Source organism: Staurois parvus, unplaced genomic scaffold, assembly GCF_062004578.1.
Source record: "Staurois parvus isolate SC_StPar_1 unplaced genomic scaffold, SC_StPar_1.0 ptg000442l, whole genome shotgun sequence".
In the NCBI taxonomy this organism is placed as follows: domain Eukaryota; kingdom Metazoa; phylum Chordata; class Amphibia; order Anura; family Ranidae; genus Staurois; species Staurois parvus.
In genome coordinates this window covers 1,189,422-1,333,600 of record NW_028318238.1, presented here as the reverse complement: position 1 = coordinate 1,333,600, position 144,179 = coordinate 1,189,422, and the positions used below count along the sequence as shown (strand labels likewise).

General features: G+C 42.2%; 2 protein-coding genes across 2 annotated transcripts in view; one reads left to right on the top strand and one right to left on the bottom strand.

The window, feature by feature from the left end:
• The window catches only part of VAT1 (vesicle amine transport 1), a 59,880-nt gene extending 27,772 nt beyond the window's left edge, over positions 1–32,108 (top strand). Inside the window, exons 2-6 of the mRNA XM_089687981.1 lie at positions 1,470–1,677; positions 16,912–17,082; positions 18,718–18,807; positions 21,873–22,114; positions 25,223–32,108. Coding sequence (XP_089544107.1) covers positions 1,470–1,677; positions 16,912–17,082; positions 18,718–18,807; positions 21,873–22,114; positions 25,223–25,324 — 813 coding nt within the window. The 3' untranslated portion in view covers positions 25,325–32,108. The remainder of the gene's footprint in view (positions 1–1,469; positions 1,678–16,911; positions 17,083–18,717; positions 18,808–21,872; positions 22,115–25,222) is intronic.
• A 25,576-nt stretch (positions 32,109–57,684) lies between these two features.
• On the bottom strand, positions 57,685–143,679 carry LOC149453988 (uncharacterized). The gene is made up of 7 exons (XM_089687980.1): positions 143,598–143,679; positions 116,325–116,404; positions 110,850–111,050; positions 92,890–92,993; positions 79,214–81,775; positions 73,839–74,047; positions 57,685–64,243 (listed from the first exon to the last, which is right to left on the bottom strand). Exons 3-7 carry the CDS (start codon positions 111,025–111,027, stop codon positions 64,174–64,176), a joined length of 3,123 nt encoding a protein of 1,040 aa, XP_089544106.1. The 5' UTR covers positions 111,028–111,050; positions 116,325–116,404; positions 143,598–143,679; the 3' UTR covers positions 57,685–64,173.
• Positions 143,680–144,179: the final 500 nt, after the last annotated feature.

Genomic DNA, 144,179 nt, shown 5'->3' with positions numbered 1-144,179 from the left:
ATATAGATATAGATTTTTTGTTTAGCTTGTGTGCATGGTTCTGTTTTGACTTGTTGCCCACCTTTCTGATTTCATTGCTTAAGCCCAGTACATGGGCCGAATGTCAGGTGGCATCAGCCAGTTCAATCAAAACCAGCCGACTTTTTCCTTGTGTATGGCATCCAGTCCAACATAAGGCGGCCGGCTTCTGTCAAAAGGGCATGACCGCAAAATGTCTGCCAGTTGGCTCCCAATCGGCACTCTCAGCCTGTACCCTGCCCCCCTGTTGGAACACAATAGCACAGTAGGGGGTAACAGTCGGTACAGCACCTGCTGGGTTGAACAAAAAACTAGTAGTGTACCATGCTTTAGACATTTCCCAGCCTGTGTACTGTATGAGTAAGATAAAAGCAGGTGGGTGGGGTTTTTTTTTTTTTTTGTGAATCGCCCTGTAAAAGTGGTCTGATGGCTGTACTGGCTTGAATCACTTTTTACAGCTGGCGATGGGCCTTCATGTAAAACTGATACCAAGTATAACCAATTCCACCCGGGGTTGTATGTATATGGCCTAACAGCTGGAAGTGTGGCTAACATGCAAAATTCATAGACTTGTGTCCTATGGAGTGCTGATTGTCAATCTCCTGTCGGAATGCTATCACTATACCTGTAGACCCACGTTCTGCTTGCCGATTACACAAATACCACACAATTCTGTGTATCTGTTTTCTGTGAAGTCCTCTGGCTGTTTGTATCAAGTCTCCCCACAATCTTTTTTTGTTAATGTTCTATTTTGATAGAGGTGCTAAGGGATTTAATTCTGGAGTCCTTTGCCTGTAATCAGTAAACTGAAGCCTGTGCTGAATGCATCCTATGTAGGTAAACCAGATTGAATTGCTAGAACAGTGCTGTCTTAAACACTTTCTGTCCCGTTGTCTTGACCTAAACTCAAACCCTCCACAGATGCATGATTATGAGCAAACAGCCACGGCCTCCATGGTTGCAGAGCATCCAGTGCTGCAAGACTTTTGGCTGTGCCTGCATAGTCCCTATAGACTTCCATGTCTCCAGCCTTGGGACACAGGTCCATAGACTATACCATGCAAGTCTATAGGGCTGTAATATGCAGTTTGGTCCCCAGCTCCCTGTGAAGAATTGACACCTTTTGGGGAGCGGGTTCCAGATTGACGGGTACCCACTTCTGCTCTGACTACGTAGGAGATTGGAAGTGGAAGCTTCATTATTCCAGCAGGAGATGCCATGGGGAAATATGTACTGGAGAGCTGTGCAAAATTTAAAATTTGTACCTTTGCAAATGAGCAACTGTAAGTCAACCTTTTTTTATGGTCGTGCAACTCTGCCAATTTCAGAAATGACACTTTGTAACTTCTATCTAAATGGGGACAGCACTGTGCAAAGGTATCTAGAAGTACAACTGTTTCCTAATGTCTTCTACTTTTCCATATAAATTTTCCCTCATTTTTGTGTTTCAGGTTGGAGATAAAGTTATGGTCCTCAACAGATTTGGATTATGGCAAGAACTGGTTACTGTTCAGACTAGCCACACATTTCTTATGCCAGAAGGAATGAGCTTTGAGGAGGGTGCAGCCTTGCTGGTAAACTATATAACTGCCTACATGATTCTCTTTGACTTTGGCAATCTGAGGCCAAAACAAAGCGTCCTCATCCACATGGCAGCAGGTAAGAATTTTCAGCATTAAAATATTTTTAGAAATTATCTATTGCATACTTGCATTGGTCCAGCATGGCATATATACTTAGACATACTGTCTCTTCTACATGAGCTATTTGGGTGGCTGAAAATGGCTGCATTTTGGAGCTACTACAGTGGTGGCCACAATCATCTGTCATGTTGGGTTCTGTGCCAGCTGCCTCCACTACAGTCACTTGCTTAGCACCGCCACTATTCGTAGTGTTTTTGTGTGGTTTTTTTTTTTTTTTGTTTGGTTTGGTTTTTTTTATGCAAGGTGTTCAGCTTGACAGGATGGGGAGGAAGGGATTGTCCCTGCATCTCTTGTTTAGTGTGCACCTCTGTATATGTTGAAAAGGCCAGGTTCATAGACCAGGCCACTCTCAGAACCCCACCAGGACACCGCTGATCTGATGGCAGCCATTCCCATAGTTGTACCAACTAAGTTATTTTCAGCTTACCCAGCAGCCATTCAGGTGTGCGTGGTGCCAAGCTGAGCCAATGCAAGTATGCAGTACAAATCATTCCTGGAGTTCAGCTTTAATTTAGGCTGGTGTTGCAAAGGTCAGGCATGGCTGTTTAAGACTTGTCATCAAGAACCTAACACTAACTCCAGGACAAGAATGGCAAGCAAGACATATTAATTTTTTTTTTAGTTGTGTATTTCTTCAAGTCTGTGCAATAATGCAGTGTGAAAAATTGCTTTTGTGCCAATTTCCTGTCAGACCAATCACTGCTACACCTTGTTCTGAGTGACTTGTCTTGTATCTGCCCTTCCTAGCTTTCTGTACACCACATACACATAAAGCAAATGCTATATGAACCTACCTTGAAGCAGTCACCATCCACCTCCATAGCTTGGTACACTGCACTAACCTGAGCAATCCTCCCCTCCCAAGGGAACAGTGACCGTCTCTAAGCTTGCATCCTGACTGGTAAAACCTAATGCTAGGCTGCTTGTGCCTGTGGGAGCACATTTCATATATTAGGACATTGTTTCCAAGCACCGGTCCATCCCATTCATGCCAATGGTATTACAGCGTTGGCAGTGCAGCACTAGATGTTTGCTGAAAGACTGCTGTCTGGCGTAAGAAGCACCAGGGATGGATTCAGCTTTGCAAGAGCCATTGTATAAAAGCTACCTCATGTGTCACAATTTCTTTTTAGGCTAGGTTCACCTACATGGGTGGGGTGCTGTTCTCTCACCTGCAACCAACCATTCACTCTCGATGGCACCCCAATGCATTGACAATGCAGTGTTTGCAGGTGCCGGAATGTGAATTACCTTCCTTGTCACTGCAATTTAAGAGGTGCAGGAACCTTTTTTAAAAAGCAGGCACAGCAACCCATTCAAACGAATGGGCTGCCACACCTGCACAAATGCAGCTCGCAGAGCCACAAAAGTGGGGAATAGTTTTGCAGCCCATCATGTTACAAAACACAGCAACATGAAGAGGCCAGTTCACAATCAGGAGTGACTGAAAGTGAGCAAATGACACTAATGCGGTGTGAAACGCTGCGATCCATGCAGGTTTCCCATACCACATTCCAATCGCACTTTGTTTTTGGGATCTGCTGCGAGTGTTGGTGTAATCTTAATGACACCCCCAGCACAGGTCACAAATGCAGTGCATTTTCCTGCATTGGATAGTTTGGTACAAAACAACGTTATCCAGTTGTGGTGCAGTTCCAAAATTGGTGCCTTTGGTGCAATTTGAGCCCATTCAAAATGAAAGGGCTCAAACTGCATCACACTGAATTGTGCAGGAATGCAGTACAGGTCATATTGGGGACCAAGGCTGAGTACTGATCAGACCTACCTGTCAACTGCTAGACATGCTAAGGCTGACCATATGCTAAGTCTTTAGTTCAACTCACTGGTTGAACCAAAAAATTGATTCCCCCATCCACACACAAACCTTTTCCATCGAGCTTTGTTCTGACGGCAGGGAGACTTCCCTCTGTCAGAATTACTGATTAGTACTGCCAGCAGCACTAATTGATCAGGAAGAAAACTGACAGGTTGGTTGTACAAAAGTCTATCTGCCACTCAACTTCTGTACAACCAGCCTGCCATATGGATCAAAGATCAGTCCTTGAGTCCTGATTAGTGTATTGCTGGCTTGGGAAAATGGTCTTGTGCTGTAGCAAATATGCACTTCTGTCATTGAGGTCTACTGCTCTCCTGTGTCTCAGCATAATGTTCCTTGCTCCTCCCATAGATATGCATGTGAGTACTGCAGACATGGGGGGTTCTAGATGAACACATACCCTGCATCTGATGGTGTTGTCTTGAAGCACTCATTGACCACAATGAGCTGTTGGCGTTGTCACTAGATGCTATATGGTGAAAGTTCATCTACACTGAGGCTTTAACGCCTGGTCTGACTTGGTGTAATTCCCAGGGGTTTGACACCGTTTAACTGTTGGGCTCACATGTCTTAATCCAGTACATTCCTATACTATCACTGTAGTTATCAGACTACACCATAAAGTGAAGAGCTGAGATATTTGGCTCCTACCTTGGTTAACCGTTTAATAAACACCTGTCTAGGGAATTGCCACCCTGATTTGCTGTGATGAGGCTTAACACAACTTATCACTTAACAGTTTATTAAACATGCACCAAAATCACATTTTGCACACTAACTCAGGCCTGCACTAAAATCAGCTCTGCTTGACAGCAGCTCGTCTGTTGCGTGGACATCTTATTCACTTGTAAAACACAAAATAGTTTGCAGTGAACACTGGCAATTGACAAGTGCAGTCTGTAACGGAATTGATTACGGGGCAGTAAGTGCGAAGGCACTGATGAATAGAAAGCACTAAACCGTAATGGCTAAAATTAGTGTGGTGTGTGGAGTTTTTTTACAATTAACTCCATCTGAGTTAAATGCTGCACGGGAAAAGCCTACTATCCTGATCACTGGGACTGAACGTGAGCAAAAATAAAGTAGTTGCTGGAATAGTGAGAGGTGGTCTTCCAGTAGGAGAACCTGTTTTGGGTGACTGAAAATTCTTGCTTTGTAGAGATTTCTCATTGCATCTTTAGGGCTGTAGACACTTTAATCCTTTTACTGGCAGTCCCTACGCTCCTACTTTTAACTTCAGTGGCCAGACCATTTTGGCAATTCCATTTTTAATCTTTTACAGCTTTCAGAGTTTCTGAAAATGTATGGTTTGAGGGGTCTTTCACAAAGTATAGGTGCTCCTGACTAACCCCCCCCCCCCCCCCATTTAGATGCTGCCAGAGGAGAGAAGCCAGGAGCTACAGGGAGACTAGTGGATCAGTGTCAGGAGGGAGGTGTAGAGAAAATCTGGATATTAGTGTGATGGGGGAAATAAGAGTGACAGGGGGTGCTTCTAGTTGAGTGGGGGGGGGGGGGATTTACTGAATAGCTGATCAGTGAGTGGGTCTGCTGAGCATTTCTGCTGTAAGTTCATGATCAGTGAATTAACCATGAGCTTATAGCAGAGGGCATGTCTGGTCCACATAGCGTACAGACCTGGGCAGCTAGATAGTGCTGTAGTGCCATGAAGTATGTAAATCCCTTATATTTCCATGGTGGTTTTCCCCAGCCAACTTGCCAAAGTTCTCCCAAAAGGTAAAAATAGCAGAGCTATTTAAAAGTTCATAGATAAACACCTCAGATGGTGTCAGAATCTAGAGACTATTTTGGTATTGTGCAATTCAGCATTTTAGCACTTACATTTCCTAGGGGTTACACAGTATTACAAATGTAATTATGAAATTTTAAACGTGGCTTACCAATTCCTCCCAAGATCAAACTAATATGTAATTTCAATTGGCTTCTTTCTCCTTTTGCCTTGATATGGTGAGACGATCCTTGAGTAGTAAGAAGTTCATAAGTTATTCCAGAGATGACCTCACATCCTGTTTAAAGACAGTTGACATGTTTCCGCACATTTTTCCTGTATGTAATGTCGATCTTCCTGTCCAGCTGTGGCTTTTCCTGTTTTAGTTCAAGCATTGAACAGGAAAACAAAAAATTCTGACTACAAAAGCATTCAAAGGATGGATTTACTTTGGTACTTTTGCTACCTCGTTATCAAAAGAGCGCTTGTTAAAGGGTGCCCCCCTTTAAATTTGCCTCCCAGAACTAGCAATTTAAAACAAACCTAACTATAAAAATATGTAACCAACTCCAAAAGGTTCAGAAGTGGTCTTTGAGCCAGTCATTGTGATACAGGGGTTGTAGAGGCCATTTTGCACTGACCTCATACACCTCTATGGTCAGAGTATTATGGCTGAAGCTTTAACAGCTTCCTGGTGTCCATCCACAAGTATTGGGACACCCCTCCAGATCATTGGATTCAGGTGTTCCAATCCCCTCCATGGGCACAGGTGTATAAAATCAAACACCTAAGCATGCAGACTGCTTCTACAAACATTTGTGAAAGAATGGGTTGCTCTCAGCTCAGTGACTTCAAGCGTGGTACCGTGATAGGTTGTCACCTGTGCAAGAAGTGTGAAATGAAAATCTATGAAATTTTCCTTGCTGCTTAATATTCCACAGCAAACTGTGGTAATAAAGCAAATTGGAAGCAATTTAAAACAGCAACGCAGCCATAAATTGGTAGGCCACGTAAAATGACAGCAGGGTCAGCGCATGCTGAAGTGCACAGAAGTCAAACTGTCATCAATGGCTAAATACCTCAGCTTCATTTGGCCTTCAGATTAGCACAACAGTGCACAGAGCTTCATGGAATGGGTTTCCATGGCCGAGCAGCTGGATCCAAGCCTTGCATCATGAAGTGCAATGCAAGGTGTCAAAAGCAGTGATGTAAAGCATGCTGCCACTGGACTCTAGAGCAGTGGATTCTTTGTTCTCTGGAGTGAAAATCACTCTTCTGTCTGGCAATCTGATGAACGTGTCTGGGTTTGGCAGTTGCCAGGAGAATGGTACTTGCCTGACTGCATTATGCAAAGGGTAAAGTTTTTGGAGGGGGGGGGGGGGTTATGGTGTGAAGTTTTTCAGGGGTTGGGCTTGGCCCTTTTTAGTTCCAGTGAAGGGAACTCTTAAGGTATCAGCATACCAAGACATTTTGGACAATTTCATGCTCCCAACTTTGTGGGAACAGTTTGGGGATGGCCCCTTCCTGTTCCAACATGACTGCACAAAGCAAGGTCCATAAAGACCGCATGAGTGAGTTTGAGGTGGAGGAACTTGACAGGCCGGCACAGTCCTAACCTCAGCCTGATAGAACGCCTTTGGGATGAATTAAAGTGGAAACTGCGAGCCAGGCCTTCTCACTCAACATCAGTGCCTGACCTCAGAATTGCGCTTCTGGAAGAATGGTCAAACATTACCATAGACACACTCTGAAACCGTGTGGACAGCCTTCCTAGAAGAGTTGAAGCTGTTATAGCTACAAAAGGTGGGCCAACTCAATATTGAACCCTATTTGACCCTCATGTTTTTGTTACTGTATTGTCATGTTCTGTCCCCCGCTATAATGTACAGCGTTGAGCAAATCTTTTAGTGCTATATAAATACTGTATAATGGACTAAGACTGGGATGCCATTTAAAGTTTGTATTTTATTCTATCCAGACAGCTCAAGTGTCATCAGAGGATGTGCCCGTATGCATACTTTGTGTATGCACAGCAACACGATCACAACCAGACTATCACCAGGTCTGATATTTGGCACCTGTGCTCCATCCTGGTACCGTTTGATCACATGTCCTGTAAACAATGGCTGTCATGGATACAGCTGTTGAAACTGTTTACATGTACAAGGCCAATCACAGCTATCGGTAGTTCTCAATGGCTGCCATTGAGAACTGTCAAATGATTGCTTATATAGCCATCCTGGTTAGAACAGCAATCCTATTGCAAAAAATCCAAATCTCCTCCCTAGAGGGCAACACTGTACTGATCTGGTGACAGGATGGGAAAAAATTGAAATTTTACATGGTCTGAGGAAGTGCAGTATCATTGTGGTGACATTGTACTAATGTGGTGGCGATCATGTACAATGGCTGGCTGCTCTGATATTGCTGTAGGATGGTGCCACCATCAGTTTTGTCTGATCACTGGCACAGCAGTACAATGTCACCAGCTAAGTGCTGCCAGTCATTGTCCCTGATCACCACCCCACCAGTCATGGTGTCCCTGACCTACACTAGGCTGACACAGGACTGGTGTGGTAGTGATCAGTTCCTCATTACTTCCATACTAGTCCCCAGTGTCACCAGACCAATACAGTCAGATAACTGCACTAGTGTGGCAGTACATTATTGCTGTCTGTTGCCTGCACTGTGAAGGGATGATGGTTTGGGCTAGGCTTTTGATTGGTTGGCACCATCACATGGATGATGCTGACCATTCAAAAACACTCCTCTCCTTGCAGGATTGACAGTAAAAGCTAGAGAAGGCTGTGGGGATTTCAAATCCCCCAGACCTGTGAAGCGGCTTTCTCTCCCTGCAGGGGTGATTGTACAGGTCTGATGGCATCTGGTCAGCACTGTCCATGTGATTGTGCCATCCAATCAAATGCCTTTTAGCCCAAACTGTTCTACCTGCAAGGTTGGCAGAGAAAGCATTGGATTTCAAATCCCTACCACTTTCTCTCCTCCTACAGAGGAGAATATGGTGCATCTGCCACCTGGTATGTCCCCATATGCCCTTTCCCACTCTCCAATGCAGGAATCCTCCCTGCACTGCTGTGTGAACTTGGGCTATGACAATCCTGTGTTCACAGGAGCAGTGGGGAAATGGCATGTGATTTGAAAGAATGAAACTTCTGTCCAAATTGTATGAGGTGTGATTTTTGACAAATACAAAAAATGGATGCACCACATATTTCAAAGTATCTGTGCTTGTACTCTCAGATTTCAAAAAAGGATATCTGTGCATTCCTAGTTACAATTGTGTCTGTAATTGCTGGGGAACCAAAAGGAATGTGTTTTTTAAGTGGTTGTAAACCACACATGCAATATGGACAAATTATATCCTAATAGTGTACTTGTCTCAATCCAGTGTAATTTCTGTGCGTTGCCTCGTTCCTCTATCTGCATGAGGTAACTGACAAGTTTTCCTGACAAAGTAACAGGAGGATGCTCCAGCACACACTTTGATGGAAAGTCTACTTCCTGTGCTGTGAAGGGAGGTGTCCCTTCCCTTCCAATCAGCTCACAGCTCTCCTCTGTAAATTTGGCTTCTCCTCTGCTTTCTGAAAACTCGGCTGTATAAATTCTGAACTTTGAGTAGCTGTAGAGAAGACTGTATTTCTGTTACAAGAGTACCTGTATATGCAGTCAGGTCCATAAATATTGGGACATTGACACAATTGTAACATTTTTGGCTCTATACACCACCACAATGGATTTGAAATGAAACAAACATGATGTGCTTTAACGGCAGACTGTCAGCTTTAATTTGAGGGTATTTACATCCAAATCAGGCGAACTGTGTAGGAATTACAACAGTTTGCATATGTGCCTCCCAATTGTTAAGGGACCAAAAGTAATGGGACAATTGGCTTCTCAGCTGTTCCATGGCCAGGTGTGTGTTATTCCCTCATTATCCCAATTACAATGAGCAGATAAAAGGTCCAGAGTTCATTTCAAGTGTGCTATTTGCATTTGGAATCTGTTGCAGTCAACTCTCAAGATGAGATCCAAAGAGCTGTCACTATCAGTGAAGCAAGCCATCATTAGGCTGAAAAAACAAAACAAACCCATCAGATAGCAAAAACATTAGGCGTGGCCAAAACAACTGTTTGGAACATCCTTAAAAAGAAGGAACACACCAGTGAACTCAGCAACACCAAAAGACCCGGAAGACCACGGAAAACAATTGTGGTGGATGACCAAAGAATTCTTTCCCTGGTGAAGAAAACTCCCTTCACAACAGTTGACCAGATCAAGAACACTCTCCAGGAGGTAGGTGTATGTGTGTCAAAGTCACCAATCAAGAGAAGACTTCACCAGAGTGAATACAGAGGGTTCACCACAACATGTAAACCATTGGTGAGCCTCAAACAGGAAGGCCAGATTAGAGTTTACCAAACGACATCTAAAAAAGCCTTCAAAGTTCTGGAACAACATCCTATGGACAGATGAGACCAAGATCAACTTGTACCAGAGGGATGGGAAGGGAAGAGAAGAGTATGGAGAAGGAAAGGAACTGCTCATGATCCTAAGCATACCATCTCATCAGTGAAGCATGGTGGTGGTAGTGTCATGGCGTGGGCATGTATGGCTGCCAATGGAACTGGTTCTCTTGTATTTATTGATGTGACTGCTGACAAAAGCAGCAGGATGAATTGTGAAGTTTCGGGCAATACTATCTGCTCATATTCAGCCAAATGCTTCACAACTCATTGGATGCCGCTTCACAGTGCAGATGGACAATGACCCAAAGCATACTGCAAAAGCAACCAAAGAGTTTTTTAAGGGAAAGAAGTGGAATGTTATGCAATGGCCAAGTCAATCACCTGACCTGAATCCGATTGAGCATGCATTTCACTTGCTGAAGACAAAACTGAAGGGAAAATGCCCCAAGAACAAGCAGGAACTGAAGACAGTTTCAGTAGAGGCCTGGCAGAGCATCAGGGATGAAACCCAGCATCTGGTGATGTCTATGCGTTCCAGACTTCAGGCTGTAATTGACTGCAAAGGATTTGCAACCAAGTATTAAAAAGTGAAAGTTTGATTTATGATTATTCTGTCCCATTACTTTTGGTCCCTTAACATGTAGGAGGCACATATGCAAACTGTTGTAATTTCTACACCGTTCACCTGATTTGGATGTAAATACCCTCAAATTGAAGCTGACAGTCTGCAGTTAAAGCACATCTTGTTCATTTCATTTCAAATCCATTGTGGTGGTGTATAGAGCCAAAAATGTTAGAATTGTGTTTATGTCCCAATATTTATGGACCTGACTGTATATTGTAGAGGCAAAGTTTCTGCCAATTTGCCTGCTGATGTGCTTTTGGGAACGTGAATTCCAGGAAATCTGCAAATTACTTTTACAGTAAAAACCTTTAAGTTGGTCAGGGGTTGGAACCACTCTGTCTCCATCTCCCCAAGGGAGATTCATTCATTCTAATTCTGATCACAAATGTCACAGGGAATGGAAGGTGGGGTGAATTGAAAACCTTGTTGCACCAGAAACTGAAATTAGTGTTACTAAACCCAGGCCCTTACACCCACTATATCTGGTCTCCCACAGTACACAGAACATGGAAGTGCAATTTTAGTAAATAGAAGCCAGAAGACTGCTCTGCTGATGAGAAGGCATTTAGCAGTTTCTGTCCAATCCCCTGACTTGTCTGGACAGTGCTGATTGGCACTGTGCTGATCACATGCATACTCCCAAGTAGAAAAACCTCTCGCAATATACACCAAACTGAGCATGTGCATGCCCTATGGTTCTTCAGTCTGGAGATAAGGGGAGGAAGATTATCAAACAGCCTTTTTTACACAATGCATAGATTAACCCCTTAGGTCCCACAGTGAGTATAACAAGCATGCTTTACAGACTGCTTTTACTGTTGTGGGTTTAACACTTGAGGAAAGTGTCCAATGGGGAACACTTGTTCCTGTGACACCTAAGTGATTTATCATATTAACAATGTCTACTTTGCTTACACAGGAAGTGGAGGGAAATCTCCCTACCACAGGTTGCAAAAATCTAACCCTGGTACAGCCGTGGATGCAATTATGCTTTTCGTAAAGAACCCACAAATTCTGTGAAATAACTTAAAACTGACTAAAGTCATTGGCATTCATTTTTCTATATTTAAAGGTCAGATATTGAAAGATCAAACTTTGCTTTTAGTTTTTGGTGCAACATATGTTATGGACTAAAGTATAGGGCCCTAAACCTAATTGCTCAATCTTTAGAGGCAATTGTTACAAACCATTTTCTGTAGCCCTCAATGAGACTTCTATGCCTATCAACACATAGTTTGGCCCACTCTTTGCAAACTGCTCCAGCTGCCTCAGGGTTTAAGACTCTCCAGATTTCATGTTCAGATCTTTCCATAGATGTTTGATATTCAGATCAAGGCTTATAATGGGCTGCTTCAGAACTGTCAAATATTGATGCCATTTTTGGGTGTGTATAGCTGTTTTGGATAACTGACCTGTGCGACCCATAACCTCTGGTGGATACAGAGCTTTCTGCCACTGGGCAGTATGGTTGTTCACAATTTCACTTCATTGTGCTCTGCACAGATTTAAGGCACCTGTGCCACACACTTCAAAACCTGGAAAGGGAGAAGCACTGCTGTACACCAACCTGGCCTGAAAGGTAAATTAAAGACTGCTTCAGCCAGGCTACACCCCCCGGGCTTAATCATGGTGGTAACCTCAAACCTAGCCTCAGTGTTTCACAGTACAATATCTACGTGTGGACCAGCTAATGTGCATGCACGTTGCAATTCGCAAGCCTGTACTGGGCTGATGCCTGTAGCTGTAGGCATTATGCCAGTATCCTATCTGCAGGTGATTTTTCTATATTGCAAAATCTATTCCCTTATTCTCTACAGCCTCTGACCAAAATTTAGGGGTTCTAGGTAATTTTCTAGAAAAATATGATTTTTACTTTGAAACTGTGTCAAAGGCCTGGTCTTAAAGTGGATATTCTTTTCTTTTGATATCCTAGTTTTGTCTTGACAAAACTGTTTTGACATGCTAAAAAGCTTCATCTGTCCAAGCATTGTGGCTTATATCTGCATTTCGGCAGCTTCAGTCTGGCTTTCATCTGGAGTCATCCCAGGACTTCCTCCATTTTGATCACACCATCTGAACTTTTGCTGAAAGTGACACTGATGTAACGTGACCTTGGTGTTCAATTGGGATCTCTCTGGAAGTTTTCCTTGACTCTGGTTCTGACTATCATTTTTATACTAGGGATGCACCGATACCACTTTTAAGACAAAGGATAAGTACAAATATGTCAAGTACAATCATACAAATTACTGAAGCCCATTTTTAGTGTTGAGGGTTTTTCCCACCAAATGAAAAATGACTTTCTTTGTAATTAAGAACTAACTTAAGACAATATGAAACAAAACTTTATTTGCTTGTTGTGAAAGCTCAAATTTCACAGAACATGTGAGGTTTACATACAGGTTTTAATAAACTTGAGCAAGTGCAATACAGGTAGTTTAAGCCTGAGGAGTAAAACCTGTACCTCCAAGACATATGCATGTATAAACATCACCAGTTCCCAATCAACAGTACAAGTTTAACTCCTTGGCGCCAACAGTACAAATATGCAGCGGTTGGGCCTTGCCTCAAAGAGGCCATTTTGTGTACCCAATGTAAATCAAAATGTGCTGAGAGCACATTTACCAGCACCTTACGGAAAGGTCCCAATTGCTACTTAAGATCAGGAGTATTCCAATCATGTGATGGCCAGTCACGTGACCCTAAACCCTGCCCCACTTCCCAGTGTCACCCCTTAGAGGCAGGGAGGTGCCATTGACAAGGGGTTAAGCATGAGAAGCAAGAACTGTACCTCAGACATTAAAAACATTGCTTTTAAGGTTCTTTTCAGACAAAATGCATTTTCAGTGAGCTGTAATGTACCAAATTCGTTCATCTTATTTTTTACAGAATCCTGTCTTGCAGCACAAACAGGCAAGAACAAGTCCTTGACATAATTTGTTCACAACATGCCCATAGGGTGGTAGACCCCCACTGCCAGGCTTGCTCCTGAACTATAGACGTTGTCCTGGCAAGCCAGAGCCATAAACGGCAAAAAAATTAATCAATTTCCATGTTATTTCCTGACTTCTCCAGCCTTCAGCTGCTGAACATTCAACATGCTAAGCTTCAGGTAGATGCACAAGGCAATACTCTTTGTTCATCCTACCATCACAATGCATTGGCTGGATCATATGGAACTGCTTAAAGCACCATCAGCAGGTTAATTGCTCAACCTACTCAAGGAGTTAGTAGCAAGCTTTGGGAAGGCCGTTCTATATCCCGGTAGCACAGTGCTACCTATGTTTTTGGAAAACCTGGCAATTCAGAAAAGGTCTTTTTTGGCGAGATGTTTGACCCCCAAACAGATGGTCTTTCAAGGACAGTGTTGAATGTATATTACTTGTTGGCTATGTTTGGCCAATAAAGTGGTTGTAAAGGCTGAAGATTTTTACCCTTCATGCATTCTATGCATGAAAGACTTGTTGCTGTTCCCTCAGCCCCCCAAATACTTATCAAAGCCCCCTCTTGATCCAGCAATGTGCATAGGAGCCTTGGCAGTCCAGGGGCACTCCCCTCATTGGCTGAGACGGCAGCTGGAGTGAGCACAAACCACTGATCATGGGGGAGAGCCAGGAGTACCAGTGGGGAACCCGAGAGGATTGGGGCTGCTCTGTTCAAAAACTTTTAATATCAATTTAAGGTTCTATTCAGTTGCTACTCCTAGTATTTTCTTGACACTTTCACTATCTAATGGCCCACTTCATAGCAGCCTCCCCCAGTTGGGGATCTATACAACTGGACAGTTGCTACTCTGCCCCAGCACTGTACTGCTTTTAGTTCAAAGACAACCTTTTGGACTGAGCTCTGCCCTAAAGGTACAGATCTCCTGGTAGCATAGTGGGGTAGTTTTGACTAAGTGGTTATGTCACTTCTTCCTAACATTCCAGGAGAGCACAAGTTTAAACTATCAGCGATTATTTAATATAAAGCAGTATGGCATTGTATACAGGAAATACATTTTGAAGCCAGACTAATTTCTCTAGCTCCACACCTGTAGTTTTCAATACTATTCCACTTATTCAGCCTTTTTTCTAGAGGCTTTGGTATTCTCCTCTCATATGGTGAAGTTCTCATTCATACAGGTGCAGATTGATGAGATGTGTAGATCTTTTTGTAAGATTGATGGTTTTTGATGTGTGGAACGAGTCATATATCCAGCAGATGTTAATCATGAAATCCCTACATATGGTGATATCCCATTTTGGAATAAAGCAACTCTATTTTTCTGTGCTAAACTATGAAGTGAGGTACTGAGGAATTTAATTTTACCCCAAAAAGTGAGTGATCCAATAAACATACATTGAAAATAGGCGCTCCCTGTTGATCAACACTTCATGGCTTGGTGCTGCTGACTACATGAACAAATTCTTATTGCGACACAAATTTGAGTGAGAATGCAGGCCATTTCTTATCTAAATGGCTACATCTTGTAACTATTGCTAAGATTTCAGATATGAAGTAATATAAAAAAATACCCACACTGAGATTTTCCAGATCTTACAAATTCTATACAGAACGCTGTACCTGAAGGTGTTTCCAGACTGTGGGGAATTGTTAATTTGTAGGTGTTCCCTTGCGAAGTGGCTGATCACGTTATACTCTGTCCTGATAGAAGCAATTTTCTCTAGCATTGGCCCAGACACCTAGCAAGTCACCAGGTATGGATGGTTATACTGTTGTATGTCTAAGTTATGCCCAAAAGGCTTAGCAGAACCATTAAGCATTCCATGAGGGAACATAACCTTCTATTCCACAAGGCATCTAAAACGGAGTTTACTCCCCCTCCATGAATAAGGCCACTGTCCTACCAAAGCCAGGCAAAGACACTAAATGGTGTGCAAAACCTCTAACCAGAAAAATCACAAGACAGTGGTGCAAATATCATTGGTTATTAAAACCACCAATACATTTTGAAAAATTTATGTTCAGTATAAAACATACAAAGATATAATAGGAGTACGCTCCCAAAGGGATATTTGGGGCCCCACTAGGGGGACAATATAAACAATCTTGTGTGAAAATGAGTTGCTCCCAAAAGAATTTCAGGGCTCCACTAGGACCGGCATAGAATCTTTTCTGAAAAAAATGGCAGTGCCATGTGTGTGGGTGTTTTTTTTTTTTTTTTTTTTTTTTTTTTTGTCCAACCACCTCCAGATGGAGATACCTTTCCTTTCCAGATAACCAGAATCTTCAGATTATAAAATCACTAGCACAGGCTACACCAAATATGAATCGCACCAGGGTACGGTCACAAGCGCCTCAGCTGGCTGCTCCTGTATTTGATTAGGATAAACGTGCTTTCTGGACAGAGTATTGCTAAAAAAAAGTAATGGAAATACACAAGCTTCTTGGGGTAACAAAAGCTTTTAAATGCCATGCTACAGTACACTAATGTGGGAGGATATCCTTCCTACAGATTGTCTATGCAAAGGACCATCCCTTGTTGGACACCTTAGACACAGATGTGTCAAACTATTTGTAGTGGTGCAGGGTCTTCTCTATATTGGATATCGTATGTACTCTCCAGCGCCTCAGGATATGCACAGCTAAAAAGGGAGCAAAGGGTACCAGGACAGCGACAACCAAAGGAAATGCTTCAGGGGTGCAGCCCTCCTCAGAAGGGGAAATCAGCCACTGGATAGAGAAAACAGGTGGCGCACACACCTAGTGCATTATCCAAGGTTTATTGTAGGAGTGAGAATATTAAAAACATACTCACAGATTAAGCATGTATCTAAAAAGCATAGATAAACAGCAAGGCTCTTACTTTCCATTCATCATGCATCAGAGGTTGGTCATCCGCTCTGAGGAAAGGGATTCGTCCCCGAAACGCGTCAACCATTTGACCGCACTGACAGTGAACACCTTGCCTGCCGTTGTGGCCATTGTCATTTTTCTATGCTTTTTAGATACATGCTTCGTCTGAGTATGGTTTTTATTTCACTCCTACAATAAACCTTGGATAATGCACTAGGTGTGTGCGCCACCTGTTCTCTATCTTCTCTATATTGCCTGAAAGCCAATAGCAAGACACTGGCTATCATGTAATCCTACAAAACAAACTTGGATTGCCAGTGGCTTTCATAAGGGAGAAATTGATGGATCCACACCATAACTTACCTCAGATCCTTGACAATATGGTAGGATTGGCTGGTTCCCATTGGTGGTCTTGCTCCTCTAAAATGTGAGCTGAGGCAGATTTAGGATAATGTATGAGCTACCTTGTACACAGTGGGCTTTGATACCTGAATCTTTTAATTACAGGTAATTATGGTTGAACAGTATATTTGAAAAACTGCTGTAATGTTTTGCTGTACACGCCTTGCTGTAATATGTACCTTGCAAACATACTTTCTGTCAAAGTTTTGCACAACTCTCATACATCCATATTCAGTCTAAATCTAAGTATTGGATTTAAAGGTATGGGCATCGCCTGCCACAGTGTTGGTCTTATGTAATATTTTATTTCATAGGTGGTGTTGGCACTGCAGCAATACAGCTCTGTAAAACTGTGGAGGATGTTACAATATTTGGAACAGCTTCTTCTGCCAAGCATGAAGCACTTAAAGAACATGGCGTGACTCACCCAATTGACTACAGGACGAGCGATTATGTGGATGAACTTAAAAAAATCTCTCCTAAAGGTACAATATCCATAAGTGCAGTGCTAGCTCTTTAATAAAGTACATCAAAAAATCTAGTACAGCTCCACACACAATCGTCATAGTGAAGTCAGTCTCCAAGAGCTAAATAAAAACTTTTAAATGTATCTCTGTAAGATCCAGTGATTCACACCACTCCAATGTGGAGCTTCACTCCAAGATGTACTCTTTAAAACCATGACCTGAACATTATAAAGGCTATACAGTTTGTGTTTTTTTTTTTCTGCCAATACAAGCTGTGCCTTTTTTTTTTTTTTTTTTTTTTTCCTGGTTTTGTGGACTGTCATTAAGTCCTGCTCCTAAAGGTAGCCTAATGCTTGCTTTTATATGGACTCATTCATGTTCTCTTCAGATTGTACATTCAATTTGGATATATTGACCTGTGGGAATCCTTATGACAAAGTTTAGTGCAGGGGTGTCAAACTGTCAAAACTCCAGCTGTTGCAAAACTACAAGTCCCATCCATGCCTCTGACTGTTACAAGCATGATTTCCAAAGGCAATCTTTCAATGCCTCATGGGACTTGTAGTTTGGCAACAGCTGGAGGGCCGCCAGTTTGACACCCGTGCTCTAATCTGTTGCATACAGTACAGCCAGAAGTTACCAAAGTCATCCCCCAGCATTTATGTGACAGCACCTGCTGATGAGAACACACAGGGAGGACTCTACCCAGATATTGCTGTGACTCACTGTGTGCAGTCACCCTCCAACATAAGACCACCTCTGGCCCCTGATGGCTAGTTTGACACCTGTGGGCTAGTGAGTCTGTTCTATAACAGACTTGTTTCTCCATGGATGGTGCTAATAACCAGAAGCCTTAACATTTAATGGTTTTCACTGGGCCACACCAGCATGCTGTTTTTAAAACCATAAAGGTTTATGGGTTACATAACCTAACTTAAATCTTGCCCTAGGCAAACTGTTCTCAACTTTTTTTTTTTTTTTTTTTTTTTAGCAGGGGAAACCTACAAATTTCAGGTAATCCCTTCTAAAACCAGGTCAGTTGAATGCCTCCTTACAGTGGTGGTCAGAATGCCCATCCTGCAAACAGCTAAAAAGGTCATTGTGCCAAGTGGTGTCCTGGAACTATGCAGGCACTATGAAATTGTAGGTCAATTAGCCACAGCTGAGGGAACCCCTAGCAGCTTCCTGGAGACATCCTAAGGTTCAGTGGAACCCTGGTTGCAAATGGCTGACCTTGTCAAAGGTGAAATTTTTTGATATTCACAAATGATTTGGCAAAAGTTTCTGATGTTGTGAACATGCTTTCTTATGCCCTAAAGGTACCCAATGACAGACCTCTGTTCCTCATAAATACTTGCAAGTGCTGCTGTGTGGGGGAGGGGGCACAGTTAACTGGGCAGGTCAGAAAACTGACCCAGTTGATAGTTTCCTCTTGATATGCCAAAGCTAATTTTGCTTCACTTTTTCATCAACTTAAAGCAGGGTTCCAGTAAAGATAGTCAGCAACTACAAAAACTGTAGCTGCTGACTTTATTTTCACTGGAACCCTGCTTTAAGTCAATTAAATTTTATGATTTTGCAATTTTGATTGCAGCTACAAGGCTAGGTTGCCAATGTGCTCTTCATTTTTTCAATTTTTTTTTCTCTCCCCAGGTGTAGACATAGTGATGGATCCCCTGGGAGGTTCTGACACTTGTAAAGCCTACAACCTGCTGAAACCTATGGGAAAACTGGTAATATATGGTAAGTATATAGGCAAAATTCTTTATACCAGTATTTAAAGCCTAGGTTCCCAGGCTACGTTTTTGGCATTGGTATGTGCCTGTTAACATAACTTGCTTGAATCTTGCCTTGGAGTTAAATGGATAATGCCATCTTCAGCCTGGTATGGCCACCTTACACAGCAGGGTTTTGTTTATATACACATAGGTGTACAAAGCTTATGGCATTAGGGTGTGTACCCCAAAGCTCACAGATGGTGTGTATGTAATATACAGACTTGCTTGTAAGTAAATGTTTTAAATTGTATTAAAATTTGGATAATGCTGGTCAGAGCTATAGATGGTGTCTTTGTCTCAAATCAGGGGTCTGTTTAGAGGAGCACGGCATGAAGTCAGTTAGTTGCATTAGCATTGACCTGAACTTGTGAATAGAATTTTGCATCTAAAACTGGACCTTGACTGTAGGGACTGTAAAGAAAAAGCAATGAGGCTTTTAAAGAATAAACAAAATGATGGACTTTAACAAAAGCTGTAACTTTTGGTTTTCTGTCCACAGCACGTTCTCCCAAAAGGATTGACTTAGGCATGTATTGGCAAACTCCAATTTGACTTTTCTAAGTCTCTGTGCCAGCAGTTTGATCATCCTGGGTCTCCTACCATAGCATCCATTTTTTTTTTTTTTTTTTTTTTTTTTTTTTTTTTTTTTAAATTCGGATGGCAATGTAGAGAGCTGACAGTTGTACCCTGTGCCTGAAGGTCCCCTTGAATTTTTTCCTAGAAGTCTAGGTTCTTTATCCCCCATTTGAACAATTCGTTGTTGCAATCTTAGATCAATCTTTCATCCACATCCAGGGAGATTGGCTACAGTGCCATGGGCTGTAAACGTCTTGACAATATTGTGCACAGTGGATACAGGAACATTAAGATCTCTAGAGATGGACTTGTAACCTTGAGATTGCCCATGCTTTTCCACAATTTTTGTTTTGAAATCCTCATTCTTTGCTGTTTCTCTTCTCCATGCTCCATCTGGCACACAAAGGTTGAGTCAATTTTTCACTATTTTAACTGGTTGCCAGTGTGATTTCTATGTTGTCAGCACCGGTTAATTGATACAGGTGAGTTTAATTACAAAATTACAGGAGCATCAAACGTAAAATGCAATTTTACAATTTTGAGTGCACTAATTTTTTGTTTAGTCCATTTTTGGAGTTTTGTGTGGAACGTCAGATTTATCTTTTCTCGTCGTACCAATGCAAACATGACCGTGCATAAACCTTTTTGTAATTGCAACAATCTTCAGGGCAAAGTGGTGAATTATGCAGGGGTGCCAATATTTTTGGCCACAAACGTAGACTTGAAGCTCATAACCGCACTAATATATTTGGAATATCTGCAGTCCCGTCTGCTCTAGCATCACATATGCTAAAAAGGTAGCTGGAGATTGTACTTTTTTTTTTTTTTATATAATCCTTTTGCAGATTTTCCACAAAGCACCTGTAATGGCAGTGATTCTAAACAGCTGCTTCCACACTTGTCTCCTGGGGCCTTTTTTGAAAGCAGTGTCCTCACTTTGGATGCTCCCTGCAGCAAAATCTAGATTAAAAGATCACAAACACACGATGTGAAATTACTTTATTCTTACATGTTTTTACTTTTCTATGCTATAATACATTCTAAAAAAAACAGATCCATAAGGTAAAAATCAAATGCATGACAGTGTAGCATGGGATCAGCAATGTTGCAGGTGCTATTTCTGGGGTTTTCTTAGTTTGGTCACATGATGGACCACATGGCTCTAGAAGGCCTTCTCAAACTAATCTCTAATCTCAGATCATATCTAAGCATGCAGGCCAGGAAAACTGCTTGTACAGCCAGTCTGAGGGCTGTAAGTATTTTATCTGCCCATATTTTAAGCAAAATGGTCACTAGTAACTTTTTTTTTTTTTTTTTTTGTGCATGCAGTAGTGGCTCAGTGGGTGTATGCACACGACCCCAAATGGGAATACGTACTTGGCTGCTAGAGGTAGTAAATATACAAAGCAATGTGTACAACAGTCAAGCCTTTTTGCGTTATGACACTTGCTGCCTAGTATCAACAGATACACTATTTCAGTGCTCTGGATTTGGCCATGAAAGCTGATTCAGGAAAGCTTTCAGATCTTTACCTGCAATGTTACTTGCTTAGAAATGTCTTGGTGACAATCCATTAGACTGCCAGTTTTAAAAAGATAAGGCTATCACCAAAACAAGTTCAGATGTCAAATTGTCATTGGTCACGTTTTACTATGTCTTTGATTTTAAACTGGGATTAGTGCCATTTATGAAGAGCTCAGTACCAAATTGAAGACTGGCTGCAGTAAGTCTTCTGGGGGACATGAATATCTAAAGTTGGAGGCCTGCAGTTGGCTAAAACAGTTTGCCCAAGCCTTGCAGATTCTACTTCTTACGAGAAGCAAGGAGGGCCGCAAGGCCTAGTGGATTGAGACCTAGTCTTGATTCTAGATATGCCTGAGACTGATGGCATTTTTTTCCCATAGTACTGGTCCCATAGCAGAGTGCAGAACTTGCTATATTGTATGGCACATAAGAGGCTTGGTGATACTAATGAAGCCACGATCATATACATGGCAGCCTAAATGGTACGTAAGTGCAAAGTAAAGTTCATGTATGCTTTTCTCCTTTTCAGATACAGGGTGGAGTGTTTGTATACAGATTTAGGCAGAAAATTGGAGGTACCCAGCCTGCAGGCTTTTCCTAACATCAACCCTTGTTTTTGACCTGCTTAGTGTAAAATATTAAACTGGTCTGCAGTCAAACTTTTTATACATTTGAAATGGCATTCAGTTGTGATGCCAGTTACTTTATCCTGAACTAGTAGATATATCAGGAGCAAGTGATTTAAGTGCAATGTATCTTGAGGAAAATAATTGTTTGCCTAATTTTTGTACTCTACACTAAAATCTTGCATTATAATTGCTATAGATAAGCCACCGTTTATGTGCATAAACCCTACTGTGATGGGCACATGTCATTTAATGTATTGTGTAGCCCTAGTCTATAGATAACATGCTAAAACTTATTTTACAGGCGCTGCCAACTTGTTGACTGGACAAAAAAAGAACCTTGTTGCCTTAGCAAAGACTTGGTGGAACCAGTTCAGCATAAATGCTCTGCAGCTTATTCCATCAAACAAAGCTGTGTGCGGATTCCATCTAGGCCACTTGGATACTGAAACAGAGCTGATAACAGAAGTTGTGGTTAAACTGCTTGACCTTTACAAGCAAGAGAAGATCAAGCCCAAAATTGACAGCATCTATCCTTTTGAGCAGGTATGTGGATTACTTTAGAGTAAATGATGAAATATCTGGTTCACCTAGGCATCACAATATCCTAATTGTACAGGACAGTGTATCCATACACGAGTTATAAGCATGTACCTTTTTTAGGTGATTGGACACTGGCAGTGCTTCAAAGGACATGCCCCATGGGTGTCCCCTATAAGCCTACCACACGGAGTCCTCTGCTAGTGTCTGAAGCCAGACCTTTTTTTTTTATGAAGAATTTATTTTTTTTTTTTTTTTTTACTGTTAGGGCAGCAAGGATGTTGCACTCCCTTCCCAGTTTGTCAATGGAGAGTGTAGAGATGTTCAAAACTTTTAAATTTGTTTCCTAGCTGACACAATTTATAGGCGAATGGAAAAGTCACTGTCACTCCTGGATGAACTGGTCTTGTGTTCACCCTTACCAAGTATGTATATTCCCAAGTGATTGCTTGTAAGACGTGATTCATGTTAACAGCCAGGCAAACCTCTACCTTCAGCCAACCTGATTTCACAAAGGGATAATGCAGGGTAACCTGGGAGCAGATACATCAATCCAAGTAGCAGTGTACTGATCCTTTACAAAGAGCAGAGTGCTCTGATATACACAGGAAGGTGAAGCCTATGAATGTAAGGCAGCTTGAAAACCTCAAGGCAGCTGTAGTTAGGATCTTGCTGCACCTGCACACCATCTGGGACAGTCTTGTTAAAAAAAAAAAAAAAAAAACCATGAAAATTGTTGACTTTCAAACTAAACAAGCAAACTCTAACAGTCATTAAAATCGTGTCTACAGATGATATGCTTACTGCTTTGGCTTTTTTGCTTTTCCACTTGCCCTCTGGAAGAGTTGCACCCCTTCATGACCAGGCCATTTTTTTTTTTGTGATATGGCATTGCATTACTTTAACTGACAATTGCACGGTCATGCAGTGCTGTACTTTAAATTTTGTCACTGCTTTCTTTTGATTGTATTTGATCATCTCTGCATTTTTTTTTGTGCTATAAACAAACAATTTTGAAACCATATTTTTGACTGGATTGTAAAGCTGATCTAATCTAGTATGTTAGAGGAAATGGTACATTCAGTGCCATGGCATACAGCAAATGCCATGCCAGAATTGTGCTTCCTCTGGAAAACTTCAAAAGGAAGGCTAGAATCCTGCTCTGTTCAGTCGCATCTCTTAAAGACTTATCTTTATTGCTTCCCTCTGTACTGACATCTGGTAACTGCGCCAAAGAAAAGTCATTCTCCAGATGTCTTGACTACAGGGACACTTTCCTCATTCTATGGGAACGCTGGCTGATTCCACCCAGATTCTTCCAGAAGCAGCCTAGTTTGTGAACTCTTTTTCCTTGGCTCTGAACAGAAGCATAAGGTTTTGGAATACAAAACTGAGCCATTCTCAATCTTAAAAATGAGAACTTTAGAGTGACATTTTACATTGTGCAACTCAATATTAAGGATTATTAAGAGGTGCACTTAGTAAAACTCTATTTGCATAAGACTCAAAATAGCTTTGGCAAACAATTGCATACTAACATAGAAGTGTATATGCAATTTAAAAGTTATGGGCTTCAGATAGAAATGTAGAGCATATGTTGCAGAATCTTTATATCCGCCTCCACTTGTCAGTCATGGCTTCCCTTGACCTCTGTATCCAATCGTCTGTTCCTCAGGGGATTGAAGAGGACATGGTGTTACAGGAGGTTTCAGAGTATTTCTGAACTCCAGGCTCTTGTAAGCCTGATGTTATGGCTTCATGCAGGGGTGGGCAACTGTGGCCCTTCAGCTGTTGGTGAACTACAAGTCCCATCATGCCTCTGCCTTTGGGGGTCATGCTTGTAACTGTCAGTTTTGCAATGCCTCATGGGACTTGTAGTTCTACAACAGCTGGAGGGCCACAGTTGCCCACCCCTGGCTTAATGCATGGTTTTCCAATCAACATATGCTCCTTTCTGGGGGGGGGGGGACTGACTTGGGGTCACTGACATCCCCAGTGCCACCAACTTAGTGATCAGTGCAAAAATGTGCTGTCTTAACACATTTTACCAGTTGGTCATAATGCTCCACCAGCTTCTATTGACTTCAAAGTAACACCTGTCTGCAAATGCAGTAAAGAGTTGATCAAGCTGGCTGGGAAAATTGTCTAAAGGCTGCATGGTGAAGTTCTCTGGAGCCCCACAGACTAGGCAACTTTTTATGCGGTTGGATAAATGTTTTTTCCTTTTGGGAGGATGAACTTCAAAGAGTACTTGGAGCCCCTTTCTATATAAATGTGCATATAATCCAATATGGTTATGAACCTGAAAATACATGGCATTTTAGTGTTCCCCTTTGCTCCACCAGCAAACGGCTACACAAAACCTCATGTTGGGAGGTGACGTTAGAGGCAGAGATACTGAGCCAGTGCAGAGACTTGCAGGAGAGGGCTTACAACATGTAGAGGAGGTTGTGATTGGCAAATTCTCTAGGCAGTTCAAAGACACAATACAATTGAAAGCCTTATAGGAGGGAATACACTGCACAGGTTTAAAAAAAAAAAAAAAAAAAAAAAGCCGAACTTCAGTTAAAATACCCAGTCTCCAGCTTACAAAAATTGCAGCTAAAGCATAAAATTATTATTTTTTTAATTTTATGCTTTAGCTGCAATTTTTGTAAGCTGGAGACTGGGTATTTTAACTGAAGTTCGGCTTTTTTTTTTTTTGGCCATACTTCTGGGTCAGATTCAGCTGACAGCGCGATAAAGCCCACTGTCAGCTGACATCAGAGCTGCTTCAGTCTCTGGATAGATCCAGACAGACATTGTCTTGATATATCCAGATGCCTGACAGGCAGCTGGCTCAGCCTCTCAGCACTTCACTGAGGGCCTGAGCCAGCTGTCTCCACAGCCCGGTGCGCCAGAGTGGCAGAGCAGATAGCTGGTGACTGTCAAGTCAGTCTTGACCAAGCAGAGAAGTAACAGATTAGCAGTCGTGAATGTCTGCAAGCCAGCAGGGGACAGCTGCAGCATTGGACCAATCCTACAGCCACATAAATGAGTTTGACATCCCTAATTTTGAAGTGAGTTTTTTTTTTTTAAATCTAATCTTTGTAAAATTATCTGGTTCATTTGCAGGTGGCAGATGCCATGAGACAAATGCAGGAGAAGAAAAATGTTGGCAAAGTGATCCTGGTCCCTGAAGTGCCAAAAGAGGAAGCAAAAAAGGAAGAAAACTAAAGGGATGAGATGCAGGAGCAAGCGCTGAGTCCTGCAGATTGTGAAACTGTTCTAGTGTGTGTGTTTGGGGAAGAATGTCTGAGCCCTCCTGTAAAATGCCTATATACCTGCTCACTTGCCTTTAGGTGCTACAAGAGCATTTGAGTGTGAGTGGGTTATACTTCCAACAATCTTGCCATGCACCTGGGGATGTTACATGTTGAGAAATCTCACTTTAAAGTCTATAAAGACAAACTGTAGGGAATTGGTTTTGATTTTAGTCTGCTGCAGTTTTTCTTTACAGAAAAGGAGAATTTTCATTGTACTCCCTTTAAGTCTTTACACAACATTCCAGATATTGGGTTGCAGTCTTGCTGAGGGCAAGTAAAATGTCTATTTCCACCATCAGGCACATTAACTAAGATGGTTCATAATGTTAACGCTCAACTATTCGTACAAACTGTGGTTACTGATGTTTTGTTAAATAAATGTACTTTGTATTTCAATTACTCTTTTTCCTTTGCAGTTTTGTAATTTTACATATGGTCAGTTTAGTGCCACAAACTTTCAAATATTGTCTAAGTAGAATACAGCGATGCTTGTCAAAACAATGAACATTTGATAAGATGCACCTAGAAGTGGTGGTTTAAAACTCCAGCCATGTTTTAAATAGAGTGAAGTTAATTGTCAGGTTTTGTGTCCTCAATGTGAAGATTGTACTTAATTTCCTGACCCTGTGATACCTGTTAATAGGTGCTGGGTGTGGTATTCGGGACAAGTACAAAGTAAAAACTGATTCATTACTGTGAAGGTTAAAACTGGAATTTGTGTTCCCCCTTGGATAGTTCTTATCCCTTTCTTCCCTGACAGAGTAAGGGGAAATCTCCCAATGGGGAAACAAATGACACAAGCCTGGCCAGGGAGCTCTAACCACCTTTGCTGTATTTAAAACCATTTTAAAAGGCTTTGGCTGATATTTGGTTAAGTTTTGGCAGTTAGCTTCTAGATTCCATGTCTTGGTCAAATGTATCTCCTTGCCATAAATCTGATTCTTCATGTTCCTGCTTACCTTTTGCATGCCCTATGTTCGCCTGTTGGCATTTAATTAGAAAAATACAACAGGAAAGGAGGGGCCTATAGCAGGAGTGCATACACAGGAATTCAAGAACTGCAAGACTTGACCATTCACATGGTTTACCTCCAGCATCTACCAAAAAATTGAAGTATCTGTTTTAATCAAGTTGACCCTTGGAACAATTTTTTTTTTTTTTTTTTGGGGGGGGGGGGCACTTTCCTGTAAAATCCTTGGTAGTTCTTTGGAATTTCCTAGCATTACTCTTGCCTATGTGCCAACATAACACATATTTAGGAAAACTAGTGGAGATAATAGATTTAATGCTGGTATCTGTCCAGCTCATGTTAAAGATCCAGAGTTTGAACATTTGGATATGAACACATTAAATCTAAGTTGCTCCAGGAGTAAAAGTGAATGGATTAACCTGAAGTATCCTATGCACCTCAGTGGCTGGATGAACCTCATGGGACAAAAGGTTAAACAGCAAAGCTTTTAGTGGCTGCTGTACTCGTGTTTTTCAGTTTGAATGTACTGCCAAAATTACTCTGCTTTACAAAATTTTAAAACATTACCTCACAACTAAATTTAACTTTTGTAACGCTTATTCACTTGCCAAAAATGGTTGCTTTACACCTTTCCATCAAACATGTTTCAGCACTGGCTGAGCTAGCCCATATGTACTGCTGCCTAGTTGCTGTGCATCCTGCTGTACTCTTTTGTACCCATACTTTTTCCCAACAGTTTCCACATCAGCCAAATGGATAAACACCATGAACTGCATCTATGGGTCCTGCAACCCCTCCCCATTATAAAGATGTTTTGACTGGGTGCATACAGTCAGTGGTTTTCCAGACACTTTTTTTTTTTTTTTTTTTTTTTTTCTGTCTAAAACTGGCGGTAAGGGCTACATAATCCTAGAAGTGGCATGTTTTACATGCAGCACTGGGTCCTAATTGGCTAGCCAGTGTTGGGACAAATTGGCAGAAAAAGGTAAAGGACTACTGAGTTGCATAAAATGGTTAACCTGCAGATTTTGAAGCACGCTTTTCAGGCACTTGTCAAACTGCTTTGTAGCCTCTGCATTAACATTTTGGCCATATTGTGAAAAATTTATCCTTGGAACAGTTTAAACTGTCCTTTTAGAATTGTTAGCATGAGGTGTGAAGTCAAAACTTCAGGTTGGCTCTGCCATTTAATGCCAAAACTTGCAAGCCTCTATAGTCTCACACTACTGGCACAGTCCCAGGAACTGTGCTGCCAATGAGCCCAAGCAAAGTAATGTTGGTTCCTATCTTTTGGAGGTGGTTTCAGTTGATGTTAACATGGATATCTTGCACGTTATGTTTTAACTTCACTGGCCGGCTTTGAGCTCTACATTCTTTGTCAAGCTGTAACAAAGGATTTTATGCTGACCTGTTGCCTCAGTCATGAAAATTGATGTTTCCCAGAACTGTTTTATATAACCTTATGGTGGGTTTAAAATAGTTGAACCTCCTCTTTAACACTTCGTGCCAAACCAAGAAAGCCTTTCTAATTTCTTCATGTCTAAAAGGCCTGTCTTAAAAAGAGAAGAGAAATCTTGACTCTCACTGGTTGCCTTATTTCAGTGTTTTTTTTTTTTTGTTTTTTTTTTTCAATTAACTGCCTGGATTTAGGAAGCATCACTATAGCTAGACCACTACCACATGTTTACAATTCATGACAAATACCAATGTGCCAACTAACTTTTTATGGTGCCAATTAAATATTTTTCAAACTTTATTATTAAAGCTGGCCATGGACATTGGAGACTTGTTTATTGGCACAAACTGCCTAGTTATCTCATGTATATGGTCACCTTAACTTTTGAAGTTTTAAAAAATGGTAAATGTTTACAGGTGGTTCAGTAAAAAGTTTACACTATTTGGAGTACTTCACTTGGTTTGTAAAAAAAAAAAAAACTTAATGTCTGTTGCACTTGTTGAAATTGAATCTTTAGTGTCCCACAATTTTTTACAGGTTACCATTGTGATGCTTTTTATACCAAATCCTGGAACAATACAGATTACCAAAATATTGGCATGTTTAGCTTTGTAGATTAGAGGTTTTAAGAATTAGGTTGCCAATTTCTTTTAATTGCAGCCAGGCCTGGTAGCAGTTTTATATGCAGATTTTCATGGCTGCAATCCCTTGAATTTAGCTTCCTCCTACTTAGGCTAACTTGCTTGCCATTTCTAACTTTTTACTGTTCAACAGTTTTGTCAAATTGAGTACTTTTTGGGGTTTTAGAATTGTGTATAAAATCACAATCTTGGAAAGGGTAAATTTATATTGTAGCTTAAAGCACAATGAGCAAATTGCTCTTTTTTTTTTGCTCTGCTGTAGTCTGGAGATGAAACAAATGCAATGATTCTTAAGTCTTTGACAAACTGTGCCATAGACTGTGTAAACTGTAAGCTGGCATTAATAATATACTTGTCAATGACTGGAATGGATCTGTATTGAGTGTTGCATTCCTATACAAAGCATCTCCAACTGATGCCATCAACACAAGTCCAAAGCCTGTTAACACTGGCCCCAATCCTAAACCTCCTAAGAGTGTAAAAGTCCAGACTTTTTCAAATTCTGTAAGGGCCATGTCCAATAAGGCCCCACACATAATGTCATAGTTATGTTACATTATTTCAGTTTGGGAAGGTATTGTGTGAACTTTTGCACATCTCAGGGGATGTGTGTGTAATGGGATGCATTTATGCCTGTGCTAAACTGAAATCACTTGCCATCTTGTCTATCTGGCATTTCATTTAACAAGTGTGCTTGACTTAAAAAAAAAAAAAAAAAAATGGTCGTGTTTTTTTTTTTTTTTTTTTTAACTGTGAAATACTGCTTTCCAGCAATCCAGTTAAGTAAAAGTAATCAGGAAGTGTAGAACCTAACGTAAAGGTATAGACAGCTGACTGAGTTTACAGCATTCAGTTACCTGCTGGTTATATTGAGTGTAGTTTGTAGATGGTCTTAAGCACTGGAGTTAGGTCTGACTTGGTCTGATTGTTACAATATTTTGTGTTTTTTTCTTAAACGCCTAAATGTGAATGTGATGTTTCTGGGTACTAAATGATATTCCTTCAAGCACAGCCCTAGAGCACAAGCTTTGCCAAAGATGTCAAGTGTTACATGAGCGTCTAACATTGAGCAGCGTTGCTCCCATGATGGCATCGAACTGCATGGTCGGTCTGCTTTTATAGTATATTTTCCATCATAGTGTAACTGGAGTGATAATTCATGCTACAAATTTCTAAATGGCATTCCTTTGTGCAACATTGGCCCTTAGCATTGTGGGCCCTGTGCTTCAAACAGCAAATATTTTTCCCTTTTTATAGCTAGTTTGTATTATGGTTTGAGGCTATGTTGCATTAAACACTGGCCATGTGTCTGTCTTCTGTAAATTTTATAAAGCCCATAAACGCTTGTCATAGCCAAAAAGCTGGCTTCTTAAAATGACATTCCAGTGGAGGTTTAGGCATTGAGCCATGTCACAAGGTCCTAGTATATATTCCTGGACAGAAGCTTCTGAGCATATGTCAATTAAATATTTTTAGTGTGGCTAAATGGGCAAGCGCATGATGGCTTCCTGGTATGGTTTTTACTTAATAGCTATGAAATTATCACACATCTAAATATTGGGATCAGAGACTAGATATGAATCCTCAGTACTTGCATCCTGTCCTAAAATTCTCTCTGAAAATAGACCTTCTTTGACACGGAAGTCAGCTTGTACATTATTAGTGTGGTGTTTGTGTTTTTATGAAATTGTATGAATATTTCTAGTTTTTTTTTTTTTTTCTTAAACTAGAAATCCTTTCATAGAATTTTTAGTTTTCCTAACCCAACGGAGTCTTAAATTTGCAGTATCCTTGTCAGTAGGCAATGACAATGAGGATTCAAATCCTATATTTAGGTAACGCACGTAAACTATAGACCAATACTGGATTTTCCAGCTAGAAGATGCTACTGCCCAGCTCTAGGCTGACCATGCACTATACAACCTGTTGTACAATCTCTTTTCATTTTAAAACTGTGCAGGCCTGAGTATTATCTGGTTTAGTTTTTGTCCTAAAAGTTTTGTTACTCTAATGGTGGTTTACAGAGATTGTACAAACACATTTGTAGTGTATGACCAGTAAGTACAAAGTTGTCTGTCGTATTCTAGTTTTGGATTTGCAGTTTTAGGAGCATATCCTGATAGACTGGTTCCATTAGTTTGGCTCAGGCTGTGCAGCAGCTTGTAATTTACATTTTTAGAGTAAATATTAAGAACAAACTTTTCCAATCCTAGGGCAAAGCTATGGTTCAGTGACAGAATGGGAAACTATCACTGAAGCAAAACTGTTCTACAGGCTCCTTATACTGGTGTGGTGAGAAGCACAAAACTAATATTTCATCAAGTTTGGCTGTAGACCTTTAAAGAAATGCTGAGGACAGACTGTATGACTTGTAAACCCTGTTATGCCAATATAACCTATTGTTTCTGAACAGGGAAGCTCAGAGTCATATGTCAAATGCACTATGATTATGCAGAGGCTTTAGGTTTTTCTCTGCCATACATTTTAGACCAAAGCTTGCTTTTTGTTTTTTTTGGAGTTTTTTTTTTCCCTTCTATGAAAATGGCTTTTTTTCATACAACTGCCTATGAAGTTTTTTTTTTTTTATACTTTAACCTATAAGCAGGCAGATATTTGCTGGAATTACACTTTTTGGCCAGATAGGTCATTGCCATGATTTGGATGTGATTTGGCATTTATTGAAAGTGGCTATGAATAAAAAATCTTAAATCCCTAGTAACCATGCTTGACATGGTCCTCCCTGTGTTTAGCCTATGTATTCCAAAGAACAGGGCTATGTGCATCATAGATCAAGTCTCTGAAAGAATCTAGTTACTTTGGGCAACAGACAATTCTTTTCAGACCAAAGTGTTTTGTTTTGGTTTTGTTTTGTGTTTTTTTTTTTTGTTTTTTTGTTTTTTCCCCCCCTAGAGCAATGAAGTTCTTCAGTTTTCTCTATATAAACATAACCATAACCTAAGCAATTTGGCTGTTGAGGCACTTCTGCTTTTTTTTTTTTTTTCAAACATCTTTATACATAAAGCCTTATATGCTGTGCCAGCCAAGGAGCACAGTATATGATCTTTCATATTAAATTTTAGATAACTAAGGTGGTAATTTAAAAAAAAAAAAAAAATATTTCACAACCTGTTAAAACATAGAGAATGTTTTGCTGTGTTAATCTACTTGCCTTTTTCTGGATGATATCCTTTCAGCAACATATTACTGTAAAAAGGCTCTGCTTTGTTACTAAATAGAACTTTTTTCATTCACCATTCCTTTGAACTTTGTGGTTGGGCTAGGGTAACTGGTTTTTGCTTCCCTCACAAGCAGGAAGTGATGTAAGAGCCCTGCCACATTTCCTGTATGCTGTTAACTCAAGGGTCAAGCTCAGGTTTTTGTCTGAATAGATAGAATTCTTTCTGGCATAGTATCCTTTCAACTGAACCAACTGATAAGACAATTTTCATCGGTGTTCCTCTTGATCAGTTGTCACTTGTCTTATAAAAAAAAGCCCGCTTTTTATGTGCAAGAGGTGAACAAAAGTTTTGTGCCAATGCTGATTACATGATGTGTAATGCTTTTCTGCCTAATTTTGCCGTATGCCTTACATGTTTCAAATGTTAAATAAAAGCATAACAAAAATCAAGTCTTTTGTGGCTTGCATTTATTTTTGCTACAATCTCACATTGTGCAGATGGGATGTATGAAAATCTCCAATTTACAAGTTTCTGAACTTTTTGCCCTCTAGGATAGGCAGCTCCAAATAGCATTCACTGGTAATGCATTGTTACTTAAACTGTTTAAATGGTCCTTAGCTTTATGATTAACCCATATCACAAAGTGCTTTATTCAGTGCTGGTCCACCACAGAAAGTGATTTATTTCTAAATAGACCTTTTTTAGCCTTTACTTTCACTTTAACCACTTCCCATCCAGCCCATGTATATAAACGGCCGGATGGGAGCAGTGCAGGAGCGGGTGGACGTTGATAAACATCACGCTTCCCTGCCTGTGCAGGCTCCCTGGGAGAGCGCAGCACCGCAATCCGGTGGCTGCTGTGTCTGGAGGACACAGCGGAACACCAATCGCTGTACAGGACCTCCTGTGAAGTCCCGATCATGTGATCACATGAATAGTAGTAAGCAAGATGTCACTTCTGACTGCTTACTACTAGTGAAGTCTGATCACAGGTCACGTGGTACAAGATTATTCACAACAGCCTTGTACCATGTGACAAGCTGTGACCAATCACAGCTCTCACAGTATTTCTCAATGACTGCAAGAATGCAGCCAGAGGAGAAATTGCTTTTACACCCATAAAGGCTGTAAAAGTAATCTGTAAAAAAAAAAACCCAAGTGTCACTATGGTGACACTGTACTGCTAGGGTGATAGTATGTTTAGTTAAACTTAATACAAATTTTTGAAAATTATTAATTTGGGTTTTTTTTTACTAAAGATGGCTGAATACATTTTGGCCAAGATTTATGAGGATTTATATGCAAAATTTTATAAGAACCTTTTCAAAATGTTGACTTTTTTCATTTATATAACGAATAAAAATCCCAGTGGTGAATAAATACCACCAAAATAAAGTTTTCTGTCTCAAATGTTAAATTCATATGGGTAGTGTTTCATGACCGCTCAATTTGTCATTCAAAGTGTGATAGCGCTGAAAATTGGCCTGGACAGGAAGGGGGGGTGAAAGTGTCAACGAAGTGGTTAAAGATGTGCTATAAAATGTCCCCTTATACTGCATAGTGTAAATAGTTTAATGTTACATAATCCAGATGTAGGGAGTTCCCTGTGTGTGTACAATAGACCCCAAAAATTGGGGGTAGTCTTATACGCAGGGTATAAAATGTGAACCTTGAGTTTGTTTGGGTCAAGCTGGCTGGATGTGTGGTAATACTGTGCTGAGCCAAGCTGGCTCAAAACAAATGTCCCTATGACAGATTAATCTGTCAGCCCGCTGGATGTGCGGTATATACAGTATACTGCGCTGAGCCAAGCGGTTTCAAAATGTACCGGTACGTCCCTACTGTAATCTGACCACTGGATGTGTGTGTACGGTAGCTGCGGCTACATACAGTATACACAGGGCCAATCACAGCAAGTTATGTGTTCTACTAATGAATACAAAGCCTGCTCGGATTGGCTGAGTCAGAGGTGGGCTGATGTCACAACCTCAGCCAATCCAAGCAGGCTTTGTATTCATTAGAATAAATCGTTCGCCGTGATTGGCCCAGTGTATACTGTATGTAGCCACAGCTACCGTACATACATGCATCCAGTGGTCAGATTACCGTAGGGACGTACCGGTACGTTTTAAAACCGCTTGGCTCAGCGCAGTGTACTGTATATACTGCACATCCAGCAGGCTGACAGATTAATCTGTCATAGGGACATTTGTTTTGAGCCAGCTTGGCTCAGCGTGGTATACTGTATGTACATTACTGCACATCCAGAGGGCTGTATATATACTGTATGTAGCCGAAGCTACCATATTACTGCACATCCAGCGGTAACCATCTGATTTGGAATTTGAGCCATATGATTGACATCAGTTCATGAATGACATCTTGTCATACATTTGTAAGACAGAGGATGAACATGAGGATTTTGAAGGATTTTAAGTACCGGTAAGTCATAACCATTTCAATTAAAAAAAAAAAATCTGATTTTAAATGGTGTTGCCTCAGAAGGGGGTAGTCTTATATGGCGAGTATAGTCCAAAACCTATGTTTTAACTGGAAAATTAGGGGGTCGTCTTATACACCCAGTCGCCTTATACGCCGGAAAATACGGTACCTAAAACATGCTTGTGCTTCCCTTGTTTACTCTTTGTTCATTTTAAAGATGCATAAGGTTTTTCAAGTATATAAATATGAATAAAAATGCATTCATATAAAATGTCACACAGTCACAAGCAAATGTTTAATATAAATGGAGACAAATCCACAACTGAAACAAGTCCATCCACAGGTGAAGTGCTGACTGGGAATCATGTGATTGCTCCTGTGCACTAAGTGGTCTTACCAGAGAGGAGGCCCAACATAAAGATCATAAACGCATGGTCTCTCCAGGTTGACTGTCAGATGAGCCCCCTCAGGCAGACATCCCTCTTCAAAACAACAAATAGACCATAGAGAGGAAAAGGATACTCTGTGCAATACTGTCATACAGTTTATTATAAGGCTCCAGTGGGTACTTGGATGCAAGAAGAGAAATACAGAATTAATCGGCTAAAGTAAATCTTCAGGGACTAGGGTGTCAGTGAGCAGCTGCTGCAGGAGGTGGGAAGGAGGGGCAGTAAAAGTCAGTGGGTGACAACATGGCTCAATGAATTCAGACCCTTTGAGCCCCTGGCATGAAGGAGGTTCTGGTTCTGAATATGCAGCTGAGCTTTAATAAGGGACAAATTTTCAACTTTTTTAAAACTGTATGCAGAATAGGTTGGGAGGGAAGCTACATTTTAAATAGACAACCTTTCCTTCCACCTCAAACCTGTGCCCTGTATGGACCTAAGCAATTTTTACACTTGTTATGGATCTGCTTGTTCAGTTACAACTATCATTGCTTGAATATGTACACCCAACACATTTCTGATTTGACTGCTATGCCTTCTACTTAGAGTTTTTGTATTGCTTTTTGTGTGAAATACCTGGTGTTAACTGCCAGGCATGAGTACTTAATAATAAAGCAACGCATATAGGACAAATGAGGCTGCACTTTGGGGGGGGGGGCGGAATAAATGATGTGTCTTAAACTAGTAAATGGCTTTAGCTTTGCCTAAGTTAATGTAAATTTAGTATAAACCCTTATTTGTCCTGTATAGATGATATAAAATGAGCATTGCAAAGTTTAATTTTTTTTTTCCCTTAACCACTTGGCCTCCACAGGATTTACACCCCCCCCCCCCCCCGACCAGGCCATTTTTTTTTCTTTGCGTTACAGCGCTGCACTTTAACTGACAATTGCACGGTCATGCAACGCTGCACCAAAATCAAATTTATGTGTTCCCCCCCCCCCCCCCCCATTTGATCACCTTTGCAGTTTCTTTTGGCGCTATAAAAACATTTTGAGGAAAACTATGACTTTTTGCTAAAACATGTCCAATAAAATTTTTTACATTTCATAACTTTAGGCCAAAAGATATTCTGCTACATGTCTTTGCTTTAAAAAAAATCACACTGTTTATTGGTTTACTTGAAACTTATGGTGGTTGTGTATACAGTATATACTGGGATTTTTTAAAAATTTTTACTAGGAATGGCTATCAGTGGGTTTGCAGTGGGCATTCTGACAGTGGGGAGGAACTGACTTGGTGTCACTGACATCCCCAGTGACACAAATACAGTGATCAGTGCTAATAAAGCACTGACAAGGGGTTAATGTGGGGCAATCAAAGAGTTAATTGCACACAGCCATGCAAAACACACACACACGTGCAGGAGCTGACAGGAGGGAACTAATGTTTCAAACAGTTCCCCACGTCAGCGAGTAATCGACGTCTAGAACCTGGTGATTACTACCCGGAACTGCAAATTCGCGTGCATACATGATTTTGCACACCTGTGCCACCCTGTAGCAGTACTTCTGTTAAAGCATCCTGACATTTTAACTGCTTCTAGTCTGTTCTATAACTTCCTGCCAGAGGTATGTATATATGTGGCTGAGAGCATGTTCTCTGCACAGTAACCAGCCTGATTGGGAGCTTTCTGATCATGTCTGCTAGTCACAGTGGTCACATGATCAGAATACCCATCTTCCAACATTTAGAACCTGTTAAATGGTTGGGAGGTGGCAGGGGAAGGTGTTAACTGAAATCTTCAGATCAAAGCTTGCCCCTTTTTGATTTGCAGATGGATGAAACCTGAAGTACATAAGTAACAATGTCACTTGTATCTTTTAATGTCATCCTAATTGTATAGTACCTAGGCTTGAGTAGTCATGGACCCTGGGTTATAGGTTTAGACTGCGACTTCAAATGATTGAACTTTTCAACACATCCCCTTGCCACTTTTTTGTTTTTTAAATTTTAATTAAATGAAGAAATCAATCCACTCTTCAGTATAATACCACAATAGAAGCCATGGACGCCCTCTCAGAACTAGCTGACTGTGCTGTAGCTGTCTTTTTGATTATAGTATGTTTGGGTAATGGTTAAACCTGAAATGGCGTGCTACAACTGCATGCGGCTGTGGGGGGCTTGCAGAGCAGCACTATTCACTTGTAAAAGGTCTTCGGTGGTGGTTTAATTTCTGCCATGGCTGTGAAGCATGGCATTGTGGCCATGGCATGTGTATACACTTGTCTGTTGCTAAAGGGGTAGCAGTTGTTGGGCAGGAAGAGCGCAGCTCAATTGGTGCAGGTTTACCTCTCCCCAACCGCCCTTGTGAATGAGCTGGCTGGTACTCTAAGGTGGCACAGACTATACGTAGCTGCAGGTCCTAATATGACAAGTGGGTGAGTGACCCCAAATGCACACTGTTGAGGGCCATACAGTTACAGCCACACGCTCATCAAATTAGGACCTGTGGCTGTTTTATACAGGTGCTGTGAATCTATAGCATAACATAGGCTGCCTGCATACAGCTTGAGCAATATAAGCAAGCCACTGATTCACTGTACAAGCCACAGCGCCCAGGTGAATGATCCCCAATACCTTTTTCACCCACAAAAGCTGCTTTAACTCCATATATTGTAACTTTATCTTTTAGGTTTAGCAGGAATTTAGTTGTTTATGACCCCTAATGATTATAGTGCATCTTTAGTCATCTATAGTGAAAATATTTGATATCTTTGATGGAACCCTGAGTGGTAGGCTGTATGGGGCCCTGTGATTTCTAACAGCAGCCCTGACTTTCTGAATATTGGCTTTAAGCCAGTTCTCTACGATTTCAAAACTGATTTTCTAAGCCTGTAGCTTGCACACTCTGTGTGGGGACAGTGTCAAAATTCTATGTTATATTTACAGCCACTCCTTACTCTAAATTTTTGCTTGCCTCCTTTTATAAAGGGCAATGATCAATGAGATTTGTTTGACAACTTTAGTCTTTTATGAATCTATGCTGACTATTGCTTAAAAGACCGTGAAGGAGTTTTTGGCATAAAATCTTTTATTACTCTCGTATCTCCCTGGCTATAGATGTCTAAAATAACCAGTCTGTAGTTACTTAGTGGAGACTGATACCTTTTTAAATACAGGCACCACATTGGCCTTACACCAATCTCATGGTACTGTGCCAGTCAGTCTCCTAAAGTTTTTAAAACCATGCCTTAGAAATAACAGCGCTCAGCTCTTTGAGGGTCTGTGGGTGTATGCCATCTGGGCCAAGTGCTCTATGCACCTTATTTTGTCTATTCTGAACCATATCAGTTGTGAGCCACTGTGAATTATTTGGTGCTAGGTCAATCTACATCAATGCGATCCCCCTTTAAGAACTTGCGCTTTCCTGTATTACCTTTTGTAATAAACTGAGCTGAAGAAGGTATTTAATTTGCCTTTGTCCCTACTCACCAATTCAAATTATTTTGTAAAGAGCCTACATGATGCCAGTCCTTTAGCCTGGAAAAGGTGTGTCTAGTCTGTCATAGTCCAGGGTCATGGTCATTGGTGGAAACCAAGCTCCCACATCAACACCCTGGAACCCAGAGCAATAATGATGGCTCTGCAACACTGAACTCCTCTTCTGTAAGGACACCCAATCAAGGTGCACTACAAAAATGCTGTGGCCTACATCAGCCACCAAGTAGGAGTCATGCAGCCATGAAGGAAGCAAACCAGATTCACTCATGGATGGAGAAGTGGCCAACTGCAAAGCAAACTACCTCAGTCACTGCTGCTTAGATCAAGGGGAAAGGACCCTTCACCTTGACATTTACAACAAACTACCTCTGTGGCCAGGACCAAGGAGCCTCTCCCACTGGAACCAGATGCCCTGATAAATCCCCCTGGTCTTATTTTGGGCTAATTTATGCCTTCCTTCCAGTGCGAATTTGTCAGAACCTCATCTGCTCCACAAAAGAGTGATAAGAAGCCAGTGATTCTCATGCCACCATGCAGGTGCAAAAGAACCTGGTACACACATACTTCTCTCCTCACAGGCCAAACATGCTGTCATAAGACTCTCCATCCCATTCAGTAGCTTTAATGGCATGGCTGTTAAAGTAGTCTTGGAGCATAATTAAAGGTTCTGGCCAGCGTGGGATGACATCACTCCTCCACATATGCAGTGTGCGGAAATGTAAACTGCTCTCCCTGTCCATTCTACCAGGGGTTGCGAACAGGCAGGTCAGTGTATTTTGTTGCAGGAGAAACATTGCAAGTTTGTTATTTTGTTTTGAACTTTAGTTCCACTTTAACAGAGGAGTCGGTCTCATTTTTTTTTTTTACCCTGCCAAAGGCAAGAAAAGCCACTTCCTAGATGATACATTATTGTACCTGAATAGGCCTCCCTGCAACAAGGACTTGGTTAGAACTAAGCCTTAAAATGATTGTAAACCCTCAGCTTGTGAAACAACCCATTCAGTTGAAACTAGAAATGAAAAGCAAAACGTTTGTGTCAGTGGTGTATTTTGGTTTTGTGCTGCCCTAGGCAAGACTAAAATCGGGCACCCACCCCCCGCATCTAAATTTGTCCCACCCTTTAATCTGCAAACTCCACCCCTTACTCTTTAGGCTCCACTTCTTCCTATTAGAGCTCCACCCACTAACGATGGGCGCTATTCCTCCCACTGACACCAATGATGGGGCACGATTCCTCACACTGACATTAATGATGGGACACTATTCCACTGATACCAATGATGGTGCCCCATTATTAGTGTCAGTGTGTGAGGAATAGTGCCCCATCATTAGTGTCAGTGGAAAGAATCGTGCCCCATCATTGGTGTCAGTGGGAGGAATCGTGCCCCATCATTGGTGTCAGTGTGAGGAATCGTGCCCCATCATTGGTATCAGTGGGAGGAATCGTGCCCCATCGTTGGTGTCAGTGGGAGGAATCGTGCCCCATCATTGGTGTCAGTGGGAGGCATAGTGCCCCATCATTGGTATCAGTGGAAGGAAAAGTGCCCCCTCATTGGTGTCAGTGACACCAATGAGGGGGCACTATTCCTCCCACACTGACACTAATGATGGGGCACTATTACTCCCACTGACACCAATTATATTTACATCGCTGTGACCCCTGCTCCAGCCTGGGCTCCCTCCTTTAGGCACAGACACTTACCCATCAGCTGTCTTCCTTCTCCAGCTGCTCTCCTCTTCACCGGCTCCAGCTGCTCCCTCACTCGATCTTCAATCTTCATGCTGCCGCTCAGCTCCTCCTTTCCAAGCTCTGCCTCTTCGCCTGTGATTGGCTGCCTGTGTGCCTTTTCTGAGCTACAGATCTGGCGACCAAGCACCGGTGAGGAGGCGGAGCTTGCAGGGACAGGCTGCCATAGGCTGCCCAGTGATCCCAGGGGTGTGGCCAGATTTGAGGGGCAGCTTCTCATCCCGTCCACATTGCGATCAAGATCCAGGAAGAGGAAGACACTGGACGGACACCCTCTGCAGCCCTCCTCCAGCAGCGCCTTGTGGACCAGATCGACGTGGGACACGGAGTCGCGGACACAGGTAAGACACAGCAGCCCCTGTCCCTTTCCCATGGAAGTGTCCTTTCTGTGGGAAAGGGGGGGGCAGTGCTGCCGCCGTGCCATCCCCCTGAAAAGTGCTGCTCTAGGCAAATGCCTTGACTGCCTCGCAGCAAATACACCCCTGATTTGTGTATAGCTATAAAAAAAAATTATAAATAACTCTTACCTTTTTATAAGTGATAACATTCCATCTGTTCGCTGCATTAATGCTACTCAGTGATAGGATGTATGGGAAAAGGGGGGGGGGGGGCATCAGGACAAGCTTGATCATTGGAGGAGAGCAGACTCCCAGTTCCTAGCATAGTTAGAGAATGGACCATTGTGTGTTCCCCTGCTTGGTGTGGTCAGTTTTTAATAGGAAAGCAGAGGGACTGGCAGGAATACCAGGGATTTCACAGAAAGGAAGCAATACAAAGAGAACAGGATATTTTTCATACAAATACATGGCACAGCAGGCACATATCGGGAATAGGACATATTGAAGCATACCAGGAAGACGAAGACACTGGACGGACACCCTCTGCAGCCCTCCTCCATTTACAGTCATGGCCAAAAATATTGGCACCCCTGCATTTCTGTCAGATAATGCACCACTTCACCCAGAAAAAATGCAATTACAAATGTTTGGGTATTCTCATGTTTATTTCCTTTGTTTGTATTGGTACGGTACAAAAAAGTTGTGAAGCAAAAAGCTAAATCTGACACATTCCAAGCAAAACTCCAAAAATGGACTGGACAAAATTATTGGCACCCTCAATTTAATGTTGGGTAGCACAGCCCCTGGAAGAAATAACTGAAATCAATCACTTCCTGTAACCATCAATGAGTTTCTTACACCTCTGGAATACCTCTCATGCAAACTGGTCTTTTTGGTTGCCATCAAGTCTGTCAGATGTGTTTCTGAACTTGTAGCTCCCTTCCTAATGACAAGCTAGTCCTAAGAAGATGACTATTCTTTCTTCTCATGGTGGCATCAGTCTTCCAGCTCAATGAAGACCTAGTTCTACTTTTGTGCCCTTCTCCAAAGCACCCAAAGGAAACTTGCTCTGCATTACATCAACATAGAGCCATCAGAGTCGACCTCCTACCTATTTGTCCTATCCTCAGGACCTCACAAGGGAAATCCTGCTTCCAAGTCCACCATCACTTGATGGATAAGACAACTGATCACTAGAGATTACAGGTGAAACTCGAAAAATTAGAATATCGTGCAAAAGTTAATTTATTTCAGTAATGCAACTTAAAAGGTGAAATTAATATATGAGATAAATTCATTACATGCAAAGATAGATCAAGCCGTGATTTGTCATAATTGTGATGATTATGGCTTACAGCTCATGAAAACCCCAAATCCACAATCTCAGAAAATTAGAATATTACATGCAATCAATAAAGCAAGGATTGTACATAGAACAATATCGGACCTCTGAAAAGTATAAGCATGCATATGTACTCAGTACTTGGTTTGGGCCCCTTTTGCAGCAATTACTGCCTCAATGCGGCATGGCATGGAAGCTATCAGCCTGTGACACAGCTGAGTTATGGAAGACCAGGATGCTTCAGCTCTTCTGCATTGTTCGGTCTCATGTCTCTCATCTTTCTCTTGGCAATGCCCCATAGATTCTCTTTGGGGTTCAGGTCAGGCGAGTTTGCTGGCCAATCTAGCACAGTAATCCCACGGTCATTGAACCAGGTATTGGTGCTTTTGGCAGTGTGGGCAGGTGCCAAGTCCTGCTGGAAAATGAAGTCAGCATGCCCATAAAGCTGGTCTGTGGAAGGAAGCATGAAGTGCTCCAAAATCTCCTGGTAGAAGGTTGTGTTGACCCTGGACTTAATGAAGCACAGTGGACCAACACCAGCAGATAACATGGCTCCCCAAATCAACACAGACTGTGGAAACTTCACACTGGACTTCAAGCATCTTGCAGTGTGTGCCTCTCCATTCTTCCTCCATACTCTGGGTCCTTGGTTTCCAAATGAGATGCAAAAGTTGCTCTCATCAGAAAAGAGGACTTTGGACCACTGAGCAACAGACCAGGTCTGTTTTTCTTTAGCCCAGGTAAGAAGCTTCTGACGTTGTTTGTTGTTCAGGAGTGGCTTGACAAGAGGAATACGACATTTGAAGCCCATGTCCAGGATCCGTCTGTGTGTGGTGCCTCTTGATGCACTGACTCCAGCCTCAGTCCACTCCTTGTGAAAGTCCCCAACACTTTTGAATTGCCTTTTCCCGACAATCCTCTCCAGGCTGCGGTCATCCCTGCTGCTTGTGCACCTTTTTCTTCCACACTTTTCCCTTCCACATAACTTTCTATTAATGTGCTTTGATACAGCACTTTGGGAACTTCTTTTGCAATTACCTTTTGAGGCTTTCCCTCCTTATGGAGGGTGTCAATGATAATTTTCTGCACAACTGTCAGGTCAGCAGTCTTTCCCATGATTGTGATTCCTACTGAACCAGACTGAGAGACCATTTAAAGGCTCAGGAACCCATTGCAGGTGTTATGGCTTAATTAGCTGATTAGAGTGGGACACTTTGAGCCTAGAATATTGCACCTTTTCACAATATTCTAATTTTCTGAGATTGTGGATTTGGGGTTTTCATGAGCTGTAAGCCATAATCATCACAATTATGACAAATCACGGCTTGAACTATCTTGCTTTGCATGTAATGAGTCTATCTCATGTATTAGTTTTTACATTTTAACTTGCAATACTGAAATAAATGAACTTTTGCACGATATTCAAATTTTTTGAGTTTCACCTGTATGTTTTCAAAGTTTTAACAGGTGGACATCCAATCCTCTGTGAATGCAGCTTTCAGATGCAAGGTTCTTGCACGAGCACTCTGAAGTCGGGTCTGTTGGCACAGTTCTGTTTTCCTCGTTGTTGCCCACCCTTCTTATTCATTGCTTGAGGATGTCCCAGGTCTATGAATGCTCACCCTGTGTCTTGTACAGTACAATTAAGATGAGCAATTTTTACTTGCTCTGCATTGCTTGCTACAAAACTGAGGGCCCACAAAGCTGGTATCTTAACTGCTGCAACACAAAGTTGGTGGTTGTATAAAAAAAACCTATAACATTAGGCATAGTAAGTTTTATAAACCTATAAAACATTTTTCAAAATCTTGTAAGCATTTGAGAGAAGCATTCATCTCTAGGATGGGCTATACTGTATAAAATGTAGGTGATTGGACAATGGGAAAAGCTTTGCTGGCAAGCACCCTGCTGTGTACCTCACCCACTACATGAGACTGCAGTTGTTTTTTTTCTACAAATGTCCATAGGTAATGGACCCCTTGTCCTGCTGTAAATTCCATTTTTTATTCTTCACCCATGTTCCTTATCTTCAACTGACAACTTCTATCAAAATCTGACTGCTTATACCCTTATGCCTCACTAGCAGGATCCAGATCAAATACCCTCGATGTACATCTTGCAAACCACACCCAGACATTGTAACAGCAGGGGTTGGCCTGTAGTGCTTGCTCCGGGCACTGGATCTTGCATTTGGTGTTCACCTCCGTACTTGATGCAACAAGTGAGTTAGCCACATGGTGCTATACAGGCCCAGGACCATGACCCATTTCTATGGCACCCAGACCCTGAAGACCCACTGACGGGCAAAGCCTGGACCTTGAAGGGGAACAGTGATGTGGATATGGTAAGACAGGGTCCCCCTGTCCTTTTTACTCACTAGTTCTTGACTAAAAAAAAAATATTGGTAGATTATTTCCTTGATAAGTAGTAGATTCTACACTATATCCTTTTATCCTGCAAAACACACTTTAGTACCAAGGACACAAGCATTATAGGTAATGTTTACCTTTTAAAAAATGTTGTTATTTTCTTCCACCTAAGTACTGGAAGTTCTTCCCTGGCTAGTGACTTAGTGCTCTGCTGATGACACAAGCACAAAGTTTGTGCCTGGGTTATTACAATTCCTTCATACTGGACATAATGAGCCCACCAGTTTGCATTCATTCTGTGAGTACCCTGCAGAGGAAGCTCCTTACTTATCAATGATGACTTACAGAAATACGTGGGACAATTAGTGGGATTACTGCTGTAGTTCCTGATGAAACTCCCAAGTACCTCTCAGACTGATATCAGTTCCCCTATTCCAGAGCAAGGTTTTTCCATTGACACCACTCAAGCCCCCTAATTTGGGCTCGCTCAGATACACATTTGGCATGTGCTACTAAAGCAAAATTTTCTACCACTTTTGATTGGCAATACTGGAATCACCGAGCATTAATGCCCATAAGAACTATTCTGCCTATCCACCTCCTGATTATCTTTAGTTTGCAAACAGTAAGGGGCACGCTGAGTTTTTAGCAGAGGTGGTAAACGGTTTTTCAGAAATGTATTAAATTGTTTCTTCAGCATCTTGCCACATGCTGGCTACCATGGGCTCTTTGAAGCAGTGCATTCTGGTCTCCAACTACTATAGCTCACCCCCTGCATATTGTTACAAGCACAAAATAGACTATCCCTAGAAAGCTTTTCCCTATTCTGATTCAAGCCAACTAAGCATTTTATGATTGGCCCCACTCAGAGAACCTATTTCCTCCTGATAATTTTGATGACTTGTGTGTTGCACAAGATGGATGCGATTCAACCATTTTGTTAGGCATCTCCATTTTCTCCCCTCATCTTTCCCCCTTCCCTTTCTGAGAGGCCCAGCAACATGTGGCCAGTATGTGTGTGAGTTAGGAATGTCACTGGAGGGTCATAGGAGCCCCCAAGAGAGTTGGAGTCTCACTGACCAAAGAACCTGTGTAATTTCACACCTCGGAAAAAGATAACGGAGCCTGCCCAGGAGTTCAAGGCATTCCCAAGAAGCACACACCAGATAACATTTTTAAAAGGCCCATTTTTCCCCTATGTCTTATATCTTGGAATATGAGAGACATACATAAAAGCTGGACATATCATCAGATGGACGATGAGCAGGCGAACAGTTTGATGGGTCACTCGCCATGTCTCAGGCGCACGGGAAAGCAGAGAAATAGATCTTGCGAACCATTCAGTATACAACTTCATAATTCATATCTGGTCAATCCTCAGAATGCCTGCCTGACAATTCCTCCCTAAACAGGGGATTGGTCCTTGACTTCAGAACCACCCCCTGCTGGGGAACACAAAAGAGGCTGTCAGGCCTAAGAAAGTTAGTTGAAGACATCTCCCATTTTTTCCATCATAACATAGGGAGATCAAAGCCCTTCTGCTCAGAAACTTGATCTGCTTGCATCCAAGGCTTAATGGCAAGTATCTTAACCCTTTAACCTCTCCCTGATATCTCTTTGCTGTGCTGCTAGTCTCTGTATGTTTATATATATATATCTTAGTTACATCTTTTTCTGTATGTTTATATATATATCTTAGTTACATCTTTTTCTGTATGTTTATATATATATCTTAGTTACATCTTTTTCTGTAAATATTTTTATTGCACCCTTTTGACCTCTTAGTAATAAATCTTTCTTTCTGAAAGTGTTGAACTGTTTCTATAGCTCTTAATTGCCATTTACGAATCCCTGCCTTTAAAGAGAACGCTACTGTGTTTGTTTGAACCTCTGTATAACCGGCCTGCGGACCGTTTTATACAGACGATCATATCAACCATTATAGTGTTATAGCTGAACGCTGAGTTTCCTCTTTCTCTGATCAAAAAGGAGGTGTTGGCAGTGTGAAGGGTTAATTGCGTAATTAACCTGACCCAGTAACAATCGATTCAGGCTGCTGGCGCATCGATCGGTATCCATTAGCTGGAAAATCATTGTGCAGGGTGCAGCTGGGTGTGGCATTGTTACGCATGTCACATCGCGGTTGTAGATCGGCTAGCCCTTCGGTCACTAGTTTGGTGAGAAGGTCTGGGGTCTGATGCCGCGATCGTGACATTGTGCCCTTTGGAACAGCAATTAAGTGGTTAGCACTTCTGCCTGGCATCACTAGGGTTGTTGCTTCGAATTCCAACCACAGCACAACCTGTGTGGAGTTTGCATGTTCTCCTTGTTCCTGCTTGCATTTCCTTTGGGTACTCCAGTTTCCTCCCACATGCTAAAGACATGCTGGTAGGTTATTTAGTTCCTGTCTAAATTGGTTCTAAGATGCATATGTATGAATGCGCACAATTTCAGGGATTAAAACCTGGTGGGCAGATGCCTTCATGAAAGGTTCCTTTTGCGTATTCGAAGAGATGCCCCTCTTTGTGGACGTTCCCTTGAGGCAGTTATTGAAAGAAGTGGGTTCCTGCCCCACAGTCCTCGATTGTGCCTCTTCATTCGATGTGCCTTCCATACTGAATAGATATGGTTCATCTTCCTAGGAAGTAATTTACTGCAGCCCATCCCCTCACTGCCAAGTCCATACCTGCTCAAAAATCATCTTGATAGTTGAAGGGAAAAATGTGAGCGAGAGGGACGTCTATTAACATTTGCTCCACAAAGAAGTCCTGACCCTTTTATTTACATTCAGATACGTACACAACTTTGATTACTGTTCTCTCCCTGCTGTTTTTTCCTGTTCTTGCTGCTATACAAGACAGAATAACTCGGAGGCACTGGGATCTTTTAGACTTGCAAGTGTAGTCAGATGAAGGTAAACATCAAACAAGTTCAATAGCTCTGGCAAGACATCTCCCACACAGCAAGTTTTCCCCTCTATGGGCACCCAACAGTAACTCAAACCATAGGAATACAGCAAAAAGCGCCTGACAAAAATTGGATAAGAGTCCAAGATCATTTTAATTGTTTGTAATTCCTAAAAACAACCAGTGTGTTTAAGGGGCAACACTGCTTAACTTTCATCCAGGGCTTAACACAGGATAAAACTTGGCTGGACTGAGAAGACTGACTTCACAGATCTGTATTTGAACCAGTATTGAACAACTTAACAGCAGATGATATTTTGATGTTTTTTGTTTTGTTTTTGTAATAGCACCTTGCTGCTTGCATTCACATGGGGTAGTTATCTCCCATCCTCCTAGGCAGATGTTCAAGGATTTTTAAAATCCTGGACAGTGACCCCCTATCCAACAATGCATGTCCCATCATGCTCCCTTAAACATTAATTTCTTACTGCTGCACTAACAAGGTTCCTGACTGGTCTCCCGTAGACTTTTCACTACATCTACTGTAGCTGAGTGACTTCTACCTGGTCTTCTATAGACATACCGCTATCTCCCAAGCATCCGAACTTTAATGAAAATTGTAATGTGATCAGTTTTTACTCCCCGTACTTCAATATATTTTTACATTGCTGAACTCACCACATGTTGTGGGGCTATATCAGATCAATGATGGTCAATTTAAATTAAAGGGCCTCAGGTATGGCCCCCAGTGCAGATATAAAGATAATGCCTCCTGCGCTCTAGGACTGAAAACAGAGGTGGAGGAATCAAGGAATCTCAAAACAATTCCACCAGTGTATGGAAGGATGTGCAGTATCAGTAGGGAAGCCCGACTGATACTGTGAAGTGAAGAAAAAAGCACCAACCTTGCGCATTACCTCAGTAATTCAGTGATTTTATTAAATAAAGTATATATACTCACACTAAAGGATGTAAAACAAGCATTACAGATTCTCAAAGAAACTGGGGAGTGTAGAGCCAATGGGTAGACTTTCAAAGTGAAACTGACGCGTTTCGAAGGGAGACCCTTCTTCATCAGAGCTCTGCATTACAGTTCCTTTGAGGATCTGTAATGCTTGTTTTACATCCTTGTTTGTGAGTATATATATTTTATTTAATAAAATCACTGAATTACTGAGGTAATGCGCAAGGTTGGCGCACTTTCTTTTTGGCCCCCAATGCAGGGGAGGCCGCACAGTAGCAGTGTGGGTTTATTTTCTGATCCTGCTGCATTTGTTTTGCAATGCACACTGAAGAGAAAGTTTGGAATGATTATTGCTGTTAGTGACTGCAATTAGAACCCCCATTATTGATGTCAGTGACAACAATAATAATCCCTAGTGCAGTGTGGCAATAAAATCTACACCCCTCTAGTGGTCAGTGCAGTGTGGTAGTGGAATTTAGCATTCCCCCCCCACATCTCCGGTGTCATAGCAGTGAGCTAATGAAGTTTAAATCCCCCTCCACGGAATCAGTACAGTGTGGCAGTGAAATGTAACCTTCCTTACCTGATCACATGCTCCAGTGCTGCTCTTTCACTCTCCTCAGTCTAAATAAGGAGGCTGGGCCTTATACTGTGGGTGGCGGGACCTCTGCCTACAGTACTGTTTGAGTGTTCGTCATCCTGCTGTCACTCTGCAAAGTGGTACCCAGTGAGTGGCAGACCAAGACACGTCAGATCCACATATTGGGCACCACTGCATTAAATCCGTAACCATACCTGAGCCTTCATGTACCAGGATGCCTTGGAGACTTTCTAAAAAGCTCCTAAGCCAGTTCTTTGACCATAGGCCCAAACACTTATGCTCTCACTCTCCCACTGTGGATGACAATGCACCCTTCTCAGGCTTCTCCCCTGATCTTGTACTGCTAAGAATATCTGGCTTTAATCCTCATCATTTTATATCACTTTTCCTTCACTATGGCATTTGTCAGTGACTAACACCGTGTTCATAAACATGTTGCCATTGGCACCCTTTGGATGCATCTACGTGAGAATTTCAACTCGCTTTTTCTGGTAGACTCCTTCAGAAAATCCAGCGCCTGGTTTCTCAACTCCAAATCACTGGTACTATACTCCTCACTATGCGTTGAGGCTAGCTCCATTACAAGGACCCCCTTTCTACACAGGCCTCCTTGGCCTGCAACCCTCAGACTCAGCACTGAGTCCTGATATGTCATCCTCTGTATCAAGGTCAAGGATCATTGGGTCATTATCATTGGTCTACTAGTTGAACAGTCTTCTGATCTAGCATCCTTAAAAGAACTGGCCTTGATACTAGGAAACTTCTATGCCTACCGTCTGCGCATTGCTCCTGTTCTCAGTAACCCCCTTTTATGTGCTTGTATTCCTCCACATGCAGTCTATAAGTATCTCGGCATTTGCCTGCCCATCTCACCAACTACATTCGATTGTCTGACTGCTCTACAGACACTTGCTTAAATCTCCCAGCATCTGTAATCCCCTGATATTCCTTAGAAAGGTACATTCTGACTTCTAGGTTGGGTGCCCTTCTTTCTCAGGGGTAGACAGATAATTCCCCAACATACATGTGTGATAAAGGTAACCTATCCTAGGAACTGTTCCTATACTTCAAATGGCAAATTTTCCTGTTGACACCTAGTCCTGGCTACTTGACCTTGTATAGTTTATCCTCTTCATAACATTTTAGCTCTGTAGTCCTAGTCACTGAAGGACATCATGATGACATTGGGTTGCTGGAAGGAACCACTGTGACCGTGTTATTCTACGTACACACACACACACTTATTTATTTTTTTATTACAGGTACTTACATTGCGCCATCAATTTACATATATATTGTACATTCACAGCAGTCCCTAACCCTCAAGGGGCATACAATCTAAAGTCCCTAACTCACATTCATACATACACATACTAGGGCCAATTTAGACAGGATCCAATTAACCTACCAGCATGTCTTTGGAGTTGGTGAATATTTTTTTTTTTGTTTTTTTAATTGAAAAAAAAAGGGTTTGGTACCTGATCCCTATTTGGTGGATTGTTGAAGGTTAGCTTGTAAATTCTAGCATAAAGCATTGTCTTCTACAACAGGGGTTTACACAAAAATCAACAGTCTTTGAACAGTTTTATTAAAGTGAACCCCCCCCCCCAAAAAAAAACCCCAAATTACATCAGCATGCATTACTGCTGTTAACCTCAATATCCCTTAATTAGCAATATTAGAGTATTCATTTCCAAAATAAAATATATTTATATAAAATATCCATAACTGTTAATAATATAACCACTAGCTACACAATACTGGTCTCTCATGTCATGTAATAAATTGAAGATTTCAATCAACAGCTGCAAGCCCTGTGTCTACTCTCCCAATGGATAAATGTAGTGGAAAGGGGACCCTATGAGCTACCAGGTAGGTATCTAGGAACACCTACGTAGCTTAAAGCAGAGTTCCACTCAAAACCAAAACTTCCCCCCTCCACTGCCATATTTGGCACCTTTTTGGGGGGGGGGGGGGTGGGAGCTGAGGATACCTCTTTTTGACAGGTACCCGCTCCCACTTCAGGCTCTGTTCGCTATGGCAAAGTAAGCCGGAAGGTCACCCCCCTCCTCCCTCCTGCAGTCTCTTGGGGACTTTCACAGGTCCCAGAAGACTGCTTAACCAATCAGGAGATGCAGCACGACTCGTGCATGCGCAGTGGGCACTAGGCTGTGAAGCCACAAGCTGTCAAAGCCTGGTGCCCACAGTTGAGATGCCAGCGCTGTGGAGGAGAGAAGGGACGGCGCGGGTGAGAACATCGCTGTACTCTGGGACAGGTAAGTGTGTGTTTATTAAAAGTCAGCAGCCGCAATAACTGTAGCTACTGACTTTTAAAAAACACAAAAACGTCTTGAACTCCAATTTAAGGGCTAAGGTCACCTTTTTTTCTCTAAAATCCAGCTCCCCTATGCACCAATATACCATTAATGTATAAATGTACCTCAGTTGCAAAAAAAAATAAAAAATACAAGCTCTCTTTGATTTTGAGAACAAGGTCTTACCATAGCCCTTGCTTTACTTCTTAGAAAGCTTCATTATTACTTGGCATGTAGATTTAGGACAAAGGAGCTAGTATGACCCAGGAAGCAGATTACCACCTGATCTCATTAACACACATCTTGCACTGACCTCATTAAAACACACACCCTTCACCCATCAGCTTATTTTCACAGCATCCCCAGCCCCTCTCCACATGTACTTTTCCCTGGCTACCCCAGCGTCCCTTCAGACAGGCTCAGGCCACATGTGAAACTCCCTGGGCCCCCAATGCAGCCCACGGGACACCCCTGATGTAGTGCAAGGACCTGCCTGATTGGATACAAAGTGATTGGATAGATAGGTGTGTCCTATTATAATGTTTTGGTAAATCTAAAGGAGATTGTACAATCAGATTGTATAGTGTATACCCACATTTATGCTCCTGAAATTAACCAGTTGCACTTTCCGTGTTGTTAATTGTTAATAGCGCACCAAACACACATTTTGACACGTGAACAAAATGGGTAACATATGCAGCAAAACGTGCAACTCTCACCACGCCACAATATCTCATGAGCTAGTTTGCCATGTGTAGCACAGCCCATTGAAATCAATGGGCTGCCCTATGTGTATCTCTGGAAAACCAGCCAAAAAAACATGCGCTCCGACTACTCTAGATGTGAATGGGGCTGAAAGTGAAATTGGTTTGTTTACACAAGAACAATGAGGCTTCATTCACATCTGTGTGTTTCTGAATGCATGGCAATCCGCACAGAAAATGCACGCTTTGCCGTGCGTTTTAGAAACACGCTGCAAATGCGTATCATGTATGTTTTCATGTACATGGCCCTTGTACTACATAGAGTAGCTGATGGGAGATCTAAAGGAGATTGTGCAATCAGATTGTAAAGGAAGTTGGTGGAAAGTAAAATTGTAATGAGGGTGGTGTGGTCCAGAGTGGTGAACACATCCTATCACTCTCTCTTCTATAATGCAACAAGGAATGGAAGGTTTCTGGGAGATGGCCTACAGGAAGTGAATGCTGAGAGATGATCTACAGGAAATGATGGAATCTGAAAATCATTTAAACAAATTCAAACAAACTGTCAAAAAAATGAAACCTCTTGTGGATAAGGTAAGAGAAAAGCACATTGGGATGGATGGGCCAGAAATGGCATTGGAAAACACTTCTATTTATTATGAAAAGTGAAATTCTGCTCAAAAAGGTGAATTTATCTTTTAAAGAGATCTAAAATATCAAGGATGAATCACCAGCAATTTTGATGCCTGATCCATAAAAAAGATCAAACAATACAACATAGTTTACCTAGCATAACTTTCATGGTAGCCAAATAGAAAGCTGGTGCCAAAAGTATATCAATCATGGATTTATATCAGAATCATGTAATACATAGCCAATGGCAAACACCAAATTAACAATGGTTACCAGACCAGTTAGAGACATACTTATCAGGGGCACCCGGGTGACACCCACTGGAGGGGTGACATCGGAGACGGACGCGGACTGACCATTCAGTGACATTGAGAGTAACGAAGAAGGAAGCGGCAGCGGCCTCCAATCCCGAAAACAGCTCACTTACGGTGGCAGAGTGGGTTGGAATCCCAAGCTGTGATCGTGCCTTACTACATAGCTGGTGAAGGAGCCAGCGGGCTGTAGCCTTCCACCCCTCCCTCCCTCCCTTCCTTTGCACCCCTCTCTCCCTCCCTTTCACCCCTCCCTTCCTTTCTTCCACCCCTACCTTCCTTCCACCCCTCCCACCCCTTCCTTCCACCCACCCCTTCCTTCCATCCCTCCCTAGCTTCCTCCCTTCCACCCTCCCTTTCTTTATTTTAGTAAATATAAACTGCAAAATACCTTTTCTCATCAGCAGTTAGAGCAGTCTTATGACTTCTATCAGTGTCCAGCAGAGCACCAGTTAAAGCTTGTAAGAGGAGTTTTCATTCTCCTCCCACTGTCCTAATAGGCTGCAGGGCTCATGACCCTATGTCTGGACAGCACTGATTGGCTCTGTGCTGATCACATGCACTCTCCCAAGCAAAAACACTCCAGCAATACACACCACACTGAGCATGTGCAGCTTATCCCAAGGCTCTGTTCTATCAGGAGATAAAATGGAGACATAAGAAGAAGGGGGAGGATCAGAGAAGACAGGAACAAATATCCTTTTTATACAATGCAGAAGATTAACCTCTTAAGTTCCACAATGGGTATACCAAGCATGCTTTACTGCATATACTGTACATACTGATTTTACTGTTGTAGGTTTAGCAACCCTTTAAATTGTTACCTCCACCCTCCTAACACATATGCTCACTAACCTGAATAACAAATATGTATATACAGTGTTGTGAAAAATTATTTGCCCCCTTCCTTATTTTTTATTTTTTTTGCATATTTGTCACATTTAAATGATTCAGATCATCAAACAAATGTTTATATTACACAAAGATAACCTGAGTAAATACAAAATGCAGTTTTTAAATGATGATTTCATTTATTAAGGGAAAAAAGCTGTCCCAACCTGCCTAACCCTATGTGAAAAAGTAATTGCCCTCTAAACCCCCTGCTGCATAACCAGAGTGCTCTTGAGCTTGAAGTCACAACCCTATGGCCAGACATTCTCCTTCAGGGTTTTCGGTAGAGTGCAGAATTCATGGTTCCATCAATTATGGGGCAGCACAGTGGCTAAATGGTCAGCACTTCCGTCTGGCAGTACTAGGGTCATTGGTTCAAATCCCAGCCACAGCACCTCCTGTCTGGAGTTTGCATGCTCTCCCTGTGCCTGCATGGGTTTCCTCCGGGTACTCCGGTTTCCTCCCACACTCCAAAGACATTCTGGTAGGTTAATTGGCTCCTGTCTAAATTGACCCTAGTATGTGTATGGATGAATGTAAATTAGGGACCTTAGATTGTACGCCCCTTGAGGGTTAGGGACTGATGTGAATGTACAATATATATGTAAAGCACTGTGTAAATTGACAGCGCTATATAAGTACCTGTAATGAAAAAAAATAATGTGAACAGGAATTTGCTTTTCACATGATTGGATAGGTAAAGTGAATATTAGTGGTTGAGTGAAGGGGCACAACTCTGTTAACAAGTAAGTCCCACAATGTCAGGTCTGATGTGCAGGACCTGCCTGCCAGAACTGGCATTCTTACTGATGGACAACCAGCAAGTAAGTGGTTCCCTTCATCATCATCATATCCCATATTGGCTGCATCACCTTCATATTTTCATCCCACATTTGGGCTCATCTTCACTGAAAAGCATTGCATAAATTGACAGCACTATATAAATACCTGAAATAAATAAAATAAAAAATAAATTATGGCAAGTTGTCCAGGACCTGAAGCTGCAAAGCAACCCAGACCATCACACTACCACCACTATATTTCACTGTTGGTATGATGTTCTTTTTATGAAATGCTGTGTTAGTCTTACACCAGATATAACGAGTCACACATCTTCCAAAAAGTTCAACTTTTGTCAGTCCACAGAATATTCACCCAAAAGTCTTGGGGGTAAGCAAAATGTTTTTTGGCAAATGTGAGACGAACCTTTGTGTTCTTTTTGGTCAGCAGTGGCCTTCTCCTTGGACCTCTCCCATGGATGCCATTTTTGCCCTTGTCTCATTCTTACTGTTGAATCATGAACATTGACCTTAACTGAGGCAAGTGAGGCCTGCAGTTCTATAGATGTCGTTCTGGGTTCTTTTATGACCACCTAGATGAGTCGTCGTTGTGCTCATGGACTAATCTTGGTAGGCTGGCCACTCCTGAGAAGGTTCACCATTGTTCCAAGTTTTCTCCATTTGTGGATAATGGCTCTCTTGGGTTTGCCTATTCTTTAATACATGATTTAGACAATATCCGGAATCAAATTGTTCGTAGTCACAAAAAGGATTTGAAAATGGTAGATTCATTAAAACCAGGATATGCAGTTGCCCGGAGTGAGTAAATCCACTGCATTTCTACCTGCAAGTGAAGAGAGATGAAATCATCTGCCCTGAAAATGGCCACTGGGAGAAAATCTATAATTATCTGTTTATAGATTGCCATTACTAACCATGTCCAAGGGCCAATTCACACTGACTTGCACTTAAATGCATGTACATCCATCCATTTTAGTCGCGTTTTAATGTGCGCTGACATCCGTTGAGATTAATTTTGACATCTGTTGACATATATTTTGCATTTTAGTGCAACACAACAGTGCGGCGTGACTAGGACACATTGGGAATTCTTGTAATTTTTTTAGATGTCCTTCCGTTTATCTGTGTTTTACAGCTGTGCTAAAACACACTGATGTGAACTGGCCCTAATCTGTTGTAATTTTTTTATAGGGGTGAAGTTCTTATTTAAAGGCTTTGAAGCCCCCTTTTGCCCAAATATTTATATTCAAATTTTAATGAGAGTTCTAAATCACTTTTAACTGGAACTGGAAAGTCCACTGTGTGTGTTGGGTGCAGCCTTACCATAGTTTGCAAGTACCGCCCTTGCATATTAGGACGCACTTACCTTCCAAACCTCTTCTCCTCCATGTAATTTGATGTCCACAATCTCCCGTGTTGCTCTGCTGCTGACATTTTCTGGACTTTTAGGAGTTTAGTGTCTTCAGCCATCTTAATTGGCTGGCCCAGGATGACTTAACTTTTGTACATGTGAGTTGCTTTGTCCTAGCGTCCAAGGTATCCTGGAACAAACACTGAGCTGCACATGCACGGATCGGTGTACAATCTGATATCTTCTCCAATAAAAGGAGATTTTATATGAGACATGTTACAGAGGGGACAATTCACTAAGTGGTATCTTACCACATCCAAGTATGCCGTAAGATACCACATAGTGTTTTTTAAAAAAAGTTGGCATTCACTAAAAAAACGCTACTAAAATACTGCATGAGTTATGTTGTATTTTAGTAGTGAAAACATGCAGTACTGTATCAGCTGTTAGCGGGGAACCTGCTGGAAAAAAAAGAATTGCTGACAATTGCAAATTAAAAAAAAACAATGTAGAGTCCTCCCCATCCATTCCAAGGCCTTCAGGTTTGGTATGGTTTTTGAGGGGAACCCCCACTCCAAAAAAAATGGAGTGGGGTCCCCCTTAAAATCCCTACCGAACCCTTATCCGAGCATGCAGCCTGGCAGGTCAGGAAAGGGGGTAGATGAGCAAGGCCCCCCCCTCCTGATCCATACTAACATACAGTACTGTATCAGCTGTTAGCGGGGAACCTGCTGGAAAAAAAAGAATTGCTGACCATTGCAAATTAAAAAAAAACAATGTAGAGTCCTCCCCATCCATTCCAAGGCCTTCAGGTTTGGTATGGTTTTTGAGGGGAACCCCCACTCCAAAAAAAATGGAGTGGGGTCCCCCTTAAAATCCCTATCGAACCCTTATCTGAGCATGCAGCCCGGCAGGTCAGGAAAGGGGGTAGATGAGCAAGGCCCCCCCCCCCTCCTGATCCATACAAACATGCAGTACTGTATCAGCTGTTAGCGGGGAACCTGCTGGAAAAAAAAGAATTGCTGACCATTGCAAATTAAAAAAAAACAATGTAGAGTCCTCCCCATCCATTCCAAGGCCTTCAGGTTTGGTATGGTTTTTGAGGGGAACCCCCACTCCAAAAAAAATGGAGTGGGGTTCCCCTTAAAATCCCTACCGAACCCTTATCCGAGCATGCAGCCCGGCAGGTCAGGAAAGGGGGTAGATGAGCAAGACCCCCCCCCTCCTGAACCATACCAAGCTACATGCCCCTCAACATGGAGGAGGTGCTTTGGGGACAGGGAGCCAAGCCCCTTCCCCCCCCCAAAGTACCTTGTTCCCATGTTGATAGAGACAAGGACCTCTTCCCCACAACCCTGGCCGGTGGTTATGGGGGTCTGTGGGCGGGGGGATTATTAGAATCTGCCCCCCCCCCATGTGAATGAGTATGGGTACACGATAAGCCTACTTATTCACCAAAAAAGTGCAGTGTAAAAAAAAAAACAAAAAACACAGAAGACAGTTTTTGACAAGTCCTCTTGTTAAAAAACAAGATGTAAAAAAATGTCCCCCGGTGTAGATCCATCATCAACCATGATGCTCATTGCCACTGCCGACCTGACAGAAGAAAAAAAAGGCTCCGCTCTCAACGAAGGATCCCGTTGTCAGACAGCTCAGCCACCTGACAGTTCTCAAATAACTAAGAGTTGGGGCAACCCGATTACATCACCGGGTGACTCCGTCCTCTTGTAACATCATCGATAGGGGCATTGCCTCCTGTGTTTTTTTTACACTGCACTTTTTTTGGTGAATGAGTAGGAGTACCATGTACCCCAGACTCATTCACATAGGGGAGAGCCGGAATCTGGGTGCCCCCTTTTTCTAGATTCTGATAAGCCCCCCATCCACAGACCCCCACAACCACTGGCCACGGTTGTGGGGAAGAGGTCCTTGTCCCCATTAGACCTAAGACCAGAGGAGAAGCCTTTTGCCACTGGCCACAATCAATGGCCCCTTTGAATCGTCTGTGATGTCACTGCCCCATCTCGTCCATTCACTGAGAGAATGCAAAGTGTTCCCTGAATGGCACCAGTGCCGATCACAGTGAACTCCTGTGTTCACAATGCAGCAGGACAGTCACACTGCACGGGATCTGAAGGCTAGTGGAGATCAATGTAGTGACGGTGCCTACTACATCGATTTCCAGCTTCCACTGGGATCCCACAGGTATGGCACATACCGACACTGGTCTAAGCTGGATTGATGTAACCATTGCCATACCAGGAATTCATCTTTAAAGATCAGGTGTGCCATTTGACAATTATTGTTAAACAGACCTTTCTACTACCCCCCTACACACACACACACACCACCCTTCTCAACTGCTCCCCACCTTTGGTCCAGTGGTGGATTCAGTGACATTTGATAGAAAGGTACTTAGCATTTTTATTTTAATCTCTTTATTTAACTTTTGAAGTGAAGTCCAAAATGACCAAGACATAAGTAGTGCAATAGGTTCAAATATGTACAATCATTAAAAGTGCATAAAATAAATGTTACACAGTAGTAAATGTCAGCTTATTTTCTTATATGGATAGTACAGAAAAGGGTTAAAATCCCGGTCAGGTTTTTACTGCTGACACCATGAGAGACACCATTAGATTTTCACCAACTGTTCTGCTGATGCTTTACTGGACAGGAAGTGAAGGGAACTCTCCAACAGAAACACAGACAAAAAATATATATATTAGCAATGTACGGGAAGGTTAGAAACCCTGTTAGATTACTATTTCTGTCTCTGTTGTAGGTTTTCTTTCACTTCCTATCTGATAAAGCTGTTGTCAGTGGGACAAAGTGAAGGAACATCTCTGAAGGATCCCCAGATAGCAGTAAAAAAATCCTCTAAAATAAAATATTTTGACTTGCCATGAACTTTGGAGTCCATAGTTTAGCTAAAGTAAGCCTTTTTTTCAGCGGGAACGTGGGGGAGCACAGTTCCACCACCTCCAGCACTGAATGGGGTGCTGGGCTTTGTTGGAGGTTTTACTGTCACTGGGGGGGATTTTGTGCTGCTGGGGAGGTCTACTTTTGCTGGTGGGCGGTCTATTTTTGATGTGGATTATTTGGTACTGTTGAGGGAGGGGGTCTATTGTTGCTGGTGGGGGGAGGTCTATTTTTGCTTGGGATTATTTGGTACTGTTGAGGGAGGGGGTCTATTGTTGCTGGTGGGGGAGATCTATTTTTGCTTGGGATTATTTGGTACTGTTTAGGGAGGGGGTCTATTTTTGCTTCTGGAGGGTCTACTGATGCTGGCTACTGGAAGATATATTGTATTGTTACTGGCGAGGTGTTACTGTTTGCTGGGAGATCTATTGTTGCTGGTGGGGATATATTGTTGCTGATGAGGATCTATTGTTGCTCAGGGGAGTCCAAGGTTGCTGGGGGAATCTTATGTTCCTAGGTGATCAGTTGTTGCTGGGAGGGAATTAATGTTGCATGGGCGAGGGGGAATCTATTGTTGCTGGCTACAGGGGATTGTGCTTGGAGGTGGGTAGGGGACGGAGACAAGGGGTGACTTGGAATGAGGAGTACCTGCACCTATTCTCTGAGAAAAAAAAGCCCTAGCTAAAATAATTAGGTCTATATACCACAACAATCTAAGTTGTAATTTCTCACTACTCATGGCTCAAGATTAGGAGCGTTTTCTTCTGTCTGAGCTGCAGGTCTTCCTTCTACCAATCAATGTGAATGTCAAAGCTACTTAGCAGCTGCTGACAGCATATTGAATGGCATCCCCTGAACTCCAAACTCTCACCCTTTATACTGCAATAAGCCGCAGGTTGGGGTCATTCTCCACCATGCAGGCTGCGTGAGCTCGGGGGCAGGCAATGAATGTCCTGCAGCTCACTAGGGTTTGAAAAAGTGGGAATTCAGCTTAAAGATGAGTTCTGAGGAAGACAAAGCTCATCTTTAATTGAAAAGGCAGCACTGAGAAGTATGTACTCTAGAACTAGGACTTTGTGCCACCTACTATATATGACAACTGTGTGTGCTTGGATTTCAACTACTATTATAATTAATAAATTAAAAAATTAGAAAAAAAAATTAAATTAGAACCTGCTGGTTTTCCCACTTGATTTAGACTTTCATTCCATCATGGTACTCATCACCGTACAGATAAGGAATGTCATACTGTCATAATGTCGTAAATTAACATTCATTTTGTGGCAAACTGACACATGCATTTGCTTCCATTAACATATTTCCAGTTGCTTAGTGACAAATAAAATGTTCTGGTTGTTTTTTAATAGTGATTTCCCTGCTTAAATATATTCATTTAGAAATAGAGAAAGCAAAATAATCAAATGTTTTCCTGGTCCCTTTAATCTTTGGTTACAATGTGTTCATCTACTGTTTTTTCCTTTACATTAAAAAATGCTTGGTCCCAATTTTTAATACCCATCTGACACAAAAATGGTATCACTACAGTGCCAGGGCTCTGAGAATGCGGCTTTTCTCCCGATCACCAGGTAATTCCCCCTTGCTACTCCTATCCAGCACTATCACTTTGTAGCTCTGGGGGACACCTGAAGTGCACCGTTACTCTCCAGACCTCCAACACACAGGGATTCCAGAATCCAAAATGGCTGCCGCAGCACTTCCTGGAACGTCACGTGCCCTGGACGCGTTTCGTCTCTTCTGGACTTTGTCAACAAGGATCAGATAGATACAGATAGATGGTGCCTCAAACTGATGATGTGGTTCCTGGAAGTCAGAAGTTTCAGGCACCATCTTTCCACCATCTATCCAGACACAGAAAGCCAGCCAGCACATTGTGGGATGGAGAAATCACATGAGCCCGTTGACCTTTTAACAATGTGAGTTGCCAATTTTGTGTTTTTAATAAACAGTCCTTATGCTACACTTAGGCGCTTCCATCTCTCTCCCACCATCCCCTCAATGTCTATCTAATCTGGGTTAATCTGGGTTCAGGTGATAGTTTTGTAGGAAAAAGCAACCAATTGGTGATGAGCCGAACAGGTCACAAACTGAGATCTACTGAGGGATTGGCTCAAATGTTCTCAGTATGATCTGGTTCCATTCCTGGTAATCTCTGATAATCAAGTGAATAAGCTAATTGGAGAAGGTGCAAAACAGTGCCACATGTCCTCCTCAAAGTTTTCATGAATGCTTTTGGACCTGCATGTAATCTGCCCATAAAAATGGATCACACGTTGGTATTCAACTAAAATAATTTGGTCACCATGACTCCCAATGTCTTCAGCTTCTAAATCCATTAAAATGAGTCTTTCCTTCAGGAATGTTGACTTCTGAGCTGTGTGCTGATATTTCCAATTTCTCCTTAAAAAGTTGCCTGTCTTAGTGATGCTTTGGCTTTAAAAATTTGATTCACTCGCCTAAAACAAGTTAAGTCCTTTGGAAATTCTAGCTTTACTTTTAGCATGTTTGTTACAGGTCGGTAATCTAGGCAGTATTGAATCCATTAAGAAGAGTAGCCTTTTCAGAAGAACACCAGTAATGGTGCCTTAAATATTTCCCTTAAGACAGGTTTCCTTTAGGGCTTTTTTCAGTTCTGGCACCTCCAGTACTGAATGTATGTAATGGCAAGGGGTGCTGGGGTATCTTGGAAGGGCTATTGATGCTGGCTGCTACGGGATATATTTTTGTGTGGCAGTCGTTTGTTGCTGGGGAGGTCTATTGTGGCTGGTGGTGGATCTATTGTTGCTGGAAGGTATCTACTGTTGAGGGAATGGTATATTATTGGTGGCTGATGAAGAGTTTATTGCTGTTGGGAGTTCTGTTGTTGCTGGGTTGGCATTTTGTTGTGTGTGGGGGGGCATTGTTGCTGGTGGAATACATTGTTGCGGGGGGGGAGTCTATTGTTGCTGGGGGAGAGGGGCTTTATTGCTGCTGGCTGTGGGAGATATATTTTACTGCTTTTCTTGTTATTAACAAGTCCTATACAAATGACCTAGTACCATAAAATGATACTTGGCTTTATATTCTCTAAAAGGAACTGTACTGGGCAGTGGGTAGGAGGTGGAACCAAGAGATGGTGCTCGGAGGTGGATAGGGGGCGGAGACAAGAAGTAACTCGAAGGCAGGGTGGGGAGTTCCTGCACCTATTTTCTGAGAAAAAAAGCCCTGTGTAAACATACAATACAAGCCTGGTTAAAGTATCCTTTTAAAATGCAGGTGGGTGACATTGGGGCAGTTTTACTAAAACTGGAGCACTCAAATCTGATGCAGATGTGCATGGTAGCCAATCAGCTTCTACCTTCAGCTTGTTCACTCAATTGTTTTTGTAAAAATCTACAAATTCATTGGCTGCTGACTTACCTGTCCCCAGGTCCAGTGGTGTGCTCACCCGAGGGAGCAGTGGGTACCATCTTTAGTCCACGACGCCATTATCTTAGCTGTGGGCACCCAGTTGTGACAGCTTGCGGCTTCACAGCGTGATTCCCACTGCGCATTGTGATTGGTCCTGAAGTCTTCTGGGAAGTGTGCTGTGTCCCAGAAGACTGCGGGGAGGGAGGACAGAAGGAGAACTGGGAGAAGTGGGAGCCGCTATATTTTAAAACCTCTTCCCACTCCATAAAAGATTGCCAAATGTGAAATAGGAGTGGGGAAGGAGCAGAACATCCCCTTTTGAGTGGATTTCTGCTTCAAGCTTTGGCAATAAAACCTGGAAGCTGATTGGTTTCTATGCAGAGCTTCACCAGATTTTGTACTCTCCAGCTTTAGTAAATAACCCCTATAGAGTTTATCACACCCCCATATTCCAGATACTGCAATGAATCAATATTTAAATAATCACTCATACCTGGGTTTGAAAATAAGTACTATCCGCACTTTTAATCTAGAGAGGGGTTTTCGGTGAAGATGAGCCCAAATGTGGGATGGAAATATGAAGGTGATGCAGCCAATATGGGTTATTATGATGATGAAGGGAACCACTTGCCTTCTAGCCGTCCAGCAATAAGAATGCCAGTTCTGGCAGGCAGGTCCTGCACATCAGACTTGACATTGTGGGACTTACTTGTTAACAGAGTTGTGACCCTTCCGCAATCACTAATATTCACTTTACCTATCCAATCATGTGAAAAGCAAATTCCTGTTCACTTTATTTTTATTTATTACAGGTACTTATATAGCGCCATCAATTTATGCAGAGCTTTACATATATATTGTACATTCACATCAGTCCCTAACCCTCAAGGGGCGTACAATCTAAAGTTCCCTAACTCACATTCAAACATACACATACTAGGGACAATTTAGAAAGGAGCCAATTAATCTACCAGCATGTCTTTGGAGAGTGAGAGGAAGCCAGAGTACCCAGAGGAAACCCACGCAGGCACAGGGAGAACATGCAAACCCCAGGCAGGTGGTGCCATGGTTGGGATTTCAACCAACAACCCTAGTACTGCCAGGTGGAAGTGCTAATCATTTAGCCACTGTGCTAAAGCTGAATTAAAGCCCCCTTGTTACTCACTGGGGTAGATTTACTAAAACTGGCGAACTCAGAATCTGGTACAGCTGTGCATGGGAGCCAATCAGCTTCTAACTTCAGCTTGTTCAATTAAGTTTTAGCAATAAAACCTGGAAGCTGATTGGTTTTTATGCAGAAGTGAGCCTGATTTTTCACTCTACAGCTTTAGTAAATAAAACCCCACTCTGACCAAGCAGGCTCTTTATTGCAGAAGAGACATATAGGGGTTTATTTACTAAGGCTGGAGAGTGCAAAATCAGGCTCACTTCTGCATAAAAACCAATCAGCTTCCAGGTTTTATAGTCAAAGCTTAATTGAACAAGCTGAGGTTAGAAGCTGATTGTCTACCATGCACAGCTGCACCAGATTCTGAGTGCTCCAGTTTTAGTAAATCTACCCCATAATGTCTCTTCTGCAATAAAACACACTTACCTGCCTGCTCACAGCAGTTCTCCAGCATGTAAACTGAGCTGCACTTGTGCAGGTCAGCTTGAAATGCCGGCCTGATCCCTGTATGCCGGGATGATGCAGGAGTGACGCCATCCCGTACTGGCCAATAAAGTTCGCCAAAGACTGGTCCCAGAAGATACCAGAGAGGGATATGGACCATTGGAGGAAAGGTAAGTATAGCTTCCTTTATTTCCTCTTTAATACCAAATTGTGTGCAGATGCTTTTCACATGATTGCATCAGTAAAGTGAATATTCCAAATTTTTTGGAGTGAAGATTCTCAACTCCTTTAGTAAACTGGCTCAATAGATTTGCACACTGATGTAGGGTAATATTGAACTGATTTTGGTATGCTGCTGCAGCATTCACCTGCTTGAAACCAACCTTTACAATGATGTTTCCATCCATCAGACTAGCACCTACTCTGCTCACCTTTAGGCGCACTCTGAAAACCTATCTCTTCAGGGAAGCCTACCCAGCCCTCAGCTAACTACTGAACTCCTCCACTCGTCCTACCACTCCATCCCCCACAGCTATTTCCTCCTGTACCACTATCCCTCCCTCCTAGATTGTAAGCTCCAAGGAGCAGGGCCCTCGATCCCCTCGTGTATTGAATCGTATTGTCTCGTGTTCTGTCTCCCACCATGTAAAGCGCTGAGCTAACTGTCGGCGTTATATAAATCCTGTATAAAAATAATAATAATAATGTTTCTAGTCTCCATTCAGCATGAATAGGTTGATTGACAGCTTCGGGATAGTACAGCACCCTGCCTATTGATTTTCATAGACTGGTAGATTCTATGCCATGACAAGGCCTGTAACACGTTATTACATTTAATAATCATGTTGCTTTTATCAGTTTAATTTTTCCAATACAAATTTATACTGATTCTCAAAAATAAAGGAAAAAAAGAAGAGTAGAAACAACTGTTACACTCTGCTTTGACTTGCAGATTAGGTGTGTTCTTCTCATTCAACACCCAAGGTCTTCAGTAAAGAGATTGTATGCTTCATGTACTGTGAATCCGGGTATCCTTTCCTGTTTACAGCAAACACAATGGCTGAAGTGGCTGCTGATATATATTTGCCATACAAAAACACATATTCATACATTCACATACTGTCTGTTCGCTATAAAGCTTCAACTTATTTCCCCTATACATGATGTGAGACCTTGATTGGGATTAAGGGAATGTTGGTGGAAAGAAAGGGACCTCAGCCAGGCTGGAACTGCTAATAACAGGAATTTATGCCACTTGTAATATTTAGAAAGATCAGTAGCTTTTTACATGGAGCCAAGCCTACCTTTGATTGATATACAGTTTTGATTTTCTAATCTTCTTGAAATCAACTATCTTAACACCAAATTCAAGAGCAATGTTTCTGGATATAATAAGAAATATGATTGCCACATAGCAGCCTCTGCCTCTTCTGACTTTTCCGTCCCTATTTCAAAAGTAGTTTCATTACCAAAATCTATGCTGTTAAACTTGCAGTCTACTAACGCCTAGACCAGGGGGTCTCCAAACTATGGCCCTCCAGCTGTTGAAGTACGACAAGTCCCATCATGCCTCTGCGAGTCTTGCCTGTGGCTGTCAGAGTCTTGCAAAGCCTCATGGGACATGCAGTTCCTCAACACCTGGAGGGCCATAGTCCATAGAACCCTGGCCTAGGCCAATCATTATGTAGCCATGCAGTAATCTGCTGGTTGCCATCAGGGTTTTATTTACGGCAAGACACTCACCTTCACAGCTCTGGACAGGGTGGCATTTTTCAGAGGGGGCAGCACTGCCACTTGGAAGAAGGGATGGAAGAAGGGGCACACATGGCATGGGGACCTGTTGGGTTCCGGGAGATGCTGTGGGTTTCATGACGGTATATGCACAGCCCGACTCTCGTTCCTGGGGATGTCCGGAGCTGTGAAGGTGAGTGTCTCACCATGCGGAATGGTGGCTGGTATATGGGGGCAGTGGTAGTGGAAGGCTCGGGTGGAGGGCAGGGGTGTTGTTGGTCAATGTCAAGCTCTTTGTGCACGGGGGGAAGGTGCCAATTTTTGTGTTGCCTAGGGCAGCACAAAACCTGAATACACCACTGGTTGCCGATCCTCTCTGATAATCCTGTGCAATTAAAAGCCTTGCTGTCAGAGCTACTGGAGAAGGATTCCGTGAAGTGGAGTTGCACCCAAAAGTGGAAACTCCACTTTTTTGCCTCCCCAAATGTGGCACCAGAGGGGGGGGGGCAGAAAAGCTGAGTTTCCTTTTTTGGGTGCAACCCCACTATAAGGAATCCTTCTCCAGTAGCCCTGACAGCAAGGTTTTGACAGGTACCTGCTCCCACGTTCTTCGGCTCAGTTTGCCACGGTGAACTGAGCAGGAAGTTCGGCACCCCCCCCCCCCCAGCGCTCTGCAACATTTCCAATGTCCCAGAAGACTACGGCCCATTCACAAAGTGTAGCACGCTTCACGCATGTGCAGTCGGACATTGGCGGTAAAGCCGCAAGGCTTCACAGTTGGTTTCCTTTAGTCAAGATGGCGGTGCCAGAACCCGACAGCCAATTGAAGAATTGGCTTGGGGTGAAGACACCATTAAGTGCCCTACTATTTCAGTATTTGTAGCTGTTGACTTTTAACCTTTTTTTGGGGGGAGGTGGTGGGGGCTGGAACTCTTCTTTAATATTATATATTATAAACTTAATATTACTATTTGTTTTGATTCCTTAATATATTTAGCTTTACATCCTCAGAGAGCATGCAGCACAGTATGTTGCTCTGAAGAAGAGGGTACCTACCCTTGAAATGCATCAGCCATTGGAAGTGTCTTCCCTACATTGGGATCGGTGCAGTGGACCAGGGTGTGCAGGTCACATCTGTTTTATTTCTACAATTAAAGAGTTTTTAAGGTAATGCGCTAAGCTGGTGTGCCCTTGCAGCATGCAACACCTCCCTCTTTGTTTTCCTCCTAATTCTTACACTCTTTCTAGTCTCTCCTTTAAATGTTTAGAATAGAATGAGAAGAAAAACATTTTTGCATTTTGGATAGAATAAGGGAGGGTTATAACCCCTGGTAGTTTTTTTTGCCACCTGTGTCCCATTAGGGAAATTTACCTTCACTTCCTGTCCCAAAGCCAAAACAAGGAATGAAAGGAGATCCCTGCAATAACTTGGGACCCCCAGGTCATCATTAGTGTCCCCATTGAAAGATTTCTCCTCTGTTTTTTTTCTGGACCCAAAATTTGGGAGTTTTGTTTACTTTCAGTGATAATGGAAAACAGGATAAATCGAAAGGGTGAATCTCACTAGCAGTGGCACAGACAACAATAAAAAAATGAATAGGCATTTTAATCCATCTCCACTCTGTCCAAAACAACAAAAAAAAAGTTTTGCCTTTAATTAGGGAGATTCACCCTCTATTTGTCATTGAAATTCAAAGTAGAAAAAACACCTAAATTTTGGGTTGTCCACAGAAAAGGGGAAATCATCCAATGGGGACTCTAGTTCTGCTGACCTGGGGGTCCCTAAGGAATTCCCTTATTTTGCAGGGATTTCCCCTCATTTCCTGTTTGGCTATGGGACAAGAAATGAAGGGAAATATCTGCAATGGGACACAGATGGTGAACAAAAAAAATCTGATAGGGGTTATAACCATCCCTTAAGCCAGCCATACATGGATTGAATTCCGAAAGAATTTTCTTTCAAAAATCTTTTCTAAGAATTTTCATTTGAATTTCACACCATTAGTGGGTCATAGAAACAGCTGATTTTCGTGTGACCATCGAATTTGAGTGATCCGGCATGTTGGAAATTTTTTGAAAATTTAACGAATTTTGAATTAGTGATGGGAGAATCGTGCGAGAAATATAAACAAAAAAGTAATGAGCTTGAGCTGTGACCTGGAAAGAAAAGAAAATTCTTGGTCAGGAAAATTATTTTCTGTAGCAACATGAGGTGAAATTGAAGGCTTGGTTGGTTGAATTTCGAAATCAATGGTGGCAACATCGGATTACAAAATGCACATAATTTCCAATTTTCTAAAGAAAATTTGTTCGGAATTCGACCCATGTATGGCTTGCATTACTCTAGACCAGGGGTCTGCAACCTTTAAGACATAAAGAGCCACTTGGACCCGTTTCCGAGAGGGAAAAAAAGACTGGGAGCCGCAAAACCATTGCAACATTTAAAACAAATCCGACACTGCATATATTGCAAAAAACGCTCTGGTCATAAAGGGGGTTTAAGGGCCCAGTAAGCAAAGGGTTAATCAGGGCCACAGTGTATCGTCATAATCACAATCATAGCCTTAGGTCAGTGGTGGGCAACCTTTTTTTTCGACTGAGCCAAATCTCGCCAAAACCACGATTGAAATTTATTTTGAGAGAAACATTTTTAAAACTGAAAATACATCCCCCATATAGTAATTCATCCCCCATATAGTAATTCATCCCCCCATATAGTAATTCATCCCCCCATATAGTAATTCATCCCCCCATATAGTAATTCATCCCCCATATAGTAATCCATCCCCCATATAGTAATTCATCCCCCATATAGTAATTCATCCCCCATATAGTAATTCATCCCCCATATAGTACTTCATCCCCCATATAGTAATTCATCCCCCATAGTAATTCATCCCCCATATAGTAATTCATCCCCCCTATAGTAATTCATCCCCCCTATAGTAATTCATCCCCCATAGTAATTCATTCCCCATATTGTGTCAATTCACTTACCTTTGCTCCGCGCGTTCCTCTCGCTGGGTTCCTGCGCCGTTCTGGTCTTCAGGGCGGACTGTGAGAGGAGAGGAGTTCGTCACGCTGCCCCGCCTACATCTGGGCTGCCCCGCCTACATCCTGACAGCCAATGTTTGCCAGCGGGCGCCCGGCACACAGAAGATCTGCATTAAAAGAGCCGCGGCTTGCCGACCCTATTGCCTGTCACCTGGTGGGCAGTGTGCTCCGGAGCCGCAGGAAAGGTGAAAAAGAGCCGCATGCGGCTCCGGAGCCGCGGGTTGCTGACACCCGCTCTAGACAAAACTTTTTCATTTTGGATATAGTTCTACTTTAACTCTTGGGCGTGATCCTTTTCTCTCCCTAAAATGAACCTATGGCCAGCCTAGGAGTATTAATGTGTTTTCAATCCTCACTGACCTCTGTAGCATTAGACATTGTGAAGCAAATTACTCTCAAAAATTATAGCAAAAGAACTCAAGTCATACCCCCTCCCAACAGTGATTCAGCATTGTAATTACAAGCAGGCGCTGTTAAGCATGCTCCAGTTATTTCATCATATTTACATTGTTGTTGGAGAGGTCAAAAGATTGGCCTTAGGTGTTGCCAAGTCAGGGTTAAAATATAACTGACGGCAAAACCTTTTTTAGTTTTGGATAGAGTGGAGAGAGATTAGAGAACTTATCAGTTTTTATTATATCTATGTAGTCCTCCCGCACTCTAGGTTCCTAATCTATGTGTACAGCTGCTAACACCTTACCATATACCAAATGGGAAAATGCTAAATGAGGAGTAATTGGTGGCCCTGCAGTTTCAATAAATGATGGCGACATGACCATCAAGGCTGCACTATGGCAACGCTCTGCTGTTTAAAAGGCAATTGCTAAGAAATTAGAGGATTGGCTGATCCTAGGTTTATTGCTCTGGAGAGGTTTCCTACTGTGCTGGTATCCACCAGTGAGGGGGATTGATCCATCGCTGTACCTTATACCTTTTGAAGTGGGTCCTGGTTCCCGGTTGGTGCAATATTGTTTGAGAAAGGCGTTTTGACCCTGTATTTATCCACTTTATCCCCTATTAGGGGTCACTTTTGTTCAATTATCAATATTCTTATTTTATTTGTATGTCCTGTTTGATCATTTTCTCTAGCAACTGTGTTGCATTATATAGGCCTTGTGGCTTATTTTCACCATATACAGTTTTATACTGGTTTTGCTCTTCACTTTATTGATTTACACTATGAATGTGTATATATTCTTTTATTTTCTATAGCAATGGTTCAGTTGAAACACAGTAGCTTTTGCGGCATCTTTTCACATCACAGCACTATTTAGTGCTTATTAACCATTTGCCGCCCGCCCTATGGCCGAATGGCACGCGGCAAATGTCATGAGCGTTCCGGGTGGACGCCATATGGCGTCCTCCCGCACATGCGCAGATTGCGCTCCTGCAGAGCGGCGCGATCTGTCACCGGCCGTGTACCTCGGACAAGGCCGATGACAGATCTGAGTATCGGCCCCGTTGCTGGTACCATGTGACCTGCTGTGACCAATCACAGCAGGTCACATGACAGTTGTATACAATGGATGGCTTCATTCATGCCATCCATTGTATAGTAGTGTCTAGCTGTGAATGGTCACAGCTAATCACATGCACATGTCATGTGATTAGCTGTGGCCAAATCACAGCTAAGCACAAAAAAAAACAAAACAAAAAAACCCTGAATGAATCGATGTCATTCAGGTAAATGCTTGCTTATAGCAAAGTAATTCTTTGCTATAAGCAAATTGTGTAAAAAAAAAAAAATACTGATCACTTCCCCAAAGTAGTACAATTTTACTATGGTAACATTGTGCTACTTTGGTCATAGTGAAATATGAAAAAAAAATCTTAAAAAAAAGAAAAAAAGTAATAAAAAATAGTAAAAAAATATATATATATATTTTTTTTTTCATACTGTCACCATTCAGTGTCCCTGATCACCGCCATGCCAGTTATATGATGATATGTACTGCACTGGTGACAGTATGTAAAAAAAAAAAATAGTGAAACTAATTTTTTAAATTTTTGCATTTTCCAAAAAATTATGACAAAAAAAATACAACTTCAAAATACTCGCCATGCCTCTTATGAAGTACGTCGGACGGTCTACTTTACAAAAAGGGGTCATTTGGGGGATATCTGTACTGTTCTGACATTCTTGGACCTCAAGAAATTAGATTGGCTGTCAGTACTTCAGGATTGATCAATATTCAGATCTATACCATAGTTTGTGAACTCTATAACTTTCCTACAAACTAAATAATACATCCTAATTTGGGTTATTTTCACCAAAGACATGTAGTAGAATACATCTTGGCCGAAATTTATGAAGAACAATTATTTATTTGCAAACTTTTATAACAGAGACAAAGAAAAACTTTTTTCTTCAAAATGTTTTTTTGTTAATTTAGCAAAAAATAAAAACCCCAGCGGTGATTAAATACCACCAAATGAAAGCTCTAGTTGTGTGAAGAAAATGATAAAATTTTAGTTTGGGTACAATGTTGTATGACCGCGCAATTGTCATTCAAAGTGTGAGAGCGCTGAAACGTGAAAACTGTCCTGGGCAGGAAGGGGGTAAAAGTGCCCGGTATTGAATTGGTTAAGCACTGTCTAGTTGGGATCCTATTTACAGATCATATCACTGTTTATGTTGGCACTATTTATGGCTATTAAGTAGTAATATTTTCACCCATAGTCACCTATTTATTATTAGTGGTGTACCTAGGTTACACCTTTTGTATATTTTGGGTGTTTTTCACTGTTAGCCACCATTTTGGATGTTTCATGTGTATTCTATTCAATACTTTATTCTTTGTGATTTGGTTTTTATATGTTTACGTAAGATTTATTGTGAGGAATATTTCTTTTTGACATTTAAATATATTTAGAATTAGTGCAGCACCAATTACTCCTCATTTATCAGTTTTTATTGCTTTCTGTGTCCCCCGTTAGGGAGATTCACCTCTCTATTTTTCCTGTTTGACTTTCAATGATAATGATAAAGTAAAAGAAATTTTCCTAAATTTTGGGTTGTCCCCAGAAAAAGGGGAAATCTTCTAATGGGGACTCTAGTTCTGGTGACCTGGGGGTCCCCAAGGAATTCCCTGATTTTGCAGGGTTTTCCTCTCAATTCCTGTTTGGCTATGGGACAGGAAGTGAAGGGAAATATCCGCAATGGGACGCAGAGGGTGAAAAAAAAAATGACAGGGGTTATAATGCTCCCTTACTCTAACCAAAATGAAAAAAAAAAGTTTTGCCTATGGTTCTACTTTAACCTCCCTAGCGGTATGATTATGTCCATATTTCTGTGCTCAAAGCGGTACATTTTTTTGCATGGAAATATGTATTTTTTTTTTATTGTAGGCCTGTAATTTTTAGGAATAACTCACTGAAATCTGTCCGAACAAGAGTCTAGTAAACATCCCGGGTATGTTAAAATTTGAAACATGAAATCAAAAATTATAATTTAATAAATAATCCTAAAAAATAATAATAATAAATTTAATTAAATAATATAATCAAACCAAAAACACTGAAATTTGAAATATAGCGCCAAGTTCGCACATCACTGAGCAAAGTCGCAAAATCATTTTCAGTGCCTGATGACGAATTTCCCCAATGAATCATTATCACTCAATTCTGCAAGTGGTTCTAATTTATTGTGTGATATTTTGTTCTAATTTACTATCGCTGTTCTCTAGCTGCTCTAAAACCGCTTTTGACATAAAGGGACACTTTTTGGACGCCATGGACATTTCTCAGTTTCAAGGCAGAAAGAACGGTAAAAATGCAGGCAGGGCACAGGACAAAGCACTAGGGACAAAATGTATGTGAAATGGTTTGATACAGGAATGTTTTACTATTTGATTTTAGTGAATGTCACTTATGCAACTTTCAAATTTCCAGCCGTTCTGTCCCCCGTACGTCCTGACGTCACAGGGAACGGAACCCAGAAGACGGATGCCGGCATCAGCCGAAGGACATTGCCGGGGACACTGCAGGAGGGACATCGCGGGAGCGAAGGACAAGGAAAGTAAAGAAGAGATCCCGGAGCAACCCTGCAGGGTATTCCCGAGTGTAGCTCGAGGTTACCGCTTGTGGTACTGAAACTTTACCCCGAGCTACACTCGGGAATACCGCCAGGGAGGTTAAAGCTCATCCACATGAGCACACAGAACCATACAGCCGTGCAGAGGGCACATGCCTGAGTACACAACCATGAGAGACTCACGCATGTCTTTCTGCGCTCCGAGCTGTGCTTCAGATCCACACAAATCTACACTCAGGGATGTGCAGGTAGGTCAGTGAAGTTTCATGCAGCCATTAGGCTATCACTGATTTTAACAAACTGGCTGCATGCGGACCACCTGTACCTCCTAAACATATAAGTACAGTTCTCTGCAAGGTTGTATGGATCTATGACCCTGTGTGAAAAGTTCTTAGGAAGGGGGAGCTGAGCTGCTGAGAGTATGTTTCTTCTGTGAAATATGATGAAGTGCTCCACAATGCCTCCAGCTAGGTAGGTCTCTTTTTTTTTTATAAATTATTAAATTAAAGTGAATAAATTACTAAATTAATTTTTTGAATTAATTAATGAAGTTAAAAAAAAAAATTACTAAATTAAATTTAATAAATTACTAAATTAGTCTAACAAGGTGTCTTTTTTTTGTTTTTAATAAATTACTGATTGTTAACAAGTAATATCCACTTCAGCTCCAGAAGATTTACCCCCCTTCCTGACCAGTCCATTTTATGCGATTTGGCGCTCTGTTACTTTAACTGGCAATTGTGCGGTCATGCAATACTGTACCCAAATAAAATTGATGTCCTCTTTTTCTCACAAATAGAGCTTTCTTTCAGTGGTATTTGATCACCTCTGCATTTTTTTACTTTTTGCATTATAAACAAAAATCAGACTGACAATTTTGAAAATAACCCAATATTTTTTATTTTCTACTACAAAAAATATCCAATAAAAAAAAAAAATTTAAAATCAAATTTCTTCATAAATTTAGGCCAAAATGTATTCTGCTACATTTTTTAGGGCGAAAAACAATCGTGTATATTGATTAGTTTGCACAAAAGTTATAGCGTCTACAAACCATGGGACATATACTAGAATTTTTATTAATACTAGTAATGGCGGCGATCAGCAACTTATAGTGGAACTGCGATATTGCGGAGGACATTTTTACAGTAGCTGACACTTGGTGGGAACCAGTGACACTAATACAGTGATCAGTGCTAAAAATATACACTGAGCACTGTACTAATGACACTGGTTGGGAAGTGGTTAACATCTAGGGTGATCAAAGTTTTAAATGTGTGCCTAGCTATGTGCTTGGTGTATACTAGGTGGTGCTGGCACAAGTGGAAGTGATGGATTGTGTTCCCAGCTCTGCTCTGACACACGATCGATCACTCCCCCCTGTCAGAACACAGCTCTGCCTATGTAAACATAAGTTTAGCTCTGTTGTTCCTCCCTGCCCAACGATCTGCGGGTGCCGATGAACATCCGTTCACTGGGGACTTGCAGATCGGCTTCTGTGACAGTTCACAGCAGAAGAGACCAGAGGCACACGTATGCCAACATGATTATATGCGTGATTTTGCACAGGAGGACAGCCCTGTAGCAGTAAAACTGCTATAGGGCGGTCCTAAAATGGATATGTAAAAACTTGAATGCCTGTAGCCTGACCACAGATTTAACTTAAGGTAGCTATCTGTTAAAAGAACATGATATAAGGTTGCCTCAAAGAGTTCTAAAGGTGCCTAAGAGAAACCAGCAACCATTCCCCAAATAGGTACATTTATTAGCAGGCACAGTGAAAATGGAACAACAGAAACTTAAGGCCATACTTACTTTGAATGTCCCCCAGATAGGAAAGTCTTATGAGGAATTTTGTGCCACGTCACAATATCTCCATCCTGTTTTGGCTCAATTTTAAATGTTAGGTTTTGGTTCAGAGCTTTTTCTAAAAGTGAAAGCAGTTTCTTCCCTTCTCCATTTTCAGGCAAGTAAGCTTCAAAGGCCCCCCCTTTGTATAGCTCTCCTGGGTGAGGGTCTTCTGCCTATGTAACAGATAGGATGATGCTTTAGTCACAACATGAAAGGACAGCAAAAGAACCAGATTTCCTAGGAGCTTGTACACATAGAACCTCCAAACACTTAACAAATCGCATCCTTTTTTTGTACAACTCAGGAACATTAAAATGCTAAATACACAACTGAAGCACACATGGGAACCGTTTCACCTGCCAGAGGGTGCATTAAGTGATGTCCATATTCTTGTGATCTGCCCAACCCAGCTTAGGGATATTAGGTCTCATGCACACTGGATGTTTTGCTATCTCACCTAGATGCCTTTCCTCCTGGCGGCAGCATTTTGATGCTTGTAAACATGTGTTTGACCCCTAGCCTGGCTGAATAAAGCATAGCATGTGTCAACTGGGGCCTCTGGAGCTGTTTTGTAGTTACATAGTTAGTCTGGCTAAAAAAAGACAAATGTCTATCCAGTTCAGCCATTAAAAAAAAAAAAAGTTATAATCCTACACCCACAGTTTATCCAGGGGAAGGCAAAAAAAACCCCCAGCAAAGCATGATCCAATTTGCTCCTGCAGGGAAAAAGATTCCTTCCTGATCCCCCGGGAGGCAATCAGATATTCCCTGGATCAACTTTACCTATAAATGTTATATCCAGTTATATTCTGTGTATCCAAGAAAGAATTCAGGCCTTTTTTAAAGCAATCCACTGAGCTGGCCAGAACCAACTCTTGAGGGAGTCTATTCCATATTTTCACAGCTCTTACTGTGAAGAAACCTTTCCATGTTTGTAGATTACATTTCTTTTCCTCCAGACGTAAAGAGTGCCCCCTTGTCCTCTGTGATGACCTCAGGGTAAATAACTCTACACCGAGTTCACTATATGAACCACTGATGTATTTATACAAGTTCATAGGGCACATGCCTGCAGTACCAGAGACAATGGAATTGATGTGGGGGGGGGGGGGGGGCAATAAGATCGAAACAGGACATTAGCAGGGAGTGTGTCAAGCAGTCCAGGAAAAGTTGACATGGCAGTGAGGATGTGGGGTAGAGAGATCTTTGTTGGCAGGGAACATGAAAAAAGGCCTGGATTCTTTTCTAGATACACAGAATATAACTGGATACTAACATTTATAGGTAAAGTTAATCCAGGGAATATCCGATTGCCTTTCGGGGGATCAGGAAGGAATTGTTTTCCCAGCAGGAGCAAATTGGATCACGCTTTGCTGGGATTTTTTTGCCTTCCTCTGGATTAACTGTGGGGATAGGATTATAACTTTTTTTTTTAATGGTTGAACTGGATGGACTTTTGTCTTTTTTCAGCCAGACTAACTATGTAACTATGTAACTTCCATTTTACATGTTCTACCAAACATTGATCTCATCTCCACTGCCTTGGTTCAATAGTTATCTTCTCTCCACTATCTCTGGTCCTGCATCAGCATTCCCTAATATCCTTCAATTTTAGTGCCCCCCTCCCATGCCACTTGTACTGTCCCTGGCACTACAAGCACACACCCTATAAACTTCCATTGAAGACAATTCTGCCAAACACCAGTCTGGTCCCCGCTGCCCTGATTCAATAGCTAATTTACCTCCGCCATCCCTGGCCTTGCATCAACATTCCCTAATGTCCTGCTTCAACTGTTCCTGGTACAGGCACACACCCTGCCAAATGTGAGTGGCCGTTGTATTATAGGATGCACTTCATTGCTGCCGTTATTAACCATCAAAGCCCTTTATTCATAGGAAATATTCAGTCCTAACTGCACTTTTCTGGTGTTTCTTTCTTCCCTTAAGAACTATGTGCGGCTATTTCAGGCAAGCATTTGCTGCCAGTGTTGGTAACATTACCGACACGTGCAGTAAATTCAGGTCGTTCTTACTACCCCATTTTAAAGGGGAATTTCACTCAAGAGGGGAAGTTTCACCACTTTGCATCCTTCCTCCTCCTCTTTAAATATTGGCCCTTTTTGGGGGGGGGGGCAGTGGGGGGGGAACAGATACCTGGTACTTATCGTGGCGATCTGAGTGGAAGTTCACCCCCCCTTCCTTGCAGCCTTCGTGGACATATCACAGGTCTCAGAAGACCGCAGGACCATTCAAAAAGTGCAGTATGCCTCACAGTGGGAACCAGCTGTGAAGCCGCAAGGCTTCAATGCGGATTTCCCTTACTTAAGATACTGACGCCTGGATCCAAAATCGGCTCGGGTAAGGACAGTACTGGATCCCTGCACAAGTAAGTGTCCCTATATTAAAAGTCAGCAGCTACAGGATTTGTAGCTGCTGACGTTTAATTCTTTTGGGGGAAACTGGAGTTCCACTTTGAGAACCTGTCACTTTGGCAACTACAAATTCCTTAAGAATTACCACCAGTTCTCAGATTAGGAAACCTGTGGCAATTAAAACCAACTTTGAGCCAGTACTCAGAGCGGGCCTAAGGTGATACCATTATCCAAGTATGGGCACTGTTCAGGTTTGGGAAAATGACTTGTCATTGGGTGGGCAGAACCTGATGAGGAAGAGAGAAACTAGTTCCCCATCAGGTCCACCATACTTTTGATTGACCGCACACGGCAGTAGGTGGATTCAAAAGCCTCTGTTGGACTGAAAAGTGGCTAGTGCCATATGCTATCTAGTGTTGACACTCCTTCCTTAGTGCAGACATGGACAGATTTATATATCTGTCTGTGACAGGTACAGTTGCAAGAAAAAGTATGTGAACCCCTTGGGATTACGTGGAGTTTTGCATGAATTGGGCATAAAATGTGCTCTGAACGTCATCTAAGTCACAACAATAGAAGAACACAGTCTGCTGAACATAATACATTTTATGCCCAATTCATGCAAAACTCCACGTAATCCCAAGGGGTTCACATACTTTTTCTTGCAACTGTACATCAAATGGGCAAAAGCACTACACACTTTTGATGCTGTGATCCCATGGAATTCTAAAGGGTATCTATGACACCCCTTATGAATTCCCCTGATTGTGTATTTCTTAACAGTTAGTCACTATAATGATAGGTGACATGGGCAAGAGTACCCCATAATCCAGTGGGTGTCCATTTGAAAAACAAAGTACAAAGACAGAATCTAAGGAACAGTGGAGTACTGGTCAGGAACTGTCTTATCACCAGGGGAGGACCGACCATTCGAGCACTCGGGCACTGCCTGAGGGCCCGGGATCAGTAGGAGGCCCCATGAGATGCCCCTGGTACCTTTCATTGGCTTTTTCATAGGCTTTTTTGGGTGTGGGCGAAGACACAGGGGCCCCATGATCCCCTATTGCCCGGGGGCCCCATGAGTTGTCAGTCCGCCCTTGCTCATCACCATTTATAAAGATAACTTATTATTTACTTGTATACATTTTATATACAATATATTTGCAATTCTAATTTCTCCTCTTTTTTTTCCCCTAACAGTACTTACTGACCTCTGTGGCCTCCACTTATGACTATAATGTATCCTTGGAGAAATGTTATTGCTATCTTCTTACCTGTTTCAAAATGTTACTTGATATACTGTGCATGGTTCTTTTCAAGGCCAGGAACTGAAACATTGTTTTTATGTTGTAAACAAAACCTTGCATCTTGATTACTTCAGGGCTAGAATTTTAAATGCTATCTAAAAAAGTCACTGAGCAGCAGCTGAGGAATGTTTTCATAGAGTATGAAAATTGACAAGAACAATGTATTGTACATAATAAGGTTACATTGAAGTTTCAGAATACAAATCTGCACTGTTTTGAAGCCTTAATAATTAAAGATGTACTCCAGGCATGGCCAGATCTAGGTAGGTGTTTGGGTTGGGAAATCCCCCCCCCCCCCGATTTTAGTTGTGCCTCCCCCAAAACCAACCCTAAGCTGCCACTATACTGCCCTAACCAGCCACTATGCTGCCCTATTCTGACACTATACCACCCTAATCCGATACTTCCGACCCTAGTTTGACACTATACTGCCCTAGCATGACACTATACTGTTCTTGACAAACATAATACTGATCTCAGTTATGCATTGTCTGGGGAGAAGGATCTCTGCTGCCTGTGCCCTGGCTGTGTGCATTGCAGGGATGGGAGAAGGAGCTGGGCCAGCAGTGACCCCCGTCTTCTGCCATGCCAGCAGTGACCCCCATCTTCTGCCATGCCAGCAGTGACCCCCGTCTTCTGCCATGCCAGCTGTGACTCCTGTCTTCTGCCATGCCAGCAGTGACCCCTGTCCTCTGCCCTGCTAACATCTGATCCTATGCCTCTGACATTTTTGTACTGCACTCCCACATTGGACAGGCTGCTTCAGGCCCTGACTCCAGGTATGACCTGTATTGCATACTTCATTAGTCCAGCTTGGACCAATGTCAGTATGCAATACAGACATTAGTCCAGCTTGGACCAATGTCAGTATGCAATACAGACCATATGTAGAGTTCAAGCTAAAGCTTTCCAACAGTGTATAGTTTATGTTTCTAACATTTAAACATCTAAAGTTAATGTTTAAAACTGCACAAAGACTTATTGGACACCCAGTTTATATATAGATATGCATATAAGTGGCAGTCTTCCAAGTTTTCTCCCACACTTACAAATCCCAATGGAGTAACCACAGTAACAATACATGCACTGGTGTTCACCGGTGTCTAGAAGACCTGAGTTTTAGTGCAAAACAATATTTTCGGGCTCAGTAATGTGTAATTGTAAAGAGTAAAAGGATATCAGAGCTGAACTAAAGATAAATTGTAGCTGTATTGGTTAGAATTGAATGCAAACCCCAGAGCAGCAAAAGAAGGATTAATTAGGCAAAAAAGTAGATACACCAACAAACCTATGCACCACACACATTGTGGCAAAGCCACTTTGTTAGGAGCTGCTGGGTGGCATTGTGTAGGGATCTTAAAGATGATATCACTTCCAAGGTTAGACTTAGCCACATCTCAGTTGATGTTAGTTTTGTGGGCAAGGCTCCACCTTTTAGTGAACGGCATCCTCCTGCTTAATGGACGCACCGCGCCTCTGTTTCATGCCCCTACATTGTGTAACCCAGCTCACAAAGTGTCTCTGACATGACATACAGGGAGCATGGGTTTCTTGGTTGACTTAACTCTTTCACGGGTTAATCCCTCTTCTGGCTCAATGTGGCTTGAATTCACTTATATCATGCATAAACACACACCAAAATCAAATATAATGCTCTTACCTTCTGTACTCCATCAGGGACTTCATATTTAATCTTTATACAAGTGAATCGATCGTATCCTGCTAGGCATAGATTCATGCTACTACAGGTCATCGTAGCATTTAATGAATTTCTGTTACCATGGACGATTTTCTCAGAGCATACACAGCAAGAGTCCTTGAATGCTGAATGACAAGTATCACAAACACAGTGGCCACAAACTAATGTATTTGCTTTGCCATCTCTCTTGCAGTGGTCACAAACTCTATCAACTGGATCAGACTCTTGTCCTACTGCAGGTCTCCTCATCTCAGTTGAATTACTAGAGGAATCAGTTATTTTTGTTAAAGATGAATCATAGATATCTGCCTGGTAATTCTCAAAGTCAGAACTCTTAAGTTCCTCTGGATCCTTTAAAAAAATATTGGATTTTAGGAAATCTGGAGTTTCCTGTAGCTGAAGAGGTTTCTCTATATTTGCATATTGTAGTTCTGGAAAGAAACTGCTGAAAGAGGCTTTATCTTTATTTTCGCAACCAACAAGAGATTTTTCCTGTTCCTCTTTAGGCTTGATAAATTCACTTTTATTAAATTCAGTGGTAAAATCTTCTGGACCTTTTAAGTAATTTCTTTCTAAATACGTCACAGAATAATCTGGCTCATTCTTTTGCACCTTTGTAATGGTCACTAAAGAAGATGGACTATCATTTGCCAATGATAAGTTGTCAGAGTATTTATTTGTATCCATAAAACGACTATATTCTTCAAAAACTTTTGTTTTTGCTTCCTTAGGATATATAAGAAGCAGTGCATCTTCCCCCAGTTTTAGACTCAGTTTGTCAGACCAATTTTGGATTACAGTGCACCACTCTTTGATTTTTGCATCATCTGGACCTTTAACTCCAAGTTTGAAGTACGGAAGGCAAGTTTTTGTATAATTCTCACGGTTTTCCTTGTACATTGAATAAATTTGATCCTTTGCAAGCTTCAACTTCGTTTTGCTGTATGCATATAATTTTAACACAACAGTGAATTCACTGAGTTTCTCCTCTGTCAACGTGACTTCCGCACACCAAGTGTCAATGTCAGATTTGTGAAACGCTTTCATATAATGCCAAATCCAATCTTCAATGTATATTTCATCTTTTATTTGTGATGTTCCATCTTGACGATCAGATGAATCTTTGGCAAAAACATTAGAAAAGCTACTCGATCTTCTAAGTCTGACTTCTGCTGGTTTAAAGTCAAAGGACTGAGGGACAGCATCTACCAAGCTGGAATAGGCAAGTTCACTTGATGCTTTAGTGATTCGGATAGGTTGAATTTTTCCTACACTCTTTGTAGTGGATTTGGTCTGTCTTATGTCTACTCTACCTGTTTTTAGTGCAGGGAGAACATCCATTTTTTTGATCTGTGATAAACCTTTGCTACCAGATTTCTCACTGATATTTGAAGAACTGCAGTCTTCAGCTGTATTACTGTAAGCTGAGGTGGTATGATCAGTCGTGCCTAGTATCCTGTTACTGCCTGCAGAACGCTCGAGATCAATGTGCTGTTTGTTGTTACTACTGGATGATGTTAGGTATTTCTCATCTACATGGCTCAAGTATGAATTGATACCTGTGGGTGGATTAAACATGGCAGAAACTCTGCTTCCCTCTCTATTTTCATAACTGTCATTTTTAAATGAAAGCTGCTTGAAATCACTTTTTCCTACTGTAGTGCTCATCTGGCCTCCTGTAGCTTGCATATCATATGACTGTAGAAAGCTAGATGGATTATTAAACTTCAGTTGTACATCCGAAATGTATTGTTTGCCTAGAGTCACATCACCACCGTTTCCAATAAGGAAGAGGTACTGATCATCTTCATGGCAAAGGAGCATAGGAAATTGGGGTTTGAGTTCCTTCAACAATAACCTGTGAATATCCTTATCACCATTCCAGTCTCTCTTGTCTATTTGTTCTTTACGAAGGATTAGTTCTAATCCCTGGTAAAGCTCCATAAGTTTGATCTGTGCATCTCTCAAATGTTTTACACAATCCCTATCTTCATGTGGGGTCTGTAGATAAATTGTGGTGATTTCATCAGAACTCTCCTCAACTGCTTGAACATTGTACTTGTTTAATATTTCTCTGTACTGCGAACCGTAAAAATGCTTTATATACCTGAAAATATCAGAGTCCCAGACGAATGGTTCCTGTAGCTGTTCAGTGGTTTCACCTCTTGGCAAAAAATTTACTTGTTCAGCACTGGCATATGGACTTGAAGATGTATGATCTCCAACTTCTGAGACCACTGGCCTATTTAAATTTTTTCTAAATGTAGACCGGTTAGTCTCAGTTTCCCAGTGTGTATTTGATAATTTTTCCTCTAAGCTTCCATGGTCATATTCAATGTGTTTAATAATCTCTTGGCTCAGTGACTGAATCTTTGTGTATGATCCACTTATTTCACAGATGCCTGACTTTTCATTCAGATTAAACGTGACTTCTTTGTAAGTTTCTCTCAAACCCTTCAGAATATTTTTCAGATTTTCAGGAAGTATTTTGAAGTTCACAGATAAAGAAGATTTCTTGAATACCTGCACAAAAGTAAGCAATATTTAAACATAGTCCATGCCCAGATCTAAACAGTATATATTTTAGCTGGACAGATCTAATTTGGTCAAGCATGCCAACGTAAATGATAGTGGGGTGAGGGTGTAAAGATCATGAGGGAAAAAGAGTCAGAATGGTGTCTGAACTTGGATGGGAGGGGGGGCAGAAGAAGTACAAGTTGCAGACCAGAGGGACAGGAAATGGAGGGAAGAGACCGACATCTAACCATGGAACTCAGAGAGGCAGCTCATGAGCTAACCAGGAAGGAATGAGCAGAAAAGCAGAGTATGAGCTGATCAAGAGCTGGTGACAGTAAGAAATAAAGACAGCAGAGAGGCAATGAGCAGGGGGAAGAGAGAAGACAATGGGATCTGAACAAGGACAGAGGATAATGGATACAGAGTGAATTGAGCATAAAGTTGTGTAAAAAAATTAGGAGCACCCCATGGAAAACCTATTGACTATTGCAACATATTTGAAAAGGTAAACACTACATTTTATTCAAGCAGGGCCTACAGATAAAATATTGAATACAAACACAAGAAATAATGACCTTTTCAGTAATGTATTCAACAAAAATCTCAATGGATGTGATGGGGTACTGTGGTAAAGCAGGTATACCTTTGGCATCAAAAGCTGGTATTGCATATGCATAGGCGTGCACATGGGGTGTGCCGGATTTGCCTGGGCACGGCCTAATCACCCCGTTTGCACACCTCCCAATTGCCCTGGACTGGGCGGGACTGTCTCAAGATTTGAATTAAATCCTGGTGTTCTGCCAATCCAGGCTGAATCCCAGAGCCGTGCCGATGCTCAGCTCCACTAACTAGCTTCTGTGTCTCCCCTGCAGCTGCTACATGTCACAGGCAGCTACAGAAGAAACACTGTTTCTTTATTCCATGGAGGGGGTGGATCGGGATGCAGGCAAGCGGGGCTCTGATCGATAATGATTGGCTTTGTATGGGGAGGGAGTGGGTGCTAAAGGGCAGCATGGCATTTCCTCTGTAGCTGCCTGTGACATGCACAGCTGCAGGGGAGACACAGAAAGAGGATTGACCTACTTCTGTTCTCCCTGGGACTTTTCAAAAATACTCTTGGTACTGCAACTTCTACTCTTCTCCCCCTTCTCCTATTCTCTTGTCCAGTAGGCTATGAGTAGCTACAATTTAGCTCCACCTACTGGACCAGGGTATAGGAGAAGGAGGAGAAGAGCCAAAGTTGCAGTACCCTGAGTATTATGAAGAGTCCCAGGGAGAAGGAGAACACAGGTAATCAGTGCAGAGGTGAGACACACAGTCACTTCTTACTGCACTCTGTGTCATCACTGACCCCTAACCTCTGCCTCACTTAGCACTGACCTCTGAACTCTGCCTCACTTAGCACTGACCTCTGAACTCTGCCTCACTTAGCACTGACCTCTGAACTTTGCCTCACTTAGCACTGACCTCTGAACTCTGCCTCACTTAGCACTGACCTCTGAACTCTGCCTCACTTAGTACTACACTTTGCTAAAGACTTCTAATTATGCCCCACAGTATGGATGCACTTTCTGAAAGCGCACCAAAACCATGGGGCATAATAAAAATAATAACTATGGGACATAATAACAAATAATCATCGGACATAATAACAAAGCACTGCTAACCCACACAAAAACCTCAGGTACAATGCTTCATGTTGTGAGAGAACTGCACTGCATTAGTGTGAAAGTGCCCTACAGGGGAAGAACGGACCAAAAGCAAGGCTTTTTTTCTCAGAGAATAGGTGCAGGAACTCCCCTCTTCAGAGTCACCCCTTGTCTCAGCCCCTTATCCACCTCTGAGCACCATCCCTGGGTTCCACCTCCTACCCACTTCCTAGTACCGCCCCTTTTATAAGATATAGAACAGAAGCATCCGTTTGTAGCACAGAGTAATTTGTATGGAACTAGTTAATAACAAGAAAAGCAGTAAAATTGATCCCCCTGCAGCCAGCAACAAGAGACCCCCCCAAGCAACAAAAGACCCACCCCCCAGCAACAATGGATTTCCTGCTACAAAGTACCCCCCAGCATCAATAGATCCACCCCAGAAACAATAGACCCTTGTCAGCAACAATAGAACTTCCAGTAGCCAGCATCAATAGACCCTCCAGCAGCCAGCAACCATAGACTCCTCCCTTATCAGTAGATCCCAACCAGCAACAAATGACCCCTGAGGAACATAAGACCCCTCTGGCAACAACATCCCCGCAGTAACAATAAATCCCCCAGCAACAATGGATTCCCTGCAACAACAAATCCTCCCCAGCAATAATAGGTCCCCCAGTAGCCTGCATCAACAAACCCTCCAGCACACACCTTGCCATTACATAAATTTAGTGCCGGAGGTGCGTTCCCTCTGAAAAAAAGCCCTGACCAAAAGCATATTTTATGGGTACATAAGGGCTTTTGTTTTATTTAACCAAGTCTCTTTAAGCTCCTCCCACTGTAAATACAATTTGGCCACACCCACCATTTGCCGCACCTTTGAGCTTTGGTGTGCTCACCCTAATGCAATAGACTGCGCACACCTATGTGTCTATGTGCCTTCCTAAAGATAATCCACTCTCTATAATGTCAAATTCCTCCTGTATTGTACTTTGACTATTTAGACATTCAGATGCTTTGTGTTTACTTTTTCTAGAATAAAGGGACATCTGGAAAAGCAATAAAAATGTATTGGAAAAAAAGGTGGTATTGCCTCTTACAGAATTGACTTCTTATAGGCATTTTGTATAAGTGCCCACTAGTCTCTGGCCCTGACTTTTTGACCACTTTTCCATGTAAAATTAATTCCATTGCAAGATATTTGTGGGTTTTCTTGCATGAACTCTCCGTTCTAAAATCCCCCTACAAAATTTCGATGAGAATCAAATCCGTGCTTTTACTAGGACATTCTATAACTCTCTATTTCTTCTTTTTTTCCCTTGGTGGCTTTGCTAGTGTGCTTCAGACCATTATTATGATGAAAGACTAAATTTCTTGTTCAACTTCAATTTCTGACCAGATGATCTAATTTTCTCTTTAAGCACATTTTGACATGCTACAGAATGTCTTGATGACTGCAAGCTGCCTAGGCTTGGAAGCAGCAAAGCAAACCCAAGCCATAAGGGCTTGTATACTCCTGCAGTTTATTCTAAAGAACAATCCACCATGGATGGTTCTTCGGGGGGCGTTTGACAGGCAGCAAGTAGGTGATATACCTCTTTCAACTTCTAGAAACCCGCACTGCAACCTTGCACATTGCATGCAGTTGTGCGATATTTGCAGGGTGCCCTCATTAAGATGAATGTGTCATGTTCACCAGGTGGTACTCCCCACCAAGCACAACAGGGGAGATAATTGTTTCCATCCAGCAATGCAAAGCTTTGCAGCAGTGGCATGTGTACACCCGTCTGTTGCATGTACAGCTTAAGGGAGAGTGGTTGGGGGGGGGGGGGGCAATAAAGGCACAACTCAGCTGTGTGTTTTTACCACTTTCCCATAGCACAACTGTAAATAAGGCATTACACTTTCATCACCATGCTTCACAGTTGTGAGGTTCTTCTTCTGAACACTGTCTTCAGTATACTGTCTTCTACTATTATTGAAACCAAACAACTACGTCATTGATTGATCAGACTTCCATACATTTTTCCAGAAAACCAGGTCTTGTGTCCATGTGGCCATTTTTAAACCATTATCCATTTATTGTTCTTTTGGACACCAAAAGCTTTTATAGAACACGCCGGTTGAATTGGTGCAATCTGATTGTAGAAGCATCCACTTTTTCACATGTCTGTATATTTTTGGAGAAAATAGGTAAAGTGAGGCTTAGCATGGTTGGGGCAGGTCAGAGAATGTATCTGGGAGGAGGGGTGAGGGCATGAACTGATTGAAATGGAGAGACGAACAGCAGTTGACCATTCTCCATTGGGAGAGGATGCAGAGCAGGGCTGGTCATTGACTAGAGGATAAAGAGGGAGAATTTTGAGAGGAAGCTGATGGTGAAGGAGCAATGCATAAACTGTCATTTAGCCCTCCTGGGGGTGTAAAGGCAGTTTGCACCCTTTTTTAATATGGAAAGATGCAAACCTTTGTTTACGCTATTACACACTTCAGAACCTGGCTAAAAAGGTGAGGCTTAGTGAAAGGGAGTGAGCCTCGCACATGTAAGGCTTCTACATATTATGAAAATGTCAGGTTAGGTTTCATATTTGCTTCAATTTGTCTCCTGTATGAAAGCCATGAAACAGTTATGTAGGTGTTGAGAGACCACATATTTCAAATAGGAAAGCATTGCGATGAACTGGGAATGTGGAATGCCACCGGACACAAGAGAGGTGGCATGGCAGCAGCTACCAGCTGTACAAAGCACAGGAGACTGGAGAGTATGTAGCATTGTTGAGAGGGACTGAATGCAACAATGCAGTAGAGAGGGACTGAGATGAACAGGTCCAGACATGATCAAGGTGTAGTATGGGCAGTATAGGGGACCTGCTAGAGAAGCTATTGTAGACCTTGAGGGAAGCACCACAACAGAATGTAGCATAAAGAGTGTGTGACAGGGGAGGAGGCAGCTTCCATAGTTTCTTATGTGAATGGAGAATGGAAGTTGCCAATGAACACATCGTGGATGGGGGGGAATCACCTTAATCACCTTGTACAGAATTAAGTGGGGACAGGGAAGAGAGAAGTTTTCAATGTGGACTCTAAGAGAAGACTCTTACAACATATTCGGGGGGGGGGGTGTTATGTGATACAGGGTAGAGGGAAAGCTATCACAAAAGCTACTGCAAACACTGCTGAAAGAGGGGCAAAACAGGGATGCTTACTCTTGTGGACACTGGCGAAGAAACACTTTAGAAAGGGGACATACAACAACGATGATAATGAGAAAGACTCTACCAGGGTGTAGGATCTATTGAAGGAACAATGCATGTTCCAGGGAGTGTTCAGAATTGCCATGCAAAACTAGAAGAAATTTTCATCACGTCGGTAACATCCCATGCAATCCATACAAACAAACAAACCAAAAAAATTAAGTTGAGAAATTAAGTTATGTGTAATAAAATGGAATGACACAGGGAAAAAGTATTGAACACACGAAGAAAGGGAGGTGAAAAAGGCATGAAAAGGCAAGACACCAGCTGAAATCTATCAGTATTTAGAAAGCAATCCTGATCCTTGTCAGTGCAAATTAATATCAACTGATGGCCTATAAAAAGGTGTCTCATTATGAAGGTGTCCTACAAGAAACATCTCATGATGGATAAAAGCAGAGAGTGCTCTCAAGACCTTCCCGACCTTATTGTTGTAAAACATACTGATGGCATTGGTTACAGAAGGATTTCTAAACTTCTAAATGTTCCAGTGAGCACTGTTGGGGCCATAATCTGGAAGTGGAAAGAGCATCATTTCACCATAAACCAGCCATGACCAGGTGCTCCTCGCAAGATTTCTGACAGGGGGTGAAAAGAATTATCAGAAGAGTTGTCCAAGAGCCAAGGACCACTTGTGGTGAGCTTCAGAAAGACCTGGAATTATCAGGTACAATTGTTTCAAAGAAAACAATAAGTAATGCACTCAACTGTCATGGCCTGTATGCATGATCACCACACAAGACTCCATTGCTGAAGAAAAGCATGTTGAAGCTCGTTTAAAGTTTGTTGCACAATATTTAGATACAGTCATGGCCGAAATTGTTGGCACCCTTGATATTTCTCCAGGAAATCATGTATTTCTCACGAAACGTATTGCATTAACACATGTTTTGCTATACACATGTTTATTCCCTTTGTGTGTATTGGGACAAAACAAAAAAAGGGAGGAAAGAAAGCAAATTCGACATAATGTCACACAAACCTCCAAAAATGGGCTGGACAAAAGTATTGGCACCCTTTCACAACTGCGGATAAATAAGAATGTTACAAGCATGTGATGCTCCTGTAAACTCACCTGGGGCAAGTAACAGGTGTGGGCAATATAGAAATCACACCTGAAAGCAGATAAAAAGGAGAGACGTTCACTTAACCTTTGCATTGTGTGTCTGTCTGTGCCACACTAAGCATGGACAACAGAAAGAGGAGACGAGAACTGTCTGAGGACCTGAGAACCAAAATTGTGGCAAAATATCAACAATCTCAAGGTTACAAGTCCATCTCCAGAGAACTAGATTTGCCTTTGTCCACAGTGCGCAACATTATCAAGAAGTTTGCAACCCATGGCACTGTAGCTAATCTCCCTGGTCGTGGACGGATGAGGAAAATTGATGAAAGATTGCAACGCAGAATAGTCCGGATGGTGGATAAGCAGCCCCAAACATGTTCCAAAGACATTCAAGCTGTCCTGCAGGCTCAGGGAGCATCAGTGTCAGCGCGAACTATCCGTCGACATTTAAATGAAATGAAACGCTATGGCAGGAGACCCAGGAGGACCCCACTGCTGACACAGAGACATAAAAAAGCAAGACTACAGTTTGCCAAAATGTACTTGAGTAAGCCAAAAGCCTTCTGGGAAAACGTCTTGTGGACAGATGAGACCAAGATAGAGCTTTTCGGTAAAGCACATCATTCTACTGTTTACCGAAAACGGAATGAGGCCTACAAAGAACAAAACACAGTACCTACGGTAAAATATGGTGGAGGTTCAATGATGTTTTGGGGTTGTTTTGCTGCCTCTGGCACTGGGTGCCTTGACTGTGTGCAAGGCATCATGAAATCTGAGGATTACCAAAGGATTTTGGGTCGCACTGTAGGGCCCAGTGTCAGAAAGCTGGGTTTGCGTCCAAGATCCTGGGTCTTCCAGCAGGACAATGACCCCAAACATACGTCAAAAAGCACTCAGAAATGGATGGCAAAGAAGCGCTGGAGAGTTCTGAAGTGGCCAGCAATGAGCCCAGATCTAAATCCCATTGAACACCTGTGGAGAGATCTTAAAATTGCTGTTGGGAAAAGGTGTCCTTCCAATAAGAGAGACCTGGAGCTGTTTGCAAAGGAAGAGTGGTCCAAAATTCCGGGTGAGAGGTGTCAGAAGCTTATTGATGGTTATAGGAAGCGACTGATTTCAGTTATGTTTTCCAAAGGGTGTGCAACCAAATATTAAGTTAAGGGTGCCAATACTTTTGTCCAGCCCATTTTTGGGGTTTTGTGTGACATTATGTCATATTTGCTTTTCTGCCTCTGTTTTATATTTGTTCCAATACATACAAAGGGAATAAACATGTGTATAGCAAAACATGTGTTAATGCAATACCTTTTTTGTGTGAAATACTTGATTTTCAGGAAAAATATCAAGGGTGCCAACAATTTCGGCCATGACTGTAAGCCTGGGAAATACTGAGAATATAGTCTGGTCAGATGAGACCAAAACTGAACACTTTGGATGCCATAATACACACCATGTTTGGAGGTCAAATGGCATTGTATATCACCCCACAAAAGCCATAGCAACAGTGGAGTTTGGAGGTGAGAATATCATGGTGTGGGGCTGTTTTCATCATACAGTACTGGCAAACTTCATATCACTAAAGGAAGAATGAATGGGAAAATGTACGAAGAATCTGCTGCCATCTACCAAGACGATGAAGATGAAACAAGGGTGGACATTTGAGCAAGACAATGATCCCAAACACAAAGCCAAGAAAACTCTCAATCGGTTTCAAAGAAAGAAAATAAAGCTGCTAGAATGGCCCAGCCAACCACCTGATTTGAATCCAACAGATCTATGGAAAGAACTAAAGATCAGAGTTCAGAGTTCATAGAAGAGGCCCATGGAACCTTCAAAGATTTGAAGACTGTTTGTATGCAAGAATGGGCCAAAATCACACCTGAGCAACTCCATACAGGAGGCGACTTGAAGCTGTCATTACCAACAAAGGATTTTGTATTAACAAAATGGTCATAAACATGTGCATATTACAAACTTGACATAAATCAATCCCATAATTGTGAAAAAAGAAAAAAAAGTGCGCGTGCTTGTGTTCAATCTGTATCCAGTATCTTGCTTAATGCTCCATTGTGCTCAACAATAGTGCCCCACATGGACTGACACTCACCCTCATTCCATGACCATCTATCTCTAGAAGAAGGTCATAAACGCTTTGCAGAACAATCTCAGCAAGCCAATGATCTCCAAATCCTTTTAGCCTATGGACGTATCCTTAGAATGGTCCGTGACATATAAGGACAATTGAGGTGCTTCCCCTTTAAGGAGTCACCCCCCAGGATATATGAGATCAAGTACATTCATTTTTACTAGCTGTTATTATTATTATACAGGATTTATATGGCGCCAACAGTTTGCCCAACGCTTTACAATATAACGGGAGACAATACAGCAACAATACAATTCAATACCAAAGGGATAGGAGGGCCCTGATCCTTGGAGCTTACAATCTAGGAGGGAGGGGCTAGTGGTACAAAAGGTAGTAACTGTGGAGAATGGACTGGTAGGAATAGTAGAAGATTCCATTATTAGCTGACGGCAGGATTGGCTTCCCTGAAGAGATAGGTTTTCGGAGATTGCCTAAAAGTGATCAGAGTAGGCAATAGTCCGATAAATTGGGGTAGATAGTTCCAGAGGATGGGGGAAGCTCTGGAGAAGTCCTATGTATGCTTTAGTTATAGTAGTAGTTAGTAGTCTGCAGTCCAGTTTATTGTAATGCTGAAGGTACTCAGCAATGTTGCGGATGATTCTCAATTAATTATTCGGCTGAAGAGTATAAATACCAATATGGTGGATTTTGCACTTCCTGAAGACGATCTTTGATCGTAACGCATCAAGGTTTGATGACGTAACTTCTGCCAACATCACATCTGCTCCGTGGAATGCATGCTGTTCCAAGGTAGGACCAGGACAGTGGCATCCATCTTTAATTCACAACAAGGCTGAGTACGCCAGGTGTCGGGCTACAGGCACTTCTTTTGTGTGTGTTTATTTAGCTATATCATCCCTAATAAAAGGTATTAATACAGTTTTACACTATGGGATGTTTCCTTCTTTTTCTTCATATATGGTGATTTATTTCACTGCTACTTGCGGAGCTCTGGAGATAGTGGGCTGTTTGGCAATTGTCTTTATGGGGTTTATTTACTAAAGCTGGAGAGTCCAAAATCAGACTCCCTTCTGCATAGAAACCAATCAGCTTCCAGGTTTCATTGCCAAAGCTTCATTGAACAAGCTGAAGTTAGAAGCTGATTGGTTTCTATGCAGAAGGGAGTCTGATTTTGGACTTTCCAGCTTTAGTAAATAAACCCCTATATGTCATGGACCATTCTAAGGATACGTCCTCAGGCTAAAAGGATTTGGGGATCATTGGCTTACTGAGATTGTTCTGCAAAGTGTTAATGACCTTCTTCTAGAGATAGATGGTCATGGAATGAGGGTGAGTGTCAGTCCATGTGGGGCACTATTGTTGAGCACAATGGAGCACTAAGCAAGATATAGGATACAAGCTGAACACAAGCACAAGCACTTTTTTCTTTTTTCACAATTATGGGACTGGTTTATGTTATGTTTGTAATATGCACATGTTTCTGACCATGCGCGGTTCATTTGTTTTTTTACATATTTTTTGTGGTTATTTTACACATATATAGGACTGCTGCAACTAGGTCTGATTTGTATTACTGAGTGGCTACATCCATAAGCGCACTTTTTATTTAAAGGGTTTTTGTATGAAGTATTAAAGAAATTTCAGTTAGCGTGTTCAATACTTTTTTCCTGTGTCATTCCATTTTATTACACAACTTCATTTCTGAACTTATTTGTTTTGGTTTCTTTGTATATATGGATTGCATGGGTTGTTACCGACATGCGGTGAACATTTCATTTCAATAGCACCTTTAGAAATATTTACTGAGAAAAATGGTGACGTGTCCAATACTTAATTTACCTGCTGTATACATATCACTTTATAGCACAACTGGAGGAAGGACTAAAAAACACAGGGAATACCTGACTATCTCCTGGAGGTAAAAATATTATTCCACTCACTGGAGCAAATTGGATGGATTTTTTTTCCTTCCTCTGGATCAACTGTGGATATAGGATTGTATATATGGAGGTTTTCTATTTGTTTTTTTTGTATGGTTTGAACTAGCTGGACTTGTGTCTTTTTTCAGCCTGACTAACTATGTAACCCACAACTGATATGCAGGAATAAAATAAAGAATATATTTAAGGTATTTGCATAACGTGCCAATTTAAATAAAAAAAAAAAACTATCAATCTAAATGAACTGAATAGATAGAATGTGTCCATAAGAGATGGCAACCTAGCAAAGATATAAGCAAGGCAAGCACATGACTGATGCTTGCCATAGATGGAACGAAATTTAGCCAGTTCAGCACGGACTGTACAAAAAATGTTCCCTATATGTGGGCTGCAGCTGCTTATCAGTGAGTCCCGCTGTCAGAATACCATGTTCCAGCAGGGAGGAAAAAAAAAAAAAGAATCATCTTTGGCAAGCTTTAGGCTACATGTACACTGGAACAAAAAAATATTAAACAAGGCAAAAACACATGTAAATGCGGTACTGCATTTAGCCCATGGATGTCTATTCATTTCATAGGCCAGAGTACTTGCCACTGAAATGAATAAATGTCCAAGACCTAAATGCAGTTGGCTTGGCATTTTTTGGCCAAAGAGTTCCTCTCCTGAACACAAATCTTTTGCATTCAGTAGAGGGACGTTTAACTGCCACTAACCTCTACCGCTGCTTAACTCTGATAAAAGTCTATATGTACATAAACACACAGGCTTTTACTGAGTTGAGTTCAAAGGCTTTGGCCAAAAAATGTCAAAAGCTCCTAAATGCAAGTTTAGGAGCAGCATTGGACATGAGGCCCTAGACTAAGAAACACCACCTAAAAGTATCATCTCCTTATCATCTTACAGTTCTTGATAGAGTCACTACATATACTGGAATATGCCTTTTTCTATACTTTAAAGGGTATCTAACCTCAGAAAACTAATGCAGCCACCACATTTAAAGATGGGTAAGCTGCAACATACAAAATTTTTACTTGAGGGTTTATTAATGGTTTTTTCCATTTAACTGTGACATTAAATAAGTAATATATATAATAGGTTCAGTACCTCATCAAGTTCCAACTTGCCAGAAACCTTACGGACTCCAAGTTTGTATGTCTTCTCATTTATTTTTAAAACATGGTCTTTAATTTTCAGGACACTGTCAACCACTGTAAAGAAAAAAAAAAGAACATTCATATACTCTTAGGTTTTTCAAATTGAATCTATATACACACAAAAACGATCAAAAGCATACTTTTTTAACCATATAAATATGTATAAAACATATAAATGTAGCACTACACCCTTATGAGTCACTGAGTTTTGGGTCCCCCCTATAGTCCTGCACAGCCAGGCAACGCGCATTTTCTTCAGACCTTGCACACCAGAGACAGTAAACAGTCCTTGGAAGGGGTTGAGGGTGTATGGGATGCCCAAGGAAACTGCATCTTGAGGATAACTCCTTGGCAACTTTGTACAAGTGCACAGACAAAGATTCTCTTCTTGGAGAGCTCTCCAGCCCTCCCAGAGTATCACCTCAGACCTCAGATGAATTCTCCTCTTCACCCAGCTAATGAGTTGAGCAGCTAGTTGGGTTGGCCACCCGACTGCCCCCTCCCCTTATCTGGCCCAGGGGGTGTGGGATTACTCGCTCAGTCCTCTCCTGTAAGCTTCTGGGTTGGTGGCTGCCTTCAAGCCTTATTCTGGGCTGGCTCCTTCCCCGCTTCTCGGGCTGGCTCCTTCCCTGCTTCCCAGGCTGTCCTCCCTCAGAGGATTGTTGATGCTGAGAGATTCTCCCTTCCAGCTCCTGCCTGCAGGTGGGCCCCTCCCTGAGCCCCCTCCCAGGCTGTATACTCCAGCCCTCTCACATCATCTTTCACTTAACACTGACCACTCCCTGGTCAGGCTCTCTCATACTTAATGGCTGTTCTGACCCCATGCCAAGCCTCCTGCTTGGGGATTGATCAGAATCCCTTGAGTATGCAGATCAGCCCCTCCTGACCCCAACCCACTGCCTTCTAGAAACTTCTCAAGTTTCCAGACCAGGAAGAGGCATTTGGGAACTGACCTGCAGAACCCTCAGCCCTGACCTAAAGCTACCTGGCTGACTAATCCCAGGCTGACTCATCCCAGGCTGCTATTCAGCCTCTGTCTAAAAAACCTAGCTAGCTCCCCCCGGCTAACTAGAGAGGCTTTGCATAAACCAAAATTAAAGTGATACTGAAGGATCAAATTTTTATGAGTTAAAATAAAACATTTTAACCTAATAAAAAAACAAAACAAATTAAATATTTACCTGCTCTGTGTAAAAATATTGCACTAAAGGTCCCTTACCTCCTCTTCTGGAAGCCCCTGTCAGCACTGTCCACTACTCCCTTCTCCAGGTGCCTCCTTAGCAAGCTGATAGCTATGGAGCCACCTGTGAACATGCACTTCCAAGCCAGGCTGTTTGCATCCATAGACACACACAGCACCAGTAAGCCACACCCTGCTCCCTCACCTCATAGGAGTTTGACTGACAGCAGCAGGAGCCTATGGCCTATGGCTCCTGCTGCCCTTAGTCTCTCCTGATTGATCAAGAAGTGAAAGGAGCGGAGATAGGAGCCAAGTAAGCATATAGGGATGGAGGTGGGTACAACAGATAGCGGGGCATTATTTTCTTAATGCAGTCTTAAGGTGGAAAAAAATTGATATTAGATTTACTTTAAATTAACCTGAGTTTGATATTTTATCTGGACAGAAAGGACTTTGATGAAGCAAGCATTTATTCACAGATAATTCTGATTGGACATAAAAGGTAAGCGGGCCTTTTTGCTGACTGTCACAATAACGACTTGATTTTTTGGGGGTCACTCATGATACAGATATTGTGGACAGTTGTGGACAGCTTTGAATAGTTATGTTAAAGATGATGATAATATTGTGAAAAGTCAGGAAGGTCTCAACTTTCTTGTCAGTCTCACACAAATAGGGGTTCTTTCAGTCTTGCTATAAATGTATCACCCTTTGAAAAGTGATCTGTGATTGCTTGCTTTTCAGAGGGCCATAGCGGAGGAGCTGAAAGGTGTTCAGGAGTCACTACTGCCGCCTCCTGATGCCCAATTTTTTTTTCTTCAAATTGTGGAATGGCAATTGTACATTGTGGCATTGTAGTCAAAACTGTGAGCCAACCGCTTGGGTCATGGTTACAGTGTGAGCCTATTAATATCAATGGTGAGTCTGACAGGTGCTGCCACTTGTCAAACTCTGCAGCCAGAGTTAAAAATGCTGTAGCCAGGGCACAGCCCTGTGAAACGTTAATGTTAGAGGTCAAGTGGGCAGCCAGGGGTCAGTAAAACTGCAGCTCAGCCACCCATATAAAATAGCCCTTAGTCTCAAGCACATGTACAGTATAATATTAAGATAGATTGCTGCAATTTCTGAATATGTCATAGCACAGCCAAGGTATAAGGTATTAGTCTGCAAAATGCCACCATACCAAGATACTTGTATGAAGGCTACACATAAGTATCAGTTGACTTTGTTGTAATGTCCTTGTACGGTTGGCTAGAATTTACTCTCTAACAAATTGACAGGCTTAAGGCAACTATGCAAGTCCTGGACGATCCAACTCAACTATACAAGTCCTGGACGATCCAACTCAACTATATAAGTCCAGGACAATCCAACTCAACTATACAAGTCCTGGCCGATCCAACTCAACTATACAAGTCCTGGCCGATCCAACTCAACTATACAAGTCCTGGCCGATCCAACTCAACTATACAAGTCCTGGCCGATCCAACTTAGCTATACAAGTCCTGGACGATCCAACTCAACTATACAAGTCCAGGATAATCCAACTCAACTATACAAGTCCTGGACGATCCAACTCAACTATATAAGTCCAGGACAATCCAACTCAACTATACAAGTCCAGGATAATCCAACTCAACTATACAAGTCCTGGACGATCCAACTCAACTATACAAGTCCAGGACAAACCAACTCAACTATACAAGTCCAGGATAATCCAACTCAACTATACAAGTCCTGGACGATCCAACTCAACTATACAAGTCCTGGACGATCCAACTCAACTATATAAGTCCTGGCTGATCCAACTCAACTATACAAGTCCTGGCCGATCCAACTCAACTATACAAGTCCTGGCCAATCCAACTCAACTATACAAGTCCTGGACGATCCAACTCAACTATACAAGTCCTGGACGATCCAACTCAACTATATAAGTCCTGGCTGATCCAACTCAACTATACAAGTCCTGGCCGATCCAACTCAACTATACAAGTCCAGGATAATCCAACTCAACTATACAAGTCCTGGACGATCCAACTCAACTATACAAATCCTGGACGATCCAACTCAACTATACAAGTCCCGGACGATCCCGCTCAACTGCTGTTTTTGTCCTTCACATTAGGCATATTCTCAGTCGCAGAGGGCAACAGAAGTGTACAAGGGCTGTAACTGTTACATAATGGGAACCTCTATTGTTTTGTGTATATTTTTATATACAGGATATGAAATAAAATAATATTTTATCTTAATAAAGACACAGGCTGAATGCTCATAGACACTAGGTTATAGGCTGGTACCTACACATGATTGGACACTGGCGAAACTTCCTGAACATATCCCTTTAACCCTATCCCACTCTATGAGTTTTCTTCTTGGTGTCATAAGTAGTGATGGGCCAAACACCCACTGTTTGGTTTGCGGTCAAACATTCGAACCTAATGAAGGTTCGAAGGCAAACTTAAAACAGAGGGGACAATTCACTAAGCGGTACCTTACCGCATCTGGGTATGTGGTAAGATACCGCACAGATACTAAAAACATTCTTTAATGTTTCAGCTGTCAGCGGGGTTTGAGATTTGAACCATGTATGGGCAGGCTGAATGTACTCAGGTTGACCTGGGTACAACCAGCCTGCCGGATTTTACATGGGATTATGGGATTACCACTAGTGGCTGTTATAGCCACTTGCAGTAATACTGTGTTCTACCAGCAGGGACATCTTCCCTTGGCCCCCCCCTGTCTCGCCACCGGGAAAACACAATGACTTGGCGGGAGGGATTCCAATGTCAATACTGTCTGTGTTGATGTTTTGCTGGAAAGAAATTTGCTTGCTCTATGGCCTTCTTAGGAGGTACATTTGGTAGAGCCTATCTACCTATTTGTTTAGATGAATTTAAGTTGGTCTTTTTGCTCTTAAATTCTTTGTGGTACAAAAAAAAAATTGTGTTTAGAACATAGTATATAGTAGTCTACAGAGTATTTCCATTTTGATATTGTTTTATGCACCTTAGCTTGGAGGACTTGGGTTTGTCGTAGATCTGTAGGCAGTTACAAACCAACTGCACCAGGAATTTGCAGTTTATGTCAGTGAGAAATTGTAGGTCAGAAGGGGTTTGTATCCTAAAACTATTTAAGGCGTTGGATTGCCAAGGTTTGAGAAATTATATTTATGAGTGGAAAATTCTTTAAATGGCAAAAGGATATTCAAGGCCCCAGTTTTATTATAATTTGGATGCCTTTTTTTATTGGGGTTGTCTCAAAGTAAGTTGGCCAGGTGCTCCATGATCAGAATGTACAGCAAAAGGGACAAAGGACAGCCTTGGCAGGTGCCATTGTGTATCTGCATTGGGTCAGACAGGTGACCATTCGAGTGGATTCTGGCAGAGGTTTTATCATTATAAGCAACAATTGTATGCAGAATATTAGGGCCAGGGCCAATTTGACATAAAGTCTCTACCAGTCTATCCAATCAAATGACTTTTCAGAGATATTGTTTTAAAAGTGTTGTCATGAGACGCTCCTCCCAGGGTAAATCCCACCTGATCAAAGTGGATAAGGCCTGAGGGCCATAGTCTGTTGGCAATGAGGTTAGAGTATGCCTGTGTGTTAATATTGGTAAAAGATAGGTCTATAGTTGCTGCATTCTGTGTTGTCTATCCTGGGTTTAGGGAAGTTCACTGTGTGGGCCTCAAGGGCCCACACAGGTGAGATTGCACTTTATTAAAAGGTGTGTGTGGGGGGGATAAAACCATATGGGACTGGCTCTTACCATATTTTAAAGCAGGAATTGTGTGTCAAAGTTCATCCTCAAAAAGCATGGTTTTATTCTTCTACCACAGCAGCAGGATTAGTAGGGGTGGCAGTGCAATGTAATCTCTTGTCTTGGAGGGGAGTTTAGGTGACATCCCAACATATACATGGGCCTCAATGTTATAAATACATGGGACACAGCACATTACATGGGACAGAGCGCATTACATGGGACAGAGAGCATTACAGGGCGCAATACAGGGGACAGGGTGCATTACATGGGACAGGGCACAGAGCACTTTACATGGGACAGGGCACATTACATGGGACAGGGCACATTGTATGGGACAGGGCACAGAGCATGGGACAGGGCACAGAGCACATTACACGGGACAGGGCACACTGTATGGGACAGGGCACATTACATAAGACAGGGCACAGAGCACATTACATGGGACAAGGCACATTGTATGGGAGAGGGCACATTGTATGGGACAGGGCACAGAGCTCATTACATGGGACAGGGCACATTGAATGGGACAGGGCACATTACATGGGTCAGGGCACATTACATGGGACAGGGCACATTGTATGGGACAAACTGTTGGACACAGTGTGGGGACATAGCTGGGCACACTACAGTACCGGCTTCCTTCTTCCTAATACCCGGCTTCAGAGGTGGCTTTCAGAAGTCCCGCAGTGGCGTGCTGTTCTCCGTCAGTCCCTCTTCCCCTCCTCCTATCCTGTCTATCACAGATGATGTCACATACAAGTACCCGGGATGGACAGGAGGAGAGGAAGGGCCGGCAGGAAACCGCGCGATATAGTCAATAGTATGCCAGCTACTTTCCTGCCTATCTCTGCATGTGTCCATGATCTACCTGTCAGCTGCCTGAGACCGACAGATTGCCGCAGAACCCCTGGGGACCTCTCACAGAACCCTAGGGTTATGCTGAACCCCAGTTGAGAAACACTGATCTACTGTCATGTGCACAAGTAGAGTGAGATGGTGGACATCTCCGCAGGAGGAAGCACAGGGCTCACAGTATGTGTAAGATTCTCCTGTGCTGCGGTTTTGGAAATAAAATGCCTGAACTATTGCTGGGTGAGTGGAGAGTCCAAATGAACATCCGAGCAAGCAGTAGAAGCATTTACTTTGCAATGGGGGAACGTGACAGCGGTGGTTCATCCAGGATGTCCGATAGTGATGGTGTTCTGAGTCTAGAAACTCACTGCAAAAAGCCATTTTGCCACAGCCAGAGCCCAGGTCTTTGGTGGCTAGGGATTTTGGAGAGAACCAGTGAAGGCTCAACATAGCCAGTTATATTTAGTGCCCCTGAATATTTTATCTTTCTTTTGCATATGTCTAGAAAGTCTGATGCATCACAGTTTGCAGCAAGAGAGGCGGCAGTTGCAGAGCCCTGCTAAAATGTGTCTTCATGCTATAGGCCATGACTTGCCTATGCCCCCTTCTTTATGGTTTTTAGTGGGAGGCACTCAACAAGAACTGGATATCAGAAGGCTCATCATGCTGTGTAACCCACATTTCCTAAATGCACCCTGTATTCAATATTTATTTCCAAAAAAAAAGACTAAATGTTTGTTTTTAAAATGTGGAAATGAAAATTACATAATATAAATGACAAATTACACAAAATCTTTAAATATTCAAAAATAATTTATTCTCAAATTGGTCAAAGGCATTCATTTCTTTTAAAGGAAACCTCTCATGAGCCAAAGTTAATCTATGTATGAAAATTCTAGTTGCTTGGCTGTCAAACTAATCCTCCTACTTCACTACTAATTTTACTATAAGTTGCAGTGACAGGCAGCAAGGGGTAAAATAAAGGGGTCCATTTATAAAGTCACAGAATGTGAGTTTCAAAAACATTCTTTATGAATGTGCTTTAAATGGGAGAGACTTGTCCTTCACCAGTGAATGCCTGTTAAAATCACATTCTCTTTATAAATAGACCCCCTAGTGTGGGGTATTTCAGTGGCATTTATTTTAAAGGGCCAGCAACACACCCAAGATGAACAGCACAACACATTGCGCCCCCCCACAATGCACAGATGTAAACCACTTATGCGTTTGGGGCATTAAAAAAAAATTAAATTTAAGGTGCACTGCCAGACCAATACAAATGACTGAGCCACCTGAATGCACCTTAATGTATGGTAAAATATAGGGTTATTGCAATGCATAGTGTGAATGGGCCATTATTGTGAAGCCAGAAAGTCAACACGACAGCCAGACGACCAGCATTTTTAGAAAAATTAAATGCCTGTCTTACTACTGAAAGCCTCATAGTGGGAGTGTCTTTTTTCAGGTGCCCACATTACTAAGTGAGGGCAACACTTCTCATTGGCTGCCCAGTGGCAGGGTCCTCTCAGGCTCCAGAAAACTGCAGTGGCATTACATCAGGATAAGAGATGTGCCCAGACTGCAGAGCCAGATCACTGATCTCAAAAAACAAAAATAAAAAAGGTATCCTCCAGATCCCATGTATAATCACTATTTCCTATTTTTATAAAAAAAAATAATATTAATAATTAAAGGGACCGAACTGGTATAATTAAATAGTAAAGAAATGAATATAAAAAACCTGAGTGAGGCTCTACCTCTACTCATCTAATTATTAAATCCTCCAAGAACCGTGTATTGAATCCTATGGGACCTGGGAGACAACTCAGGGCCATACCTTTATATAAACATAATTTAATCATATCACAAAATAGATAAAGACAAAAAAAATGAACTACCACCAAATTACAAAAATACAATTAAAATTATAATTGGCCAATTACTAAGAAAAAGGAAAACCCCACAGCAACTGTAGAAAAAGCACTGCCCTCAAAGGAAAAGCATTGTAAATCTACAGAATATCCTTGGTAGCTCCTTATTGCCCCACAGAGATTATTATAAATACATTCCCAAAATGGGGAACATAATATTCTCAATATCCATTTCTAATATTGTGTCTAGAAATGGAGTATATCAAAAGTACCACATATCACACATTTTCTTTATCCTCACTATTGCACATAGAAATTGGAAGGATTAGCAAAACAAGTCCCAAACTTCAGCCTCAATAGGACCTCATATTACAAGTGACATCATAGCGTTGTTCATGATGCTGTGCGCATCATAAAGTCATGCCGTTTTGGCATCAATACACTCTTTAACTTCTAGACACAATATTGGAAATGGATACATGAGAGTATCATGTCCCTCTTTTGGGAATTTATTTATAACAATCTCTGTGGGGTAATAAGGAGCTGCCAAGGATATATATTTACAAGGACTCTTTTCCTTGGGGGGTACATTTTCTGCAGCTGCTTTAAGGTTTTCCCTTTTTTAGTAACTGACCAATTTTAATTTCATCTGTGTTTTTGTAATCTGGTGGTAGTAGTTTTTGTCTTTATCTATATCTTGTGATATGAATAAAGTATATGTTTACATAAAGAAAAGGTTTTTAACAAAACAAGGATTAGCAAAAAAAGTCCCAAACTTCAGCCTTAATAGAACCTCATATTTCGAGTGACGTCACAGCGTGGGCAATGATGCCATGACACTGTATGACTCGCAAAATGTCATGCCATTTTGCCAATGGTGTCCATTTTAAGATCGTTTTTTATTTAGGCACCCAGGTTAGTAGAAGGATGACATACCTTCTAAAGCGATCCCTTAAGAAAAAGTTGGAAGTGACGAAACGCGTCAAATTGTGACGTCAGACGCAAACCGGAAGGAGCATCGCGGCCATCTTGGATGTGGTCTTGCATAGGATGGACGGTTTTTACCTTATATGTAAGCAGTTACTTAATGATTAAATCTTTTTGCATCTACCCCACTGAGTTTTCTCTTCTCTGTCTTGTGAGGAACGGGGAGATCCCAGTGTATTCTCCCCTAAAGAGGAAAGCCATCTGACATGTGGAAAAGTTTGAAACGCCTGTACAAATTGAATTAGGGTAATAGTATGTTATCCTAACACAGAGTGGTGGCACCCATTTGGTTTAGTGCACTATGTCACTGGCTGTATATGTTTGGTTTGTTGAATTTCACTTGGAGTGATTAATTCACTATATCACGAGTTGAAGTGTGTGGATTTTGAACCTTCACATTTGGTCTTAATATTATAGAATTATAATTATATATTATAAATTATTTTTTTGTTTTTGTTTTTGGGCGGTTACATTCTTCACTAGTGTTTGTGCATGACATCACGGAATATTATATTGTTTAAAAGGTAATGCACTATATTCAGTTTAAATTTTGTTTGAGATACCTTGGATTGGAGTGACAATTTGGACATCAATCACAGTTGGAAGATTGGATAGTGTGAATACTTTGGACTTTGGACTGTGGACAGTTTTGGTTTTTGGTTCTATATGTTTTTGGGAATGTGGGGTAGGATTTGAAGTGTGAGGAAGGCACATAGAAAAGGTTTATAACATACCTTTTAAAGCATTCGGCTCAACCAGTAAAACCGGACAGGTTCTCTTTTTTTTACCCCACAATTTCCAGCGTTCTGGGAATGCCCCCCAAGTTCCTTCAAACAGACCAGACCACAAGCATCTTATACAAATGGACCAGACCATAAGTGCCTCATAAGATGGACTGGATGACCAATGTCTGATGTGAATGGCTAATTATCTTTCTTCACTATCAAAACAATTATGGGCATTTGGATTGTATACTTTAGCTGGTCTCTTCCTCATTATGTAACAACAGTTTAGGTTCTATTGAGGGTGAAGTTTGGGACTTGTTTAGCTAATCCTTCAAATTTCTATGCGCAAAAATGAGGATAAAAAAATGCGGAAAAAAAATGTGCGAAATGTGGTTCCAATTTAGGACTTCCTTTGATACACTCCTAAATTTCTAGACACAATATTGGAAATGGATACATGAGAGTATCATGTCCCTCTTTTGAGAATGTATTTATAACAATCTCTTTGGGGCAATAATGGGCTACCAAGGATATTTATTTACAAGGACTCTTCCTTGGGGGGGGTACTTTTTCTTCAGCTGCTGTAAGGTTTCCCTTTTTTAGTAACTGTCCAGTTTTAATTTCATCTGTGTTTTTGTAATCTGGTGGTATTAGTTTTTATCTATATCTTGTGATATGCATAAAGTATATGTTTACATAAAGAAAAGGTGCTGAGTTTCTTGGAGGATTTTATAAATAGGTGAGTAGAAGTAGAGCCACGGCCAGGTTTTTATAATCACTTCTTTATAGATCACTGTTCTCCACAAGCAGAAGAGGTGCCACGAAGGGACCGAGGCGAGTGAAAAATTGCTTTGGAAACATTTAAAAATGTAAATTACAGAATGAGGTGAGTGTCAAGGTGGTAATAAGAGGGATTTAGAAGGGGAGGGGCTAATTCTGCCCAGAGATGGACTTTAAGTGAAGCTCCTTCCTTAATAAATCAACCACTATGTGTTTCATAGTGGCTGCAATGGCCATGCAGCGTTTGGAACTCCAGAACAGCATGTAGGTCTACTAACATCTATGCAAAACTACATTTGGCCTTTAACCACTGGAAGGTTTTATCGCCTTCATGACCAGGGCATTTTTTGCTATTCAGCACTGTGCTACTTTAACTGGCAATTGCTCTCTCATGTAATACTATATCCAAGTGAAATTTATATCATTTTTCACACATACAGAGCTTTCTTTTGCTGGTATTTAATCACCACTGGGTTTTTTATTATGTATTATATAAAATGTAAAAAGACCAAAAATTAAAAAAAAAAAAAAAGATATTTTCTACTTTCTGTTCTAAAACATATCTAATAAAACCAAATGTTTTCATAAATTTAGGGCAAAATGTATTTTGCTGCATATCTTTGGTGAAAAAATAAACCCAACAAGTGTATATTTATTCGGTTTGTTTGAAAGTTAGAGGGTATATAACTATGTTATATACACTAGTAATGGTCAGTGACTTACAGTGTGATAATGTGGCAGGCAATCTGGCGCTTACCGACACTAGCTGGGAGGGTCACAAACTGACTGATACTGATGTCACTAGTGACCCTAATACATTGATCAGTTAGAATACTGTACACTGTTGTAGCACCCTCCTAGGTAGGCACTAGGATTTATACAGCTAGGCTATGTATAGCTGTGTTTCACTGCTTAACAGAGAGACAGTTAGGAAAATGTAATTGGGTTCTCTGCTTAACAGAGTGCTGTGTTGGACTAGTCAGGTCTGCTCATGATGCTCTGGTGCTGCTGAGTTTGCCTTGAGTTCTGCATGCCTTCAGGAAGCTATGAGAGTCTTCCAGACCCTGAGAGGGAACTAGGCAAATGAGCAGCTTGAATATGAATACAGCCCTGGCAAACTACAGGGGAGGGCAACCCTATTGCATGCTGGGAGTGGTATTTATGTTCTGTGAGCACATGGGTTCAGTGTCTTTCCTAGGGGAAGACTGAAACAAGCCAGGCTTGAGGCAGGCTTGCCTCGCCTGGCACTGGCTGCCATGCAGGCCTTGGGTGGTTGACCTGAGGGCCTGAAATTAGAGAGAGTGACCCTGGTTCTACAGTATGCTGACTAAGGGGAGCTGTCGGCCAAAGCTCTGTTTGGAACCACTGAAGTGTTTCGCTTGGAAGATTGGAAGGAGGCAACCATTCTGTTCTTGGGCCTTGTGAGTACTGACATTTGTTGTCTTATTATAATGATACTTCATATCAAGCATGGAGATCCAGCCCTTCTCCAGATGACCAAGGTGTATTTATATATGTACTATTCCAGCAGCAACCAATAGTCCTTTTCCAGAGAGATGCATTTATTCGGATAAAGATATTTGTTACAGATGACAGAAATTCAGTTGAATATTTGTAAAGATTACAACAACAGCCCTCAAAGTCCCATTTAAGAAACTTCATATCAAGCATAGAGATACTACACCATCCAGCATATGTCCAATCTATAATATGCAAATAGGTAGCTTCCATGCAACCTGTGTTCTGTCCCATGTATCCTGACCTGTGCTTTGCTATCTTTGTATTCTCCTTTATGCTCTGCCCAAGTATCCTCACTTGTGCTCTGCTATCTTTGTATTCCATCCTGTGTTCTGTGTCCTGTGTTAATATACACATTTTCCCCATTCAGTACAATGGCAAGCACTCTGATTGGCCACTTTTAGTAGCATGTTTGATCTTATGTGTCTAGACCTAGAAACTTCCCCTGACTCTCCATATATTTACCCAAAAACAGGTTAACCCAACACAACAAAGGTAAGGTAATTACTTCCTGCATACATTAACATAGTAAGGTGTCCTTTTGGTGTGTAAAGTGGTCTTATCACTGGCCCATCCAAAAATGAACAGTATGTGTTTAAATGTCTTCAATATATTACAGATATATTGCACACAATATACTACAACATTGAGGAATTTGGGGACTTGCTACCCCCCTGGTGCTTAATAGTCAGCATGGGTCTGAGAAAAAGGGAACACTGGCTAGTGTTTTGAAGAGCTTGTCCAAGTGTTGCTACTTAAAAGGACTTTGCTCAGCTACGTGACCTTTGGGCTGTTGCAGTCTGTCAAAACTGGCTTGTACCTGAGGAGCTGAGCCCTGTAACTACTCCCATTACTGAAAAAAAAAAAGGGGGGAATTTGCTCACTCCTAAACTACTTGCTACTACAATTTAAAGAGAAGTCTGCTATCTGCTTTCAGCCAGGACTTCAAAAGTGCTCAACTTAAAGATAAGCTAGATGTCCTCAGTTGTGAATAGTTCTAATCTTGGAGTATCCTACTAAATTCCCAATCCCTATCCCCAGTTTTACAATAAAACTCCAAAAACAAACATCCCCCTAGACTGGTCATTGAAGACAACAAATGGAGGTGTGTTTGTGTACCTGGCACTGGATTATACCTTGTGCCTGGCTGCGGGGCAAAGAAAAGGGGAAACCTAGGCGAAAATGCAGCGGCCCTCACGAGAGTAGTGCTACACTGTACTAATGACACTGCATGGGTAACAGGGGTGATCAGAAGGGCAATCAAGGGGTTAACTGTGTGCTTAACAGGTGTAATGTGTGCTGCTTTTACTCACTCAGAGTTGATTTCAGGGAGAAGAAACAGCCAGATTGGTGTTCTTTGTGTTTGTAAACACCTCATTGGCTGAGACAGCAAGTGGGAGCAATTGGCTCACGCTGCTGTCAATCACAGCAAGTCAGCCAATGAGGAGAGGGGGCGGGGCCAAACCGTGGCTCCATGTGTGAATGGACACATGGAGCTGCGGGTGCCCCCATAGCAAGCTGATTGCTGTGGGGGCACCCGACAGAAGGGAGGAGCCAGGAGAGCCTGCGGAGGACCCGGGAAGAGGAGGATCTATGCTGCTCTTTGCAAAACCACTGCACATAGCAGGTAAGTATAGACATGTTTGTTATTTTACAAAAAAAAACCTTTAGTATCACGTTAATTACATCATGGTTACTAAGGGAATAGACTGTCCAGCTATCAAGTTTAGTACATACATAAAAATAAAATGAAGAGGTGTTCACTTTTATAATCCAATCATCTTTTAGGAAAAAAGTGGGATTTTTTTTATTCTCTGGCACATGAGTGGGTACTCAGAGTAAGAACAGCATCAGCTGCCAAGCTCAGGGAACATTCACTTTGCGAAGTGGACAGTGTCCATTCCTTTCAAAAACCCAATAGTGTCTCTTCAATCAAATATTGGCATTGGCCCTTTTATGTAGGGTTTGATTTTTTTGAACATGCATTAACCACTAGGGGACCACCCACAGTACATATACTGCGGCAAAGCAGTCCCTGTGCACAGGATCACGTTTATAAACATCATGCGGCACCAATCGTGGCTGCGGGTGTCAATTACCAGGTCCCAGCCGGTGATTACCCGCCGGAGCCCGGCGATTGCCGGCAAACAGTGACAGGGAGCACAGTTAAATTGTTTTCAATGGAGCTCTCCTCCCTGTCAGTTTGGGCACACACTGATCCGGATGGATGAGCTCAACCTTCAGGATCAGTGTGTTACAGTGAAGCACACACCCCCGCCCCCTAGTAAAATGCTCCCCTCACACAGTTAACCCTTTGATTGCCTTCTAATGTTAACCCCTTCCTCCCCAGTGCCATTAGTACAGTGTCAGTGCTTTTTTTTTGCACTGATCACTGTATTGGTGTCACTGGGGATGTCAGTGACCCCAAGTCAGTTCCCTCCCAAAGTCAGAATGTCCGCTGCAGTCCCGCCATAAGTCGCTGATCGCCGCTATTAGTATAAAAAAAAATCTAGTATCTATACCGCCATTTGTAAACACTATAACTTTCACGTAAACCAAATTAATTTACACGTATTGGGATTTTTTTTTAGTAAAGACATGTCGCAGAATACATTTTAGCCGAAATTAGATTTTTAAATTTTTAAATTTTTTTACTTTATAGCAAAAAGTCCAAAAGAGTTTCTCAAAATTGTTGGTCTTTTTTTTTTATAGTGCAAACAATAAAAAAAAACGCACAGGCGATCAAATACCACCGAAAAAAAGCTCAATTCGTGGGGAAAAAGGACGTAAATTTCATTTTGGTGCAGCGTTGCATGATCGCGTAATTGTCAGTTGCACAGGCCATAACACAAACCGCTTATGTAAAGGGCTCTCTGGTTATGGGATTCCTGTATTTATGTTTCCATCTCTGCCCTCTTACTGCAGGCCTTACAAGCATGTTAAAATTGTAAAGACAGTTGTAAAATTTTTCCTCTATCTTACATTATGGAAATTACAGAAGGATGTGGAAGTTGTTTTTTTTTTGCTTTATTTTTTTGTTTGAACTGGGTGGACTTTTGTCTTTTTTAAGCCAGACTAACTATATGTATACTGTATATGACTACACCCTTTTGCTTCTTATTAACTATCAGCATTAAATCTATAACCACCAAGATGAGGAACGGCTTTTTCTCTGATGCTGTGAAATCGACAAATTCTGCGTACCCTTGCTGCTATTTTGAGCATGGCTGCAATCTGAGATCAATAATACTGCTTGTCATGATTGATCATATTGCAAACTTGATGTGCATCCTGCTGCTTTTTAAAGTCTAGTTGTTGCTCACATTAAGCACATTGCTGTCAGTTTAATATTACTTATTTTCACACTTCTCTTTATATACTTTCTTATGTGATTGTCTTGATTGATTTTAATTGTACACTGGGACCCGAGTACCTTATTTCAAGTTGAAATGACAATAAAATATACTTATCCTTAAAATTGTTAGCCAAGTTCTCATAGGGTTTGGGTTACTTATGGCAAATACACTGTTCACCACTTTCCCTAAGCCAAGGGAAAATTCTCTATGCAAAGTTTAGAGTCACTTTGCAAAAAATACCAATCATGTCCAAACACAATTAACCACTTTACACCTGCCATATAGCCGATAGACGGCTACAGCGCGATTGTCCAGTTCTGGAAGGGTGTCATATGACGTCCTCCCAGAATGGCCTGATCATCAGTGCCCCCCACCAGTGCCACCCAGGGGCGTATTTACCACAAGGCATTTACCTAGGGTGGCATTTTTTCAGGGGGGCAGCAGCATTTTTCAGGGAGGCAGCGCTGCCCCCCAAAAGAAGGGATGGAAGAAAGGACACATGCAGCATGGGGACCAGGTGGGATCTGAGAGAGGCTGCGGGCTGCTTGACGGTATATGCAGAGCCTGACTCTTGTTCCCAGGGATGTGAAGGTGAGTGTCTTCTATCTCGCCGGAGCGGGGGGGTTGCCAGTGTGTGGGGGGCGGTGGTAGTGGAAGGCTCTCTCGGGTGGGGGGGGGGGGGGTTTGGTCAATGTCAGGCTCTTATCGTGGGGGAGGGGGGTGTTTGTCAGTGTCTCTCCAAGGAAGGGGGCAGCCGATTTTTGTGTTGCCTACGGCAGCATGAAACCTAAATACACCACTGGAGCCACCCACCAGTTCCCCCCATCAGTAACCAGTGTCACCCACCAGTGCCCATCAGTGTCACCCACCAGTGCCACCCATCAATGTTGTCCAGCAGTGCCACCCAGCAGTTGTGCCCAGTAGTGCCACCCAGCAGTTATGCATATCAGTGCCATCTCATCATTGCCATCTTATCAGTGCAGCCTATCAGTGCCCACCAGTGTTGCCTACCCGTGCCACCTCACCAGTGCCCATCAGTGCTGCCTATCAGTATCCAGTGCCCATCAATTAAACATAATAATGATGCAGCGCTGATAAGATAAACAATAATCGGTAATAAACAATATATAAACACAGACAATATAAAAACAGATAAAAAGGTCTAAAAGGACCAGACCTATTAATGATCACAAAAAATGACCCCAATCCACATGGGGATATAATAATTGTGACCCCCAAGTGTCTTGATATGACACTTATATTAATCCACACAAATGTGAATCCCTAATGAGGGATCAGATAAAAAACACACTTAGTGAGACACACATCGCATTTAAATAATTAAGTGACAAAACAGTCCATAAATCAGTGTAGTGATCTTCCGGTTCATGCACGATGTGGATGTCAGCACACCCTCAATGTAAACTCCCAAAAAAATGGCTGCAATGGCCTCTCACCTCCACTTCATGACCCTGCAGGGCCACAAAGCAAATAAACTCTCCTCTGGATCCTCAAAGCAACCGTTCTAAAATCCAGATGATGTCAGCAGGCAATCACTATTCATAGATCCACTGGACCGGTCAACAGGCAGCTTAGCACTCTCATAAAAATCATATGCCCATAAAACAGAAAGAGAACACAATCTCCATAGTGTAATGGTATATAAAGTCAAGGAAGACAAAAGTGCACTCACATAGATGTAGCTTGCATCAGGTAGGAAGCATATATCAAGGTGGAATCCAATGTGCACAATGTACATCATATATCAAGGTAGAATCCAATGTACAAGGTGTTCTGCATGAAAAAAGCGCTAGTAGGTATTCAAAAATGGCGCCACGCCAGAGTTATGTCACCTGTGAATGCCGTCGATGCATTGCGTCACGTGACCTTGTGACTTCATCAGGACATCATGTCATGTATGCGCCATTTTTTAATACCTACTAGTGCTTTTTTCATGCAGAACACCTTGTACATTGGATTCTACCTTGATATATGATGTACATTGTGCACATTGGATTCTACCTTGATATATGCTTCCTACCTGATGCAAACTACATGTGAGTGCACATTTGTCTTCCTTGACTTTTTTGTTTATAGTACAAAAAATAAAAACCCCAGTGGTGGTTAAATACCACCAAAAGAAAGCTCTATTTACGTGAAAAAAAATTATAAAAATTTCACATAAGTACAGTGTTGCATGACCGCGCAATTGTCTTTCAAAGTGCAACAGTGCGGAAAGCTGAAAATTGGCTTGGGCAGGAAGGGGGTAAAAGCCCCGGTAGGCAAGTGGTTAAAAAAAAAAAAAAGGACTTCTGTTTGCACATGATTAGATGATGGAAGTCAGCAGTGCATCACCTCATTCACTGAGCTAAGGGAAAATTCCCTTGCAAAAGTGAAAAGACAATTTTCCTTCAGTAAATCAACCCATAATGTGATGTCCTGCTGCTGGAGACCCCGGGAGATAAATTAGGCCAATTGATTATTTATCTTGCAGACAGCCGCTTACAATTACCATATCAGTTTCTGGTGACCTAAAAGCAGGCAATACAAGGGTCGAATTCCGAACGATTTTTTGATCGAAAACATCATTCGTTCTGTAATCCGACGGTGCCACCAATGATTTCGAAAAATCGGTAATTTTTCACTAGTTTTCCAGCATGCCCAATAAACAAAAATGGGGAGGAACCACAAAAATCAGCCGGTGCCATTGCCCCACTAACAGAGTGAAAATCGGCTGATTATTCTTAGGTCTGATTTTCGAACTAAAAATCGTTCGACAATCCACCCATGTATGGCCGGCCTTAGGTATAAACGTTAAAACATCTTTTATTAATGTACTTAAAAAATCTCCATGAACATGTTTTAGTGTTACCTTTATCATCTTCAAATGTGATGAGAGCATGCAACGGAGGTCCAGAGAGAATCTTAATATCTTCCACTTCTCCCCCTCCATGTCGAGTCCTCAGGAAGTGTATAGTGAGTTTATCCCTCGCACGTCCAGCTGGAATGTCAGTTGGAATTCCATCTACCCTCAGCTTTTTCCTCTCCATTATTCCCCAGATCCTTCAGGAAACTGTTATCACAAATAAAGAATAACTTTGTAAAGAAGCTATTACAAAGCAATGCCACTATTTTTAGTCCAAAGAGGAAAAAGTCATATTATATACAGATTAAAAGAAAAAAGTGTCAGGCTTTGGGTGAAGTACAATTTTCAGACAAATAACTAAAAGAGAAACAAGTGAAATCAAGAAGTGAGTTGATAATATCATCCAGGAGACAATGCAACTGTGTAAGAAAGTCTACCCAAGTTTGACATTGTGGCTTTTCAACACATGGATTGCAGGAAAGTACAGTTGTGTTCAAAATAATAGCAGTCAGACATCACTAACCGGATCAATCACTGTTTTTGGTAGAAATGATATTTCTACATGGCAAATAATTTACTAGCAGGTATAGTAGAGTAATAGAAATCCAACAGACCCAACAGTCATGACATGCATGCTGCTGATTCTGTGTAATTGAATCACTAATTGAAAGGGGCATGTTCAAAATAATAGCAGTGTGAAGTTCTATTAGTGAGGTCATTCTTTCTTTGAAAAACAGGTGGCAATTATTGCCCTTATTTAAGGAAGGAAGGCAGCAAATGTTGTACATGCTGGTTACAGTGCATTTCTCTCTGAAATTCTGAGGAAAATGGGTCGTTCCAGACATTGTTCAGAAGAACAGCGTACCTTGATTAAAAAGTTGATAGTCGAGGGGAAAACATATAAAGAAGTGCAGAAAATGATAGCTTGCTCAGCTAAAATGATCGCAAGTGTTTTAAAATGGCAACCAAAACCTGAAAGATGTGGAAGAAAGCGAAAAACTACCATTCGAATGGATAAAAGAATAGCCAAAATGGCAAGGACTCAGCCAACAATCAGCTCCAGGAAGATCAAAGAAGGTCTAAAGTTCCCTGTGAGTACTGCTACAATTAGAAGACCAATAAATAAATAATTTGCGCTAGTAAATGTGTATAAATATATAAATATATATAAAGAAATCATCAAATCATAAGTCCAGAAAAAAATATATATGCCAATACCACAAAAAAATAAAAACTTTTAAGTGCAAAAAACTTTTGTGCAAAAAAAGTGTCTAAATATGAAAAATTTCACCAAAAAACCTTGATAATATAATGGCAGATCATCCATAAATATATCTTCAGAAACGGAAACTCTGCAACACACCGATCCGTGAGGACGTCGATGAGGAAACGCGTAGGGCGGAGCTTGATTGATGTGACGTCATTACGTTTTTGGCTGCCAGCTACTGCGCATGTGCTGAGTAGCCAGGCTCGTTTATGTGATTGCTGTTATGCTGTTGATGCTGGTGTCGGCTGGGACACCTCTTGAGTAAGTGCAATGAGTACCTAATAAAGGAATTGGTTTTTATAATATTGCACCATGAAGTCTTTCTGTTTCTCTCGAGTGCTTGGTATTTCCCCCCATGGATACGTTTGAAGGTGGTCCTTTATCTATTGGAGAAGTGGATTTTCGATTAACTACAAAGTTTTTCATCCTGTTATTTCGATCGATGAGGATCGGTGTGTTGCAGAGTTTCCGTTTCTGAAGATATATTTATGGATGATCTGCCATTATATTATCAAGGTTTTTTGGTGAAATTTTTCATATTTAGACACTTTTTTTGCACAAAAGTTTTTTGCACTTAAAAGTTTTTTTTATTTTTTTGTGGTATTGGCATATATATTTTTTTCTGGACTTATGATTTGATGATTTCTTTATATATATTTATATATTTATACACATTTACTAGCGCAAATTATTTATTTATTGGTACACTTTATATATGGTGATTTTTTGCAGCTGGTACACTATTAGTAAGTTATATAATTTTGACCATAGGCGCTATTATTAATTTTTCTTACAATTAGAAGATGCCTATGTGAAGCCAAGCTATCTGCAAGAAGCCCCCGCAAAGTCCCACTGCTGAAAAAAAGACATGTGCTGAAGAGGTTACAATTTGCCAAAGAGCACATTGACTGGCCTAAAGAGAAATGGCGCAACATTTTGTGGACTGATGAAAGTAAGATTGTTCTTTTTGGGTCTAGTGGCCGGAGACAGTTTGTCAGATGACCCCCAAACACTGAATTCAAGCCACAGTACACTGTGAAGACAGTGAAGCATGGTTGTGCAACCATCATGATATGGGGATGTTTCTCATACTACGGTGTTGGGCCTATTTATCGCATACCAGGGATCATGGATCAGTTTGAATACATCAGAATACTTGAAGAGGTCATGCTGCCTTATGCTGAAGAGGAAATGCCCTTGAAATGGGTGTTCCAACAAGACAACGACCCCAAACACACCAGTAAATGTGCAACATCTTGGTTCCAGACCAACAAGATTGACATTGTGGAGTGGCCAGCCCAATCCCCGGATCTTAATCCAATAGAAAACTTGTGGGGTGACATCAAAAATGCAGTTTCTGAGGCAAAACCAAGAAATAGAGAAGAACTGTGGAATGTAGTCCAATCATCCTGGGCTGGAATACCTGTTCACAGGTGCCAGAAGTTGGTTGACTCCATGCAACACAGATGTACAGCAGTTCTCAGAAACAGTGCTTATACAACCAGGGGTGGACTGACAACTCATGGGGCCCCTGGGCAATAGGGGATCATGGGGCCCCTGTGTCCTTGCCCAAACTCAAAAAAAGTCTATGAAAAAGGTACCAGGGGCATCTCATGGGGCCCCCTACTGACCCCGGGCAGTGCCTGAGTTTCCAAATGGTCAGTCCGCCCCTGTATACAACTAAATATTAATTAAGTGATTCAAAGGAAAGCAAATTCTTCAAACATTTTTCAGTTTATATAGGGAATGTTTGAGTTTGTAAAGAAGAATACAAACACTGCTATTTTTTTGAACAGTCTAATATTCACTTTTCTTCAATTTTGTTAGAGGAACAACACAAATTTGATATATTTTTCTTCATGTTTTGATTTGGAATAGAATGTGTAGTGTTCCCAATGCATTTGTGTGTATGGAAATAAAAGCTCTTAGAAGGATTTTGAGCTTTATTCACTGTTTTCAACACACTGCTATTATTTAGAACACAACTGTATATTCACATTTAATTTACAGGTGATCTATTGAATGTAAAGGAACCATAGATTAGCAAGAAAGTGTGATTAGGAGCCAAGTTAGAAGTATCCACATTGTGGTACCATCCCAAACTTTCAATCAAAGCAGGTACAAAACAGCAAGCATAGTAATCATACCTAAGAATAAATGTGGAACTAGGGCTGCTGTTAGAAACCACGGGGCCCTATACAGCCGATCTCACATGGGCCCCCTCCAAAGGAAAAAAAAAAAGTTTACAATGCTTCAGTTATAAATGAACACTGAGTGGTACCAATCTCTTATTGTGTTCATTCAGGTTTGTGCTCAGATACAGTGCAATTCCTCCTTAATGACCATTCAATCATGTGCAAGCAACATTTTCCTTGTACATAAAAAAAATATTGTTTCAAAAATTAGTTTTATTCTCTAAGTGATAATTCACAAAGTGAAAATTTGTAACATGCTCTACCTCTTTAATAAACCAAACTCCAGGTTTTCAGCATTAAAAAAACAAAAACAAGCAAATTATTTGGGAATAATAACTATTCTGCCTATAAATTGGTTAGTAAAGATTTTCAGAACAAATAACAGACAGTGGAGTAGGGTGGACTGGTGCACTACAGCACTTTACTTTCCAGGACAAAGCCAAGTTTGTTTAGCTTTAGGACAGACCTAGGTTCGGTTCACACTACTGCACACTGAAAGTTGTGTGACTTACAGTGCGACTTTGCCAGGCGACTTGACTACAACTTTGATGGGACTTGATGCGTGACTTTCATGTTATGCAACTTTCCCTGGGTAATCTTCCTGTAATGTTGGATCCAAATCACATCAATATGCACTGCTCAAAAAAATTAAAGGAACACTTTTTAATCAGATATAGCATGAAGTCAATTAAACTCCTGGGATATTGATCCAGTCAGTTAAGTAGCAGAGGGGGTTGTTAATCAGTTTCAGCTGCTTTGGTGTTAATGAAATTTACAACAGGTGCACTAGATGGGCAACAATGAGATGACCCCCAAAACAGGAATGGTTTTACAGGTGGAGGCCACTGACATTTTCTTTCCTACTCATCTTTTCTGTCTGTTTTTCACTAGTTTTGCATTTGGCTAGGGTCAATGTCACTACTGGTAGCATGAGGCGATACCTGGACCCTACAGAGGTTGCACAGGCTGTCCAACTCCTCCAGGATGGCACATCAATACGTGCCATTGCCAGAAGGTTTGCTGTGTCTCCAAGCACAGTCTGAAGAGCATGGAGGAGATTCCAGGAGACAGGCTGTTACTCTAGGAGAGCTTGAAAGGGCAGTAGATGGTCCTTAACCCATCAGCAGGACCGGTATCTGCTCCTTTGTGCAAGGAGGAACAGGATGAGCACTGCCAGAGCCATACAAAATGACCTCCAACTAGTGTGAATGTCTCTGACCAAACAATCAGAAACAGACTTCATGAGGGGGGCCTGAGGGCCAATGTCCTGGGCCCTGTGCTCACTGCCCACCATAAAGCTCAATTGGCATTTGCCATTGAACACCAGAATTGGCAGGTCTGCCACTGGCGCCCTGTGCTTTGCACAGATGAGAGCCAGTTCACCCTGAGCACATGTGACATATGTGAAATGGTCTGGAGAAGCCATAGAGAATGTTATGTTGCCTGTAAGATCGTTCAGCATGACCGTTTTGGTGGTGGGTCAGTGATGGTCTAGGGAGGCATATCCATGGAGGGACGCACAGACCTCTACAGGCTACACAATGGCAACCTCACTGCCATTAGGTATCGGGATCAAATCCTTGGACCCATCTGATCTGATGTGTTTTAAAAGTGTTCCTTTAATTTTTTTGAGCAGTGTAGATGAGCATCTGACGTGGAGCCAACTTCCATTTAAGTCTATGGGCACAAGTTGGATAGAAGTCACCTTGAAGTAGTACAGGAACCTTTTCTAAAGTTGGAGCAACTTCAGTAGTGGTAATTAAGACAGCTCTCATTGACTAACATGGGATTTCACATGTCATGCAACTTGGGATCTCACAAGTCGGATCCTATGTCGTGGCAGTGTGAACTGAGCCTTAGAAAAGGCTCCTAGAAACTGGATCAGAATATTTGCATGTATAGTTTTTTGCACAACTTATCTTATATTATAATCAGTATAACCAGAACTTCACGACTTTGCTTAACGAAATCAGTTTCATATCATTTATTGATATCTACAGTTGAAATGTGATTACTTACCAGTAATAACTTTGCTCCTCTTTATTCCAGCATGGGAAGAGGGCCTGTCATTAAAAATGAACGGTCAGTGTCTTAAGGATCTGAAAAAGATACAGCATTTTCTTTAGATGGAAGCATGCAAAGTGGAACTTCAACCAAAAATCATTTGTAGATTTTAATGAGGAAGTGTTTAGAATCTCTCTGAGATTTTAATTCCTTTCTGTTTCCTCTTTAGAGAATGCTATCCTCACCTCCTGCTCTGTTGACCAGTGTCTCCAGGACAGAAAATGAAAGGAGACCTCTTCATTTGGGAGCTTCAAACCCTTGGCTCTAATGAAGTCTTGTATTGACTGTTACTTTAAAGGGTAAGTCCACTTTCGTGGGTAAGAAATATCACAAATAAAAAAGATAGCATATACAACGGTTTTAATGGTTGAACTGGATGGACTTTTGTCTTTTTTCAGCCAGAGCAACTATCTAAACCAGGGGCGGACTGACAACTCACGGGGCCCCTGGGCAATAGGGGATCATGGGGCTCCTGTGTCCTTGCCCAAACTCAAAAAGCCTATGAAAAAGGTACCAGGGGCATCTCATGGCGTCCCCTACTGACCCCGGGCCCTCGGGCAGTGCCCAAGTTTCCAAATGGTCAGTCCGCCCCTGATCTAAACTATATAAATGGTGACACAAGCCATATTGTAACATAACATTATAAAAACAACCTCTCTTTTCAATCTGCAGTGCTGTCATTTTTTGTAAAAGTCAATGCAATATGGCTACCTGGAGGCGTTCTGGTACGAAACGCTCCCCAGAAATGTCAGTTCCTGCTTGTGTGATTGGCTCACCGATTTTCCCAGAGGTCTGCACTAATATGCAAGTCATATTTTGGGCATCATCGCCTCCTCTCCAACAAGCATTCAGTTTTGGTGAGATACTCCCAAGGGGTTAATCATGTCTAAAGGGATGACTGACAGTCACCGATCTTCTACTCAGAGCAGCTGTGAGAACTCAGCGATCATGTGATAGCTGAGTTCTCACACTTAGAGCCAGCGGGGGATAGATGCAGCTTAAGTCTGATTCTGCATCAACCTAAGTAAGTACAATTGGAGGAAAAAAAGCCCACATCTCTTTTATAATCCCTGAAATGTACATAGATCACCCAGAGGGGAATGAGAGGGAAGGGGATCCAAACAGTTTGAGGGCCTCAACTTTCATAAAGTTAAAGAAAGGCAAAGTGGGTGGTTGAAAAGAAGACTGAATCCATGGTTCCCATACCGTCCAAAATGTTACCATTGTATTGTTTCGTCTAGCTGTTGGTTCTTCAGAGATCATGACTTGTGAGACTCGAGGTTTGACCTCCACGAAGAGGGCAATCTGGGTTTTCCCCTTATGGGCAATTACCCTTTTTGCTGTTGTGAAAACGTGTGTCGCTAGAACTGAAATTTGGTACACTCTTCAAGTTGTTTAATTGTGTCATAGAGATCGTTATAAAAAGACCTGCCTTTGACCAAGGAGATAAGTTGGTAGAACTGGACCCAAAACCTTTTCACTTTCTGGCAGTCTCACCAAATGTGACTAAATGAGCCTTCTATCTGGCAAACTTTGAAGCACAAGGAGGTGGGTGGGGAGAGTCAGAACTGACAAACATCTAATTCACCTCCACCGCTAAAGCCTGGGTAGAACCTCATCCTTTGTTGGACACATTCAGTTCCAGTGTTGCGTGAGTTTTAGTGCAGACAGTGTTGCATGCTAACTTGGGCAGGAAGGAAGAGAACATTTATGCAGTTGGAACACTATCTATAAACTAGTAAATTCCCATGTACAGTTTATAGGCTAGGCAATCATTCAGCTAGTAAATACAACAAATGTCACCATGGATATACAATAGGAGTTAGGAAACCCAATGACCTGTTACTCCAGACAGGACAAAAACAAAAGATGAAAAAAAATAAGGTGGATATACATCGCTCAAGGAACATTTTTTAATCAGAGTATAGCATCAAGTCAATTAAACTCCTGGGATATTGTTAATCAGTTTCAGCTGCTTTGGTGTTAATGAATTTAACAACATGTGCACTAGATGGGCAACAATGAATTGACCAATGAATACAGGTGGAGGCCACTGACATTTTTTTCCCTACTCATCTTTTCTGAATGTTTTTCACTAGTTTTGCATTTGGCTAGTGTCACTACTGGTAACAGGAGGCGATACCTGGACTCTACAGAGGTTCCACAGGCAGTACCACCCCTTCAGGATGGCACATCAATGCGTGCCATTGCCAGAAGGTTTGCTGTGTCTCCCAGCACATTCTCAAGAGCATGGAGGAGATTCCAGGAGACAGGCAGTTACTTTAGGAGAGCTGGACAGGACCGTAGAAAGTCCTTAACCTATCAGCAGGACAGGTATCTTCCCAAGGAGGAACAGGATGAGCACTTCCAGAGCCCTTCAACATGACCCCCAGCAGGCCATTGGTGTGAATGTTTCTGACCAAACAATCAGACACAGACTTCATGTGGGTGGCCACGTCCTCTAGTGGGCCCTGTGCTCACTGCCTGGCATCATAAAGCTCGATTGGCATTTGCCATTATCCATCAGAATTGGCAGTTCTGCTTTTCACAGATTAGAGCAAGTTCACCCTGAGCGCATGACAGATGTGAAAGGGTCTGGAGAAGCTGTGGAGAATGTTATGCTGCCTGCAACATCGTTCAGCATGACCATTTTGGTGGTGGGTCAGTGATGGTCTGGGGAGGCATATCCATGGAGAGATGCACAGACCGCTACAGACTAGACAATGGCACCCTGACTGCCATTAGATATCGAGATGAAATCTTTGGACCCATTGTCAGACCCTACGGGGGTGCAGTGGGTCCTGGGTTCCTCCTGGTGCATGACAATGCCCAGACTCATGTAGTTAGAGAATGCAGGCAGTTCCTGGAGGATGAAGGAATTCATACCATTGAATGGCCCTCCACCCTTACCTAAATCCAATAGAACACCTCTGGGATATTATGTTTTAGTCCATCTGACGCCACCAGGTTTCACCTCAAACTGTCCATGAGCTCAGTGATACCCTGGTCCAGATCTGGGAGGATATACCCCAGGACACCATCTGTCATCTCATTAGGAGCGTGCCCCGACGTTGTCAGGCATGCATACAAACTACTGAGTACCATTTTGAGTTGCTGCAATGAAATTTCAGCAAAATGGACTAGCCTGCTGCATCATTTTTCCACTTTGATTTTCGGGGTGTCTTTGGATTCAGTCCTCTGTAGGTTGATAATTTTCATTTCCATCAAATGATGGGGCATCCTTTCATTCCAAACACATTACCCAGTCCATATCAGTATAGATATCCAGCATGAGATTTTTCCCCATTGAGATCTGATGTGTTTTCAAAGTGTTCCTTTCATTTTTTTGAGCAGTGTAGTTTTTAGCTTTGATAAGTTATTAACAGAGGATAATATTCATAACTCCATCATTTTACTAAAGAGCAGCCTTACAAACCTGCCTGAAAGTGCAAACGGACTGTTCACATTTAAGTCGCTCATAAATGGTTTGAATCTTGAACAGTTCAGCAGGGACCGGCCGAGATTCGAACCATCTATAGTTCCCAATTCAGTAATCACTGTGTTCCCCCAGCACCACAGCTCAGGTGCAATGCTTTGGCCAATCACAGCACAACTGGGCAGAGCTAGCGGTGATGTCACTGCTAGCACTGCCCAATTATTTACATCTGACTCGCAAATGTCAAATAGCGGCGAGTGCGGGTGTGGATGGGTCAGCGGGCATCAAAATTTTTTTTATTTTGGCAAGTCGGCGTCGTCGTGACAATGCTGGACGCCATGATTGATGGATTACAATAATAAAACCATTTTTTGCCTTTTTTTTTAAATAAATGACTTGTCAAACACTGTTGTAGTGTTTTTCTTCACATTTTACACTTTTTTGGTGAATGGGTAGGGGTACTATGTACTCCATACACATTCATAAGGGGGAAGCTGGTATCTGGGGGCCCCTTGTGAAAGGGGGCTTCAAGATTTCAATGTCACCCCCCCACAGACCCCCACAACCACAGCCCATAGTTGTGGGGAAGGCCCCCATCAACATGGAGACAAGGTGCTTTGAGGGGGAGCCCCCCATCCCAAAGCACCCCCCTGAAGGCATGTGGCCTGGTACAGTTCAGGAGGGGCACTCGCTTGTCCCCTCCCCTTTTCCTGGTTTGCCAGGCCTGTGCTCAGATCAAGGGTCTGGTAGGAATTTTAGGGGGGACCCCATGCTCCCCCTCCTCATTTGTTTGGGGTGGGGTTCCCCTTAAAAGTCCTACCAGGCCTAAAGGGCCTGGTATGGCTTTTAGGGGGAACCCTACGCACTTAAAAAAAGTTTTTTTTTCACTGTGAAGTCCCTCCTAACCTTCCTACCAGAGCTAAAGGGTCTGGTATGGATTGGGGGAGGACCCCCACACTTTTTTTTTTTTTTTATAAAAATTTAATGAAAAAAAATAAAATGTCAGTGCTGCTGCAGCAGGTTCTATACATTGTACAGATGTGAAACTTTGCAGGTAGTTTAGGCATGATACTTAAAGGAGTTTTTCATTTTTTTTTTTACTTTAAGCAATGAAAAAATTACTGCCCCTTTAAAAACAGTACTTTTTGAAAATATTTTTTCACTGATTCATGTCCCCCAGAGCAGTACCCGAGTCCCCATACTCCTTTTATGGCTAATAACTTGCATATAAGCCTTCAAAATGGGATCTTTTGAGTTTACAAGTTCGTGTCCCATAGACTTGCATTAAGTTCGACCGTGAACCGAAGAGGGGGATGTTCAGCCCATCACTAAAAGTCCCTACAAACACAAGGGATCTCCTTCTGCCTGCAATAAAGGAGAATTTTTAATACTCAAGGCTTTGGACATCTTTTTATGTCCTTTTCCATCTTTATAAAGTTCTGTTACCTTGTTACGCAGGACTTTCGACAGTTCTTTTCTGATCCCCATGGCTCAGTATCTAGCCTAGTCAGTGCTTCCATGTAAAAGCTAACAAACTCATTGACTATTTATACACTGACACTATTTGCAATTTAAAAAGCCACAGATGTGGGACATTAACCTCTAATTGGCATTTTAACCTGTGTGTGTCACCTTGTGTGTCTGTACCAAGGCCAAACATTCCAGGGTATGTAAACATTTTATCATGGCCATTTTGGGTTTTCTGTTATCATTATGATTTGAAAAGGAGCCAAACAACTATTTGATAATAAATGGCTTCATATGATCATCATCCTTCAATAAAAGAGAATTTTTTGGCATGATCAGTCATATTTTCAATATCAATGCCAAAATGTCACAATTTCTGCCAGGGTATGCAAACCTTTGAGCACAACTGTATGTGCTAGTATACTTGCACCTTATGACAGACTTACCAGCTACTGGAGCCCTCCAATGCAGCATTGTTACAACTCCGCCAGCAACTCCCCCAGCGCTTCCATCTTTGCCTTTCGTCCGTGTTTGCAAGTTCCAGCCATTTGAATGGCCAGGGCCACGATGACGTCACTTCCGTGCATGCGCATAGAAGCCCCTGACACTGCATGGCGTTCTGCATTCCATGGCATACTGTATGCATTGAATGCAGAGGATCACTACACATTCACAGGTCACATCATTGACACCATGTTGAATATTTCCTAAACGGTGCCCGCTTGGGAGATATTCATTGTACCTACAGGTAAGCCTGATTGTAAGCGAACCTATAGGTACAAGTTAGGGACTTTACTACCTCGTTAAGTAAAAAAAAACACGCTAAAAGCAACTAGAAAGACACAATTTAACCCCTTCATGACGGCGCCTCCTGGCCCTTTAAGAGTTTTAGAAGGCGGGAGACAGGATGGGGTTTAGGGATCATGTGACCGCAGTAATGTGTCGGCACAGCGGTCACATGATCGGGAAAGGTCCCAATCGAAAGAGGAGACCGGGACCGTTCCGTGAGTACCGGACATATGTGCTGAGAGCGCGCAGGGCGCGCGCTCTAGGCACATATGTTTTTTCTTAATAGAACGCAAATGTGCAGCCGCTCGGCGTCTAGGTCCAGATGCTGGGAGGCCGCTCATTTGCGTTCGGCCAGCGTGAAGAGGTTAAATGAGCAAAATACAGTTAAACACCCAGTCATTAACTACTATCAACGAAACTTCATTAGAAATACAAGACTGATTCCCTTTTATCTATTATTAGAAGACTTTTTACCATGCAATTAAAGTTATTGTTACGAAACCCACAACAGTATAAATCAGTCTGTATATGCAGTAAAGCATGCTTGTTATACTCACTGTGGAACCTAAGGGGTTAATCCTCTGCATTGTGTAAAAATGCTGTTTGATCCTGACTTCTCTGATCCTCCCCTTCTTCCAGTGTCCCCCTCTTATCTCCTGATAAGACATATCGTGTGGAGTCCCTCTGCACATGTTCAGTTTGGTGTGTACTGCCAGAGAGGGTTTTTTTTTCTTGGGAGAGTGCATGTGATCAGCACAGGGCCAATCAGCACTGCCCAGACAGAGGTCAGGGGTTCTGCATTTTCCTAGAGAAAACTCCTCCAACCAGTGCTCTGCTGGATACAGATAGAAGTCACAAGACTGCTCCAACTGCTGATGGGAAAAGGTATTTAGCAGTGTGTGTACTTTGGGAGACCAGATATAGTGAATGCAGGGTCCTGGGCAGGGGCAGACTGACAACTCATGGGGCCCCCCGGGCAATAGGGGATCATGGGGCCCCTGTGTCCTTGCCAAAACTCAAAAAAGCCTATGAAAAAGGTACCAGGGGCATCTCATGGGGCCCCCTACTGACCCCGGGCCTTCGGGCAGTGCCTGAGTTTCCAAATGGTCAGTCTGCCCCTGGTCCTGGGTTTAGAAACACTTTAATATACCGTATTTTTCGCTCCATAAGACGCACTTTTTTCCCCCAAAAAAGGGGGGAAAATGTCAGTGCGTCTTATGGAGCGAATATAGAGCGGCCAGTCTGGTATTTCCACCGCCGCCGTGTCAGAATACCGGGCCGGCCGCTCAGCTCTGCAGCGGGACCTTACCTGTTCCTCTATCCAGCGGCGCGCTGTCTTCCCGGCTTCTGTAGTGTGCGTGACAGCCGGGTCCCAAGTGCGCATGCGCAAGAAGCGGTGCTCTTTGTGAATGGTAAGGCGGTACCTGGGACACATGACAGATCCCAGAAGCCGCCGGACCAATCACAAAGCGCAGCGCTTCTCGCACTTGCGCACTGGGCATCCGGCTGTCCGCCGAGCGCCCACACTACAGAAGCCGGGAAGACAGCGCGCGGCTGGAGAGAGGAACAGGTAAGATCAAAGAAAAACTGCGGAAGTAAGAGCGGGTACCTGTCAAATTCAGGTACCTGCTCCCCCTCCCTCCCCAAAGGTCAGCAGTCATCTCCTGTACTGTCCACAGTCTCTGGTCATCCCTGTGCTGTCCGCAGTCTCTGGTCATCCCTGTGCTGTCCGCAGTCTCTGGTCATCCCTGTGCTGTCCGCAGTCTCTGGTCATCCCTGTGCTGTCCGCAGTCTCTGGTCATCCCTGTGCTGTCCGCAGTCTCTGGTCATCCCTGTGCTGTCCGCAGTCTCTGGTCATCCCTGTGCTGTCCGCAGTCTCTGGTCATCCCTGTGCTGTCCGCAGTCTCTGGTCATCCCTGTGCTGTCCGCAGTCTCTGGTCATCCCTGTGCTGTCCGCAGTCTCTGGTCATCCCTGTGCTGTCCGCAGTCTCTGGTCATCCCTGTGCTGTCCGCAGTCTCTGGTCATCCCTGTGCTGTCCGCAGTCTCTGGTCATCCCTGTGCTGTCCGCAGTCACTGGTCATCCCTGTGCTGTCCGCAGTCTCTGGTCATCCCTGTGCTGTCCGCAGTCTCTGGTCATCCCTGTGCTGTCCGCAGTCTCTGGTCATCCCTGTGCTGTCCGCAGTCTCTGGTCATCCCTGTGCTGTCCGCAGTCACTGGTCATCCCTGTGCTGTCCGCAGTCACTGGTCATCCCTGTGCTGTCCGCAGTCTCTGGTAATCCCTGTGCTGTCCGCAGTCTCTGGTAATCCCTGTACTGTGTCCGCAGTCTCTGGTAATCCCTGTACTGTGTCCGCAGTCTCTGGTCATCCCTGTGCTGTCCGCAGTCTCTGGTCATCCCTGTACTGTCCACAGTCTCTGGTCATCTCCTGTACTGTGTCTGCAGTCCATTAGTTCAGAATTTTTTTTTTCCTGTTCTCTGCCTCTAAAACCTAGGTGCGTCTTATGGTCAGGTGCGTCTTATGGAGCGAAAAATACGGTAATACTGAGAGATTGTCCTTCAAGCAAAAGAAAAAAAAAGGAATCTTTCTCAGAGTGAAATGTATTTCTTATTGTAACAGTTCTAATGCAGCTATCTAAGAACATTTTATTTTAGAACAGGAGAGAAACATTTGAATTATATCAGGAGTTAGATACATTTAAATATTATTATATTTTCCAGTGTTGGATTTAACCATTTGCCTACCGGACACTTTCACCCCCTGCTCAGGCCAATTTTCAGGTTTCAGCGCTCTCACACTTTGAATGACAATTGTGCGGTCATGCAACGCTGTACCCAAACTATGTTTTTGTCATTTTATTCACACAACTAGAGATTTCTTTTGGTGGTATTTATTCACCACTGAGTTTTTTATTTTTTGCTAAATGAATGAAAAAAAAGACTGAAAATTTTGAAAAACAAAACAGGTTTTTCTTAATTTCTGTTATAAAATTTTGCAAATAAATAATTGTTCTTTATAAATTTAGGCCATGATGTTTTCTGCTACATTTATTTGACAGGGATGTTGAATTCCTATCTCCTGACGCCCGAGACATATAGTTCCGGGTGCCGGGCAGGTCGTTTTTTTTTTACCTTTCAGGTGGAAGCATTCCAGCAGCAGTGCTACCGCCGATTGCTTCCACACAGTGCCAGCCTCTAGCCCCCCCATGTGAACCTCCTCCCGCCCACTGTCTCCCAGTCTCTGCTTGCCAACCTACGGGCCCAGGACCAGCTCACCGCCATTAGCTAGAGGGTAGGGAAGAAAGCGGACATGTCCACTACCCTCCCCGTCCTGTCCTGACCCGGAAGTGATGTTATGATGTCTCCGTTGAGAGATTCCCGGCCTTGGAGGCCGGAAAGAATGTAATGCAGTGCGATGTGAACTGCATTGCATTCAGTGGAGCTTAGACCCTGGATGTCTCCATAAAGAGAACCTGTCACCAAAAATCATCACATGGGGGACTTAAGTCCCCTATTAAATTAAGTACAAAAAAAGTTTTTTTTAATTGTAAAAAATGAAAGTTACACCCAAGCACATAACATCCCCCCACAGAAAAAAATTGAGGCCCCCCACCCCCACATATATGCATGTACCAATGTAAAAGAACATGCTGGGATGCTTACGCCTCAAAACGTCGATTGCGATACATGTCACATATCGCCGCAAACGCCAGAATGAAAGCAATAATTCTAGCAAAAGACCTCCTCCTTAACACTAAACTGATGACCTATAATGAGCTTTAAAAGCATCACCTATGGAAAATATGGGGTACTGAAGTTTGTCACCATTTCACGAGCACACACAATTTTAAAGTTTGACAAGTTTGATATCTTCTTATTTGATTCAACCTCATTCTTTATATTTTACAAAAAAAAATAGGGTAATTTATTGCTTTTTTTGTGCCCTAAAATTAACTTGCTTGTATCTTTTACTAAAATTTTGCGGTAATATCATGCAACATAAAAAATTGGAACTACCACTATTTTTTTCTCCAGAATGTCTGCTTTCAGAAAATATAAATCATGTTTGGGGGTTTTGTGTAATCTTTAAGCCTAAAATAATTTTTTTAAACTTGTGCAAAAAACACAAAAACGGCTCGGGCAAAGAAAGGGATAAAGGATATGCCAGACACTCCCTCTTCCTAAGGAGCAGCCAATCAGTGCCCATTACACTGCAAGGTCTCTATCCTCTCTGCTAGTCCCCGGGTGCAGTGCTGGAGACAGGCAGGGAGGGGAGGAGGAGATAAACAGCACAATGTTAAAATTATTAAATATTTAAGTCGCCATAAAACCCCTTTTGTTTTTAAAACATTCCTAAAATCACCTCTGATTTAAATATGGTTTTACTTGAAAAAAAATTTTTTTTATCTGGACAGGTAGATTGTCATGAGGGACAAGTAGATTGAGACACTGATTTAGTCCCTGGACAAGTTGTTAAAATATGTACACACCCCTGCATTGGTGAAATTGACCCAAATCAGTATTTATCAGTATTTATTATTTAGTCTGTAGGAAAATTATAGAGACCACGAACTAATGGTATATATCTGAAAATTCTGATCAATCCTGAAATACTGGACAGCCAATCTAAATTCGTGAGGGCCAAAAATGTCAGGACAGTACAGATCTCCTCCAAATGACCCCTTTTTGCAAAGTAGACAGTCCGAGGTATTTAGCAAAAGGCATGGCGAGTTTTTTGAAGTTGTAATTTTTTTTGTCGTAATGTTTTGGAAACTTAATAAATTTAACTTTTTTTTAATATACTGTCACCTCTCCAGTACAGCATCATCATATTACTGGTGTGGGAGTGATCAAGGACACTGAATGGTGACAGTACAAAACAAAACAAAAAAAAATTAGATAACTAAAAAAAAAAAGGAATTATTATTTTATTACTTTTTTCACAATTTTTTTTCATAAAACACTGTGACTAGAATAGTATAATTTTACCATAGTTTGTTTTTTTTGTTTTTTTACACGATTGCTTATAGCAAATAATTTCAAAGCTATAAGCAAGCATTTAACTGAATGAAATCGATTCATTCATTTTTTTTTGTTGTGATTAGCTGTGATTGACCACAGCTAATCACATGACACAGATGGGCCGTGATTGGCCCAGTCTGTACCATGTGATTACCGTGACCAATCACAATTGTATACAATGGATGGCATGAAAGGAAGCCATCCATTGTTTACAATTGTCATGTGGCCTGCTGTGATTGGTCACAGTGGTCACATGGTACAGGCAATAGGCCGGTACACAGATCTGTCATCAGCTGTGCCTGAGGGACACATTCGGTGCCAGATCTCGCCACAGCGTGGCCCAGCCCGGGAGGACGTCATATGATGGCCACCTGGATCGATGAAAGTCCCGCTCGGTTGTCATTTTGCTATTGGCTGGGTGGGAACTGGTAAAAGAGTCACTGTATCCAAATGTCTTAGAAGGATTAGTACTCCTATCAGGTTTTAAATGCCATCTATCCCTGTCGATAGTCATCTGTGAGATTTTAAGGGTTAGTTCACATGGGTGTTGATGATGAAGAACGAAGCAGTGCTCAATTACGCACCTATAGCATTTTTGACAAGTTTTGATGCATTTTTGTTGCGTTTTTGAAGCACAGTGGTTAAATGCCCATGAAAGTTGTTTTTCTAGGGGGACGTGATGCAGAGGAAATGATCTACTTTGATTCAGGGGTAATGTTGTGATGTGATAGAGGGTATTTTGTGATTTTTCTGCAAGATGGATTTCTTGATCTCTTTGACACTTGGCTTGATGAGGCTCCAGATGATCATGTCAAGAATACACAGTGGGAAAAGAGGAGGTGTTGCCCCGGTATTGGGTGCATCCCAGAGTCTCGCAGAGAATTTCCAAGGGGCACTTCAATGCTCTTTACCATAAATTGTTACAACATGGCTGCTCTGTACAAACAAGAAATGGCTGGTGCTGTTCTGTCCCAGTTCTCGATTATTTCCCAGTGCATTCTGGGATACAGGAACCTCCACTGTCTCTCTCTCAGCACCCAGCTAACACTCTACAAATGCATCACTAACACGCTGTTAAATGCCACCGGTACAGTTATGGCACATTTCTATTGAAATTAGTAGAGGAGGCTGATAAGCGGCAATGCCTCATGAAAGCAACATGCTGCTTATATTTTAACTTCTTCCTGTCTGGCCCATGCTGATAAATGGGCCAGACGGCAGCGCTGCCGATGCGGGTGGACATTTCTAAACGTCCCCCCGCATCCATTGCCTGTGCACGCTTCCTGGGAACGCACGGCACCGCGATCCGTGCCCTCTGTGTCCGGAGAACACAGATCGCTATACGGGACTTCTGTGTGAGGTCCCAATTCATGTGATCACTGATTGGCCAATCAGTGATCACATGAATAGTAAACAAGATGTCACTTCTTGACATCATTGCTTACTATGTGTGAAATCTGTGAACGATCACAAAGGTCACATGGTACAAGGCTATTCACAATTGCCTTGTACCATGTGACAAGCTGTGACCAATCACAGCTCGCGCAGTATTTCTCAATGGCTACAGGAATGCAGCCAGAGAGAAGGAGAAATGATTGCTTTTACAGCCTTTGTTGGTGTTAAAAGAAAAAAAAAATCTTCATCAACCCACACATGTAGTACAGTATCTCTATGGTGACACTGTACTATTAGGGTGACAGTATGTTAAAAAAAAACCATAGATAATGATATAAAAAAAATAAAATAAAAATGTAAAACATTTTTTTGAAAAATTATCATTTAGATTTATGAAGAAAGATTATTTATTTGCAAAATTTTTTTCAATTTTTTTTTTACTTTTTCATTTATATAGCAAAAAAATGAAAATCCCAGTGGTGAATAAATACCACCAAAATAAAGTTTTATCTGTCTCAAAAAAATTCAAATGGGTACAGTGTTGCATGACCGTGCAATTGTCATTCAAAGCGTGATAGCACTGAAAGCTGAAAATTGGCCTGGGCAGGAAGGGGGTGAAAGTGTCTGGACTTGAAGTGGTTAACACACCATCGCTCCTGTGTGTGCTGCACTGTGTGGGGCCATTTGTAATATTCATCACATTGAAGGGCTGTTATGAAGCTTTAAAAATGCGGCTTAACACCGCAAGATTTCGTGTCCCACGAAAATGAAGATGCATGGATGCTCCCACAGTGGGTCTGAGGATAGCCAGGGTTAACAAGATCAGTCAAATGGAAGATCTCACTGCATCCCTGAAGCACGAGGAAGACAAATTTTGCTCGACCTTGTTCTATTGGCACGATTTCCGTTTCACTGACAAATACAGAAAAAATATTGAAACATCTCCAGAGATTTCTAATTAATCCTCAGGGAGACAGAGCAAATATGCCTACATTTTGCCAATGCTGGTGGGGCCTCAGGGGACGTCGGAGAGTAGTTCAGACCTGGTTCTGGTTATTTTTCTTTTTTCTTGTATTTTTTTCCCCCTCCCCATCCCTTCTTCTTGAATATCCTCAATCATTAAAAACCCAATCCACACTGCCAAAACAGGAAGCCACATTAATACCACTCACACTGGCCATGGATGTTCTACCACCAGGGGCGGACTGACAACTCATGGGGCCCCCGGGCAATAGGGGATCATGGGGCCACTGTGTCCATGCCCAAACTCAAAAAAGCCTATGGAAAAGGTACCAGGGGCATCTCATGGGGCCTACTGCTGACTCTGGGCCCTCGGGCGGTGCCCGAGTTTCCAAATGGTCAGTCCGCCCCTGTCTACCACATTCTTTGTACTTCATAGTTTCTTTAGTTCTCAATTATTATCCAAGCTCCTGCTCACTACATGCTTAGTACTAACTGTAATAAGTTTGGACCTGCTGATTATGTTATGCTTTGCATTTATTTTATCTTCTCTTTTGTACTTATATAAAGATTAAAACAGAAAAACACTACTTAAACACAGGATATTGGCACACATGTGAACAAGCCATAAAGGCCATATCTCAGGCTATAGACAATGTGATTTTCTTTTCTGCAACCTGCAGGAAAGTAAATCACTCAATTCCCACAACAACATGGGTCAGTGCTGGGGCGCGGGGAGCCGTACCTGCCAGGAGAACATAGTGATTATATATACAACATGCTGGTTGTACCCAAGTTAAATTGGGTACAGCCAGCCTGCCCATTGATGGTTCGAATCTCAACTGGTCCCTGCTGAACCGGCCAGGATTCGAACCATCTATTGCCGGATTAACTGCCCTGGAGCAACCTACTGCTGCCCTGGAACTTAACAGTCACAAAGAAGGAAAACAGTCCTAGTCACACAGACTTACACTCTCTACACAGGTAGTTTTCTTCCCCCCAGTTTGTCCTGCACAGAGATCTGGTTCCAGAGTGGAGCATTCTCCCTGAGCAGCCTGGGGGTTTCATTGAACCCAGAGTATTTAGACCTTCTTCAGCTGGGCTCGTTAACCCCTCAACCATCCCAGCAAGCTCACTACATAGAAAGAAGAAAACTTACATACTGCCTGAACATGGGACAATATATCTCCCATCCTGGAAACAACCAGTCGTTTCTCCTGTTCCCTTGTCACACTACCTAAATCATTTTTGTTTTTTTTAAAGGACATATTTTACAGGGCTTTCTTTTGTTACATCATTTTAATACAATTCCTGATATGTTTTGTATTTTTAGGCTAACAAAAAAAGGTTTATTTTATTTTTGTTAATACTGTAATTGTACCTGACAATTACAGCATTAATAGGAGGCCAACTGCCTTTTCCAGGCTGAACATTTTCCAGCTGAAGGATTATTTTGAGAATAAACCTGCAGCCAGCATGTAATCACTATGCTATAGCTGCCACAGTGATCATGTGGTCAGCAACATCTGTAGTTGAATCCTGATCATTAGTGAGGATTGACAGCCTAGTCTGACATCTAAAAGCTGTGTTGGCTGCTAGCTTTCAAATTGGAAACGTGGACTAACCTTCCCTCAGCATCATGGAAATGACTAAATTACTAATAATTTTTTTTCTGTTGGTGCCCGTTATGTAGACAATGTGCTTTTTTTAAGTTGGCCCGGAGTTTGGAGTGTGGCTTTAGATATATATGTCATACAATACTTCTTGCTTAAAGCTACGTAAAAACCACCTGATGTCCTGCTGGCCTCCATTTTAATGCTGAATCTTGTACTGAGGTGGAGGTCAGCAGAGGGAGCCCATGAGACTGACAATCTCATAAATGTCAGATTTCTTATGGTCAGAGCAATGTTCAGCAGTACGGGTAGCAAGAAAGATGAGTATTTACTATCTTCTTTTACACGTATGCAGGGCTGCTGTTAGAAACCACAGGGCCCCATACAGCCAACCTGAGAGGACCCCCCACCAAAAATTAAAAAAAAAACAAAAAACACAGTTTACTAGGTTTCAGTTATGAATGAACACAGTGAGTGATGGGTACCTATCACTCATTGTGTTTATTCAGGAAAGGAGGGACCTGGTAAATGTGACATTTACCAGACCCTTCCTCCATTCTCCATCCTGAAGGATCCTATTGAGTGCTTTCAGCTGCTGGAGTGTAAGCTGGCAGCACTGCGGGGGTGGGGGCACACAGGGCGGCCTGAGCAGCAGGGGGAAATATATGGTGCACAGGGAGGGTGATCATCACCATGGGGGGCAATTACTGGAACCGATCCTCTGCCACCAGAAGAAGGGAGAGGAGAAGAAGCCAGCTTTCAGCTTCTGCAGAGACAGCCATACAGGAAATTGCCCCCCTGCCGTGCCGATCACCCTCCCCACTCATATCCGATTTACCCAGCTGCTTGGGCCCCCCTGCTGGCTTGGACCCCGTACAGGAGGACTGATGGTACCCCCTTATTCACGGCCCTGCATGTATGCCTTGCTTACAGTGAAAAAAACAAAACTGATTTTCTGCAAAATGAATCCATACATGTCTACTATTTAATAACCGCATAATATATTCTCTGTATTTTTTAATTAAATTGTTTCTGTGTTTTTCTGACTCCTTGTAACTTCCTCCACAAGCTCCCAAATCTCTCTTTTCCCCCTCACTTCCATTTGCTTGGTATAAGAGGTGCACGTTAATTAAGTGTTCCTGCATGGCAAGACCACTTACTGTTATCTCACATATATATTCTTATTATTATAGCCAAATTTACCACCCTAACTCCTCCCACAGTTTTTACACTACATAGACAGTAATATACCGAAACGTGCGGATTGTTCCCGATTGGTGTGCTATTACTTTGTGGAACGTTTCGCCGAATGGTTCACGAAATATCGGCGTTTTTGTGGTTAAATTGGTCCCATAGGAATGAATGTTCAATACTAGAGTGGGAGCTGACAAAAGCTAGAGGGTGAGCTGAAAAATCAGGACATGATTTCTAAACTGCCATCACTCCCTCATTTTAAAGCCCACCTACATAAATCTTATATCAAAACGTTCAGCTATCCCTGCTGCCACTAACAATGTCCATGGCTAAAGCATAGTCCTGATAGTTTTCACAATATGACCATTTGTTTGCAACTCACGCCGCCCATTGACATTCATTGAAACTCCACTCTAGCCACCTCAAATTTGAAGGGCAATTTCTAAACTGCGACTGTGCCTTCATTTTTAATATTTCAGAGACATACTATGCACCAAAATGTAGGTCTGTGTCTTGTGATTCTCAATATAAAGCTCTTCGGTGTAGGATTTATAATTTTTAAACTGCAACCATTTGAAGATGGCAACCGCCAGTGAAGTGAGCAAGTTGGAGCAGTTTGTTTTTAACCGCTCTTCTCTGCCCTTGCTGTAGAGTGAGTTGCCATAGGAATCCAGGTGTGTGAGCAGCCAGCAGAGTGACAAAAGCTAGAACGTGAGTTGTAGACTACTGGTGGAGGCAAGAACACTTCACACAATTTCCCCAGAAATTGTAGCTTTTCTAGTTGTAATCACTGCTCTATGCACACTACAAATCCCATAGTCAATAGTAGCTAGTCCATCGAGTGAGCAAGAGAGGGTGGCTATTTTCTTACATACAGTGGACTATGGAGAACAAATAAAAGATCGTGGCCACATCCTCGCGAGCATGCTCCGAAACGCCATTGCATAACGTCCGGTGACATCACACGCTAAGCGCTGTATCTATCTGCACTCCACCTGCTGCAGTCCTCGTTCTGGTCCCTCTACAGCATCCAGCCAGCCATAGACTTAGGAAATAGACAGCTTTTAGGCTCGGTTCACACTTTGAGTTGGACAGGAATGTGATGCCGTTCCCGTTCAATTCAACTGCATTTCATTGTGGTGCAATTTGAGCCCATTTATTTTGAATGAGCTCAAGTTGCACTGCATCGCACCAAAAGTAGCGCATGCACTAGTTGTGGAAATGCCCTGCAACCATATCACATTGTACATTTATACCATGCAATCTGGTGCAGGAAAAACACCTTGCATTTGAGACCTGCTTTTGGGGTGTCATTAACTTAATACTGACACCCGCTGCAGGTCACAACTGCAGTGCATTTTGAATGCTGTGCAGGAAACATGCATGCATCGTGGGTTTCCTGCACCGCATTCTAGTGTGAACCTGGGCTTAGTGCTGTTGATGCGTCACAAAGAGAGATGTTATTGTGCTTTGCTTGTAACATTTGATCAAATAGAAACACTGGATGATTGTAAATCTGCTGCCATTCCAGTCTAAACCACACATGTGGATGAAGCAGATACCCTTATAATACGAATGCTGTCTCTGCTGACACCCAGTGGTTTCATGGACATTTTTTTTCCATTTAATTTTTTTTTTATCTGCTTTTCGCAGAGTCACAGTTAAAGTTAGCGATATGGCATATGTGTTTTTGTACACAGTTTAATCCTCCACAGATAAATGTTTTACTACATTTATCCTAAGCAAGATTTTCTTCACAAGGGATAGTCCATCTTCTACCTGAATTAGGCATCGGACATCCCTGATTTCCAGAGACAGGCTTTGTGTTAACACATTTGTCTTTTTCAGCTTAATATTCTGGGTAGGGCTCAAAATTTCAAGTCCTGAGCAACTAGCCAGGCCTTAAGAGTTACTTGCCACGAGTTGTTCCACCCTACCCCTAATCACACCTTTGTAATTTATCTCATGAAGTGGCACTGTTAAATGTTTATGCAGAATAAAGTTTCAAAAAATAAATATTAACAGCAACCACTTTAACAATTATTAACATAAGGCAATGTAAACAGAAAAGGAAAATAAGAGCTTTACATCAATAGGGAAACAAAATGACACACAGTACAGAGGTCAGTGGTGAGATGCAGAGTGCAGGAAGAGGAAAGAAGGGAAGACAAGGGAGAAATGGAAGGAAGGGAAGAGAAGGGAATAATGGAAATGGAGGGTAGACAAGGGAGGGAAGGAAAGAAGGCAGGAAAGAAGGGAAAGAAAGAAGGAAAGAAAGTAAGAAAAGGAAAGTAAGGAAATAAAGAGAGGAAGGAAGGGGGGAAGGAAGGAGAGGAAGAAAAGAAGGGAGGGAGAGGAGGAAAGAAGGGAGGGAAGGGGGGAAGAAAGGAAGGGAGGGAGGGGAGGAAGAAAAGGGATGAAGGAAGGAAGGGGAGAAAGGGAGTAATAAAGGAAGGGAATAAAGGGGAAGAATGGAAAGGGAGGGTAGAAAAGGGAGGAAAGGTATGAAGGGAAAGAAAGAAGGTAGGATGGAAAGGAAAGGAAAGAAAGAGGATGGAAAGGAGGGGAGGAAGGAAGGAGAGGAAGAAAGGAAGGATGGGAGAAAGGGAGGGAGAGCAGGAAGGAAGGGAGAAAGGAAAGGAGGGAGGGAAGGAAAGAAAGAAGGAAGGAAAGGAAGGAAGGAAAGGAAGGAAAGGAAGGAAGGAAAGGAAGGAAAGGAAGGAAAGGAAGGAAAGGAAGGAAGGAAAGGAAAGGAAGGAAAGGAAAGGAAGGAAGGAAAGGAAGGAAAGGAAGGAAAGGAAGGGAGAGAAGGGAGAGAAGGGAGGGAGGGGAGGAAAAAGGGAAGGAAGGAAGGAACGAAGGGAGGGAGTGAAGGAAAGGAGGGTTGGAAGAAAGGAACAAAGGGAGGGAGTAAAGGAAGGGAGGGAGGAAGGAAGGAAGAAAGGAAGAGTGGGGAGGAAGAAAGGAAGGAAGAGTGGGGAGGAGAAAGGGAAAAGAAAGAGAGAGGAAGGAAGGAAGGAGAGGAAGGGAGGATGGGAGGAAGAAAGGAAGGAAGGAAGGAGAGGAAGGAAGGAAGGTAGAGAGGGAGGGGAGGGAGGAAGGAAGAAATGAATAGAGGGGAGGAAGGAAGGAGAGGAAGAAAGGAATGGAAGGAAGGAAGAGAGAGAGAGAGAGAGAGAGAGGTAGAGGTAGAGAGGGAGGGGAGGAGGAAGAAAGGAAGGAAAGGGGGAAGGAAGGAAGGTAGAGAGGGAGGGGAGGGAGGAAGAAAGAAATGAAGAGAGGGGAGGAAGAAAGGGAGGAAGGAAGGGAGGGGAGGAAGAAAGGAAGGAAGGAAGGGAGGGGAGGAAGAAAGGAAGGGAGGGGAGGAAGAAAGGAAGGAAGGAAGAGAGGGGAGGAAGAGAGGGGAGGAAGGAAGGAAGGAAGGAAGGAAGGAAGGAAGGAAGGAAGGGGGAGAGAGAGAGAGAGAGAGAGAGAGAGAGAAAGGTAGAGAGGGAGGGGAGGAGGAAGAAAGGAAGGAAAAGAGGAAGGAAGGAAGGTAGAGAGGGAGGGGAGGGAGGAAGAAAGAAATGAAGAGAGCGGAGGAAGAAAGGGAGGGGAGGAAGAAAGGAAGGAAGAAAGGGAGGGGAGGAAGAAAGGGAGGGGAGGAAGAAAGGAAGGAAGGAAGGGAGGGGAGGAAGAAAGGAAGGAAGGAAGAGAGGGGAGGAAGAAAGGAAGGAAGGAAGAGAGGGGAGGAAGGAAGGAAGAGAGGGGAGGAAGGAAGGAAGAGAGGGGAGGAAGGAAGGAAGAGAGGGGAGGAAGGAAGGAAGAGAGGGGAGGAAGGAAGGAAGGAAGGAAGGAAGGAAGGAAGGAAGGGAGGGGATGAAGGAAGGAAGAAAGGAAGGAAAGGAGGGGATGAAGGAAGGAAGAAAGGAAGGAAAGGAGGGGATGAAGAAATGAAGGAAAGAAGGAAGGGAGGAAGGAAAGAAGGGAGGAAGGAAGGAAGGGAGAGAGGGAGGGAAGGAGGGTAGAAGGGAGGAAGGAAGGAAGACGGAGAGGCGGAAGGAAGGAATAGAGGGAAGGAAGGGAGGGGAGGAAAAAGGGAAGGAAGGAAGGAACGAAGTGAGGGGTGGAAGAAAGGAAGGAAATGACAGTAGGAGGGGAGGAAGGAAGAAAGGAAGGAAGAGAAGAATGGACAGGGAGGGTAGACAAGGGAGGGAAGGAAAGAAGAAAGGAAGGAAGGAAGGAAGGAAGGAAGGAAGGAGAGGAAGAAAGGAATGATGGGTGGAAGGGAGGAAGGAAGGAAGGCAGGAAGGGAGGGGAGGAAGGAAGGAAGAGGGAGGGGAGGGAGGAAGGAAGGAAGAAAGGAAGGGAGGGGAGGAAGAAAAAAAGGGAATGAAGGAAGAAATGCAGAGAGGGAGGGAAGGAAGAGAGGGGTGGAAGAAAGGAAGGAAGCAAGGAAGGTAGGAACGAAGGAAGGAAGGAAGGAAGGAAGGAAGGAAGGAAGAAAGGGGAGGAAGGAAAGGAAGGGAAGGGAAAGGAAAGAAGAAATGCAGGGAGGAAGGTAAGAAGGAAAGGGAAGAAAAGGAATGAAGTAAGGAAAAAAGGGAAGGAAAGAAGGGAGGGAGGGAGGGAGGAAGGAATGGAAGGAAGGGAATGGGAGGAAGGAAGGGAATGGGAGGAAGGAGAGGAAGAAAGGAAGGGAGGAAGAAAGGAAGGAAGGGAGGAAGAAAGGGAGGAAGAAAGGAAGGAAGGAAGGGAGAGGGAAGAGGAAGAAAGAAAGGAAGGAAGGGAGAGGGGGGAGGAAAAGAGATGTAGAAGAAGAAAGAGGGAGGAAGAGGAGGAAAAATGGAAGGAGGGATTGAAGGGAGGGAGGTAAGGAAGGGGGGGGGTGGAAGAAAAGAAGGAAGGAGAGGAAGAAAGGAAAAAAGGCCAAATTTTGCCCCCTCAAGGATGTATAAATACGTGTCAGCAAAAATCACCCCCCCCCCCAAAAAAAAATTAAAAAAAAGTTTGAGCACTCATCTGCATGCTTACCTAAGCATAAATTCCCCCTCCTCCTAGTACAAATCCGCTCCCCTACTGAAATCTCCCATCACAGCACAAATCTTTGCCCCCCCCCCCAGCTCAAATCTTTTCTCTCCCCATATGCCTTCAGTAAAAAGAAATCCCACTCCTAGCACAAATCCTCTCCTTTTCAAATTTACCCTCCGAGCACAAGTCCCCCTCCCCCACTCTAAATCCTACCCTCCCAGCACAAATTCCCCTCCCCCAATCCCCCCTCCAATTTTCTTCTCCTAGCACCAATACCCCCCAATCATACCTACAAGCATAAATCCTAACACAAAACCCTCCCCCCTACCATATCACCTTTTGTAGCACAAACCCACCAAATCCTCTTCACCCCTCCCAACACAAATTCCAACAAATCACCACTCCTAGCACACCTCCCCTAATTTTCCCTCCTGGAACTCCCTTCTTACTTCTTGCTACCCCCCCAAATTCCCCCTACCAACAAAAAACCCCTCCCCCCGAATTCCCCCATCTCACATGACACCACAGTGCCCTAGGCAGCCGCCCCACCTGCCCACTCCTAGTTCCAGCCATGAGTAAAGCATGCTTGTTATACTCACTGTGGAACCTAAGGAGTTATTCCTCTGCATTGTGTAAAAAGGCTGTTTGATCCAGTCTTCTCTGATCCTCCCCTTCTTCTACTGTCCCTAATCCATCTGCTGATAGTACAGAGCTCTAGGAGTCACTCCGTACATGCTAAGTTTAGTGTGTATTGCTAGGGAGTTTTTTTCTTTTCTTTGGGAGGCTGCATGTGATCAGCACAGGGCGAATCATCACTGCCCAGACAGAGGGTCAGAGGACAGTCAGAGGAGAATAAAAACTCCTCATATTAGATTAACTAGTGCTCAGCTGTACACTGATAGAAGTCACAAGACTGCTATATACAGCTGATGAGAAAAGGCAGTTTATATTTACTAAAATAATTGCATTTCCATGTTGTGTGTACTGTGGGAAACCAGATATAGCGAATGCAGGGTCCTGGGTTTAGTAACACTTTAATGTAATGTTTCCTTGTACTGTTATCTCCTGGTTTAGGTGAAAACTTTCTTCTCTGGTGCCCCACCCACCCCTGCCTCTGTAATCTTCTGGGGTATCAGGGGTTAAGAGAACCAAGGGAGCTATGACAGGCACTCACCAAAAGTGCCCAACTATGTCCACCCTTTTTACACAGCTACTCCATAAATGGAAGCCATATTACAGGTTCTATGAATGAAGAAGAATCTATGAATGGAGGGGTAGGGCTTTCAATCATCTGCTTTCCTCCATTCATAGAACCTGGTTTATTCATGGTATAGTATGACTTCTATGAATAGAGGAGATGGAGGAAAGGCCAGGCATAGTTGGGCACGTTTGATGAATGCCTGCCACAACTTTCTTGGCTCTATTAACCCCCGCAGCACTGAAAGATTGCAGTGTTGGGGAGGGGCATCAGAGATGGAAGACTTCTCCAAACCTAGGTGACAGCAGCACATTGATGAGCTCAGGCGTGTTTGGATACTAGTCTGATTCTACCTGAACTATCCCACCAGGAAGCTGTCACTACAGACTGGCCAATCATGAGTGGCCAAGGCTTTCTCTGCCCTGCAGATACGAATATATACCCCCTTATATATCAGGGATGTCCAATTCCTATCGCCCGATGCAGGTAGGTTTTTTTTGCCCGATTGCTTCCACACAGCCCACAGTGTCAGCCTCTCCCCCGCTATATGTCCCGGACTCTGCTTGCCCATCTGTGGTCCCGAAACTGGTTCCGTGGGTGCCACGGGATGTGGTGTAGGGGAGGGAGGAGGAGAGCGGACATATCTGCTCCCCTCCCCTTCTTCTCCTGAGTCGGACGTGATGTGACTTCACTTCCGGGTCCCTGTTCGACAAATTCCCGGTCATTGAGGCCGGGAAAGAATGTAATACGTTGCGATGTGCACCGCATTACATTCAGTGTAGGACACGGGAGACAGGCAGGGTATTTTAGACCCTGCGTGTCTCAAAAAAAGAGAACCTGTCAATAAAAATCATCACATTGGTGACTTTTTGTACCGTATGTGATTTAAAAAAAAAAAAAAGTTTGTTTCTTTTTTTTTTTAAATGGAAGTTACACCCAAGCATATAACACCCCCAAATTTTTCAAGGCCCCCCACCCCCAGATATGTACGCACGCACAAACGTAAAAGCACAAACTCGGGCGCCTACACATGAAAACATGTTACATATAGCCGCGCATGCCAGAATGAGAGCAATAATTCTAGCACCAGACCTCATCCATACAATATACTGATGACCTATAAGGGGCTTTAATAGTGTCGCCTATAGAAAATATATGGTACTGACGTTTGTTGCCATTTTACGAGCACACGCAAATTTAAGGTTTGACATGTTGGATATCTATTTACTTGCTGCAACCTCGTCTTTTATATTTTAGGAAAAAAAATGGATAATTTATTGCTTTTTGTACCCTAAAATTAACTTAAATGTATTTTTTACTGAAATTAATAATATCATGTGACATAAATAATTGGAACTACCACTATTTTATTCTCTGGGATCTCTGATTTCAGAAAATATATAATGTTGGGGGGGTTCTGTGTCATCTTCAGGCCTAAAATGATTTTTTAAACGTGTGCAAATAACGCAAAAACTCTGGCAGCGAAAATGATAAAGGATAAGTCAGACACTCCCCTTTCCTGATGAGCAGCCAATCGGTGCTCACTACACTGCAAGGTAGAGACCCCGCTGATCACGATGTAAACACGGTTGCTGGTTATCAGCAATACTTTCCTCACGCTGTGACAGCGTAAGGAGAGTCAGTAACTGGCATTTGTGAAAGGGGACATTTACACTGATTATCAGGGCAGCCCCAACAGTGTCCTTCAGTGCTGACATTGTCCATTAGTGCTGCCAATCAGTGTCCATCACTGCTGACAGCCAGTGTCCATCAGTGCTCTTCACTGCTGCCTATCAGTGCCTAAGGCTGGCCATACACTATACAATTTTCTTGAGATTTCTGTCCAATTTCCTTTAGATTTACCTTCAACTATGTAGCACAAGGGCCTGCTTAATTAGATACAACTGAAAGTGTTGTTTAGGTTTGACCTCCTATTATGTGTTTTTTTGGTAAATCTAAAGCAATTTTTGAAAGAAAATTGTATAATATATGACCAGCCTTAGGCTGGCCATACACTATAGAATTTTGTGTCCAATTTCCTTTAGATTTACTTTCAACTATGTAGTGCAAGGGCCTGCCTAATTGGATACAATTGAAAGTGTTGTTTAAATTTGACCTTATATTATAGGTTTTTTGGTAAATCTAAAGCAAAATTCTCTAGAAAATTGTATAATGCCAGTTTTAGGCTACGTTCAAACTAGCGTTGTGTGCAGGGGGCAGAGAGGCGTTTGGGAAGTGTTTTTACCGCTTCCCAAACGCCTCTGCCAATTCTGCACATTGCAGCACATGATGCTGTTCTAACGGGAGCGTTAGTGTTGCATCGCGGCAAAACAGACGCCTCTGGTCGAGTCAGGAGGCGTTGAAGCCTCCTATTCTAGTCTATGGTGACGCTCCGCAAATGCCCGGCCGGCGTTTGCGGAGCAGTAACACCATTCAAACTTCATTATAGGCATTTGTTGGGCGTTTTTAACGCTCGGCAAACGCCTGCAAACGTCTGACCAACGCTTGCCAAACGCTATAGGGGCATTTGGCAAGCGTTGGTAAAACAGTCGTGTGAACGAGCCCTTAGGCTAGCCATACATTATACAATTTTCTTGAGATTTTTGGTTTAGATTTACCAAAAACTATATAATAGGAGGTCAAAACTAACAACACTTTCAATTCTATCCAATTAGGCAGGCCCTTGCACTACATAGTTGAAGGTAAATCTAAAGGAAATTGGGCAGAAATTGGACAGAAAATTGTATAGTGTATGGCCAGCCTTAGACTTTACCCACCATGCCATCCATTGCCATAATTCCTTTCAAGCTGCTGAGCTCCTGGCTGCTTAATGACAGTAACCTGCAGCATACCAGGTACACATGGAAGGAGAAATAGAACTTTACCAATGTAAGAAATAGGTTTGTGTGAGTATTATATATGAGTAGTGTGCGCTGCATCAGCTACAGATAACAGAGTGTTCCATAGGGAGCCTGGAATAGTTCTGCTGGGATTTACACATTGGACATACCTTTGGGGTCGGGATCTGCTGATCCACTCTGGGTGTTGCACCTGTCCCTTGCAGGTTATGTAGGCTAACCTGGACACACAATCAGGGCCGTGCAGCCTGGGGTGCAGACAGGTTATGTCCATTTATGAAGGTTGGTTGGAGGAGGCCATAACCAAAATATGAATGTGCATGAGGCTGCAGAAGCCTTGGTTTTTTATGTTTAGTATTTTTTGGTTTGATTTTTCTGAAGCAAGGTCAGGAAGACCTTATATACAAATATTGTTGGGCTGGAGATCATAAAGGCCTCTATTAATGCTTTCTTACCTGCCCAGATAGTAAAGCCGTAAAGGCTAAAGTTTCCTTTTTCTACTAGTATATATCTGATTTAGGGAGATGTATCCTGTTCTTGTTTTTGCTTATGTTTCCAGATAATTGAATACTGTATTTATTTATTCTTTTGTATTTTTGTATAAAATGTAAGCTGGTTGCAAGATTTTATTTCAATAAAATATTTCCATTTTATGAAGGTTGACAAGCAGCAGGCTCAGACGGCCTGATAGTCAGGATTGCCTTTTATGTATGTAGGGCCGGGACACGGCTAGGATCTTGTTTTAGAAGTTTCAACCCTGGTTCTGCGGTGCAGAATTTGCAGCGTTTTCAGTGCGAATTCCGCACCGCATCATTATCGCACCCCGTTCATACGAACCACTGTGGGTGTGTATGTTAAGTTAACAACACCCCCAAAAGCGGTCTGCAAAATGCAGAATCGGATCGCATAGGTGTGAATACCCATGCGATCTGATTCTAGTGCGGACCAAAAAAAGGGTCCTGCACCTTTTTGGTGCGGTGCAATTAAAGCCATACAAAATGTACAGCTCCAATCGCACCGCAGACAAATCGCATGTGATTTGCACAGGAATGCGGCGCGGTTCCTCTGCGAATCGCATGAGATTTACCGCACCGCATATGTGTGAACCCAGGCTCAAACTGTTTATTTTTGGGAAGCCCTGTGCAGCGCCTGTAAATAGCCTGCAAACATACTAGGGTTAAAAAAAAACAAATAAATGTTTTTTTTGATTATAGTAACACACTAGCATGTGTATGGTGTAGGCGATCCACTCATTTGATTTTCGCATATTTATTTTTAATAATTTAAATCACACACACACAAGTATATGTATTCAGCACACATTTCATAGAGGCGATTTTAGGGATATATATATTGTAATTTTATTTTATTTATGCACATAATACACCATAGCAGCTCACAAGAATCATGATTTTAAACATACTAGGCTTGCCAGCTCAGCCCTTTAAAACTGAACACACATTAATGACACAGGTTCTGAGGCTGATTTAAATGCAGGCCATACATGGGTCGAATCCTGAACTGTGGTGCCACCAATGATTTTAAAAATCAGTCGTTTTTCATCATGACCGATAAACGAAATGAGGAGGAGCCGTGAAAATCAACCAATGCCATTGCCCCACTAACAGTGCGAAAATCGGACTATATTCTTTCGGACGAAAAATCGGCCAATAAACGAACCGTCTATGGCCTGCATTAGGCAGCAGGTGAGTTTAATTAACGAAATAAACTAAATGGGGAGGAACCACAAAAAGCAGATGATGCCATTGCCCCACTAACAGAGTGAAAATCAGTTGATTATTCTTAGGTCCGATTTCCGCACGAAAAATAGTTCGGAAATCAACCCATGTATGGCCAGCCTAATGCAGGCCATAGACTGTTCGTTTATCAGCCGATCTTTCATCCAAAAAACGAAACATCGTTCGTTCTGTAATCCCATGTTGCCAACAATGATTTTGAAAATTGTCCGTTTTTCACGAATTTTCCAGCATGACAGATAAACGAAATGAGGAGGAACCGTGAAAATCAACCGATGCCATTGCCCCACTAACAGTGCGATAATCGGACTATATTCTTTTGGACGAAAAAGCGGCCGATAAACGAACCGTTAATGGCCTGCATTAGGCAGCAGATGAGTTTAATTACCACCTTAATCAGCTGCAGAACCTGTGTCATTAATATGTGTTCGGTTTAAAGGGACGAGGTGGTGACCCTAAAACATACCCTGGGGAGCATTGTACCTGCTACTGATCCCCAGCTCACAACAGATATTCTATTTGTTTTGCTTACCTTTAATAGAAGTATGACGGAGAAAACAATCGTTGAAGCTTGTCCAGTGCCTGCTTGACGTACCAGGAAGAAGAAACTCAATTGCAGAAATGAAAGTGAAAGGCACATTAATTGCAACACATAATTGCTGCCTGAAGGTGGCAGTATACTGACATGGATATCCGCTTTATGACCCTTTTCTTACACATCTCTCTAATATGTACAATTAGCTTTTTTTTTTGCTAGAAAATTAATTAGAACCGGCAAACATTATAATTTTTTTTTTCATCAGAGAATAAAATAATGGGTTTTGCAAATTTTTTATGTGGTTTTTCTAAAGCATTTTTTTCAAATACACTTTCATGAATTTTAACCACTAGCCTACAGGGCACTTATGCCCCCTTCCTGCCCAGGCCAATTTCCAGATTTCAGTGCTGTCACACTTTGAATGACAATTGTGCGGTCATGAAACACTATACCCATATGAAATTTTGTATCATTTTTTTGTGACAGATAGAGCTTTCTTTTGGTGGTATTTAATCACCTCTGGGTTTTTTATTTTTTCTTAAATAAACCAAAAACCACTGAATTCTGAAAAAAAAA

Bases quoted from the DNA above. Each gene is read 5' to 3' on its own strand.
- LOC149453988 (XM_089687980.1), bottom strand. From the start codon at position 111,027: ATGGAGAGGAAAAAGCTGAGGGTAGATGGAATTCCAACTGACATTCCA. The intron at 92,994-110,849 runs GTAACACTAAAA...TTTTCTTTACAG, and splicing joins CACATTTGAAGATGATAAAG to TGGTTGACAGTGTCCTGAAA. The intron at 64,244-73,838 runs GTAAGTATGGCC...TGCTGTAAACAG, and splicing joins CTATCTGGGGGACATTCAAA to GAAAGGATACCCGGATTCAC.